Below are 144,179 nucleotides of genomic sequence, written 5' to 3'. Positions count from 1 at the left end.
ACGAGAACAATTACATAACAAAATTACAAGTAACTTTTAAGATCTCAGTGGTCATAAATACAATTCAAATTTGGTTATTAAATCAGACCTGAATTATCCTAAAGATTATAATGATAAGAATAAAAAAACATCCTGTCCTTTTTATGTAGATTCTCTTTAAAAGGACAGACGAAAGTATTACTTCAGCTAAAATGAAATTTAAGGCCTGGGATCATGAGGGATCAGTGGTCAAATTAAAGATGCAAAGTTAAGTACGTAGTATAGCAAATCTAAAAGGGTTAAAGTGCAATTTGAATGATACTCAAAGAAGCACAAGGCACGAGACACACGCTTCATTTCAGCCAAGCCAGTTTCATACATTGCATATACTATAGCTTATATGTTGTTTCAAATACATTTATGTGTATCATGTTTGCTTCTGGAATGCACCGATGTATTTTTTGATGTCATGGTCATTTGTGAGACACATTTGATTTCACTTTCTTGGACTTCTAGTAAAAAGCTGTTTTGAAGCCAGACAGTGGGAGGAACCAGAGCCAAACAGATTTAACCAACCGTAACCTCAAACTCACCCCTATGTCCTAACATTTACATAACATAACATTTAAATATGCCTGATTCTAATCATGTGCCTAACAGGAGTGGACCTGCCAATTTAAGGACAGAAAAACAAAGGCAGAAGTGAACATTGCTGGTGAGTTTAAAAATTTCAGTTCGAAAATACAGTTTCAGTGATTGTTCTTTGTGCATATGGATTTTGAAAATATAACATCATCTATTTTTGTAGTTCTCGCTGGTGTCAACTTTAATATTGGTGTCTGGTACATATCATTTTGTGTCACTTCCCAGACAAATCCAGTTATTGACAAGCAACAATGCTGTGCTCCATGTGGCTCATTCTGAGTAAGTAGCAATACTAACACAAGCATATTTTTAAAGATAATGCCAGTGTTTTTAACTCTTCATATTTTTTCTTTTAACATGAAGTTCTTGGCAATACCATTTCAAGTGCGTCTGAATCAATAAGACTGGTAAATGGCAATAACTCTTGTTCTGGAACACTGGAAGTTTTCTATTACAATCAGTGGGGAACAGTGTGTGATGATGGCTGGGATCTGTTAGATGCTGCTGTTGTGTGTAAAGAGATGGGCTGTGGGGATGCTATTGAGGCAAAGAGTGGTGCTTTTTTCCGACCAGGAGGGGGATATGTACTAATGAGCAATATTGCATGTGTTGGAAATGAGCCTACATTGAGCAGTTGCAGCTCTAAGAAATTTGGATACTTTACATGTGACCATTCAAAGGATGCTGGAGTCATCTGTGACTGTAAGTTACTGGTATTTCACTTGCAATAACAGCTGCTATGTTGCAGTGTGAGCACGGTTAATATTTATTTCTGATTCTGTTTTGTGCTCTGTGTGGACATTAGCCCTTGTCAGATTGGTGAATGGCAGTCACTCTTGTTCTGGACGAGTGGAGGTTTTCAATGAAAATCTGTGGGGAACAGTGTGTGATAACGGCTGGAATTATTCGGATGCTGCAGTGATATGTAAAGAAATGGGCTGTGGAGATGTTTTCGAGCAAAGGATTGGTGGATATTTTAGCCAGGGATCAGGACCAGTATGGCTGAGTGATGTACAATGTTCTTACTCTGAAACTACTCTGAGACACTGTAATTTGCCGGGATGGGGACAAAACTCATGTGGACATGAGAAGGATGCTGCAGTCGCCTGTCAAAGTGAGTATACATTTTAGCATATATTTTTGTTGCTTATATTTAAAGGACTTGCATGGAATATTCAGTTTTAAAAAAATGATGATGTTAATTTAAATCATGCCACAAAAGCTGTGCATATAAATTTTTTGTTGAATATAATCTACAATATTTCTGTTGCCTCACAAGTCTTATCCATGAAAATAAGAAAGTGCATTATATAATTACCTTTGACAACAGCGCTAATTATATCATAATTCAGGCAGAATTAGGTTGGAAAATGGCTTCAATGCTTGTTCTGGAAGAGTGGAGATATTCTATTATCGCTTGGGAAACCCTGAGTTTGGAACAGTCTGTGATAATAACTGGGATCTATCAGATGCTGCAGTGGTGTGTAGAGAGATGGGATGTGGAGATGCTCGAGAGGCAAAGAGTGCTGCTTATTTTGGACAGGGTGGGGGACCAGTATGGCTGAATGATGTCAACTGCATTGGAAATGAAATCACCCTTGCTGCCTGTAAATCCCAAAATACAGAAGATTACAGTTTGCATTACAAGGATGCTGGAGTCATCTGTCAATGTAAGTTGTTCCATTGCCATGCATTAAAATATTTTCAAAAATATTTCAGTATGCAGTCCCTATGTGAGTAACAAAACATCAAGTGTGGTACACCCAAAAATGAAAAACTGTGATTCATTATAATCTTTATGATGACGTTGCATTAAAGGGGTCATCAGATGTTGATATGATTCTTTAGGGTCTTAATGAAAAGTCTGTTTAAAATTTCTCTATTGGTAGTGTAAAACAACACCCTCTTTATATTGCCAAAAACAGCTCTGCACACAGCAAACCATTTTGTTGCTTGACTATTTAAATGCTAATGAGCTCTACTGACCCAGCCCCTCTCTTCAATGGGGTAACATTGCTAACTAGCGCTAAACTTGCTAACTTTAATTGTGTGCATGAGTATCATGTGTTTGTTTGTTAATGGGAGGAAGCCATACCCTGTTTTAGAGCTCTCGCCACATTTTGGAGTTCCTGCCCCCATTTGGAGATTTCCAGGCTGCATTTAAACCCTTTTCTCTTTAGCAGCTCAGATGTCAGGAGTAAATGATGACTGCTATGTTCAATATTACATCCAACAACAAAATACTTTAATCGCTTAGGAATTATTAATGTCTACCCCTGCTCCGGCATCAAAACAATGGCAGACAGATGACAGGTTACTCAAGGTGGGACTAAGGTAAAACGCCAGTTTCAGTCAACAATTTTGGAAGGGGCCTTGGTCTGTATGACTTCTCACGGCCAAGAAGTTGAGAAAGGGGATATTATTTATAGGGATAAAAAAAAAAAAACTGGGTGGATATTATCATTATAGGGGGCTCTATAAAAACACTGTCAACACACATTTTGTTGATACAACAAGTAAAATAGATTTATTTCATCCGATGACCCCTTTAAATCTGTAGGAAAAATAGAATAAAGATTGTTCTGTATTTAGGTTAACTATACTTACATATGTATATATATAACAGCTTGTTTCTTAATCTTTTGTGCATCTGGCCATTAGCACTTGTTAAGCTGGTGAATGGCACTAACTCTTGTTCTGGACGAGTTGAAGTTTTCTTTGATGGCCGATGGGGAACAGTATGCGATGATGGATGGGATCAGTCAGATGCTGCAGTGGTGTGTAAAGAACTGGGCTGTGGGAATATTGTAGAGGCAAAGAATGCTGCTTATTTTGGACCGGGATCAGGAATCGTCTGGCTAAGTGATTTACAGTGTGCCAGTTCCTCTACTCTGAGAAACTGTAATTCAAAGGGCTGGGGACAAAACAGCTGTGGACATGAGAAAGATGCCGGAGTAGCCTGTCAACGTGAGTTCAAAACCTAGTACATAAAATTAATAGAACAAACTAATCATTTTATGTTCACTGGTAACACTTAAATTTTTGTGGGCATTAGTTAACATCAGACTGTTGAATGGCATAACCTCTTGTTCTGGACGAGTTGAGGTTTTTCGTGACAGTCAATGGGGAACCGTGTTTGATGATGGCTGGGATATATCAGATGCTGCAGTGGTGTGTAGACAGATGGGATGTGGAGATGCTATAGTGGCAAAAGGTGGTGCTTATTTTGGACAAGGATCAGGACAAATATTTATGAGCTATGTGAACTGTTTTGGAAATGAGACCATGCTCACTGATTGTAAATTTCAAAGATGGGAAATGTATGACCATTCAAGGGATGCTGGAGTCATCTGTTATCGTAAGTGAAATCCACAGATTTTCTACACTTTCTCTCTCTTTTATTACATAGAAAAAAGGAGTGATTAAAGGAATGGTAAACCCAGAAATGAAAATATACCTTTTTTTATAAGAAAAGATTTGGACAAATTTACCATTATATCACTTGCTTACTAATAAATCCTTTTCAGTAAAAGGATGCTGTCAGAATGAGAGTCCAAACAGCTGATTAAACATTGCAGTATTCCACACAACTCCAGTCCATCAGTTAACATCTTGCAAAACAAAAAGCGGCATGTTTGTAAGAAACAAAGCTATCAATAAGGTGTCGTAGGTGATGGACTGAACTGAACAAAATAATGTGGATTATTGTGATGTTGTTAGTCTGCACGTTAACTGCAGAGGATCCATTGGTGAATAAATGATATCAAAATTGGTTTAGATGAAGAACCAAACTCATCTACATCTTGGATGCCCTTACCAAAAAGTAGTATACTTCAAGTTAATTAAGTATACTTAAGTAAAGTTCGAGTATATTTTTATGTAAGTATACTTTTTGTCGCAAGTATACAAATATCAGTGTTCTAGTAGTATACTTGTAAGTGTACTGTTTCAATACTCCTTGGGACTAAATTGGCCCACTTTCTAGTATATAAAAGTATACTTTTAAGTATACTTTAAGTATAACAGTAGTAAACAACTAGTTTATCTCTATGTTTGTAGTTTGTACTGCAGTTATACTAAAAGTGAACTTTGAATGATACTAATTAAATACTTTGTACATTTTGAACAAAGTAAAGTATCAATAAACTACTAGTTTATACTGCAAGTATACTCATAAGTTTTCTTTAAGTGAACTTTACATCATACTTTAAGTATACTACTATGTCCCTATTTATTGTAGGTTTTCATTCGTAAATATTTTGTTATATCTGAACATACAAAACACCCAAAGAAAGAACAGGGTAAACAAAAACATTTTATTTTAGCTTCATGTATTCTTTTTTTAAACACTTCCATGTGGGTAAGTTTCATAAAAAATAAGAAATAACATTTTGAACAAAAAGCTGAAAAAAAGACTATTAATTTGATTCAGAATGATAATCAAAACGTAGATGGAGTCGATCAACACCCTAAAGCTTGACTGTAATTATTACCTCCTCATCGGTCATTTTATTCCATAACGTTACAGTTTTGATGCTGTTTCATGTCGGATGATCGTGTTACATGTGTTAGTATCTGGTGTTTCTTTTTTCCTCTTTACTTGTGTTTTTTGGGAAATTCTGTGCAGAAAATGTGTACTAGCGCCCTCTATTGTATAATACTGACAACACGGATTCTAGGAGTATAGCTCAAATATATTTAAACTTTTTTTGTAAGTATAATTCAAGTATACTTAAATGTAATTTTAGAAGTACATAAAAAGTAAACTAAAACCATACTTTCCCGTTTTAAGTTTAAAAGAAGTATATTAATAGCACACTTGAATAATCTCCTTTTTCGTTAGGGTGGCCCAAGGGTGAATGGGTTTTTTTTTTTTTTTTTTGAGAGAGAGAACTGTTTCTTTAATGCGGAAGTGTTTAGAAGTGTAACATATAATAAGATATACAGTAAATTAATAGTCATTGTAAATAAAAAAATATATGTTTTTAAGTTTCTTTTACTTTCATTTGTGTGGCTTTTAGCTTCTCTCAGGATCATAAATGGACACGGCTCTTGTTCTGGACGAGTGGAGGTTCTTTATAATGGAGCATGGGGCACAGTGTGTGATGATGGCTGGGATCTGACAGACGGTTCAGTGGTGTGTAGAGAGATGGGATGTGGGGATGTGATTGAGACAAAGAGCGCTGCTCATTTCGGTCCAGGGTCAGGGCCTGTATGGATAAGTGATTTACAATGTTCCAACACTGACTCAAGACTAAGAGATTGTAAATCAAGTGGATGGGGAAGAGGCAGCTGTGGACATGAGAAAGATGCAGGAGTCATCTGTAAGGGTGAGTGTGAACCTTTTAACAGTATACAGTGTAGTCTATGTAAGACTGAAATGATTGTATATGTATTTTATGATCACGCTCCAATTATATGTAAACTTTATTCCTTTGTGTGAGCAATAGATAACGTTAGGCTGGTCAGCACCACCAACCCCTGTTCTGGACGAGTGGAGGTTCTTCTTGCCGGTCAGTGGGGAACAGTGTGTGATGTTGGATGGGATGCATCAGATGCTGCAGTGGTGTGTAGACAACTGGGCTGTGGGACAGTTTTGGAAGTAAAGAGTGCTGCCTATTTTGGAATGGGTTCAGGAACGGTTTGGATGAATAATGTAAAGTGTTCTGGGAATGAGCCTTCTTTGATGAGCTGTTCATATAATGCAATTCCAAACAGATGTGGCCATGAGAAAGATGCCGGAATCATTTGTGGATGTAAGTGCCCATGTTTTCATTTTAGTGATTGAGGTTATGGAGCAGTGTGTTTTATTCATGGAACATTGATGACTTTTGGTTTCACCTAGCTGTTAAAGTCACGTTGAGGGTTGAAGTGAAGGCTAGGAATGGAGTCGACCCAAATGCTGCAGGAATCATAGATAGACTTTCAGAGGAGGTGAGAGCAGTGGAAAGAGTAACATTGAGCTGTATCTTTCACCACTTTTAACTGTCGTCTACTGGCTGTTCATGCTACTGTTCTGTTCATTTGGATCTCATAGATTGGGAAGAAGCTACAAATCAATGGGAATTTCTCACTGAAAACTTGGACAGATGGAAAAATCTTCCATGAGAGAATAGGAGCTGCACCCTGACAAATTGGTAAGACTTTAACACGAGCCTTAAAACTAAATCTTTAATGTAATATTTTCCACAATAACAGTGTATATGGTGTTGGTTCCTCAGGTCATTTCTGGAATACAGAGAAGAAAATAAGCAAACTCTATGTAAAAGGAAATTCTACATCCATTTTTCAGTCTGACGTTTTATAAATGAAATTAATATTTATCTAACACATTTTTCCACATATGACAATGCTTTATATAATATCCTTGTAATTTTTTCCCATAATGACAATGTAGGTAGTTTTTTGATACTGATAAAGTACCTTTGCGTGTCATTCTAACTTTAATATATATTAAATCTTGATATAGCCAATACTGTACATATATTTTCAATATAAACCTGTCTGGAGGTAAATTAATAAAAATATAATAGCAGTAATGATGATTTCATTTAGATACTATAGTTGCATATAAAAAAATATTAAGTTTGAATAAAGAACAATATTTCTGGATGTTGTAACTCTTGTCTTTCTGGTCCCAATTTCTGTATTTTTGATTTGTTTTACAGAAACAAATTATTATGTTTAAAAAGTATTCATGCTATGTCTACTGTTACCCTATTAATATACAGTAGATATGGTACTTTTTTGCCATTAGGTAATTGCTTAGATTTTGAAACAAAAATCTTTTCACCCTTGGCATCTGGGCTGGTGGTTTGTTGAGCTGGTTTCTCTCTCTCTCTCTCTCTCTCTTTATAAATAAGCCAAAGTATTTTCAGGATACTTTATTGTTTTGTAAATGATTTGCAATAGGTAATGATCTGAGACAAGTGTAATATTTAGCAGGAAAAGCAACCTGTGCCAGTTCAAAAAACATGGTGAAGGTCCGACTATGCATAATAAAATGAAGCGGAATTTTAATTTAAGACATGAATGGCTTCAGAATGCTTGGAATGAAGCACTTAAGTCTTATCATACAGTAGTACTTTTTTGATTCTAAAGAATACAGGATTGTTTGTGGAAGGTAAATATTCAAAAGGTTAACTTTTTGTGTCCTTATAAATGGGGCCTGTCAGAGTAATTTGGGAAGAAAAAAATATTTGAACAACCAAACAAAATGGAAAAATTAACAGCCTTCTGTTTATTTTATTTTTTTGCAAGAGCAAAATTTAAAACTTTGTGAACACTAAACAGTTTAGTCAGTTCCAAACAATGACCTTGATTGTTGTCCCTTAAATCAAAGCATTATGAAAGACAAACCAAGTTTAGAATGAGAAATATTACTAAATAAATGCTCAGTGATTGCTCAGCAACAATATGGTTGATTAAGGTGAAATGTTTTGGGAATGAGTCCTCAATGATAGAATGTCCAATTGGAGGAGCGGACAAAGGGGAACAAAACTTGTGCCTACATGACATGTTCAGGACTAATATGGATGGATGATGTAAACCGCTCTGGAAATGAGTCTGCTTGACCAAATGTGAATATCATGAAATGGGAGTGAATGACTTTCAGAGAATGCTGGAGTCATCTGTCAGTGAAAGTAAAATGCATTTTATGAAAGCTTGTTTCCGCCATGGGCTGCTAAATTAAAATGGCAACTTTTTGTTTCACGAGTCACAAAATACTTTTTGCCTTGCGATTCTGAGAAAAAAAGGAATTTTGAGATAGAAACCCGCAGTTCTTAGAAAAAAGTTGGAATTGTGAGATACAATCCAAAAAAAGAAGAAAACAAAAATAGAAAAAAGTCAGATTTTCAAGATGTAAATTCAGAATTCTGAGAAAAGGGTCAGAATAATGAGATATAAATGCAGGATTGTTAGATGTAAACTAAAAATTCAGAGAAAAAGTCAGAACTGCAAGATACAAAGAGAATTGTAATATATAAATGCAGAACTGTGAGATATAAACCCAAAACTATGAGAAAAAAAGCCACAGTTGCTAGACATAAACTGAGAATTATCATATAAAAACAGAATTATAAACTAGCAATTGGATCATTGGAATTTCAAAGCAAAAACAATATGATTGTAATGGCTTGCTTTATCTTTTTTTTTTTCTTCTGCACAGTGATAAGCTGTTGTGAGGCTGGAGTGACTAAAGAAAACTAAAGTGACTTATTCTTTTAACAGATCATTGCACATTCTCAGATGTGATGATATACAAAGATCAAGATCTGTATTCAAAGATCTGAAAAGCTCTCATAAGTGGCAATAATATGTTAAATTATACTTTATTGCAACTGATAAGAGCTTTTCAGATCTTTATACAGATCATCTTATAAGATATATTAATATATTTATATATAACTCTATATGTATATCCATATGTCTGTATGTTTTGAATAAATACTTAATTTTGTGATTTTTTTATAATTATGTGCAGTTCAAATCTATATTGAATTATGTACATTTGTGAATTTGTGAAATTTGTGAATTACATCAGAGCTCCTACCATAGAGGGAGACTCCCAACTTTAGCTAACAATGTGTAAATCAATGGAGGAGATGACTAAATACGCTGTATAAACCAACTGTGAATTAGTGGCCAACTCAAGGAAATCGCTACAAGGTTATTATGACTATAATAAGTATGCTATACTTTTAGCTCTTCTTAGATAGGCTAGAGTTGTTGCTGTTTTCCCTCTTGAGCATTATTATGGTATTTCAAGTGATCGCCTGTGGTAAATTGAGCGAATTACATTTCTGATTATTTTCTACTGCTATAACTCGAGGAAATCCTTGAATTATATTATGTTATACTTACAATATATTTAAAAATTAATTGATTATCCTGTTAAAAAAAATAAAACATATTTGAAAAAATATATTTTTAAATCTATAAACTGAGTTTCTTTTATATTAACGTTAATTTAAAAAAAATAGTTTTGCAAGGATTACACTTGTGGTTTTTCCATAGAGGTAGAACCTGCGAATCAAAGAAACGCCCTCCTGTGGTGAATGGAGCGAATTACATTGATTCGAATTATATTATTTTGCAAGCTTCAGAGTTACTTAAAATTCAATTTCTGGTAACTTCTGGATAACTTTTTTTTTTATTATTATTCAGAATATATTGTTATATATGTAATATACAAAATTGGAGTCGCCTTAAAAGCCCTCCTGTGGTGAACAGAGTGAATTTAATTATGTATAGAATTTTGTATAGCAGCATACAAAAAAAAAAAAAAAAAAGTCACATGAAAACCTTTAATTATTTTGGAAGCTTCGAAATTACTCAATTTATTATTGGCAACAAGATATCTTGAAAACAACACTTTTTCTGAAGAAATATGTTTTTTTTTTGTCATTTAATATTACCTTTACTTACAAAACAAAACCAATAAAAAAGTAGTATTTGTATGGATCAATTGCTGTTGTTATTCGTTGGACTATAATTTCAGCCAAAAGATATTTGAACTGATTTAATATATCCTATAAATAGTTTATTACCCTTTGATTTTGCAGAAGTTGATCAACGCCCTCCTGTGGTGAAATGTGTGAATTACATCAGAGCTCCTCCCGTAGAGGGAGACTCCCAACTTTAGCAAAAAATGCGTAACTGTGCGTTCACACCGCCGGCGTCGAGAGCGTCAAAAATCGCTCTTGCTGCTCTGCTCACGACGCTGCAGAAAGATTCGTGAGCGCAAAGACGCTCTGACGTAGATCGAATGCTTACTTTGTATTTAAAGTGGCCGCAAAGCAAACAAGCTTGTTTATCTCATGCAGACTAACCACAAGAAGGTTAACGTTATAAGTTAACCTCATTAAATATTGTTGTGGACGAAATATTAAGATCCTTTACTTAAAATGAACAATCTCAGACACCTTGGTCAACGTATCACTTTTAATTATTTTTTTTATGTCCCTGTACGCAAACAGGGACACATCATAGATTACTGCAAACGCGAAACAGCAATAATCAACCTGTCCTCTATTGTGCTTGGGAACTAATGTGATCGGAGCTGCGTCCTCTGGAATCCTCTCAAGTGGTTGACTTCTACGTTCCGATTGGTTGCTGCCCAACCGCGTCATAGCTCATTACCATAAAGTTGCCTTGATTTCAATTCTCCTCGACGCTCTCAACGGCCAAGTCGCGCCGCGCCGCTCCTCGACGCTGGCTTACATTGAAAATGAATGACTTCCGGCCACTTTGACGCTCTCGACGCCGGCGGTGTGAACGCACAGTAATGCGTAAATCAATGGAGGAGATTACCGAGTACGTATAATACGCTGAACAAACAGTTTTTACGAAAACAACTCGGCACATCATAAATGAAATTCCCGAGTGCTGATAGTTTTTTTTTTTTTTAAGCACGTTTGCATGTAATTGCAGCTACAAGGCCCAACTACGTTACCTTTAGCTCAAGTACCTTTAGCTTTGTCGCAGGCTACAGTTTTTCGCTGTTGATCCTCCTGATCCTAAGCGAACCCGATTTCGAGGGGGGAGTCGATTTCTCATAACATTGGCTGCTTTGAATCTTGTATGAATGCGTATTTATCCAAGTACTCGTCTGTTTAACTAAAATAAAGAAGCGCGGTTTTTTTTTCCAGGTGCGAACTGTTACTTTTCTCAGCGCATTGCCAGGATGGCCCAATCGCAGTCATTTGTAATTACTACATATATAATTACCTCTATAACATAATCAATTTATAAAAATACTCAAGTATATATCACTATGTTTGCCAGATATAAATTATTTTAATTAACGGACTTGAATAATTATAAGTTATTGTGTACAAATGTATTCAATAAAACAAAACAAAAAACATGATTAATAACAAAAATCCTAATATTTAATTATTGGTTATTTTAATTAACTTTTTTTTTTTTTTTTTTTTTTTAGTCTTTCTAGTTATTAGAATATTCAGGAAGGTTCCTATTCCTCAGTTTCTGAATATCCCTCCTAAGTCTTACCATATGATCAGATACATGGACTCAAACACTGCAGGTTCATGTCGGGGGGTCACAGCAAAAAACATCCTGGTTTGACCTGAAAAACCAGTTGGTGGATGAGTCCCGTGAAAAAGCTCCCATGAGCTGTCACCAGGACAACCCTAGATAAACAACAGCACACAACAAAGACCTCATAAACGAGGGACACACTGGAGAGGAACTTTAGATAGAAGTTCTCTTGAAGCTGATTGCAAAATGAGATTAAAATCTAGTAAAGCATCACCTTACAAGCATTGATACGTGGGTTATAAGTGTATTCAAGCGTCTAACTATTGTGTGAGAGGAAGGCACTTAATAATGGTAAGAATTTGTCTTCTATTTTATCTTCACTTTTCATTGCATAAAAAACAAAAAGAGAAACATCTGGTTGAAATGTGTGAAGATCTCTCACATTTTTTCCCTAAAATCTATACACTTTATAGCCTTCAGGTACCAAAAAGTCAAGATCTCAAAGTTCCAAGCCTGCAGCAAAGAGCAAAAGAAAGCACTCTTCCAAGAAGAGGTCTGTCAGTGCCAAATCCACAAAGACAGATGTGGATATTCTGAGTCCAGCTGCCATGGAGAACGTCTACTACATCTCCCATAATGCAGTGGACTGCTTGGAGTTCAGAGGGTTTGGCTGGACTGGAGCCACCAAGAAGAAAGGAAAAAAGGGCAAAAAACAAAAGATCAAAAAATGAAGACTAAATTTGTGCCAATTTAAACTTAAATATAAATGTGCATGCTTACTTAAATGGATAAATTATTAAGGTTAGTTAAGATGGATATTTAAGTTATCTCAACAAATTGTAAGTTGTCAGGTAACTGCAGCAACATTCTTTTGTTAGTTTTACTATATATATATATATTTAATTTGCCTACCTGTAAATATAGCAAACAACAAATGTTTCATATAAACTTTCTCACTTCTTTAAACTGTCATGATGCATTTCAAAGCAGCCACATTTTATTAATTTTAGCCAAAAATGGATTTTGAAAAATGTTACATTTATATCAGCTGATTCTTTATTTGTGGTTATTTATCCTATCATATAAGACTTGTTACAACCCAATAAAATATCAGTTCCTTCAGATTGGATTTCTGAAACTCTATAAAAGGAGTTGACAATAAACTAAACTTAAATGCAGGGTTTTGTCATTTAAAACAACATTTTGGAAGTAAAACAATGATGTTGGGATGTGGGTGCACTGTAAGATCACCAGAGGGCAGTAAACCATACATATGCTTCATACTTTGTCACATAATAATAAAAATATCACCACCATTCAGTCAATTAGTTCTGAACTTTATTTGTAATTTACTACAGTAGGTGTTCGAAGCTTACAAGTACATTCAAAGAGGCAAATGAACATTAGTTGAAACACCAAAGAAATTAAAAATTCATTGCTCCACTCAACATATGCATGACCTTTAACAGTTAAGAGTGCTTGACTAAAGTTGGGCTTTGTTAGAAGTGTATCAGAGTGATTTTCCAAACACACACGCGCGCACACACACACACACACACACACACACACACCTTTACAAACTCAGATAAATACAGAGCAGAATACAGGCTTGCAGCACGAAGGGCAGCTCATATCATTTCCCGGGTTCGTCGGATGGCGCAGCACAGAAGCATGCTGAAGATCATACCGAAGATCTGCCGATGAAAGAGACACGGTTAATATCTGACAGCAGTGTGACGAGGAGAAAGACTCAGCGTCAAAGCTTTTCAGGTGAAAATGCACTGAATCATATGCATGAGTATCTCCTCACCATGACCACACCAATACCAATCCCAACCCCTCCGATCACGTGAAGCCTAGAGGTGAAGATTTCCTTAATAGCATTTGGGCAGCTCTGGAGTAGAAACACAAGAGGTAACAATGGCTCATGGAAAAACCATTTATTTAAAGAGATTTAAGATTCATTAATGTTAATTTCAATTCTACCGTTGTGAGAAAGTTTTCAAGTCCCTCCTTTGCTGGACAGGTATCGGATGCTCCATCAGCAATGGTTCCCGTTGGTCCACAGCACTTCAGCTAATAATAAACAGACAGAACATATTCAGTTGGATTAACATTAAGATGTTTTTCCCTCCATTCATTCAATGTTTTTGATGTTGTGGTTTGAACGAACCATAAAAATTAACACTTACTCCTAAATGAATGGCTCGCAGAGTTTCTTTCAGTGCGTCCTGATTAGTTTTTTTGTAGTTCTCGAACGTCTCCTTGTAGAACGTCTGGACATCTGTCACGATCTGAGGAGGAGAGAAAGAAAGAAGTGGTCACACTGAGGGAAAATGAAAGAGGATCATGGGAAAATGGGCCTTAAAAGATAATTAACTTTATGCTATAAGGGTGGTTACAACGCTAATGGATGAGAGCAGAATGTCAGTGTTGAACTCAGCTGATCTGTTCAATGACACGCTTGTCTTCCTTAGAGCTACTTTATAAATTTAGTTTCACAAGTGATGAATTTTGTAACATTGACACCGCCATCGAATCAACATCAAACTGACTTGAACTACAGGACAACTATCTTCTCTAAAGTGTTTTACAGCTGAAATTAAAGTCATTTTATACTTGTTGAAATTTTACAACACTGCTATCTTCCTTTTTACTTCTGTGCAGCTGCTTTGAGACAATCTGTTTTGCATACAGTATATAGGCACTATATAAATAACTGTGACTTGACTCTGTCACACACCTTGTCCTGATTGGACAATCCCCAGATTCCAGCGGCCACCTCTGCAGCGAAAATGAGGAGCAGGAACATAAAGAACTGGAGAGAGCAACAAAAAGTCAGAGGTGAACAAGGACATCAACAATATCTAAAGTGCACTTCTGATTTGTTCGGTTTAAATTACCCTGCCATCTAAAAAGAGTAAATCATGAATTTGGGTCAAAGCCACATGACAACCATCCATCAAAAAAAATAACAGGTTCTTTACTGGAATCTATGGTTCCACGAAGAACCATTATCTCTCAAGCAGAAAAAGGTTCTTCAGATTATAAAATGTTCTTCACGGGAAGAAATAAATAATTATTTTATGAACCGTTCACATGTTCTATGAGGAACTCAAAATGGTTCCTCTATGGCATGACTGCAAAAACATTTATTTTTAACAGTGTAACTTAACTACATCAGTAATACAAATATCAATCAGGATCTGTTTGTTTTGTGCTGTGGAAGAATCTGGGAGGACTCACCAGTCCCAGCATGCAAGCTGATTCCTTAATTGCGCCACAGCAGCCGAGGAACCCGACCACCATCATGATCGCACCCGCCACAATGAGGATGTAGACCCCTGTGGATAGAGAAAAAGAGAACATTCATTATTTCCCTGTACCATTACATCAGTCTTACTATTCCTTTGAATTCTCATCTGAAAAAAAAAAATAATAATAATAATAATAATAATAAAAAGACAAATGAAATGACAAATGAAAATCAAGGCAATTTACTGTAAATGGGAATAATCTATGGTTGTAGTAACTTAAACCTGATGAAAATGTCAGTGTATAAATAACTATTTCCTTCAGCTACTTTATCAGAATAAGCTATGCAAAGCAGGATATGCAAAACAAAATTCTACGCAAGTGGATTGTGCTGTATCTACAGAAACGATGAAACACCACCCTACCACACTCTTAAAAAGAACCTTTCATTATTGGGATCTATTAGCTTTAAGAACCTTTTAATTGCTCAAAGTTTTTTAATGGAAAACTAAATTCTCATAATATTATTCACACTAATAACAATAACAACAATAATAATAAAGGTTATTTTAAGAACAGTTCATTGAAAGGTTCTTTGGGGAACCGAAAACGGTTCTTCTAAAACCCCTTTTGGAATGTTTATTTTAAAGAATGTAGCTTTTCTGGACTGTCTGTCACTAGGATGTTTGGCATTGCAAGACGCCCTGCTGTCACTCAAAGCGCGTTCGAAACCTCTGAAAGACACTTGCCCATCGAGTTTATCATGTTTCTGGATCGATGGAGGCGAGAGATCTTCTGACAGATCTTGAGAAAGGAAAAACAAAGCGGGCAAGAGTTGAGAAGAGAGCAAACAATGCGGGTTCTGTGGATGAAAAGGAGAAAGGCAGCTCTGTGAGGGATGATGGGAAGGGGCAGAGAGAATCTGAAGGATGTTATTTATCAGGGGGTTGGTTTTTGGTTTAAAGTTCATTTTGTTTGTGGTCTTCTTCCACAAGCCAGAAACAAGGACTCCAGTCTTTGTGCCTTTCACAAAACAAACACAGCCTAGAAGAATAGATGGAATGGTCTGAATATTACACGTTGTTGTAGTGGTCAAGTTATTTGTGTCACTTTAAGAACAGGATTGTTCAGTAAATGTTCAAAAACCAAGTCAGGGTGATGTCCATCATTAGCTTGAAATTTTGTAATGATTTAAATGTAGTAGTGGTTGCTCAACAAGGCTGTATTTCTATGAGCAAAAAGCTTTTTTTTTTCAATAAATAAATAAATAAATAAATATATAGCAGCAAATCAGCATATTACAATGATTTCTGAAGGATCGTGTGACACTGAAGACTGGAGTAATGATGCTGAAAATTCAACTTTGCATCACAGGAAAAAATTACATTTTAATATATATTCAAACAGAAAACAGTTATTTTAAGTTGTAATTTTTCATCATAAGTGCTTTTACTGTATTTTCGATTAATAGTAAGCATAAGAGACTTATTTCTTTATCATTCCAAACTTTTAAAGGTGAGGTGTGTTTATTTTTTTTTTTTTTATATATCAGTTTTGATACTCTGTACAGAAGCCAGAGCAACTCATGATTCATTTGCTTCATGTTGAATTAAAGTGTTCATATGCAACATTCAGATGACAGATGGTCTGGTGTCTGGAAATAGGTGTGGCTGGTTTCCATAACCACCATTATGCCTCATACCCAAACAACAACTTACAAAGACCTGATCACGTAGGTGATAAAAGGAGCTATGCGATTGTGTATGGAGATGAGAGTGTTTTTTTTTTTTTTTAATCACTGAGGACTGAGGAAGGGTAACTTAAAAATCCAGTTCAAACTCACCTGTGAGGAACACTGTCGGGGCACCATCTCCAGTGAAGAGTGTTTTAGTTCTTTCATCGAAACGCAGCCAGAGACCGACAGCTAAAACCCCTGTACCTGCGAGCTGAGGAAACAAACAAAAGATTCAATAAATCTAGGGATTTGTTTAGTTTGAGCTTCAGTGACATTGGCAAACTGAGCAACCAAACAGAGGAAACATAGCTTTTTTATCAAGGCAGATTGTACAGGAAGTCAGGCCCAAAACTAAACATTTCACTCATCCTCCTTAAAAAAAGAATGAAGTCCAACAAGCCTTGTGGTTAAAAAGCACTTCAACAAAAAGCTGACCAACCTGAAAATCTTGCTAGCCTGCTTCCAATAGCGAGAGCTTACTTCCCTAGAACAAATACTGGAAAAAAAGAGCTGTGCAAAAATATGCTGAACGAAATCTAATTTGTCTTAACCAACTCCTGCCATTCCCAGGACACTGTAATGTGGATTCCATGAATGAGTAACGTGTACTAGATTGTAATCGTTCTGGTTCTTACACGTTCTCACAGGCAAAAGTTAATCAACAGCCCACACACAAAATAAAACAACACCTTTAGACTTGATTACAGTCAAAACAGATTTTTTTGATAGTCACCAGACAGTTCATATTTCATTGCTGTGCATGTAAAAAAAAAAAGCTGGTGTAACTTTTCTTTATCATTCAACCTTCTACGAAGTTGCACAAAGGGTGGATCAGTGGGTTTCATTAGGTGCCTTGACAGATGATGCAATGAATACTAAGAAACAAACCATACAAGCTAATCCAGATCACACCCAAAAAAAAAAAAAAAAACACCACAAATTGCATCGCAATCCTCCAGTTTCCTTCGGTTTTGGAAAACTCAGTCACAAATATGAGTCACAGTGACTCACTGCCAGGGGTGTTGAGGCTTGTCCCTCAAAGATTTCCAAACTGAGCCGGACTTTTTCCATCCACACACACACAATGGGAGTTACTCATGGGTGGATTCCATGTTTGCTAGTTTGTTCACTCACCACAAAGACTCGCCTAAATACCAAGACCCCTTTGAATTGTCGTTTCGAAGCACTTTAAGTCAAGATAATGGGACGGACCACACCTTATTTGTGCTGTTTTAAAATTGAGCGGGTTGCAACTACCATGTGTGAATTCATTTTTTTTTTTTTTATTCGAGCTAAACCAAAGACATTTTCAGCCAGCAGTAAAAGCAGAAAGTCAACAGGCTTACGTAAAACATAACTAATGTGGTTAATGGCCACAAGCAACTAACCCCATATGTTCTAAAATAGATAATAGATAGAACTAGATAGTCTGTTTTAGAAACTCACAAAACCCAAAGTCTGACCAAGCTTCGGTTTAAAAAGGCATTTAGACAGGAAACTTATTTAACATTTAATTCACGTGTGAAAATTATATACAAAATGTTAAGGAGCATGTGTCTCTCAAAGAGCAAAGTTTGTCACACACATCAAATATGGATAATCAAATAAACAAACATACACCAAGTATGGCATGTAAACAAGTAAATAAAACGTTTATATCCTGATCACATCACATTCAACCACATTTTCATTTCAGTGTGACTATGTTCCCTTTTTACTCTACAAACATACAGATGAATTAACATGTGCTTATGTAATGACGTAAAAACACATACCCAGAAGATGAAGTTGAAGATAAAGAGCAAGTATTTGATACACTGAAGTCCACCCGCTGCCATGGCTAAAAAGTAAGCGTAGTTTCAAGAGAAAACACCCGATACTGAACACCTGAAATGTGCTTGGTTTTAACCTTAAAAGACTGAGGGAGTGAACAAAAAAAAAAAATTCCAGCAGGCCGCACCCTCCTTACCTGGCTTTTGTCAGAGGAAAAAGGAGGAGGGGCAAAACCATGTTAGGTTTTCCGTGTGACAGAAAAAGTGTAGAAAAAGATCACAGAAAAAAGGATATCTGTCACTCTGTCAGGCCGAAAAAAGAGCTAACACAATTTAGTATTATATAAATTGAGTATAAAAAGAATTAAGGATTCACAGGGCACTTTAGTTGGCAAAACTGTGACAACACTGCTGATCAGGTTTACATTTTCATGTAACTCGAGCTGTCCCTCAGGAACTCTGGGAAGTCAGAACACAGCTATTGTCCCTTTGCCTCACACCTTTTCACTCTTAAAGTGAACAGACGGGTTAGAGACAGAGGTCAGGGAGAAGACCAAACATAACACTATGAATGAAGCCTTCTGTGTTATACTTCATGCATTATTTTATAAGAGCTCCAAATGATCAGCTTTTATCAAAATTGTCCTGAAAACCAGTTGCATCCTGTACACAATCTTACAAGCCTTCTGCCCTCATCGCTTGAGATTTTATTCTAAAAATGCCAATTTTTAAGGTTGTGGTACACGTCTCTTTTTTTTTAATGTGAAATATTGATTAATGAACGTTATGAAGTAAATGTTATCATAAATTACTGTTATTAAAATTTCAAGAGGAAGACTCGTTGAACAGAAGCAACTTTGGTTTACTTGATTATCCATAATTCAATAAAAGTACCAAATATAATACATCAAGCTTCTGAGGAACATTTTTCAAATCTTTCAATCTTCATGCATTACATTGATAAAATATATTAAAATATCATCTTACTAAAACATATTATTGGGAGATATATAGGGACAACTGATATTTAAATGCATTTTATATAAGTAGTGTGCTATATATTGTTGCTATAGCGATCTTGTTGATTTACATTACAAGCTATCAGAAGAATTGAATTTTTTTGGCAATATAAATATCAGGCTCCATATTCTCCTGCATCATACTACATTAGCCATAAACATCTGATGTATTAAATATTATTAAAAAAAAAACTAAGAATACTTTTTATTTATTTTAATTTTAAATATTCTAAATAGTTTGTTTAAAGGTTCTAAAAAGTTAAATAAAAAAACAAGCTATTCTTTTTTTTCTTTTTTCTTTTTTTGTCAGGCTTTATAGGAGGGTGTGGACAAAGCTCAGCAGTCCAGAAGATCTCATTTTCGAGACAAACCCATTTGGTATCAGATTACGTGAATCAAAGTAAACACACTTTGTTTAAAGTTTCTAGCTAAAGCATGGGAAGCATTTGTTTTCTCTATATTCCAAATGTTCAACCAAACGGGTTAGTGCTAATATAGATTATTTATATAACGTTTCATTTATATCCCCCCCCCCCCCCCCCCTTATGTGGACTACATTTAGGTAATCGGTTTCTGTCCTTAAGTCCTTATTACTTTCATAGTGAAATCTATCCTTTTATCCCTGGGTCTAAATTTAACCTCATTTATGGGATGGATTAGGGATGTGGTTGCCTAGCAACAGGTAACATTATGCAAAATGTTTACATGTTCTTCTCAATAAAAACAAATTACCATGATCCTGGACATGAATTAATCTACGCTATCAGTCTTTATCCTGACACTTGTCTCTCGTGAACCGCTCAACCTATGAGAAAATCTCTCGAAGTAATCTGTACAGTAATTTATTTGTTTTGTATTTAGTTTCTTAACATTTGCTTACCTGCTGCCCATAACACCATATTTTGAATCCCACTATGGCGTAGACTGGGCTCATGAATATTAATCAGGGCATGCTGACGTTCCTTTGTAAACTTCCTGGAGATTATACTTACGTAATCTATACTAATTAATATTAATGAGTCGATTCGCTTTTTAATTTCTTTTTTAAAGTACTTTTTTAACGAATAAGTTAACAAGGGGAGTGTTATAAGAAAATTAATTCACCAATAGATCAACGCAATTGCGATCATATACCCACTTGCTGTCCGTTACGTTAAGTTATTAATTAATTCATATTAATAAGTTTTGCCTTCACCATAGTGGGCGCTTTTCGAAATGACACAGAGAGCCAGTCAATGATAAATCAATTCAGCAAATCAGATATCAGCTTTTAACATCACATATTTGTTGCAATTTTTATGTTAAATAATCAAAAAAGTATTTTAGAAGCTTGTCTCAAAAACAAATTAAAAGACTAGCCTATTGTTTAGGCAGAATAGCAAGTCTATATTAGACATTATGTCACATGTACACTTTTTTCCCACAATAAATACATTTTTAGGAGTGATCTGTATTAAACTCACCCAAAATATGAAATTAAAGATGAACACAATGTATTTGATGCATTCCTCTCCACTGGACAGACCTGACTTAGCCATAATGTGAATCCAATTTCTAAATCAAATACACTGCAGCAGAAGTCTTGTTGTTCTCATATGTTTGAATTCCCAAAGGTCTGTGTCTGCCCTTGTGTTGCTCGTCTGTGACTCAATGCTTCTGAGCTCAGGGGAAGTGACGGTTTATAACAGTAAACTCCCACCTCTCAGAAAGCGAGAAGCTCTGGAGTGACTCACATTCACTTGTCTTTCGGTCTTTCTTTATTATTGTAACCCCCTTATGTTATGCAATTATCATTAATTAATGCATTTGTATGTAGACTACTCAAAAAAGAAAGATAATGTATTTTGGAGAAGAACATGGTAAAACTGTCCTCTTATGACCTCTCTGTCTTTTCTGTGCTTGTTTTTAGTCTGTGTGGCTCTTCTTTCTTTTTTGTGCAGCACAAGTTAGGAGTTGTCCCATCTTGTGATCAGAGTACTAACATGGCACTTTGCACCTCTCTGTGACATTATTCAGTGTATTTTCAATTTAAGGCTGTCAGTCAATGGGTTTTCACAACAAAAACTGCAAAACTAGCTCTTCAAATGAGCAGATCTGAAATCATAATATTGTAACAACTGCACAAAGAACAGGAAAGGCAAAAACCCGCACAATCAGATGGCAATTTATACACAATTCTTTATTGCTTGTTAAAATATGACATTATCTCATAAAACAGATTACCCCCCTTGTTAGCCAAAATTGGCCCACATACAAAGCGGACGAGCTCACGTCAGGCGAGGAGGATACACAGGAAATCTTCAATTATCAGTTTATGAGTCCACCTAATCACCTTCTCCAATCTCTGTATTATCTCAATCAGTTACATCGGTCACGATCTCTCCTAGCCCAAAGTCATGTCCCTAGCTGTCCAACACATTTACCCCACCACTGACTGCCTATCTTCACCGCCGGAGATACCCGAGCGGCTGTCTAGCGTTTTCCCATCAGTGATAGCTTGCGGAATCTCTCTCGAATAGTACTCAACCCATCCTTAAATAATCCTCATCTCCTCCTACATCAGCTGTACACTTTAATTTAATTAAGCCACAACAATTCATTCAAATAAAGGGGCGTGTACATTAACAGCTAAATTCCAATTATTTCCTTCTCATTACAATATAATTAGTGAAATTTGATAAAAGTTGATGTTATATATGTTAAAAAACCTAGACAACAACATTCTCAGAAGTTCCCTTAAGTTCTGGCTTGATTAATTGAACAATTATTAAAAGTTATCTGTTCTTTAAAAATGTTCTCAGAAACATATCTAAACATCCTTCATACACCATTCATCCTCTCTTTTTTTTCTTTTACGTTTTAGTTGAATGTTTTTTTTCTTCTAACATTTTTTACATCTTGATACTTATTTCAGAATGTGTAGAGAACATGCAAAAGTAAGGTCTTCATAATGTTTGCAAAACGCTAAAATGGAATGTTCCCTTAACAATCACATAAAAAAAAGAATTCTCTGGTGTATTTTTTACTCAAAAATAACTGATACAGTTTTCTTATTAAAACTGCTTTACAGCAATTTACAGACTATAAATGATACATTTGTCAAAATACCACCTTAAATGTCAGATAAGAGCATAGCAGATAATGCTTTCCTCTCTAAAATATGATCTAACAGATGTTAATAGAATGTCAACATCACATGACACATCTGTTAGTCATGGCCCAAACATTTAGTCATTTGTGGTTTCCTCTCCAGTAATGTCTAGGTACTAAATCCTCAAAACCCCACAGTTTAAGTCATATTTAGAAAAGCATTGCACCCCACATGTGCCATTTGCAGAAGACACAGATAATTAACATGCAATGCTACACAATGATTACTCATGGTTGCTTCCACACTGAACATTTTCTAATCTGTTTACAGAGTCTGCCCTCTGTCTAATTATAGAACTTCTTTGCTTTGATTGATTTTTCCTCAAGCTGGCGGTGCTGGCTCTGTAGAGAGGTGAGTACAGTGAGGATGACAATTTTGTTGCAAATGAATGGAGCCCATTGTCACAGTCAGAGCAGCACACTTCATCAACCCCCAGTGTTGTGACACCCATCCATCTCCGTCTGTGATGCACATCACCCTTAGCAACTGCAAAACAATGACTATCAATCACACTGTGAGGGACTCAACGGAATATAATTTCTTATGGAATGAAGTGAAATTCTATTTACTTCACAAAGCCTGTCAACAAGTTGAATGGCATAGAACTGAGTCACAATGTTTCTCACCTCAGCATTGATGCTCATTAAATTCAATGGCCTGATTTTCAAATTCAATGAACATCTGATTTTGTACACTAAACACTAAAATCATATTAGTTTTTTAACAGCTATTTCATGCATGTAGGTTTCATCAAATGTATGCACATATTTCCACATTTTCACACATTGAGCAAAGACATGATGACATTAAATATTATCTATAATAGTCACTTCCTGTTTGTTGTTGGCGTTTGCACTGCTTTTGAGTTCCGTCACTATATTCTTTTTATCTACAATTTTTGATCTTAATAATCTATTTTATACACCATCGTTTCCGTTTCTATAACATGTGAATATATCCTCTTTCGTATTCTAGAACAAAAACAATCAGAGCGCCTCGTTATCACTAGTTTTATTTAGATCTCCCGGTCCGCTATAAGCTTATAGCCCGTTAGCATCAGCAGCGTTGTTGTTGCTAAATGTGCTTGCATTGCTAATACTCTATTCACACAATGGCGGATGAATGTTTACCTTTGATTGCAGGTAAGGACACATTCGAGCTGCAATTGAAAAATCTTATCGTGATTAAACAAGAAAAATATAAAGTAAATGAACAAAAACAATTTTAGTTTGCCCAAGTTTGGGCTCATAAATATTACACACCCAAAGCAGTTATTGTATATTAAATGATCACAGATAATACTTTTGATGTACTCTGCTTGACTGAAATCTGGCTAAAACCAAATTATTATATTGGTCTAAATGAGTCCACTCCACCAAACTACTGTTATAAGCATGAACCGCGTCAGACTGGTCGTGGCGGAGGTGTTGCAACAATATATAGTGATATTCTCAATGTTACCCAGGAAACAGGATACAGGTCTTTCGAAATACTTCTGCTTAATGTTACACAGTCAGACATGCCAAAGAAATCATGTATCTCTTGCTCTATCTCTTGCTCTAGCTACTGTGTATAGACCACCAGGGCCGTATACAGAATTTGCAGATTTCCTCTTAGACTTTCTGGTTACAGTTGATAAAGTGCTAATCATGGGAGATTTTAATATTCACGTTGATAATTCAAATGATACATTAGGACTTGCGTTTACTGACCTAATAAACTCTTTTGGAGTCAAGTAAAATGTCACCGGGCCCACTCATCGTTTTAATCATACACTAGATTTAACTATATCGCATGGAATCGATCTTACTGATCTAGATATCGTACCTCAAAGTGATGATATTACAGACCATTTCCTTGTATCGTGCATGCTGCGTATCACTGATATTAACTATATGTCTCAGCGTTACCGTCTGGGCAGAACTATTGTTCCAGCCACCAAAGACAGATTTGTAAATAACTTGCCTGATCTATCTTAACTGCTATTTGTACGCAAAAATACACATGAACTAGACGAAATGACTGGCAACATGGGCACTTTTTTCTCTAACACATTAGAAGCTGTTGCCCCCATCAAATTGAAAAAGGTTAGAGAAAAACGTACTTTGCCATGGTATAACAGTAATACTCACTCTCACAAAAAAAAAATTGTAGTCTTGAACGCAAATGGAGAAAAACTTGGAAGTTTTTAGAATTGCATGGAAAAACAGCTATAGACAGGCTCTAAAAACTGCTAGGGCAGAGCATATACACAAAATCAGTGAAAATAACCAAAACAATCCAAGGTTTTTATTTAGCACAGTGGCTAAATTAACAAATAACCAGATTCCACCTGATTCAAATATTCCATCAATGTTTAATAGTAATGACTTTATAAACTTCTTCACTGATAAAATAGATAACATTATAAATACAATAGCGAATGTAGATTCTACAGCGTCTAACACTTCAGTTTCATCCATCGCACCCAAAGATAAACTGCAGTGCTTTACAACCACAGGACAGGAAGAGCTAAATAAACTTATCACTGTATCTAAACCAACAACGTTTATTAGTTCCTTTACCCACTAAATTACTGAAAGAGTTGTTACCTGTAGCCGAAGAATCGCTTCTCAATATTATTAACTCGTCTTTATCTTTAGGTCACGTCCCAAAACCATTTAAGCTGGCGGTTATTAAGCCTCTTATTAAGAAACCAAAACTAGATCCTAGTGAACTGGCAAATTATAAGCCTATTTCAAATCTTCCATTTATGTCTAAAAGTTTAGAAAAAGTTGTGTCTGCTCAATTGAGCTCCTTCCTGCAAAAAAGAAAAAGATCTGTATGAAGAATTTCAGTCAGGTTTCAGGCCCCACCACAGCACAGAAACTGCACTTGTTAAAATTACAAATGACTTGCTTCTTGCGTCAGATCAAGGCTGCATCTCATTGCTAGTTTTACTTGATCTTTGTGCTGCGTTCGACACCATAGATCATGACATACTCATAGATTGATTACAAACCTATACAGTTATTCAAGGGCAGGCTCTAAGATGGTTTAGATCCTACCTGTCTGATCACTACCATTTTGTTTATTTAAATGGGGAGTCATCTCATTTATCAAGAGTAAAATATGGAGTGCCACAAGGATCTGTCCTAGGTCGCCTTTTATTTTCAATATACATGTTGCCCCTTGGTAATATCATTAGAAAATACGGGAGTAGTTTCCACTGTTATGCTGATGATACTCAGCTATATATCTCAACGACACCAGATAAAACTTCTAAATTATCTAAGCTAACAGAGTGTGTTAAAAATTGAAAAGATTGGATGACCAATAATTTTCTCTAATTAAATTTGGATAAGACAGAGATATTAATTATTGGACCAAAAAACAGTACACAGAATCTAGTAGGATGCACTGCTACTTTCTCTACAGTCAAAAATCTGGGTGTTATATTAGACAGCAACTTGTCTTTTGAAAATCATATTTCCCATGTTACAAAAACTGCATTCTTCCATCTTAGAAAAATTGCCAACCTATGAAACATGTTACCTGTTTCTGCTGAAGAAAAGCTAGTTCATGCATTCATGACCTCTAGACTGGACTATTGTAACGCACTTGTAGGTGGTTGTCCTGATTCTTCAATAAACAAGCTACAGGTAGTCCAAAAAGCAGCAGCTAGAGTCCTTACCAGGTCAAGAAAATATGATCATATTGTATTTGTATTGTAAAAAGCATCACAGTATAACCAAGCATTCTGTTTTTCCGAGAAAACCTATTGCATATTTTGTGTCATATTCTGGTGTCTAGTGCATGACATCCACACTACTACCAAAATTTAAAAAAATCTGTTTCCATTTACTCACCCTCATGTCATTCTCATGACTTCTCTTTTTGTGGAATGCAAAAGATGTTTTAAAGAAAGTTGGTAACTAATCTGTTTCCTTTCCTGTTGACTTTCAATATGGACACAAAATACAATAGTGTCGGGTAAGCAAACGGTTTAGACACCAACATTCTTTGAAAAAAAAATCATCTTTTGTGCTGATATTTATTATGTTCAAGAAGACATTTCTTCATCTGGATTTATAATTCAATAGAAATGAAAGCTTTAGCATAAGTTCTGCCAAGAAGACTCAATTGTTAGCGTCACCTATTACCTTATCAATTGTCCAATCACGTTCTAATAATAGAAGTATAAAAGAACCTGTGCTTACACTTGTCTGAGTTTGCAGATGCTGAACGCTTCACTCACCACCACCCACCCCTCCACCACCAAGATGGGCTCCTCCCTCACCAATAACAAGCATCTTCTCTCCATCTCCCTTACCACCGCAGGATGTTCTTCCCCTCCAACTACCCCACCACCACCAGGATGGTCCCTCCTAAAACCTCACGGGGGTCGGCTGCGCCCCTGCCTTCATCTTCAGGCAGGAAATACTGAATTCGTACCCTCGGACAGCTATTTACGGATGGGGCCTATGCCAAATACAACCATATAGCTTGCTAGGTCATAAATAAATGGATGAATTGTTACAATATCTTCTCCGAGTCTTTCTGGTAGAATTATTTTTAACGAACAGTTTTGGAAAAAAAAGGGCTCTTTTGAGTTCAGGACATTGGAGGCTGGTGTTGGGTAATGATGCTGTTAATGGCGCCCTCTTGTGGTTCTCAGATTGTAACATTTTTGAGAAGGGTAGGGACATATTATTGGTAATTTTTATACATATAGTTAAGTAGGTTGCAATGTGATTGCTGACCACATGAGGACACATGCTGCTAAAATTCTGATTATTTTATCAAAGCTCAACCAAGCGTTTTTAAACCACAAGAGAGTGCTAATGTTGCAACATTTCCACATCCCCAAAACTCTGTAGATGGAATCTGTTATTAATTCAGGTATATACATTGGTTTGCCTGTTGCACAGTTGAATTCCATCAATGCCTTGCCTTTATCTTCCACCATATATGTAGAGCATGGATAAAGATAATACATATATATCAGAAGCAGGTCTTTACAGTGCAAATGGCTGTACCTTTTCAGTGGGCCATGTCTATCCCAACTGTACCATCCAGAACTATGTGAGTAATGTAGGCATATATGTCTATAAGTAGAAGGCGTGTAATGAATGAGAACACCCAGGCTGATTTAACGGGCAGGCTTTTGAAGACATACGTGAAGAAAACGTGACATACTCAACATTCTTTTTTTCCAAGAGGAAATCAAGCAAATCGAGAGCAGCTGTGTGGGTGAGCTGGTGAGGGTTATAAGCGGCATTTCTGAATGGAGGACGTTACACATCTCCTCACTGATCTGAATATGTAGAGTTCCTATAGACCTAGATAACTTGGCAAAATAAAAATCTTGGCAATCGTGTGTTCAAATGTATGTTTTACTAGAATTATGATGTTCTGTATGAAAGAGCATTACGTATCAGCTCACAAAATTATGTTCTTATAACATTTTGCTAATGTTTCTATTAAGGCAAAATATTGTTTCTGAATGCACTGTTTAAACTAAAATGTTTTAGAAAACAGTTATATGAATGATGTATAAATAATGTTTATGTGCTAACATTTTAATAACGTTTTAAAGACCAGATAACTTTCAGCTAACAGAGTGGGGAACAGATACAGATGATCAGATCTCTGACACAAGTCAAAAAGCGAGTTTCTCCAGAAGTAGGAAACAAATGTATACATTTTCTCGCCAGATAAGTACAGAGATTTAACACAAATTATAGACTATGACTGAGATGTAATTCAGCTTTACCATTCAAGAGATAAATACTTGGGGATAGATCAAAAGTTGTAGAAATTATTTTCTGAACCATTTTGTTTATTTCTTTCCAGTACGCCTTGATCATGTCACAGTCCCAGAATACGTGCATCACAGTACCAATATTAGACTTAACCAAAAACATTATTAATACACTGGAACATTTTTTTCTGAAACATTTTAGTTCTTGAACATTAAAGATATCTCCACAAAAGATTGTTCTTTTTTCTTAGAATATTGGTAACCAAATGATGATTTCTGTTGTATATACTGTGTCCATACATTGAAAGTCAGTAGGAAAGGAAAGGAGACATAGTTACCAACATTCTTTAAAAAATTCTTAAATTCTTATTGCGTTAACTCATGAGAAAAGCATGAGGGTGAGTAAACGGAAAATTATTTTAAGTAGGAGTGTGAAAGGTCATGCACTAGACACCAGAGTATGACTAAAAAATATGCAATAGGTTTTCTCAGCAAAAGAGCAAAAAAGGATGTTTGGTTTTACTGTGACGCAGATAAGATTAAATGTCATCATGTCTCAATTACTCAATGTGTGAATGTGGAAATATGTGAACACATGCCATGCAACCATGCATGAACTAGCTGTTTAAAATATATATATATATATATATTTTTTTTACAAAATTAGAAGTTGTTAAATCCAGTAACACAGGTCAAACAGGTCTTGTCTGAATTTATTTTCTGGAATTTTGTACCTAAATGAATAACCTCCACAACCATTTATTTTTCTCTGTCAATCGAGAAGTGAGACTGACAATCCGTGAAATTATATTGAATAATATTTTATAATTAATATCAATTTATTTAATCTAATTTCATTTCTCACTAGCTACATACATATGCAGTTTTACTGTACATCAAAATTATCAAAATGTTTATCATTGAATATGATGACCGCATGAATTGGGAAAGTTTTTCCATGCAGAAAGTACAACGGGTGCTTATAGGAAAGTGTTTTTGTTGTGGCACTTTTTATTTTAAAAAGTGCCACAACAATTATTATAGCCAACTATACTGACACTTTATTTATTTATTTAACTTAATCTACAAACACATCAAAACGTTATTTATTTGCCACATAGACATGTTGAGCACGCTACTCACAAGATTTTTCATGTGCAGCTAATGGAGCTCATGACTTCAATCTCAGATACTTCCTTTAAATCACTGCAGATAGAGGAAGACTCACTCAAGGCAGTGCTGACTCCATTTAGAACACAGTTATTCACCTCTGTTCATGGAAAAGGTAAAGTTTTTATCTAAATTAATATCTATAAATGTAACATTTATATTAATCTTTCTCCAAAAATGTGACTACACAGAGTAAAGGATGCCCTTTAACCTTTAAGAGACCTCAAAAAGAAACTTTAAAAGATGGCACTTCTTACAGCTCTTTAATTTTAACAATTTTACTGTATTTTTATTCAAAACAAAACATTTATATTCTAGTAATATCTAAATATAAGTCATATACATATTTATGATTTAAATTCAAATAAATGTCATCTACACTGGCACTCTGCATTGTATAAATCATTAATATACATACATATATATATATATATATAAAACTTTCCCATAAATTTGAGAGAACCATGTAGGCTGCTTGCCGTAATTTCCAGGATCCTGCCCTGGCAGTCTTGTCTGTCCTGTCTTTGTTTAATATGTCTTTGTTTATTTTGTGCCTAAGCACATGGTTAAGTCTTTGTTTGTGTTGGCTGTGTGCTCCTCTTATCTTGTCCAATTGTGTTCACCTGATCCTTGTGTGCTCTGCTCCCTTTATATCATGCTCATTTCCCTCTGCTCTTTGCTAGTTCGTTTCGTGTGTGCCTTGTGTACATTCTCCTTGCTTGCATTCAGTTCACTATTCACTATTCAGTATATTGCATCTTGTCTAGTTTTCCTTTTGTTTTTTTTTGTTTTTTTGTTTGTTCGCGTGTATAGTCTATAGTCTAGTTCCAAGTATTGTTACATGTGTGACTGCATCATATAATAATTGCTGTTAATAGTGTTCATTGTCTGGTTGACTACGTCTTGCATTAATTGTTCTGAACATTTCTGTCATATGCACATAAACTGACAGTCACCACTGATAAGCTACTACTAAATATTGTAGAAAATAAATTTTCTGTAAAGTTTCTTTGCAATGATTTGTATCGTAAAAAGCGCTATACAAATAAACTTTAATTGAATTTAATAGAATAGTTCCAGTCTTTGTGGTTTAGGTTTTTTTTTTAGTTCTTGAAGCTTTCAACCCCCCCCCCCCCCCCCATCTTTTTATTTTCTTTCTATTTATCCTTTTGTTTTCATAAGTTCCAGTTTGTTATTTCTAGTATATTTTTAGTTTTTTTATGTTTAGTTTAGTTTAGTTTTTCCCTTTTTAGTTTTCTTTCTGCCTAGGCATAGGTTTGCAAGTTTTTGCTTTTGATCTGCTTATCTCTTGTATCTCCTGTTGTATTGTCTTTGTGTGTTTCACGAGTTCACATCTACGTATATTAATACAGTAAGGTTATGCGTATTTGGCGTGCTGTCCGGGTGGAGGGCTCTGAGCTCGGGATGTGTCCCGAACCCAGAGTACTCCCCCCCGGTTGTGGTAAGAGTAGATGGATCTATAAGTGAGGAGAAATGGGGTGGAGGAGGGATGCTAAAAAACTGTCAATGAACAGAGGTAGGTTCTGCTGTTATTTATACCTTGTCATGAGATGATTACTGATTGGTCTCCACTTGTGTTAATCAGGTTAATGAACTGCGACTGCTCCTCCCGAACTTTGTTATAAAACAACATTTGTTGTGTTGGTTCCTGCCCTACGTCCTGAGTCTTCCCTGGTTGCTGGTTCTTCTGACCTGACAGACATTTTGGTGCTTCAAGAGCTCCTGTCCACAGGGTCAAGCCTGTGGTTCTTTGAGTTGCTTCCTTGAGTTGTTCCCTTTTGCTGCAGTGTCTGGATCTACCTCTATCCGACCAACCTCCTCTCCCATTGTATGCCCTTCCTTGTTGTGTGTCTTCCTGTCTTCATCTGTTTGTTCTCATTCTTGTTAATAAACTGTTTTCCCATTTCATTCTGCATTTGCGTCTTCCTTTGCCAACCCCTGACAGAACAAACAAGCCATTCTAGGACCAAGCAGAATGAGTATAAAGATTGCTCCACTGCAGAGGGAGACTGGCATTGCTTCGTCAGCAGGACCAGGAACCACGGTCCTATGCCCAATTCTTTTGGATCATGGCTAGTGGCTTTGAATATGATGATTCTGTCCTGAAGGAGGTCTTCAACCTCACTCTGGCCGACAACTTCCTGCCCTGGGAGGCGTAAGGTCCTGTGCCAGGAGGGCTAGAACCTTTTGTTCAGAGACCCTTCATATACTTACTCTGGAGGATCTCAAGTTGCCCTGAGCAGCTCAACCTCAATATTATAACCACAGAGGTAAATCCTGATCAGCTTGGTCTTCCTGCTATGACCATGAAGTCCAGTCTTGAGGAGACAGCTCTCCCTGTCACAGTCTCAATCTATTACCCCCCACAGGCTCTGAATATGCTTCAGCCCTGGAGCCTCCAGAATCCGCTCAAGCCCTTGACCAGAGTCTAGTGTTGGCTCTAGGTCTAGAGTCTGCTTTATCCCAGTCCTGCCCAGAGTCTGCCTCATCCCAGTTCTATCCAAAGTCTGTTCCAGTGTCTGTTTCAGAGTCCGCTTCAGTACCAGTCCTGGAGTTCATTCCTAAAGGCCCAGTTCCTGCAGCTACAGAGGGAAGTCAAGAGTCAGCATCAGTCATCCAAGAATCCTCGCATGAGTCTGTTCCTGCCACCCCCAAGGGCACTCAAGAATCAGTCCCAGAGTCTGTTCCTGTGGCCCCAGAGGACAGTTCAGAACCCCCGAGGGTGTTCCTGAGACTGTCTTTGAGCAGTTTAACAGCCCCCAGGGGCAGTCAAGAGTGATTCCTGCAGCCCAGGAGGGCATTTCAACAGGCCCCAAGGGCTTCCCAGAATCAATATTTGAACTTGGTTCAGAGGCCCCTAAGGACATCCCTGTTATAGCCCCAGAGCCCACTCCAGACTCTGCTCCTGCTACAGAAGCAGTTGCTATAGCTTTTGTCACTTTTTCAATCACCATGCCCCCTTGTTTAGCCCTTGTTTGTCCAATTGTGTTCATCTGATCCTTGTGTGCCTTTTGTACATTCTTCTTGCTTTCATATTTAGTCTTGTTAGAACTCGCTATTCAGTATATTTCATCTTGTCTAGTTTCCCTCGTTTTTCTAGTTTTTGTTTGTTCCCGTGTAATCTATATTCTAGTTCCACTCTTTGTGGTTTACTTTTTTTATTTTAGTTGCATTTTTTTGCTTCCCCCTTTTATTTCCTCTCTAGTTTTCAGCAAGGTTTCTGTCTTTATTTTGTTTGTAGTTCTAGTTATTTATTCCTAGCCTTTTCCAATCATTATCCTTTTGTTTTCATAAGTTCCAGTTTGTTATTTCTAGTATTTTATGACTGACATTTTGGTGCTTCAAGAATTCCCATACACAGGATCAAGCCTGTGGTTCCTTCAGTTGCTACCAAGTCTCCTTTTTCCACAGAATCTGGAGCTACCTCCATCCGACCAAGCTGTTCTCCTGTCGTGTGGCCTGCCCTATTGTGTGGACGGTCTTTCTGCCTCATCTGTTTGTGTTCTCATTCTTTTAAATAAACTGTTTTCCCCGTTCATTCTTCATTTAGGTCCTCCCTTGCCAAACCCTGACACTAATATTTTAGTGTGCGACATAATTGCAGTGAATGGGGCAGGTGCATCATCCTAGTGATGCTGCCAGACAGAGTAAACACTCCAAGACATGAATAGCTTTTTATTATTATTATTATATTTTTATCAGAACAAGGTACATTGAAAGTATTCATCGTTATCCGTCATTGTTACCTGTAACGCCAAACAAAGCCATTATTGGGTTATGCTGATTTCTTAAATTAAATGCAGAGTTGACAATTTCATATACTGAAGACCAAAATTGTCTCAGTTTAGTACATGACCAGAATATATTGGTTAGATCTGCCTTCAGTTCATTGCAACTCACATGTTTCATCTATATTTGGGTAGATATATTTAGTTTAGCCAGTTTGGTTTTACTATAGTGGATACAGTAGAGAACTTTCATCTGAATCAGACCCTCCCTGAGTCGTGCACAAGAAGAAGTCTTATTTAATTCTGTCAACAGCTTTGTCCCAAGTGTCTTCAGATATGTCAATTCCCAACTCTCCTATCCATCCTGTTTTGATTTTGGAATGTCATAATTAAATTATATATTTTGGAAATGAGAGCCTTGAGGTGTGTAGGGGTCTTAAGAACCAAGTCCAACCCTGATTCAGTGGGCATTTGAGGAAACACAGAGCGTCAAAGTGTCAAACCTGGAGATAATGAAAAATATTTTTTGAACCAGATCATTGTAATTATCAAAAATATTCACAATCAATATATGTGGGGACTGAAACCAATAAATAACATTTTGTAAATTTGCTGCCCAATAATAATTTAGCGAATTTGGTTTTTTTTTGTTTTAGTTTTTTTCAAGAAACTCACTGCGTATTCTCGGCCAGGGGTGGGTTGGCTCAAAGTTGGAGGAGTGCATTCTTCTCGATATAGATTATTAAAGGATCCCATGTTTTGTAAAACATTCTGGTTGAACCTCTGAGGAAATTATATATAGGAAGACAGCAACCTATTGGTTGACTGAAAAAAGGACTTTGGCAAGAAGATTGGAAGGCTCTTGAACAAATACAATAATCTGGTTAATACATTCATTTTAAAACAATTGATTTTACCAGTTAAAGACAAATATGAAACACTCCACCTTTGGAAATCTGATTCATGTTTTTTGAGTATGGGATATTAATTAGCACATTCTTCTGATACAACAGCTGTTTTTAAAAGTGGTGCACTTTCTGGTGAGATCGGCTGTATAGATCCTCAAAGTTGAGCCCTTGTATTTTGCCTCATTCTGTCTGGCCCATCAACGTGTCAGTAGATTGGCCTTTCTTGCTATTCTCAGGGACGTTTAAAATCCTGAGATTTGCTCTCTGTGAACAGTTTTTCAAGTCATCAACTCAACTCAGCGTCATGTTTTACTCCTTCAGAGTTTTTATTGTTTTTCAGCCTCAGGCAGTGTCGAAAAATTATTGCTTGTGAGTGTCTCTGTTGTGCACAGGTGGGACTGAAAACTTGCCAATGTGTCTGTTAAAGCATTCACCGATATCTTGTTAACTCTGTTACCAGCTGGCTCATATATAGAGACACCATCGTTATCTGCAGGGGGTTTCTTCAGGAATCCCTGCGCTAACCATGGTAGCTAATCTGCTAGCTATGCTGGTTCTTATTGTTAGCATGGCATTTACTACTGATTTGTTCTTGCTCATCTTGCTGTATCATTATGATTGCACGAAGCACTGTTTTAACACTTATAAAAAAACATTTTAAATAATTTAAATGGCACTATTAAAGCACATATTATCAGAAACTATCGGGAGCTCTGCAAACACGCGTCTTCACCTCACATTGCCAAACCGGAAGCCCATTAATAGCATCTTTGATATTTCCACAGAATCGGCTTCAGTTTTTAATAGGTCTCTCAGTATTTAATGGGTTCCATTTCTGGTGGACCTGGATGACATGTGGGCTTTGTTCACCCGTGACAGAAGGTCCTGGAAATTAGTTGAAGTTTGGAACAGTCATAAGCCCTCTCTCTCTCCAGCAGTCATGGAATTAAATTAAGCCTGGAGAGGATTTTGTGCCTTCACAGTCTCCAAGCGTCCCATACCTGGTTGCACTTCAGCTCGCCGACAACATGGCTATGAATAAATCCTGTTCGTATGTAGGTAAGTCATGGCAAAACCCGTTGACAGATAATTGGCTATACAGGCATTGACAGCGCTTTAAAAACTCCTGTTTTTAGTTATAAACTAAATTACTGCTCTGTCCAGATAACAACATGCTGTTGACAACAGTAAAATGTACATGTATGATGAATATTTTAATGATTTATACAATGCAAAGTGCCTGTGTAGGTGACATTTATTTGACAAATTGTTCATGTTAGCGTGTTGAATATTGTTTATGTAAATGGTTTGCATTTTTTTTCCCATGAGTGCCATCTTTTTAAAGTTTAGTTTTGAGGTCTTTTAAAGGTTAAAGTGCATCCTTTACTCTGTGTAGTCACATTTTTTGGAGACAGGTTAATACAAATGTTAAATGTATAGATATTAATTGATATTAAAACTTTACCTTTTCCATTAACAGAGGTGAATAACTGTGTTCTGAATGGAGTCAGCACTGCCTTGAGTGAGTCCTCCTCTATCTGCAGTGATTTAAAGGAAGTATCTGAGATTAAAGTCATGAGCTCCATCAGCTGCACATTTGATCCATCTGACTTTATTGAAGAGTCTTGGCATCTTGTGAGTAGCGTGCTCAACATGTCTATGTGGCAAGTAAATAAAGTTTTTATGTGTTTGTAGATTATTTTTATATATAATGTGTAAGTATAGTTGGTTATAATATCACACAAATTCTACAAATAACAAGTGCCACAACTGCCACTTTCCTATAAGCACCCGGTGTTCGCTGTGCATGGAAAAACTTTCCCGATTCATGAGGTTATCATATGCAATGATTAAAATTGAGGTAACTTTGATGTAATGTAAAATGTAATCAGTTTAAAAAAAAAAATTAGCTTAAATTAATATTAATTTATTCCATATAATTTCAGGGATTCTCTCGATCTACTGCTCGATTGACAGAGAAAGATGCAGAATATATGAACTACAAACAAATTATGAAATATTTCAACACTTCAAGCTGTCTGCTTAGTAAAAGCAGGAAAAGTTTGAACATGACACTTTCCAACTGTCAAATGCGATTGAAAATAACAGGAAATCTACATTATCCCTGAAGTGATTGTTTGCAAATAATTGTTTCCTGATGTAAAATAAAATAAAATAAAATAAAGAAAACCACCGGCAAAGTACACATTATTTATTAATAGGATAGAAATAACATTATTTTTTAATAATAACCTAACTTTCTTTTTAATTCTGTCTGTTTATTTTACTTTACAATTTTTTTCTCCATTACTTTTTTTTTTTCATTTAGAAGCAAGCACATTGTTGTGCTCATGGGGGTACTTATCCCCGAATCCTAAATATAAACTCAAACCAAGCGCTATATTACAGAGATTCACCATGAAATAAACGGATGTTCGCGGATTTTTGTTTTTCTCTTTTTTTTTTTTTTTTTTTTTTCTTATGGTCTTGAACCTGTTGGCGACTCCATCTTTACGCAAGCGCGAAAGCCCCTCTGGCGAGTAATGATGCTCTCCGGCGCTTGGAGACAAGCAGGTATTCCTCCAGGGATAATTAGTCAGGGACAAATCAGAAGTTTCTGTGGAGATGTGTTCTGTTTTGCGTGAAGCAAAGCTTTGCGCTTCCCAGTCAACGGTGCCAAAACCAGACAGACGGATGTATTTCATGCTTTGAGAGTTCGATGGATAAACAGAGGGAAAGATGGATGGTGACGTCTCGGTAGGGTGACATCAGAAACGGGCATGCCACCAGAAACGCAAACAATTTTCCTGGAACGCAGAGGAAGTGTTGCTGTTTCTTATTGTTTTTGTGTTTTTCTTGAAGTGTGACAACATGCTGCAGACAAGTGACAACAAGGTGCATGTAAGTATGCTTTTGATTTCTCAAGATTAGTACTACTAGAATACTAGCTGCAACACTCAAACAGGTTAGCATTAGTTCTACAGCCAGTAACTTGGAAATAATGGCATCAATGAAAAGTGGCTATTGCTTCACATTTTCAATCTACATTGAGTTGTATTGAGAGCAGCCAAATTAAGAAGCAATAGTCTGCCCTACATCTATCCTCACATACCCCCACCCCTCCACCCAACCCCCTCCCCTCCTGAGTTGAATTTGATATGTGCGCACACACTGCTGATGAACAGTGAGCCTGGGTACATTACATTCTCCTCTCACCTGTTCAGGTGGCCAGTAACCTGATGGACATGGACCAGGACCCTCGCAAACGGCTGTGCTTTGCTGACGGCCGAAGGAAAGTGGACTATGTGCTGGTGTACCACTACCGAAAACGCTCCTCCATCAGGGGGTCTCCTAGTCAACACAGACTGTCCATCATCTCCAATGGTAGTTATCCTTTAGGAGTGAAGGAGAAAGAACAAGAGGGAGGGAAGGATGAACCTCCAGAGGTGGTGGTGGACGTCGGACCCCTGGACCCTGCTGATGGGGAGAAAATCATGATCCGAGAGGAGTTTGAGGGTAATTTAAAGGATGCTGGGCTGGAAATTGAGCATGATAAAGAGGTGAGTAGAACCTGGCTAGATTTTGACTAGAAATTTGTGCATGTGTTGGTTCCATCCTTTGAGAATGAACTGATTTTGCTTTAGCCAGATGTATTTAATTGCATTTTTGATCTTTGTAAGGGCCACATCTGGTGTTGATTTTACAGAAAGATGTCACTTAGATCAGAAGAGTCAAGTATCATTGTTTCGTTATGTAAGCCATTACTCTTAAAGATGGCCCATTATGGAGTAATTGGACTGTATTTGTATGGTATTATTAATGGTCCCAAATGAACTCTTCTTCATCTGTTGTTTGTGAGCTTGTTTTATATCGTATCTGGGGAATCAGGTAAACTCTTCTTCCTTAAAAAGCTCATTGACATTGTTACGTCTTAAGTGTTTAGGGGTTTAAAGGTAATGTAACAATATTAAGGGTTTACGAAGAGCATTTGCCCGAGCCCCTGCCACACCATAACAACAACTACAACAACAAGATCCCTGTTAACAGGTTTTATTAACAGCTCAGAGAGTGCTGGGAGTATACATAATTCTCAAACAAAAGAATGTAAAATTAAGAAGGAAGCAAAAAAACTTCAGGAGAGGAAACAATGGCAAAATAACAAACAACAGTGTTTCTATTCTGGGGGTTAGATTCTTTCGTAACCTGTCAAATAAATGAAAATCAACAACAAAATTATACACTCACTCCTTATCTAATCCTCAAACCAGGAGAAAAAACATGTATAGTACAAAAGAAAAGGCACCCACCTACTTACAACTTCCAAAAGGGTAACAATCAACAGAGTAATGGCGTAAACAATTAGTATCAAGGGGAAAACTAAATAGGTGTAAAACAGCAAAGCTGTATATCTTACAGTACCTTTCTCAACACAGAGCAAGAATGGTTATCTAGGGCTTCTGGCAGCAACATAGAGTAAGTCAACAGTTCTTCAGATTAATGAAGATAATAACTATACAGAACTCTAAAAGGCTTCAACAAACTGAGCTGGGCAGGGCTGGACAAAAGAAAGAGAGAGAGAGAGAGAGAGAGAGACAACAAAAAGAACCATAACATATACAGATAACAAAAAAGTGATTACGTCACTGGACGTAACAACATGCATTCTTGTCTAATGAAATACTCTCTTGTAGACAATAGCATAATATAGCACAATAGCATTGTTATTGTGCATATCTGTCTTTGTGATAATTTTATACTGCATCTGTAGGGTGATTAGATTGTGAATGCTTGTTTGAAGCCAAGTGAGATTATCAGGCTGGTAATAGTAGTGATTGACTACTCTCTTTTAGAAGAGCTGTGAACCAGCCTTTGACAGCACACTGAGTTAACTGCACCCTATTCTGAAAGGGAACACATTTCTGGTCTAAATTTAAAGCTTTGTTATTTGTCATTGTTTTAAATAATAGACCCCCTCTCCCACACCTTTAAACTCGGACTTAATCATCTGAATCTGAGGTGTTTTTATCATGCATCATGCATTTAAGGTATTAAACAATGCACTCCAAATCATTGTTTCCCCATGGAAACCCTAGTAAGGTGGCAAGATGTGCCTGCAGTAACATGCTTTGTCATGATGGCTTCCATCATCTCATCATCATCATCATTATTGTGATCACTGAACCTTAATTCAATAGTTTTCTGCTATGTCTGATCTCAGTCATTACATAATGTTTTGCCCCGGTCAGTGTTTTGAGGTGTGCACTGTGACCGCTACAAATACCTGCGGTCGGACACTTTGAATTATTCAGCCGGTAAGCGAAGTTTGATTGAAGACAGTCTGAACAGGGACAGCGGGTCAAGTCACACCTTAGAACCATGTCTCATCTCGCGTGTTCCTCTTATCGCAGCACAACGTTACAGTTTACTATCACTCTGGTGGATATGCTTTCTCAAATATCTTCAGAAATTCTAGAATAGACTAGTTTTGGTTTATTGTTTCATGCATGCGCAGGCAGGTGGATTGACTTTATAGGGAGTGAAGTTTTGTTATGAATATCCTTAATGCTCAAGGGGACGTCACTGGCGCGGGTATCATGTGTCAGAGGCTGCATTAACTGTGTTTGTTTATCTTAAAAGCCATGGTCTGGTGGATAACAATGGCATTCTATGGTGGCAATAAATAAAAAAACAAGCCTAAAACCAACAAAACCAGAAGGATGATGTGGTGAGAAAGATTTTTCCGCAGTTTTTGTAATCTGGCATCAATTTACACAGCTAGTGATTGTGTTTTTTTCTATAGGGGCCATGCTGAAACAACATATCTGTTTTAGGGTTTAACTAGTGCACTTTTCTCAATGGTGTAAATATTCATGCATGATGCATTTACAGAGAGTGACACCTTGTAAAGTCTTGACCTTTAATTTGGAGTCGAGTCTCAAATCATACTATTTAAGTGCAACTTACGTTCAGCACAGGATTTCTAAATTGCCTAAAATAACCATGTGTTAGCTGTTTGTGCTGAGCTGATTTATCGCTGTATGACATGTACCGCGAGAGTTATAGAGAGCAGAGAAGATGGCCCCACGCTCTCGAATCGCTCTTGCGGTACTTTGATGCCATACAACAATCAAGCAACCAACACCTGGTTATTTTAGTCAATTTAGAAATCCTGTCACCAGGAAGTGGCACGTCTGGTCACCTTAGGCTAGAGTTTGCATCACTGTATAAGCCATTAATTATTAGGATGGCATCCATTCAGAGGAGTTGTTTCTCAACTCTTTGCTTGAGTTCATGATACCAAATGCCAAAGACAGGGTTCAACCTGCCATGAAGAACCGTTTCCGCTCATGGGTCTTTGGATCCCCTCAAATGTCAGTCACAGCTGGTTTCTGTAGTGATGGCTCCCACTCAGACTGTGCTCAAATCGACCTAATTGCCCTACCCTGCTGAGATGAAGAAATAATTGGAGTATCTTATACTAATTAACCTTCTCAGATCCACATGTTATTTTTATCTCTCCTTTATGAGTGTGTGTGTGTGGAGGAGGCAGAGAAAAAACACCTGTGATGTTGAAACGCAGGGGACGGTGAGGATGTCCTTAGGTTTCCGTCATCTCTTTCTGTCTCATCACTCTCATATCAATGTCTTATTCAGTTTCATCTTCCTTTCTTCTTAACACATGCTTCTCTAAATGGCATGGCTGACCACTGCCAGACAGATACAGTTACTGTCATCTCTGTGTAGGCACGACACAGCTTCAGTGTTAGGTTTCATGGCTACAACTAGTAAAAAGAGATCATTTTCATACCCCCCAAGTTTATGAAATATATATAGTCCCTCTTTAAGGGCTCTTAGATGGGCTTGATGACAATCTGCCACTCTTTTGATATTGATACTGCCTATTCTAGGTTATATTCAATTTATTTGTTTGTGTTTGCATGCTGTCGATTACCACAGGCGATAATTTCCACAGTATGTTTAAATGAATGTGAAATGCATTTACAGTAAAACACACAGAAACAGGGTTGAGAATAAAAAATCAATTCTGATTCCAGAATCTGTTACTTATTGTTAGGAATTTACGGAGCCCCACACATGACATGCAGGAAAAAATATAAGGCTAAATTGCACACAATTACTATTTACGCTCCCTCGATTTACTATTGCGTTCATTCGATTTATAAATTGTGCGCACTATTTACTAATTCGTTCCCTCGATTTGCTAAATCATGCACATGATTTAGCAAATCCAGGGAACACAATAGTATATCGAGGGAACGTAATAGTAATCGTGTGCACGTTTTAGTAAATTGAGGGAATGAATTAGTAAACCGTGCGCATAATTTATTTATTTTTTCTTGCATGTCATGTGAGGGACTCCGTAGGAATTGAATTCTTATTGTAAAATTAAAATGTCTTAGTACACGTAACTACAGAAGAGTCAAGTCTTAAATAGGAAAAATATCGAAACTCTTTGGTCATTTTTGCTTACGGTCTAATCAGATTCAATGATCTATGCCAAGCTAAGCTAAAAGTGCTACTTTCCGGCTAAATGGATCGAAAACAGAAAAACTCAACTGTTTAACTCTAGGGGAGTTGCCTATTTTCAAAAATAGTGGAGTGTTCCTTTAAGGTACAGTTTCTGCACATTTTGACAGTACATATACAATAAAAATTCAATAAAAGTCAACTAATTACCAAAATAATGAATGAAAATTAAATTGGAAATGCATATGGGTTAGCATTGATCTCATCTTAACTGGCCTGAACCAAAATTTATGTTAAGAACAGGTCACTTATGCTTTAGAACTGTTTTAGTTTCTCTGATTTCATTTATCAAATCAACTTGGAGGCTGTATGTCAAGACCTTTCTTTTCAATTCTTTCCCCAGAACAAGGTTCATGGTCATGCTTTCATCCGGCTACATGCGCCTTGGCAGGTGTTGAGCAGAGAGGCAGAGTTTCTCAAGATCAAGGTGCCCACCAAGAAGGTAAGACACAGCAGAGCTCCCTCCTAATCTCAAGACAGACCCGAGTCCCTTGAGATGTCCTTATGCGAGTTTGCCACAAGCCCTCAGAAGTCCCTGCATGCGTTATGTAGTGTGTCTCTGATGTATTAAAGGGAGAGTGGGAAAAGCACAAATGACTGATGCTTATTGTTGGTCTAATGCTGCCAATTTTTGACTGTAAAAACTTTTTTTGTTCAGAGTTACGAATTAAGGGAAGAAAAAGGTCTGGCTGCCACCATGAGCGAAGTGTGGCGGAAGTTAAATCAACCGTTCCAGCCCAAAGTACCCCATCAGGAGCAAGAACACAGCCGTACCAAGTTCCTTTCGCACTGTTTCTCCCGGGACAAGCTCCACCTGTGAGAACCTGCCATGGTTGGGGTGATGTGGGGTTAAATGTCATCAGGGGTCACATGGGATTGTGTTCCTTTCTTAGAAGACTTGCAAGGATTTGTTTGATTGCCAAATGAATCTTGGTAACTCATGAATGTCTCATTGCTATTTTTGGCCTTTTTGCAGGTACAACATCAAATCAAAGGACACCTTCTTCGACAACGCCACAAGGAGCCGAATAGTGAGTCTCTATTGCTTTGCTCCTAAAAGTTATTTTCAGTCAGAATGGTACAATGTGATATGTGTTCTTTGAATGTTGAGAAGAGAACATGATATACAAAAGGGAACAAAAGTTATTTGCCAGCAGCAGGAGACTGACGTATCTAGGCACCCTTCTAGGTAACCAATCCTGCCAGGGTTTTTCCAGGAACAATTTTCAGGTTTCTTGTTTGCTTGTATCTCTCTCACTCTTTCTCTCTCACTCTCTGTCCCAGGTGTATGAAATCCTTAGACGCACCGCCTGCACACGGACCTGCCAAACCATGGGTTAGTAATACATTAATCCATAACCTAAGCATGGACTAGCGTTCAGGGAATCCTCAGGATAGTCAGGGCCAGAATGAGAGATTTGGATGTAGGCACGGTGCAGTTGGGACAGGGTGCAACACAAGCCAATGCCATATGCTCCCTTGGACTGAGCCACAGTGCAGATGGACCACCGGGGGCTACTGGGAGATCGAGGCTATCCAATAAAAGGGAAAACTTGGTGCTCTCTTTAGTTCTCCAGCCATACCCCTCCTTTTCTTTCCATCTCTCATACTTTCTCTCACTTGGTTTTGTACAAACTGAGTGAATTGGGTCATAAAGTTCTGGGATTGGGATCCGAATTGAAGCCGGGTCCATTGAGGTGGAAAGAGGGGGGTGATGGGTAGTGGTGGTCTTTCCAGCTTGTTGCTGGGGAGCTACGTTATTAATTGAGGGCTAATCACCAGCGCGTACGTGTTCGTTCCTTAGGGGACTGATTAATTACTTTGATTAAAGCCTGTGTTCCACATGTCAGCTGCTTTCTGCCTCGAGGACTCAGGCTGCCAGCTTTCCAAAAGCAATGAAGTTGGGTCACTTTAAAGTCAAAGCAGTCAATCATTATTCCCGGGTATTTTAAGGTGAACTCTTTTTTGCCTCACAGGTATCACGACATTGATAGCCAACGGTGTCTATGATTCAGCATTTCCGCTACACGATGTGAGTTGTTTTTTTTTCTGGATTCCTTTGCCATTTGTTCTGCTGTCAGGTTGACTTGAATTGTGCTTTTGTATGCTTATAGGGAGACTTCCACCCCAGTGGACAAGCTGAGGGGAAGAACGACAGACAAGTATGCTGCTATTGTGTTGCATTTTTATACAATGAATCAGAAGGGAGAATGTGATTAAATCCTGTATTTTTCTTTTACCGGTTTCAGCTGTTACATGATGAATGGGCAAGATACGGGGCTTTTTACAAGTATCAGCCTGTTGATCTTATCAGGTAACTCTCAGATCATTTTGACACATTGCTTTAGATCAGAGATGCCAAAACCAGGGCCTGCGGCACAGATTTGGCCCAACATGTCAGGCTAAAATTGGAAAAAAATTAATTTTTTCCATGCGTATCTTCATTTCTAATTCACAGTTGTATATAATACAACATTTACTATGAATTAGCACATGGTCCATTGTAGTAAGACGTTTGCACACCTCTGATGTAGATCAACTCCCAGTGTTTTCTGTGTAACTTTCAGGAAGTACTTTGGCGAGAAGATAGGTCTCTACTTTGCCTGGCTTGGTGTCTACACTCAACTTTTGATCCCTGCATCTGTGGTGGGCATCATCGTGTTCTTCTATGGCTGGGCCACTGTGGAAACAAACATACCTAGGTACGTGCCAATAAAGCCCACCGTGGGCTGGGCATGGGTCCCTGTTTTTGGTGGACATGTGACAGCTGCCAGCTTGAGAGTAATGGACTGTGATTATTGTGTTCCGCTGATATTAAAGTGATAATTAAAATGAATGAACATAGCTCTGGTGTTTATGTGCTTTCATCTGATTCATAGGACTAATTTATGCTAGAATTGCAAGTGCTTTAAAAATGTGCTCAGCATGTGTTTGTGACTGAAACATCTCTGGGGAGGACAGGGAATATTGTGATCCTTTTATATGTCAGTACTTGTTTGAGTACACAGTGAGCCAGACGGTATTATTTTTGAGACCGCATTTAATGGTTGTGTCTAGTGCACCTGCATTTTCCAAGGTCAAAAGATAAAATAGTGCTGCATTTTTAATTGATACTTTAGACATTGGATCACACTGATGTGTGTTTTTTGTGTGCATTTCTGCCAGCCAGGAGATGTGTGACGAGGATCAGAACTTCACTATGTGTCCCCTTTGTGATCGAGCATGTGACTACTGGCATCTGAGCACAGCGTGTGGCACCGCTCGTGCCAGCCATCTCTTTGACAACCCAGCCACCGTGTTCTTCGCCGTCTTCATGTCCCTCTGGGGTACGGCTCAAAATTCCTCTCATTTCATTATCTCACTGCTTATTGTTTCAAACCTTTATTTAGACCCATTGATCTGATGGTTTATATTGTACATCAACATGTGATTAACTTACACTCTTAAAAACTAAGGTTCCAAAAGGGAGTTTTTGTGAAAATTCTATTGAAGAACCATTTTTTTTTACAGTTATTAAAAAAAACTTGAAGAACATTTGAAAAAAATATACAGAACCTTTTTTCACTTTAAAGAAAGATTTTTGTGCAATGGAAAGTGTGTATTTTAAATGGACTCAAATTTTTCCAGTCAACTACCCTCTATCTTAGTTTTTTTAACATAAGAAAAACAAACCTAGTTTAGATAATAGCAACTTTTGTATATTATTTACTTGATGAGCTGAAACTGATCTGTCATTTGGTCCTGTTGAATATGAGACCAGTTTGAGCGGTTAGCATTAAAGTGCATAAGTGCTGCTGTCTCCATAGTGATGGAATTGAAGAGATGTTGAATGGCCAGAGAGTAGTGTTACCTCTTTCTGTCACTGCCTGTGTCCACGGGCCCGGCTGATGGGGGCATTGTGAAACCACTCAATTCCTGACACTGCCCTGTCCATGGCACCTATGTGGGGTAGCAGAAGCTATACATTATTACTCATACAGAGACTCCCGGCAGTGTTTACAGAGAGTGCATCTGTTCATAAGTAGGTACTGAGATGTATTAATTAGCCATGCAATGCTGTTTGGAAGCACACACACTGTCTTGGTCTTTGTTCCGAGTTATTTTAAATTAAACTGTTAAATATACTAGCAAAACAAAATTAAACCTTTAATGATGCATACAATATTAGGTGCTGGCAGCCAGTAAATGGTGTTTGTTATATCCATGACACTCCCATAGTTTAAAAACTCAAGCACTCAATCTTAACTGTTTACAACAATAGTAACTCTCAAAACCACCGAAATAACATAAAGCCTCTCAAATACCAACATAATAAAACGTACAAAATTAACAAGTCTTCCCATTTCCTCATCTTGCTAAAAAAAGCATTAAAAAACACTTTAATTCGACATTTACACTCCCTATCCCAGTGCAAAGCATGATGGGAAGTGGAAAATGGGATCCTAGTTTACGTTAACACAACAAAAATAATATTTGCAATTGAATTAAATTGATTAAGTAAATTGGTTGAACATGATGAAATCTTGATAGAATTATGTTGGATTAACTTGAAATTGAACTAGCAGGATAATATCTTTTTTGAGCATTCCTTTAATGGTCTTGTAAATGACATGTGATTTATCTTGCATTAAGGAACAACACTTTGCCCCTTATAAATCATCTTTTGCTTTTCTTTTCCCACAAGGCTCATATTTATCAGGACTCATTGCTGAATGCCTCATCTCTCCCTCTCTTTAGCTGCCATGTTTCTAGAGAACTGGAAGCGCAGACAGATCAGTCTGAACTATAGCTGGGATCTGACAGGCATGGAGGAGGAGGAGGTACATTCACACACGTACATAGTCACATTTTGTTACTCACTACTCACTAGTGTTTGTCTGGATTCCAGTGCACAGGCCAAGAGCTGATTTCAATGACAGTGTTTCCTAACACACTGACCAACTAAAAATGACTAACGCTGACTGTTATGTGATGCGACACAATGGTGGCATCCCTATCTGATAGCATTAATGTTCTGTATGTGGATGTCCCCATGTGGTCTCGGCCAAAAATGGACTCACCAATATGTTAACTTGTTGTTTCTCTAAACGCAATCTTTCCCGCCAGGAAAAAGCGAAGGTTTGAGTTTTACGTTTGAAACTCTCTTCTTGCTGCTCTTTGAGATGTTGAGTTTTTGTGTCCTTGTGTTGCCCTGGATTTTTGACCTGTTTGAATGGTTTGAAACTCTCTGTCTGCAGCTGTCCACTGGGTCTCGCACAAGAGTAGAAAGCTATTTACTCTTTGTCCTTTTCTCTTTAGGAACATCCTAGACCCAAATACGAAACGATTCTCCTTCAGAAGAGGCAGAGGAAGAAGAAAAATAATACAAAGAACAAAAATGAGGTGGGCAGGCTGTATTTACCATATTTATGTGCTTTATGCATTATGCATTTCATTAATGGGTGACTTAAAAAGATCTAAATATATTTCCTTTTGGCTTCTCGCTTAATATGCAAATGCTTTATTGAAAAGAGTCAAAAAGGGAACTGCCATGGATGTAGGGGCAGATAGAGGGGGTGCCAAATGCTGTGGGCCTTTTTTTGCACAGCTTTCCCATCATGCACTGCTCCGGCCTGAAGCATTTGGCACTGGCGCTTTGGGGCTCGTAGGCTGTGCATTGCATTGGTGATGCTCAGAAAAATAGAGAAACTCATGTAGATCTGGTTTGGTTTCCGGAAAGCCTAGATTTTCCTAGAGTTTTGCCCTCTTTCGTCAGTGATTGTGTGACGGTTCAGATCTGTGTATTCCAGCCTGAGAGAGCTGTGGACGAGAGCGGGGAACTGGGGAAGGACAAATGGAGGCAGAGGTTACTGTCAGCCATGGCAGCTGGGAATCCGGTAAATGGCTCTCTCTGTCTCATTCTCGCCTTCATCTCTCCAGAGCCTTGTTTCCACCTGCTTGTGTTACAGTTTCTATATTACACTCCCTAGTTGGAAGGTTGGAAGGTTTTTTTCCCCTTTCGAACTGTGTGACAGCATCCTGACCCAGCAATCCAGCTAATTTTGAATGTTCTTTTGTGGCCTATTTACTCTAAGGCAAGACACTCTAGGAAAAAAAAAATTCATGCACTATTTGGGTTTTCATAACCTTTAATTATCTAAAATAAAACATAAAAAACATCTAAAATATACTTTATAGTGTTTATTTTATTGCACTTCATCTATTGGATAGATTTCATGAACAGTATATTGTGTAGACTGAGCAATTGTTTACATGGCTTTATAAAAATGTTATTTTTATAAATATGGTGAGGACTTTTTATGGCTATTGACAGTATTTTCTAAAAAGACATCAAAAACATCCTGTAAAAACAAACTAAACCTAAATAGAATAATGTTAATTTTGAATCTGGCTTTCCCCAATGCTCAGATTTCTGTTCTGGAAATTTCTGCAAATAAATTAGATAGTACCTCATAGTATGTGAAGGTGCTTTACATATAAGATAATAACAAAAGAATCACAGATGCATAAGAAATAAAAGTAGCATACATAAGAAATATTAGTAAGAATAAAAGTAAAGAAAAACTATTATAATTATTAAAAATTATAAAATATAACTATACATATAAATATAATTTTATATAATAAAATAATATTTAAATGGATTAAAATAGTTAAGAATACATAAGTGAATGCAAATAAACTAGTACCTCATTTGGATGCTTAAACAACATTGCAGAAAACTATTTTCTTAATTTTTGATAAGATCTCAGTTTTTTTTATTCTTAATGTAATCAGTAAATCTGGGAAATATTGTGATATCCAACATTACATTTTTACCCTATTCACCTCGGATGTCTTGCCATTAGTGTCACTGTGATGTCATCCTTCTCTGTCTGTCCTCTAGTCTATTATCATTTCCTGTCAATAACTTTGAAAGAATGTCTTACAGCCCATTCACACCTGCACATATGCATATTTAGTGAGAGAATTTGAGCCTGTTTAATTTCTAATGGCCCATGTGTCTGTCAGAGGGGCTCAGCTGGGTGGGGTGGTCACAACAGGTCACATACGGCCGTCTCTCACTGCCGTAATCCACTTGCTGTTGGACGGTGCATGTCAGGCTAATACAATTAGATCTCTCAGTTTGCTCTGTTGGTTTCACGTAACTGAACATTAGTCAAAGTGTAACATCATTTAAAGGTTTCTTGTCCTTTTGCCTAAGGTCAAGTGTAATGTTGTCATTTTTCTCTGTTCAGTAAAATATGTTGTCCAGGAAGTTCTCATTTGTTCACACACAAAGTGTAATCCTCAGAGATTTGAGTGTTTCATTTGGAAAATGCGGGTTGTGCTTGTCTGTTTGACATTACTGCTTGGGGCCATTGTCTTGAATGGAATGCAGTTAGGCAAATTAATTAGCCTAATAAATTAGGCTATACATAATGTTGCTTGTAAATTGGTAAGTCGGCATCTGTAGCCTCGTTTCTGTGTGTGTGCGTTGTGTTACGTGTCCAACTGTGTCAGTAGTTCAAGCTTATTAAGGTTTCACAGGGTTTGTAGAACATTAATCCTGGTTTAAAGTCAAGCCTGGACTCAGTGTGGGGTTTTTGGCCTTAAAGAGTAGTTTTACGAATAATACAAATATTATAAATACATCTAAATCAATCTGCTGGGAATTAAAATGTGTTACCAGGCAGAGATTACATTACATTACAGTCACTGGATCTTCTAAAGATTAAAAGGCATAAAATCTTATATCATTGAAAGAATAAAATCAAGGCAGTCTTTAGGAAGTAGACAACATATGCTTCAGCACATCTGTATATTGTACTTCTCATGTCAGATTTCAGATTTATATGCCAATAAATGTCACTTGAACAGAAACTTTATGCTGAATATCCCAGATAAATTCAGTATTTAAGATAAGTCTTGTTTGGCTAGAATATATACAAGATATAATATATTATGCAATTCTGATTCTCAAGTAAATCTTGTTTTACAGATGTTTGCACATCATTACCAGGGAAAAATAAATTCTTTGTTGTTTTTCTAACAAAAATATTAGTTTAGGAAGTAGTATAAAAATAATGAACAATTTCAATGTCAATGTCCTTTAACTGTCTGACTTATGTCTTTCCCACTGAAAAAATATTAGCAGTGGCTTTGACCTTTATGGTGCTCTCTGGACTCACTGGGAGTTTGTAGTCCTCATTAAAACTTGTTCAGCACAGGAGGTGTAAAGTTGTGACATACTTTCAGACAGATTCAGTGACCCCTGACATAATGTGTTGCATATTTTTGGGGGGATTTCCATCCGTCACTTGCATTATGGTGCCTTTTCTCATTCTTATGTTTAGCTTCTCTGTCCCAGATATCATGGCCCACGGTCAGTCCTGACCTAGATGTTATGCAGAACATTAAATTGAGACTATACATCCTAATGACTTCATTCAAAATAGCCTGGACTTCAGATCAGTGCAGTTTGGATTGGATTGGCCAGACATCGTAAACAAGGAAATTTCTGCTTAATCTTCATGTGGGTAAAAAAAAACATGCAGTAGTTAAGTCATTATTTTTATTCAGCACATACTCACTGTCAAGCAAATAAGCAGCACTCACCATGATCCAGTTGATACTCATCCATTTCTGGAAGCGATGTTGTGGTGGAAAAACCACGGCCCACAGGATTTTGTGACTGAGCACTGACAGACCTCCCCATGTTTCTCACAGCTCATTTATATTGCCACAAGACCCCAAAACCCCTCTGAATATACCAATAAATGCTGAAAAGGCAGTAAGTCTGTCGAAAATCTCCAGATCGCTCATTCAAGAGGGCCACATGGTGCTTGTGCGGTTTGGGACGACTGCGGAAAAAGCGGTCGATGAAAGGTATTGAGTTCAGGGAGTTAGAAGGAGAATGTGTCTGCTTATTTTACTTGACACACATGCTGAGTTTGTTAAAGTGTGACCTTTTCTGCGAGAGACTTGCTGTTATACAGATTTAGTGCAGTTTAGTTGCTGCACAGGCTGGCCAGCAGAGCGCACTAGATTCCAGTGCGTTTGTGTGAGTAGGCATGGGTGTATGTAAGCGTCCTCCCATGCTGGGCTGAACGCCAAACCTCTGAATTATGAAAGTCCTCACATCTCCATAGAGACATGGACACTCGAATCCCACTCCTTCATTCGCTCGGTTGGGTTTGCTCTTATCTTCGGCTCTTTAAAAGCCTTTATCACATAACTCTGTCATCTTGGCAGCTATCTTTAGGACACATTAGTGATGTTTGTTAATAAAATGCAGCACACCCTTTCCATGGCTAATTTTAGAGCAAAATGTTTTCATCGCCTCGAGAAGCAAAGTCAGGGAACATTCCTCATTATCTTTGAGGAAGAGAGTTGCATTTGCTTTCTGACAGTCTGTATCTGGCTGAGGAGGAGAAGATCAAATGTTTGACCTCTGACTGAGTTGTTATTTGTACTTTTTCAATGCAGATTTATTAAATTCTGGATTCAGTTCCATTCACTCTGTGTCCAAAGGACTAAAACCTTGAAAACCAAAAGATTGAAAGGTTTGTGGCTTGAAATCTTGGATATACAAAAGAAAGTAAACAAGATATTCTTCAGCACACCTGTTTATTGTTTTTCTTGTGTCTGATATCAGATTTATCTGCCCATAAATGTCATGTAAAACCCTGTATTCTGAATATCCATAAAGTAAGATACATTTACTTTAGAAACAAAGCTATGTAAGATAATTGGTTCCTAATTGGAATTTTTATTTTATTTTAAGCATAAAACCTTTTTAACTATACTAAAACATCTCGCAATAAATATTAAACATTTAAAATCTTATGCAATTCTTATGCAAGAAGAGCTTTCTGAAAGTGTGCATGTGTGTGATGGAGGATTTTTCGGATTTTATTAATGATGATAAATGTTACATTAAACCCTTTATGTTAAGGGGGGGGGTGGGGGGGGGGGTGAAATGCTATTTCATGCATACTGAGTTTTTTACACTGTTAAAGAGTTGGATTCCCATGCTAAACATGGACAAAGTTTCAAAAATTAATTTGTACGTTTGAAGTTCCGGTTTGTCACAAGTTTTGGAAAGTTTTTTTCGAGTATGGCTCTGTGTGAAGTTAGATGGAGCGGAATTTCCTTATATGGGTCCTAAGGGCACTTCTGCCAGAAGAGCGCGCGCTCCCGTATAGCAGAGCACTGAGAGCACAGGCATTCACTGATCAGAGCGAGAGCGTCACGAAATGTCACAGAAGTGTGTTTTTGGTTGCCAGGGCAAGACAACCCTGCACAGATTCCCTCCATTTCGAAGATGCTTGTTTTACAAACAAGGCCCAGTTTGACGCTGGATTTGCACATCGTTTATTTCTTAAGGATAATGCAATCCCAAAGAAAAAGGGTCACGATCGTGTTTTGGAACCGCATGCGGTGAGTAAAACTGCTTCAAATATCTCTGTGTTGTTAACTTCGCTATCAGCGCGTAAGCACATCAAGTAAACAACATGCGATGTTGTCATCAAACTGCACTTTCCACATGTACAGCTTAAAAAAAAAAAAAAAAAGACGACATAAAGTGGAACTTAGTCATTTTCCAAAACCGCTAAGCAAATATATACAGTTTTAGTACATACCACATAGAGATATCGTTGCTGATGCTGCTCTTGTTAAATTTCAGCCTCTGGATCTGTGTCACAGCTTCCACATGCTCTCAACGCAAAAGCCTACTGGCGCTCGTGATTCTTTAGCTCCGCCCACACGTCACGCCTCCAGCCGGTCGTGTTTTTCCGGGAAAAATCGGTACAGACTATCTTTCTCTTATGAATATAATAAAACTAAAGACTTTTTGGAGTTATGAAGGATGCAGTACTACTCTATAGGTACTCAAGATTAACAGGATATTGAGTGAAAATGAGCATTTCACCCCCCCCCTTTAAATATCCTTAAAGCAAGATTAATCTACTTGAGAAGCAAAACTATGTAAAATGATGAGCCTTGTTTTCAGAGAATACATATTTTTTTGTTGTTTTGTTTTTTTACCTAACTGGCAAATTCTTAGTCTTTTAGTCATAAAATAGTTAATAAAACACTTATGCAATTCTCATGCAAGGAGAGTTTTGTTTGCTTACTGAAAGTGTGCATATGTATGATGAAGGATTTTTCTGATTTTATTAGTGATGTTATCGAAGTCTGAGCAGGAAGTCTGCGACATTTAATACACAATGTTGCATAATTTAATTTTCCATCCATCTTTAGATGTCATCCGTCCCACATTTAATCTATGGTCCGGTGTGTTCCTGCTCAAGCTGTTCATTAGAAAGATCATGCTGATCTGAAGCACGTAGGTTTGTGTATACAGTAATCCTGGTCTGGTGGTCGTCTCAGATCAGAGCACAGAGCTGGAAGGAGATGAGAGTGTGTTTTAAAGGGATTTCAGATCTGTCAGATGGGGCTCACATCAGATTATTCCCTTCTGTACCCAACGCCCAAAAGACAATCTTCAGTCAAGCCTCTCTTAATGGACCTTCGCCTGTTTTAAAGACCCTAAAAGCTATTTTTGTCAGCCCATCAGCCTGAAATATTAACTTGTAGGCTGTGTTTGATTCTAACACAAATGCGGTGGTTTCTGTACTGTATATGTGGTGGCTTACGTGTTCTTGGTTGCTAGCGTGGGCACTGGCATGGTTCCGGTTCTCTTGCATCTCCGGATTACAGTACATTCGGAGGGTGGGGGGGTGATGTCAATGTGAACACGGCATCTCTGCAAAGCGACATATGGCCATGGAGGAAATCCCCACACTGATGATCCTGTCACTAATTTCCCAAAGGACTTAGCGTGGGCCCGCTGGGACGCTTGTGTGTTGTCCGACTGAGTATGTGTGTGTTTCTGAGAGAGCGTGTGGCAACAAAACCCAAGCCAATTGACATTTTCATGTCTGCAGGGTAGATCAATGTGATGTCAGGTTGACATGAAGTCTAATCAATGAGAGTTTGTTGCATCACAAAAGTCCAGAAGTTTGCCAATGTGTTATTTTTATATATAATCTAAAAAAATTTAAATAACGAGCCTCCATAAAGAACATTTCAATAAAAAAATTTTTTTTAAGATTTTACAAATCTAAAGAACCTTTTGTGCAGGGGAAAGGTTTTATTGCTGTTAAAGAACTATGAAGTCTTTTAAGTAACATTTCTGCAAGAAAACTCCTAGACAGCCAAAATAAAAGACAAAGAGGGTTGGAGAGCATCTTGACTTAAGCTCAAGGAAGCGATATTCTCCATCCAACAGCTGTTGTGTGCAGGGCCATGTAGATGTGGAAACCCACATCTGCAGTGCCCAACCTACTTCACTGTCACTGAGCTGTTAAACTAATCCAGTGATATATATCCAGTATAAAACAGACACTGGCTGCTGTCTTCAGACAAGTTATCATGCATGCATATGACCACATGTGAACCGTCCTTCCCACTTTTCTAATATGACGATCTAACCTTCTTAAATGCAAAATCTCCTCTTATCAGTCAATTTCAAAGGCTAAACATAAATAAAATAAAATATTAAACCTTTATGCATTTGGCACATAGTTTTATCCAAATTGCATTCAAGTTATACATTTAATATGCATTCCTTTTTTATATACTGAAGTATCTCAGTGCTTATCTGACATATTAAATCTGCAAATTAAAAATAAAAAGTATTAATTATTTAAAAACAATGCCGCCTGTCTTCTTCCTTCCTCTCCCTATCTGTTTTTACAGTGGTATGATGTGGCTGATTATATGAATTATTAATTCCATTCCTCTGCATTCTTTTGCCAGGCATCTTTTGTTATTGTAACTTATTGCTAAGCTCACACCGAATCCACGCCTGCGGAAATCCACAGAAAGATCAACAGATTTCAGTGGAATTTGAATGGCCCACATTTACAAAATACTACAAATCCTTTTGCCCTAATACATTTTACCATATTTACATCCATTGCATAGATTTTCCTTCACAAATCAGCATAAAAGCTAAATTTTTCAAATCCCATATGTGCCTACTTATTAGATACTTGTGGCACCTCACAGCATATCTGTGGCATTAGCTTTAAATATGCATCTCTGCTTGTCCTTTAGCCAGCGAGGCTTCCCAAGAACTTGGCCTCTTCTGATATTAATGCATTTTAAGAGGGTATCACAGCCTCTCACTAAATAGCGTCATGAATCTTAATGAGGATTCAGTTACTGGTAAAACCACAGACCTGCAGCAATTCCTCTCATTACTGGGTGGATTATGATTAACGGCACAATTGCGTGACCCACATTCGTTATTCTGAAGACCCTAAAACTGTGGCATCTCGAAAAACTGTGCCTGGTTGCATTCAGTGTTCTGTGGCTTTTCCCGGCTGCCAGGGTTTAGACATGCACCATGCTAGGTGGTGCTGTTTGCCTCATAATGAGCCCAATTGCAAGAGGTAGATTTTATCTTCATTCATGTTTAATCTCCATTCATAACAAATATGAGATGGGCTCTTTTGCAAACCCTAAATAGACGGAAACATAGGCATGCTCCAAATGCAAAATGAGTAGGCAGCAAAATTGCATTTTGTCTAATTTATAATCATGCAGCATTGCATATATCGTGCACAGATAATGAAATACCAGAATGCATTGCAACAAAGCTGAGGGAGATGTTCTGTTCATTACAAAAAAGCATCAATAATCCTTCCATCTAATTAAAACCAAATGATTTCAGCCGTATTTGTGTGCATTTTGGAGTATAAGTAGTATTACAACCTCAGATTGTTCTGAAGAAAATACGTTAAACATCAGATCAATCACTTTTGATGTTCCCTTCACTAAGCCTTACAGATAGTAAACAGTAAGAACTATGTGTGCACTTGTTACTTAGAAAAACTGTCTACGACTTCTTGTCAAACACAAACACTAATGACATTTTTCTATGACTTAAAAGGAACATAAGTTGCTGTTTCACATTCCTGTGGCCTGCTAATTCATTTCCCTCCGATTTCCACAGAACTAAATCTAAATCCATTTTCCTGCTCTATGTCCTCTAACATGTATTCCTCAGAGGGACATACCTCTTGATCTGCTGTCCAAAGCTTGACAGTGAAGGAAGACTGAATCCAATGGGAATAGACCACCCTCAGTCCAATGCTGCCTGTGCAGCCAAGTTTAGCACACACAGTTAATGTTGTTATTGGCTTGATTAGGTTTGATCTAAATGCAAAAGAGGCATATTGAGGTTGCTTTGGTCATTAAAATAGGTTGTTCCTGTTGGCTGGATGTCAGTTGCTCTCCGGGTCTGGCGGTAGCACTTTTAGCTTAGCTTAGCATAGATCATTAAATCTGTTTAGACGGTTAGCATCTTGCACAAAAATTACCAAAGAGTTTTTATATTTTTCCTATTTAAAAATTCTGTAGTTAAATTGTGTGCTAAGACCGACAGAAAATCTAAAGTTGCGATTTTCTAGGCCGATATGACTAGGAACTATATTCTCATCATGGTGTAAAAATAAGGAACTTTGCTGCCGTACCATGGGTGCAGCAGGAGCAATGATATTACGCAACACCTGAAAATTGTTTTTCTTTAGTCATTTTTGAGCGAGATGCAAACGGTCTCATCAGATTCAATGATCTATGCTAAGCTAAGCTAAAAGTGCTACCGCCAGACCTGGAGATCGGCTAAATGGATTTGAAAACGGTAAAACTCAACTGTTTAACTCTAGGGGAGTTGGAAAATTAGAATTAAATTTTTTTTTAAGAGTGTTCCTTTAATGTTGGCATGTTTTTACAAGTGGGCAGCCAAATTATTTCCCCATTAAGTTAGTTCTGAGTCACTATAAAAGTAGCTGAGGATAAAAAAAGCAAATATAAAGGCACCGCAGAAACTGAAACACATACATACACTTCCATTAGTCCCTTTAAATGTCTTTCTCCCTTCACAGACTGGACACGAGAAGCTAACATGGAGGGACAGACTGCCTGGATACTTAATCAACATTTCCTCTATTCTGTTAATGGTAAGCCTTATCCGTCCTCTCTGGTGCAATGTTTTTGTGATTATCCATATTTAATCTTTTCTTTACTTCTGTGTCTTCTTTTGTCCATGTAGTTTGGAGTGACTTGCTCTGCCGTCTTCAGTGTCATCATCTACCGCATCACCATCTCCGCCCTCATGGCGATGAGCCCAGATCCAGACGTCAAGTCTAACGTACGGGTGACCGTCACGGCCACCGCCGTCATCATCAACCTGGTGGTCATCCTCATTCTGGATGAGATATATGGCATGGTGGCTGCCTGGCTGACAGAACTAGGTGAGATTTTTTTTTCCACTGCTTTTTTCCACTTTTGGTCAACTTCCCTTCTTTCGGATGTCCTTCTTCCCCTCTTTGCCCACTCACATGAAATTAATTTTTGATTGAGCCACTCCAGGAACGCTGGAGAAAACGTGGCCTATCAGTTAGTCATCACTGAGATTTCCTTAAGAGACGTTTTAATAAATGAGAGTCTCTGTGGATATGTAAGGAAGGAAGCGTGTGTTATCATTTCATGAATAAGACATATATTTTCCTGTACTTCATGATTTTCGCTCTCAAAGTCTGACCAAATGCAGTCTGGCACACCCTAATGCTTTAACCTACTTCCAAACTCACCAGTTCATGCTTCTATATAAATATATATATATATATATATATATATATATATATATATATATATATATATATATATATTGTGACGAGTCAGCTGCCTCCTCCCTGATTGTCACCGGCACCCCGTCCTAAATCGCCGCCCTTCACCAGGCTCCCGACTGGAGTGGGTGTGTGAGAGGAGGGGCGCTGGACGAGTCAGGGCTGGCGGCGTGTGATGGGGCACACCTGAAGGGAATGGAGCCTCATCACCGCCGCTGTTTAAAAGCCCAACGCGCCTCTCCTCGAGAGACCGGTCTCTTCCCCGTGCATGCACGCTGGTGTCCTCGTGGGTCCAGGAAGGGTGCGTTGAGGGACTCCTGCGCCACCAGAGACGTGAGCTGCCGGACCCGCGATCCGGAAGAGAACCGCACCCGTTTACACGGCCGACGGGCCAGGATGCCGGGCCGTCCATCCCCTGCCAGCGCCGCGGCCAACGAGAGTGATGCGGCCGCTAGAGGAAGCCGCCGCCCCTCGCGCCCCGGACCGAAGAGGGGAGCGCGTGCGGCCACCGGACTCCGCCCCTTACCTGGACCCTTCCTCAATGAACACTGCCCAACCCACACGAACCCTGCAGCACGACGAGGACACCAGATTCCCTGTTATTTTGGACACTTTCCCCCTTTGGCCACCTTTTATCCCCTTGTTTTATTTGATTTTGTTAATAAAAGCCTCTCCGAGGCCTGACGCCACGCCCACTGTGTCTGTCTTGTGCTCGTCCCGTGACAATATATATATATATAAATATACTTCCCTTCTTTCTATACATATATAGAATTAGGACTCTTTTTTGAGTGTGCCCTATTAATGAATACATTGAAATATGGCGAATGACAAAATTGCTGTCTGTAATCTGTTGTGGCAGATTAAGATATAGGGGATGGCACGAACATATAATCCCAACCCCAAATTTAACCATATAGTCTTCTGAAAAGCTCTTTCTCTCAACCTTCAACCTGTTGAATAGAAGTTGCATAGAAGTTGAATAGAAGTTGCTAAACAGAAACATGTTGAGAGGATTTTCCATGTTTATTATACTTGTCAGAACTACAAGCTTTCGAAATGCTGTGCAGTTTATCCAGAACATATCTGTTTAAATCTCAAATAAATTTCATTCATGTGTCTGCAGAGATCCCTAAAACAGAGACCAACTTTGAGGAGCGTCTCATTCTAAAGGCTTTCCTCCTGAAGTTCATGAATGCCTATGCACCCATCTTCTATGTGGCCTTCTTCAAAGGGAGGTATGTAAACAAGTTAGACCACAAACACACCGTAGTTAATTGCAGAAGAAAAGCACACAAACCCCGACATATTCAGCCTCTAGCACATTAAACGTGAAGTCTGAATGCAGCACAAACATCTGGCTTCAAATAAGATAGGCATGTGACCCTTGGCACTTACTTTCTTGGGTCGAGACAAATCCCATGACCCTCACTAGTTTTTGTTTTTTATTTAAAGGTTTGCTGGCCGTCCCGGTGACTACGTTTATGTCTTCAATGATTACCGTATGGAAGAGGTGAGTATTGTTTTGCATTTTTTTGCATCCTGAATGATTGTCATATTCAACGTCAGGGCTGCGTGATGAATCAAAATAAAAGCAAAATCAAATACAACTGTTTCACAGTAAAGCACAACACTGTGCCCTTGCCAGTAAAAGAGTTTTCAACGTTTGGATAAGAAATAAAGAAGGACAAAAATAAAGTTTTTATTTATATTTTGAATTAGTTTTTACCATTTTTACTTTAATTTTAGTAGATGTTTTATAATTATTTTGTTGTGTTTTTTTCATTATTAGCATTTTTTTGTTGGCTAAAATAAAGTTGTTTATTCCAGTTAATGTCTAATTTTCTTAAATACTTTAATAACTTAAGACTATTAAAAAAATTAAAAAAATACTATTGTAACTTTTTACTGTCATTCTATAATTATATATGTATTATATAATTATAATTACAATGAAATATTAACAAATACAATATAATAACATTTTAAATCACAATATTTATCAGAAAATTAACCCCCCTCCCACCAAACCCTGCAGCCCTACTCAACGTGACACTGTCAAAACCTCTTGTACGTTTTTTTTCCCAGTGTGCTCCTGGAGGCTGTCTGATTGAACTCTGTATCCAGCTCAGTATCATCATGTTGGGGAAGCAGCTTATTCAGAATAACATCTTTGAGATTGGCATTCCGTAAGTTCCCGCTTCTCTCCATGGATCTTAATAAACACTCTCTGCCTCTAAACACAATAGCTTTTCTATCTGGAAACCTTAGAAAGATCATTCCTTCAGATAAACGCAGGTAAACGTTGTTCTTGTCAAAGTTGGTTTATAGACCAGGAAATCCCAGGATAGTGAGATGGGCTTTGCTCCCACTCTGCTCCAATGCCTTTCTGTCTTATTTTGCTGTTTTTTTCCTTTCTTCAATTCCTTTTACTCCCTCTTTGCACGCAGGCAAACTTTCTGACACGCCTCTCCCTGCACTCTAATAAGCTGGATTCCTGTTCACATGTTTGCACAAGCGGCGCATCACGTTATTAATCAACAGGTTTAAATGCAAATCGGTGTGATTGATGTTGATGGAATATATGGAGAGAAGTCTGTACTTGCAGCACAGATACACAGACAAATTATCACAGGTGTCATTTGTGCAGCAGAGTGCCTAGTTTGTGTGGCACATGCATGCATTAATGCACAAGCATACAATTGCAAAGATCTGGGACATGATTTCCCCTGGGTGCAGAAATGAACCTCTGAGTCTGAATGGACTTTCCCTTGTTTGGAAATCCCTATTTAACCTATTTGTCCTTGTCCTTCACAAGAACACCAGTTAATTTTTTCTTTACATCCATTTCTGCGCGGATCTCTTTGATGAATGATACATCCAGTTGAATGCGAGTTATCTGATAAACATGAACGCTTTCATTTATGATTCATCGTATGACTCTCCACATCTTTGTCACACATTTTGGACAATTTAAACTCACGCAACTGGCCAGAAACACTCAAGGAATTCAAAAGGAATGCCTTTTGTTCCCTGCTGCTCATCTTACTCATAGATTGCGACCCTAAAACATCTATTTACGGGCTACAACAGCAACTCACTTGAGTTGAATGACAGCTACTCCAAATTCACTAGTCATTTACTAGTCTTTTTTGCTCTTACTCTAGTTGTAAACCATGTGTGAGCATGTAAAAACACTCCAACAAGTCTTTGGCATGTTCCATAATGTTGTCATTGCAAATGACCTTTCGATCTCCCAGTTTTACCTTAGAGTTCAAAAGTAGTTAATTTAAGAATGCAAATCTATAATTACTCACCTTAATATTCTTTTTTTTTTGGGAGGAGGGGAAGCGGAAGGCGCTTAAGTGGACTTTGGTGCCAATGTAACATGATGGAGGTCAGAATGACTCGATATCCCCCTCACACAGAGACCTGACCTACTTAACTGATCTAATCTCCCCACAGACCAGTGGCATGCTACTATTTTATACTAATGTGCATGCTAAAAACAGAGCCTTATATGTTCAAAAGACTGCCAGTTTACCTCTGTTGAGCATATAAGAATATATTCTGAAGAATGTTTGTAACCAAACAGCTGACGATAGCCATCGACTTCCATATGATGAAAAAAAATACTATGGAATTCAATGGCTACCGTCAACTGTTTGGTTACCAACATTCTTCAATGTATCTTCTTATCTAAAGAAAGAAACTCAAGGGTGAATAAATGACTTTTATTTGTAGTTTAACAGTTGTTGTTAACCAGTAGGGGTTTGCGTGTGACTATGCACGTTCTCAAATGCAAATGCACTTCAACAGCTGGTAAACGAGAGCTTTATCACGGATGGAGGAGAGCACTTATGATACAAAGGCGTGCATTAAAAAGTAATGTGCTGGAAAAGGCTGTAGTTTTGGAGACTAAATAATGTAGCAGATGCATTTAGGGGGTTTTATTGGAACCGTTAATAGTCGGATGGACCACATGGACCAATTTGTCCACTATATTGACCAGTTCAATGTGAGCTGTCATGCTTTCATTTGATGATTTTCTGATGAGGACTCTCCAAACGTGATGCCTTGAATCTAGAGTGAAGTGAAGTCCACGCACATTCCTTCTGTCTTGAGGACTTGGAAAAAAACCTCAGGTTAAATTAGACCAAAAGTAGGTTGTGGTCATGATTGCACTGCAGTAATTAACATGTTTTCTGGTACGCTTTAATGGTGGTACATATTATGTTACACTGAGTTTTGTAATTTTAAAACATGGGCCAATAGTTCTATTTGACTAATTTTCAAAACTCACTTATGTAAGCAACATTTTCTTTGTGGTTTGAAATCTCAGACTGCTTAATGAGAAGTTTATGAGAGGATTGTCTTTAAACGTGAAATAGCTCCATCACTTTAGGAGTTATTTATGGTCACCTGAAGGTCCTGTGATCTTCACTTAGTGTTTGAGGTATTGTCGGGGCTTATACATGTAGAAACTTTAGTCATGCTGTCTGTGAATTTTAGCATTGAATTGATTGATTATTTAATAATTTCTGTATTGTTGCTTGACTAATCAACTGATTTGCTGCAGATTTTTGCAATTTGTTTGATTTTGTTCTATCAATGTAACCCGACTGGAACAGACAGTGTAAAAAATCCAAATCAAAGCTAACAGATGTGTACAATAATGAGATTTCCAGAGAGTTCTTCCGAGTCTTCGGTGTATGTGTATATCCGACGCACCGGTCTGTCTCCTGTATGCCCTTGCGTGTGGTAATACCAATAAATCATGGAACGTCTGGCCAAGATTCATGCCACTGCAAGTTCATTCACATGCCAGATCACTGAACTGAATTACACAATGGAATTTAAATTAAGTTAAAGCTCAGAAAACGATGTTCTTCTGATGATGTTAGTAGAACCATTTCCTGAAGAAAATGATTGGTGCTTGCCTGTGCAGAAATCACTGCATGATGCTGGAATGTGTATTTATAAAAATTGTATTAATTCATGTAATCAGTATATTAGTTTATATTAACTTATTATATATAAATGTATATATTTAATATAATTAACATATATGTATATATAAATGTTTTAGGTAGCACTTTATTTTACATTTAGAGTCCTGTTTCCCATGTACATACTATGTACTTATTATAGTAATTACAATAACTATGTAATAAATAGGTACTAACCCTGAACCTACCCCTAAACCTAACCCTAACCTATGTAGTTACCTTGTATTACCAGAACTTTCTTAGATAAATACACTGTAAGTGCACTATAAGTACATGGATGTACACGTACTGTAAAATAAAGTGCAACCATGTTTTATATATATATAAATATATATAATGAAAAACCATCCCTGCATTTGTCCACAATATAAACAAAGGACACAATATGTCTGCATAAAATTCATATGCTGTTCTTAGAAACAAACCTGACATTTGACTCATTATCAAATCTTGGTCATGTTAGCTGCAAGGTCAAGTTTATAGCAATGGTTTGTGTGTTTACATTCTGTCTCGCTCTCTTTCTCCCTCTCATTTCCCGCTTTAGAAAGCTGAAGAAGCTGTGCCGCACACTCAAGGACAAAGAGCGGGCGCCCAAGGAGATTGTGGAGCAGTCGGGTCGCCGCCAGCAGTGGTACCTGGACTATGACCTGGAGCCTTTTAACGGACTCACACCTGAATACATGGAGATGAGTGAGTGGCACTTCTGTTTTAAAGTCAAAGTAGAGCATCTTCGGGATGAAGCCTTGTGAGAAAACATCTGGTTAATCTATCTCATCCCCTTCGGCGGGAACTGCAGGATTTTTTTTCAGAGGAATGCATAGGTTTCTAGATTTAACACGCCCCAGTGTTTTACAAGAGATACTCCGTTATTAGAGTTTGTGATAGTTTTAAGAGTCAGAATTATGAATGAGCATGTGAAGTGTGTGAACAAGCATTTGGTTTACAGCTGTGTTTAGAATCGGGAAAGGGCCTACATTCACTAACATGTGGCTTACGGTGATACACTCATCTGACTGAGTGTTTATGCAAGATGACATGAAGGCGTCTGCAAAAGATCTGAAAACCTAGTGGAATAAACAGCAAAGTTAAACATCTGAACACCAATGCAAACTTGAATTACTATTATTCATCCTGCATTTATACAACTCAATTATACTGAGAGTATAAATCGCCGACTGATGTTTCCTGACACATTTGCAAGCAAATAAAGTTTATTTCAACTTAACTCGAAACAGTTTTTGTTCAAAATAGCTCTATTGTAAAGACTGTAGATTTTTTTGCTTTGCTATAAAAATTGCATGCAAGTACACAACAAGAGTTTTATTCTGTAATTATATGAGCTGTAGAGATTTTATGGTTCCCTATTGTGATTGTTGATTGAGTGGTTTGATGTGGGACGGTTTAGTCTCTGAAGTGCAGGCGAATTGCATAACTGTCTGTCAGAGACCTGTGCGTGATAAAACTTGTGCCTTAGTTTCTTCTCGAAAATCTATGGATGCTTTAATCCACTGCCAAGTAAAACAGATTTTTATTTTTTTCAAGTTTTTCATACAAGAAACACCTATGAGACTCTTCAAATCAATGAAACGATTGGGGAGAAACTGAAGATGAGCTCAAGACCTTCAGTAATAACACTGGAGGGAGATCACCACCTACACACTGTGAAAGATATTCTCAGTGAGAGCGAGAGAACGAGACCCACTCGTATGGATGTTTATGTAGGATACCCTCCAGCCTGATCTCTCTCGAAGCCATTGTTTGCATGTTGCACAGAAAACAAGCCATGTGTCAATCAAGCCAAAGAAGGAAATGCAGTTTCCCACAAGGCTTATGTTCCATGTATTGTTGATTGACAAATAATCCGCTTTGTGTTCGATACCCGTGCTGGTAATGTCAAGTTACTGTAGAAAGACACCTAGAGAATCACCACATCAAATAATTAGTGGTTTTTCCATTGTTACAATGATTTGTGGACCTTTCATAAGAAGTTATTTGATCTATTTGTGAGCACATACACTGTACAAGTCTATTTGTATTAATTAATTTATATTTATTTATTTTTAGTAACAATACGGTTCAAAAGTTTGGGGTCATTAAGTAACTTTTATTCAGCAAGAATGCATTTAATTGAGAAAAAGTGGCAGAAAAGCATATTATATCATTAAAAATAATGTCATTAAAATTAATTATCATAATTTTTTTTCTACTTTCTATATTTATCAAAGAATCGTGACAAAGAAGTATCATGGTTTCAAAAATAACATTAATAATAATAAATATTTCTTAAGCAGCAAATCAGCATATTAGACTGATTTCAGCTGTGCATCACAGGAATAAATTACTATTAAAAACTGTATGATTTTTACTGTGTTTTTGATCAAATAAATGCAGCTTCGTTGAAAATAAGAGACTTAAAAACATTAAGAAATATTACAGGCCCTTAAACTGTTGAATGGTTGCATAAAATCAATATTTAATCCTTAATGTCTGGTAATAAACAGAAGTCTTACAGTTCTGTCAGTCAAACTTCAATTTGTAACCCAAATGTCTCAACATCAATCTCCATGTTTGTTTGTTTGTCATTCTGCAGTCATTCAGTTTGGTTTCGTGACGCTCTTTGTGGCCTCATTCCCGCTGGCTCCGCTGTTCGCGCTCTTAAACAATGTCATTGAGATCCGCCTCGACGCCAAGAAGTTTGTCACGGAGCTTCGCAGGCCAAATGCCATTAGGGCCAAAGATATCGGTGAAAACCTTGCATTGATATTTACACAACAATTCACTTGCATTCTTAATCATACTCGGATCTACTAATTTAACCTCTGGTTTAAATTGTTTCCTCACACAGGTATCTGGTACAACATCTTGAGTGGTTTGGGAAAGTTTTCAGTTATCATCAATGTGAGTTTCTGTTATACTGTATAACTCTGCTGCTTACCACATGCTAGTCATATACTGTTAGTCCTCTTTATGGAAAGTTTATCCTATAGAGGGATTCAAAAAGACCCCAGGGTGCATCATTGGTTTTATTTTCTTAGATGACCAGGATTCTTTGTACTTACTGTACATGCTTGAATCCACATTATTCATGGAAGAAATCAGTTTGTTCGGTTCGCTTCATCAATGTCTCTCCTACTCAAAATCCCTAGCAGATTTATTTTAATAGATGTGATGCTCCCAATATGAGAGGAGTATTCTAGTAAGCCTTATGGTAGAGATCCTTCAGCTTCTTTCTGAACTTTCATTAAGAAAGCCACATTTACTCAGAAGCCGATCTGATTCTGATTCCCTCCAGCTGTGTTGTTCTTTTGGAAATCAAGTATTTGTTTAATGTTACAGCTATAAATTGCCTCTCTGATCCAATTAAATGCCACCCATCACCGCTCAGCCTGAGAATTATCTTGAGTTTTATGGGTTTCTATGCATTTTTATATTTTCAGTTTTCATTTAAATTTTAGTTAAAGTTGTAGTCATTTTTGTTAAATTTTTTGTCTGTATAGATTTTATTAATTTTATTAAGTTACGGTTGCTTTGTTAACTAGCTAACTAGCTGGTTTGTAAATTTTATTTCAGTTAAAGTTTTCTTTTAGGTAAGAAAAATGTATTTTTATGGTTTTAGTTTGAGTTAACTAATAACCCTGATCTGGACTTTGTTACAGTTAATGAAAGTTTTACCAAAAGTTCTGTTTCTTGCTTTTACATATTAATTACATATTTTGATCTCTTACCTGGTATTGTATTATTTTTAGGCCTTTGTCATTGCCTTCACATCAGATTTCATCCCTCGCTTGGTCTACCAGTACATGTACAGCGAGACGGGGACCATGCATGGCTTCATCAACCACACGCTCTCTTATTTTAACGTCAGCAACTTTAAACCTGGAACTGTGCCTTCCATCTCCAGTCTCGGCAAAGACATTGCATTCTGCAGGTTGGAAAAAATGCACTATATTACTAATAAGAATTATTAAACCAAACAATATATTGAAGATCTATTTCCTGTGGTAAAATCACTGGGATGCACAGCTGCCTATTGCTTTGATAAAACATGCAACTATGGACATTAAGTCCAAATGGAATAGTAGTTGTGAACAAACGGATTGTTCACATTAAAAAAATAGTTATTTTCTAAAATATTGCTTGTTTTTTAATACCTTTATTATTCAGACAGGACAGAGGAGAGATGAAAGGAAAGTAATGGGTGGTGGGGGGTTGCAGGCAGGATCAGCATAGGACCTCGAGACAGAAATCGAAATCGGGTCACCATGAGCACCGTTACGTTGTATATGTCCGTGCTTTAACCACAAGGCGATTAGCGTCAACCACATCAAAATAATAAATTAATAAATAAAGTAGGACATAACACAGGCCCTAAGCAACTGTAGGATCCCTCATTTGCAGCTATTATGAACAAACTGATCCTCTCTCAGATGGTGGCTGGGGAGATTGCAGGTATTCTTCATCATATTTAAAAAAACTCAGATAGGACAGCAAAGGAATTGGTACAGTACGTACTGTACAAATACTGTCATAAACAATCAACCAGCTTATCCAGTTCAGCATCCTTAATTCAACGGTAAATTACAAAGAACTGTACCACATGGTTTCATATTTAGCTGAGAGCTCAAATTAACCCAAATATTTAACAGACGCTCATATTTAGTTCTTTGGAAATCTATTGCACTCTCACAGATGCGTTATGGGCCTGGTAGTGAATAGACTACTGCAGAATCTGACTGTTGTTCAGATAAACTCACACCTTTTTACCTTTAGCTTCATGCATTTTATTAAATCGTAAACAGTTCCACAGAACTCTGTAGACTTTACTTCCAAATCAGAGCAAGAAAATGTGGAAGAACATGCAGTAGTTTTATAAACCATCTTAATGTGAAACAATGTTTTCTAATAAAGCAGTGCTGTTTGTTTGTGTTGATAGTGATAGTAATTGTGTTCATCAGTTCTCTGGAAAGAATTATTTTCAGATCGGGATAGCAAACAGCGTTTAACCCTCACACTGAAGTGGAGGAAAAAGAGAGAGAGAGAGAGAGAAAGCTCTAGATGGGACTCCATCACCCTGAAGTGTGAGATCTCACCAATGCTTTGATTATCTCGGGCGGCCTTCACAACACAGATCATAAGCATGTCAAGAAAAGTGCTTTTATCAGAACCTGTCTGCTTTAACTGCTCCAAGCAGTTGAGAATGAGATTACGCTCGTTTGTTGCTACTCGGACCAAAGAGAAGTGGCAATCTGATGTCTGGGTTACTTTGACCCTCAGTCTGTTTGTTAAGAGAACAGATAGATGAAGAGGGAGCAAGAGGGCAAGCTTGTCAGCCTTCTAAAATAAGGTCGAGGAACACATCAAGCCCATGTTTTTACTGCACCATATTTGCCCTTTCTGGACTTGTATAACCAAACAAGGACTTCACCCGAGAGACCATGTCTTCAGATGAAGATATCTGACTGTCTGAGGAAATCAAAACCAGCCTAACACATTCCACGTAGACTACTGTATATGGCCATGAAATCTACCTCCTTAGCGGGTTATTAAAGACTCCAAGTTTACTTTTTATAATTCAATAGAGGAAATCAAAACTTTTGGGAACAGCCTGCTCTAATGAATTAGGCCTGAAGATATAATCAAAATATGCTCAGTTTTCAATCATCTTGATCAGGAATACCTCCTCGTCCTACAACTACTAGAGTCATTCTATAATTTAGGGTACATTTCATGTCCATTAATGATAATTAAAAAAATGTTCCTAACAATTTTCTCCGGAAATATATTTTATCCATTAAGACCCGAACTATTATCTCACACATATATTTTGTTTTTCAATTTGCATGAAATTGCCTTTATGTCCTTAAATTATTTTTTGCATTGAGTGCTTCTTGAATTGAGAAGATCAAAATGTTGAATGAAAATGTTAGACTATCTATATTAAATGTATTTCTATAATCTAAATACCTTAGAAAAATATATTTATTTCAACTGTTACTAACCATTGACGCCTGAAAATAATGCAATAAATAAATAAATATATATATATATATATATATCACAAAACCATGTGACCAGCATGACCTCCAATATTGTCAGTGAGTATTTTAATTGTTTGTTGGGTACATTGTTATGGTTTGCTGTATTTATATTTTTATTTTTAACATTTCTTGGCCAGGCAAGGCCTGCCACTGATAATCTGAGATAAAATGGTAAGAATTGTTAACTATGTTCCCTTTTTATGCACACAGTTTGTCTGTAACATAGCTGATTCACCACCAAGGAAAACATTTTTATAATATCAAAATAGCTTTTCAACTAGCAGATAAGTTACACTGATAAAATGAATCAACTGAAACCAATAGATGTTTCATTGGTAGAGAAAGCATTGTTTTTGATGAAAAATAAATGTACCCTAAATAATAGAATGGCTCACTAATACTGTAAGTATAAATAATATTCATTTGAAACTTTTTGGTAATCAAAAAGTAACAGTTGTCAGTGCATTCTGAACACAAAAAAAAATCCACTTATACAAAGTAGTTGTAAACTAAAACAACAAATATGCCATTCCTTCTTTTGCACTAAAAATGTCCTTGTCATGATTAATAATGCTGTTGTGTTGTTTTGCCCTTTGTAGCCTGGCTAGAAGCATGTGTTTTAAATTTTCTGCTCATTTTTATTGCCAACCAGTAAATAGATCCTTGCTGGAGATGAATTAGCCTGAAATGACTTGGGATGTCTATTCTTTTTCTTAATTTTAGGTACAAAGACTACAGAGAACCACCATGGTCTACTGAGCCTTACCATTTCTCCAAACAGTACTGGTCGGTTCTAGCGGCTCGGTTAGGTTTTGTCATATTGTTCCAGGTACAAGCTTCTTTTTTTTATACCATTATCTCCAATCTAAAAGCCTAAAATAAAAGTTTTACTCTTAATGAACACAATAAAGTGACTATGAATGGAGGAACGTAAATGTTTGTCGTTTTTCAGTCAAAGCCAAACAAATGAAAAAGCCACACAGTAGCTACCTCAGCAACACGAGAGCTTCAACCACATATAAATGATGCAGTTTTTGCACATTTGGATTAATAGTCTAAAAGCTGGTCAGAATAATTGCTGTAACTCAGTAGAAATGTCCTGATGTCAGCAGCTGTGGGTGCAAACTAATTCTATTGAAATGTAATTAAACACTATACCAAACAGTTAAAAGTTATAGTTCACTCAAAAAAGAAGTGTTCACTCATTCCAAGTGTTGTTCTAAAATAAACAACATTGTATGGTAATCATAGATGTAAAGCTCTTAAAAGCACAAGAAAAGTGTGCTTTTCAATGAATAATGTCTTAAATTCAGTATCTTCCTCTTTAAAAGACATACACTACTGTTCAAAAGTCAGAAAAAAGTTTGTACGCATTAAACTGATCACTCATAATTAATAAATACATTACAGTTTTCGCTAAAATATTAAGCAGCACGTTGGTTCTTCTATGTGAGCCTCATTATAAGGAAGTGTTTGTATAGATGTCCCTGAGAGGTCCAATACCTGAAATGCTACCTGGTGTGTAAAAGATCCTCCATCTATTGAATGGAAAGATATGTTTTCATCACAGCCTCTGAAGAGTATGATTTCCTGCGTCCCACCCATTGATATATGTGTGTAAATATAAATGTGCTTGTGTGCCTCCCACTTCTCCAGAACCTGGTGATAACCATGAGCATGCTGGTGGCCTGGGTGATCCCCGATGTGCCCAAAAACATCAGCGAGCAGCTGAAAAAGGAGAAGACTCTTCTGGTGGATGTCTTCCTGAATGAAGAAAAGGAGAAGTTGCAGTTGATCCAGAGCTTGTTCTCCAGAGATCTGACACAAGAACACCAGGAGGAGCAGAAGGTGTCGGATCAGACCTCGCTGCCACTTCAGCAAACCCAACCTGGACCTCTCCCTCCCACTTCGTCCCCGGCTCCTTGTACCCGACCCCGAGCTGCAAGCTTCAGCCAGTTCACCCGCCAGATGTCCATGTCTCCCCGAAGCGACATCACCCAACACACGGCCGTGTGAGGGAAGACGGGCGAGAGAAGATGAGTCCACTGGTGGAGAGTGTTTCACAGTGCCTGAGCGTAGTTTTTTTTTTGTATCAGAGAATTATGGGTCACTCCTTTTGGTCACTGAACTGTAGTCTCAATGTCTGTTTTTTAAACCCTCAGATGTTCCTACCATTTTTAAGCACGTCTGCACACAAACTTGAGCTTTAGTAGGACTGCTTGCAGATGCGATAATTTCACATGCACTGGCGTTCAGAAGAACTCGAGCGGGATCCTCTCAAACTCACGTTTTTCTCCACGATCAGCTCTCGAGCGAGGATGTCTGTCAGCACACACTCGTAAAGAGCAGCACATATTTGGTGACATTAGGCAATCTGTACATGCTGTCCAAATGCAAACCACTTTGCACATTGTCCACAAGATGTAGCATATAATGGCAAATGATCTTTCATTTTCTCAGGTAACAGCATCACTGTAGGCTGTATTCGTTCTCATCAATATGACCGTTCTTGGGTTAATAGACTATAATGCGTGTTAGTAAGTTAATGTGCATATAACACAATTTCGATGTGGTACTGCGACGTATTCTGTGAAACGTGTGGCATTTTGTCTTTTTAATGATCCAGCTCATTATGTAACACATTAAGGCAATATGTAATTAAACTCATGTTTGTCAATCCATATATTTATGCTATGCCTCCTGATGATAAAATGCAGGGCTGTAGATTTGGACCGCACAGCATTGCTGTCTTTTTGTGCCATGTCAACTATATTCCTCCCATGAATTTGCCGTCACTGTTATGGGAAGTTTGAGCTGGGGTTACAGTTATCAAGGGAGGAATCATGGATGGATGTTGTGTGCCAACATCTGGCTATCAATTCATCATTCACTATGCCTCATAGGACTTAATACTCATGCAAGAAGAATAAATATTTAATCCCAATTATGCGCAAGTGGATTTTCTTTCTTGCCCTCGAGGCTTTACGAGGCTACAAGTCCCGTGGGGCCAAATCACTTGTGTTTTCAACTTCTAGCAGATGCGCAGGTTGTTTGTTGGACTGTAATACCCTGATGATTGCCACACATGCTTAACAAAGTTAGCTTTAGTAGATGCTGTTCCTCTATTCGCTTTATCTGTTTTACTAGGACAGTACTTGGATAGTTGTGTGTTTTCACCCTAGAGCCACATTTGATCTATCCCTGGGGTCTGGACTTCACAATTCAAGAAGATTATAATCTTGGCAGATGCCATGAAGTCTGTCCTATACACTTAATAGTTTCATTACACAACTATTATGAACGAGGGTAAAAATACACAAATATTTGTATTTCCCACGGATTAAAAATCATAAGATTTGAGCATGAGTTAAGCAGCTCAACTCTAAAGGACTGCCGCCATGTAACTTGACATATCAGCTTGAACGTCCAGCTCATATGATGGCTATATGTAAAGTTGAGAAGTGTTTTGTGAGACCTTTGGCTTCAACAGAGGTGATATAAGTTGCTTTATACTGTAGATATGATAGGGCAACTTTATATTGCACTGACTGCTATATCACATTTGACTACTTTCACTTGTGGATGCGGCACCAGACAAAAGCCAAAAAAAGTGCTTTATTTAAAAATTCTTTATTTGCTGTTAAAAATTTGTTTATTCCACAGGTGTCCAATTATCAACTTCTTGAAGTCTTCATGAGTGAAGGTACTTCACTTAAATATATATATTTAATAGTTTACAACAAGAACCTATTAGTTAACTAAATTAGTTAACATTAAATAACTACATTAATTTTAAAGCATTTTTAATCTTAGTTCATGTTAATTTTCATATTTACTAATACTGTATATTATTAAAATAAAAGTTGTGTCTATTAATATTATTTAATAGACCTGAGCTAACATTAACAATTAATCATAAAAAAGTTTAATAAATACAGTATTAAATTGCTCATTGTTAGCGAATTTTAGATGATACATTAACTAACTTTAACTAATGGGAGTTAAGATAAAGTCTTAACATACATAATGTATGCTCAAAATTAAACAAACAACAGACAAGAGACACACTAACCAAAGGCAAAAAATAAAAAAGGCTTTTAACCAACACCCACTGGCACTGCACTCTGTACAAATATCAAATTATATTTAAATCTGCATTTAAAGTTGATGCAGTACTCCTGGTTTCATCTTGTGTAAGGTTTAAGAAGGGTTTTCAAGTGTCCTCAGAAAACACCATAGTCCTCTTACACAATAACAATCCAACCTGCTGCATGATGCGGGCCGGAAGTGTCTAGTTTGTGCATAATCGTCCCCAAAGCCTTTCTTCATCACACACAGCACAATACAATCACAGGGCCAGATTTACCTGGATTTGTTCAGTGCATCTTAAAGATTGGTGAGCAAGTGTTCTTCATCTTGGTTATGCATAACATCTGTCTATGTGAAGTAGTATAAGCTAGTATCAGTTATATCAGTGATTATGATTGACTGCAACTTATTCTCATTCTAGCTGAAGACACACAGTGTTGTGCTGGTGCATGCTAGGAGTTTGATGTCAGAGATTCTGGTTTGTGAATTAAACAGATGCTCATGGAGATGGGCAAAGGACCTGGAATGAGATCTGTGAAAAAAACCTGAATCTCTCTCTCCTTCCTTCCAAGGGTAAGATGATGCACGGGATGGAAAATGCTGGGGTCAATGCATTGTTAATGTCAGAAGGATTTTTGATAAGAGTCACCAAACTATCAGAGGACATGAATTTCACACTTCCCAGATGCATGTTTCCTGGATAATTAATCTTTGCTTGCAATTTTTGCACAGTGCATATGTTTACATTTCAAGACTTCATATTTTTATCCTTTAAACAGTAGTTTAACATAACACAAAAGCAGAAAAGAGGCACCGGGGGTTGCATTCAGGTTCACTTCTCTTAAATGGCCTAAAGCACTGGCTTTTATCTGGAATCGTTACACACCAGGCTTTCACATGGTTTCAGGTGTTAGCTACACTCAAAGATCGAACCATTGTGCCTTTCCACGGAAGCTCTGCCAATGGCGCATTCCATAGTCAACTCAACTAAACCTTCAGATGACCTGATTTGTGACTGATAGCCATTCATTTCCTGTCCTTCTTCTTTTCCCAGTCTTAAGCTGTTCAGAATGGAATACTATAGCTTACTACTACTAGTTAATGAAGTACTGTATTGTATGAAAGTAACTTTGCATGCAAAATATAAATAAAATGGCACTATAACACTGTAAAAAGTTTCCTTGAAGTTCCTTTAATTTTTTTATATAATCAGCTTGGTTTAATTTCAAGTCTTTTCAAATTAAAGTACATTAAAGGACACCTATTATACCCCTTCTATCAATGTGTAGTATTTGCCTTGGGTGTCCCCAGAATGTGTCTGTGAAATTTCAGCGCAAAATACCCAACAGATCATTTATTATAACAACTGGAAAATGTCATTTTTGGGCCTTGTCTAAAAAAAAAAAAAAAAAAAAAAAAAAAGAAGAAGAAGAAAAAAACACTGTTTTGGAGTGTATCGCTTTAAATGCAAATGAGCTGCAAATGAGCTGCAGTGCATTTGATAATCTGATAGCTATTTGATAACATCAATTTTCACGTAAAACATGTTCTCTGCAAGTACTGCTTGTTTGTGTTACTGCTTGCTGCTGTTGTTGATTTAAAATGTATATTCTCACGCTAGCTTTGCTTCCATGCCTTATTCACTCCTTGCATAACATAAAAACCTGTTAAACATCAAACATGATTTTAACCTTTTTTTGATTTATTTGACAATACAAGTTAAAACCAGTACAATCAAGCCCAAAAGACCCATTCATACACACCTTGTGTTTGCTTGCTACATTTAGGAACTGACAAATGCAGACCACACAACATGTTTTGTAAGCTCACTTACCTTGAGGTGCTGAATTTTAGACTTCTGATAGTGGTTGGAGGACCAACTTTTAGCAAACACCTCTACCAGAATATTCACATATTGAACAAGTAATCTCATTGGCTGTAGAATCAGCACAAGAGGCCAATCAGCTTGTGTCTTCTACAAAAAGTGCCCCCCCCCCCCCACAGCCTTTTTTAGTTTTTTATTATATTTTTAATTACATTTAATTGCAAGATTTAAAATGCATATATTTTGTTTTTACTTTAACACTGCAGTGAATAAATGCACGTTCATTACCAGGAAGGTCAATGCACTGTGGTAAAAAACATTCTGCAAATTAAGCAGGTCTACAGGTATTCCATGCATACTGAAAATGAGCATAATGTGCACAGCACATACTGTATATGGCGCAGATATACGTATGCTTTTCTGAACATAGCCGTAGTTCTATACTTTGTATAGTTATATTTATGATAATGAAGGGTCATTGCCTAGAAGGCTCAAAATGAGTGCTGAATGAGCCAAAATTGCTTAGAAATATTTAATATGCTAAATGAACTGGAGTTTAGAGAGGTGGATGAGTGGTAAAGCTGGCAGGGAATGCAAAAGGGAATTGCTCTTGGATGGGTGTTTCATTTCGGATGGAATGCAGCAGTATGATGGGATGAATTGCCTATAACTATTTACTGGAGTGCTTGTTTTGGAAAAGACGGCATGTTTTGCAGTGCACATTAAGTGTAGATGATAAATCAGAGCTGTCCAGCCCAGTTACACATACTTAGTGTGCCTGTCAGAAAATAAACACAACAGAGCACATTGAGCTGATGTAGAGCTGCGGCGTGCAGAAAGGAATTCTGGGATGCAAGGATGTGTGACACTGGAGACTGTGGCATTTTTCTGCCCTGGAGGGTCAGACATGCTGTAACACGATTCTGCCGTTCTCCCTTAATGCTAGACCTGAACCACTGGAACCACCTGTTTCTTTCTCTTCTGTCCTTTCTTTTGCATTCTCCTTTCTCATCTGACTCTCTTCATCACCACCTTTTGTGCTGGAGATCACCAAAGATGCATAAAAGACACTGAAAGGCATGAGAATTAATTGGTTCTTGTTCTCTTTTTGAATCTGAGCTCATCTGTTTGTCTCGTTTTTTTCCTCAGGTCTCCCTCCCCACCGCAGTCATGCGATTTATTGTCCATTTATATTCATCTGCTGCAATATTACAGTGAAAGATCGGACATGTGACACACATTAAGTTGTTAGCTGCAATTTATTTGCCACAGAGTCAGTGAGTTTGTTATTTAATCATTTTGAACACTGAACATAACTCACTCTATTCTAACTCGCTTCAGTTAGTGGCTTTAATAACGAGGTAGAAATATGATTTCACTCATGTTATTTTATACACACTTTCTGCTTTAGGTTTAAATATTAACACATCTTCTAAAGATATATGATCACTGCATAACAATATATCTCATTTAAGTCTTTGATAGCTTGTTAAAGGAATAGTTCACCCGAAAATGTAAATGTCCTGAAAATTCTAACTCTCAGGCCATTCAAGATACAGATGAGTTTATTTCTTCATCTGAACAGATTTTGGAGAAATTTAGCATTCACTGCAAAGGATCCATTGGTGAACAAGTGATTTAATGCTAAATTTCTTTAATTAATTCTTTAATTATGTCATTATTTACTAGTAAACCCAGTTACAGTCTCATCAGAAGGTGCTTAACAGATTCATTTTCAGAACCTGGATCCAGACCCAAATCCTGAAGCACAACTTTCTTCTGAAAGTCCTGGAAATGAAAACAGAGACGCATTAATGTCTATAATGATTTTTGAAGATATACAGTATTGTAAGTGAACATCCTATAAGCTTGAAGATCTCAAGCGGACATGCCTTGTGGTTTGTCCACTTCCATGGACCATTTTCTTCTTTAGTCAATGTCTTGCAATAGTGTTTCTTGTTAATATTAGTAATTTGAATAATATGTTCTGAAAATTTCATGAGGAATTTAATCTGTGCCTGGTCATTGCTTAAAGTCAGGCAGGTATGGTATTGGTTAGCATTCTTTGCATTAGATACATTCGACATCTGGTCACATTCAGTCATACTGCTTTTGGGCCTCACATCTGTGCCTGGGAACATTAGTGAAGTTTCTACATATGTGTGTTGGTGGATCAGCATGTGTGTCCAGTCAAAACGCACCCTAAATTCTCGTAGTCTGTCTAGTTTTGCATGGATGGCCTTGCGTTGGACCGCCAGCTCGGCCACATGGCTTTTCCACTGCTTGTCTTTCTCCTTTCACAGACACAAATACAAACACACAGCATGTTCATAGTTCTCAACAGGGTTTTGATTAGTAAGCAATGATGAAAACAAGAGTGTAATGGTGGGCCTCTTGAAAGAGGAAGATGCAGCTTTGTAACGACATTAGGCTGTTGTTATGAAACCATTAATTTCATAAATAACATTAAGGGAGCTGTATTTTTGTAGCATTTCCTTTTTATACCCTGCTGTCCACTTATGATATTAGTCAAGGCTTGTTGTACCAATTTAAGCCTTATGCAACCATTTTCCATCGTCTTTGTCGCAGGGAAATAAATCTGTTTGGTCTACTGCACTGTTAAGATAATATTCAAATCCTCTGTTATGATTGTTTAACCTCTTAACATTAACTGGCGTGTTCCATGTTGCTAATTACTGATTAGTCATTAATGTTAATCAGACGGGTTATATGATAATATGATGTTATTAATGTCAATATCATGATGCTTTCTTAATAATTAAAAACTGCCACAAAGACATTATGTATTTTCCTCTAAGCCAGATTACAACTATTTGTTCAATTCTTAGCCAATTTTGCATATATGAATGCTTCTGAAGACAATTTTATACCTAAATCTGATTTCAAGGTTAGAATTATGGGCAGTTAAAAAAAAAAAAAAAACAGAACCCAGATGTTTTCTGCTATATGTGGGTGTTTTACTAAATCGAAACAATGACAGAAAATCACAGATAAAAAAAAAATATATTTTGCATAATTTCGTTGAAGATATATACTGCATAAACTATACATTTATAATGCAATTTTTTTTTAATTTGTTATTATGTGGAAAATTTTTGGAACAAATCAAATTAGGTAATATGTTTTTATGCAAATTAGCAGATTCTATTTTATTATTTAATGTTTTAAGATGCATAATAGACTTCAAAGAATAAACTTGGTTTGATCTTAATCAGAAATTACACAGCTTTTCCCAAACCGTCTGATGTTATTTTTTTACCCCTTACTATTTAGAAACAAGCCTGTGTCTAAAGACCGATCTGGTGAGGCAGACCCTGATGTAGGGCTGAAGGAATGAGGCTGGGCTTAATCTTTGACCTCTACAGGCTCCCCCAGATATTCTGTGGGTGCTACTTCCTGTCTCTAAAGTGATAATCACAGCTATAGGCCATGCAGTAAACGTAGCTGTACTCAACATATGGAAGACATTGAAACATATCGCCTTCTATTCAAACTAATAAGAGATAAAACACACTGTAACACCTTCTCCCTCAGGGGATTGAAACAGAAAACAACTGTTCTCTCCCAAAAACACACACTCACAAACACACGGAGGGTGTGGTTATCTGATGAGATCTGTGGTTCGAGGGATGTAGGTTATGAATGATAACAAAATCAAATAGTACCCACATGGGAAAGAAGAGTAAGCACTTCTCCCTGATCCTCCTGTTCATTAATCAGAGGACTGATGCGCTGCAAACATGGAAACTCGCCGCGAGACTTCGAGCAGCTGGAGAAGAAGGAAGTGAGAGTGGTGGACTGTCTTTTTTGTAGCCTTAAAAGGCAGAGCTCAAGGCTATTTAACTGACTTGACAAAGAAAGGAAGAGCAATTATGCTTTCCTGAACTTGATCCCATAGGGGTTTCTTCTTAAGCGAGCCCTGAGTTAGGCGTTTCAGGAATTCCTCAAGCTGTTGAATTTATGACAGCAGCCAAGTGGACAACAACAACACGGCTGTCCTTCAGTGACCTCACACTTGGCTCTTAGTCTTGGACTTCACTGGCAGCAGATCCATGTGCAGCTGGGGGTTCATAAACTTACACAAACACACTCCCTGAGCGTCCTGCTAACAGCTAAACGGTAGCATGTACTCAACCATTGCATCTTGCATTTGAAGTCTTACTGTAGTTCTGTCAGGATCACTATTGGCAAGGATGATTTAATATTAAGCATACAATTTGGATTGGCTTTATTGTTCTGTTGTGGGCAAAAACTCCCTGCTTATCTATGCAGCCTAACATGCATAAGAGTGGGGACAGCAGCGATAACCCCCTTAGGATAAACAGAAACAGAACCAACATAAATGTAGCAGATATCATTAATGTTCTTAATGACAATAATGAAATAACATAATTCAGGGTAAAGGAGTCTGATTGAATATCAGAAGACCAAGTCCTGACTGTGCACAAAATGAGGAGCTGGGGATGGAGAAGGGTATTTAGCTCCTGAGCAAAATGATAAAGCTGATGAATACTGAATTAGCCTCAGCCTCAGACATCACACCCAAAGATTTTTGGCTGAATGTCTGGTGCATATGGCACACAAAATTAGAGACACTTCAGGAGTATAAAAGTCATCATCTGATATGTTGAATTCTAAAAGATTTCCGAGAGATGTATGTGTCACATTTTTTTACGTTCTACCTGGAAGCTAATATGCTGTGATGCCAAACCCCCAATTGGAAGAGGAAACTGTAGCACCTGTTTTCAGGATCAACTATTTTCAGAGGTATGTGAAATATGTAAAGTTCGCAGCATATACGTCCAGAGTTTTACACACTGGTGTGTTATTGTGGGGACATTTCCATGCCCCTAAACATGACACAGCACAAAATTAAATGTGACTGGTTAATTTACCTGTCAGTCGTATGGCCTCTTGGGCAGTCCTTAGCCGTTCAAAGTGGCCATGATTCCCAGACCTTCTGCCATCAGTTAAAAGGTCTGGCTATGTGTCGACTAAACTGAATAGACTTTATATAATAATGTCATGATAGGCATGGTGTGCCTATAGGCAGACGAGGATCAGCTAAGAGTCAGCTGATTCAAGCTCATCTAATGTAAACTGCCAGAACTAACGGTACACTTGATTTTACATGCCCAGAGACTGCCCACAGTTTGTTTAATTATTTTTGAACACAGATTTCTTGTAATATGCGTACATGTGTGCAAAATTGCATGATTGGTTGCATAGTTCAAGTCTGCCTATGTGTTTTCACAGATATTAACATTGTAAATCTAGCAAAATTTTTTGGTAAGCTTTCAGTTTTGAAAAACTGAATGTACATTTAAATACTTAAATGTTAAAAAGATTAGTTAATGCTGCTGTGCGTGTGTGTTTCTAATTCAAAGACCAAAGGGAATGATGGAATATTTGACATCTTTCTCTCTTCTGATCAACACAATCAATCTCTTGTTATCCATCTTTTTAAGAGTAAATGCTGTTCATTAATGTGGGCAAATGTGAATGTAAAAATTATATTTGTTGTACTGTACTTTATGTATATAAATGTAAAGGTTTACCCAACTATGATGGCTTAATCTTCTGAGAACCTCCGAAACAGAAACATTGATATTTATTCATTTAGCATAAGAGTTCATTCAAAAGTACATCATAAGCTAACATAACATATAATTTTTTTTTTACTTAAATTTGAGATCAGTTAAATGTGGGTTACTTAGTAGCGTGAAAAGGAGATGCTGACAAGCTGAGCTGTATATTCCCCTTTGTGTTTCTGACCAAAATGGTTTTGGATTGAAACAAATTGGACATTTTCCACAGATTAGTCCCAGTGTTTTCTGTTCAAATGTTCTTGGATTCTGGCGCCAAGTTATTTTGCACCCAGACTGTGTATTTTTGTTGAATCATCTGTTTACCACGCTCCTAAATACTAGATGCATTCTCTGTGATATTTTTTTGACAGTCATATGGTTGATGACCGTACAAAACCGGAATAAAGTGGAATAGACTAAACCAAAGTTCTATTTTTAAAATATTTGTAAGCAGAAATTCATTAGAGTGCATTAATATTGAATTAGTATGTTTACCTTTGTAACCTGGCCATGCAATACAGAGGTCACTGCATGAGCAGCCAAAGTTAAGAACAATGCAGACGTAATGCAATCAAGCACAATTAGCCTGACAATGTAAATCTGATGAAGCAGGTCTGTCGTCCCTGGACAGACTCAAGCTGTGGATGGTGGAGACAGATATAATTAGTGTTATCACTGCAGACTGCAGCGATAGCCCTGCGGTGACTTTTTGATGTTAGTCAACATACCTTCTGCTGCTCCTCTTTCTCACATTGCTTTTCTCGTTCCAGCTGCTCACGCTCCTGTCGATGCCGGATCTAGCGTAACAGAGAAAACAGCTGAGATGTTCAATGAAAGTCATTATGCATTAATAAACACAGACTTCTGGAGGTTTACAAGATGGAAAATAGCAAACAAGTTTACCCTTTCTTCTTGCTTTTCCTGATATTCGCTCTCCAGACATGTGCTGTCCTCCAGCCTCTCATCCTGCTTGCCAAGACAGTTTAGGAAAGTGTAATCTTCCTCTTTACAGAGATCTCGCATGCACTGAGTGAATAGTAAGACAATGCACATGATGAGATAATAATTGAGCCTTTTTTAATGTTTCCAACTAAGTTTAGCAGTTTTGATGAAGGTTTTAAATGAATCTGTTAATAATATCAAAAACATGCATGAACAAGTTGCAATAGAAACATAAAACCTTAGACATGGGGATTTGAGAAAACCTCTTTGCATGAGCCATCCTAAAAATAAATAAGCAGAAAAGTCACATTTTTCACAGTCAGACTGACTTTAAATCACACTCTCAAAAAGAATTGTTACAACCATCATCCCATTTTCATGGCATCTTAAACACAGTTACTACACAAATGTAGCAGGAATGCTAGTTTATCTTCTTCTGTCTGCTTTAGTATAACTGCATCATTTTGTGAAATTCAATTGGATGAGAATATCTCTGCTAGCTCACCTGGACTGAAAAGCTTCCAGTTTCTTTGCGCTCTCCTTTCGTTTGCTCTCTGCACTGGTAAACCTCATGCAAATGCTAATATACTCTGACGGCATACAAAAGACATCATAGTTATTTCTACACACGGGGCTGCTAAAACAATCACACTGGTGTTAATAAAACCCACTGTCCCTTCACTTTTGATTAATTGAATTGTCCCATGTCAATATGTTTTCTTCACACTTCTGAACGCAGTTTTGTTCCATACTGATTTACAATCAGCTTCTCTGTCTCATGCCATAATGAAGAAACCATGTGACTGATCGAAGGTCAGTGTGAATGGACAGTGCAATCAAGCTGAGGTCAGAGGTCAGAGCTGTTTTTGGTGATGTCATCGGATCTTCTGGAATGCATATAGGGTTCAAAAGCTGTATTTGATGGAGATGTGTTTGACATAAAGTGGGTGGTGTGACACCACAGACAGGCACTTTAGCAGAAACCAGAGACGTGAGCAGCAAACCCCACAAGGAATGTATATTATAAAGGTGTCTGTTGTGGAGAGGTGTATAGGTTGCATATTTTAGCCAGAGGAAAGGTATTTGGATTGTTTTACTAGTTTTAACCACCATAGCCTTCAGTAGGGCTGTGGTTTAGGTGTGAAGGTCAAGACTTAAAACCATCACTCTGACATCCCTTTGAACTTTTAAAACCTGAAACATGAGTTTATTGAGGTTATTCGTTTAAACACTCTTTAAAAAGTATGTGGATACTTATACTTCAGTGCAATGTTATTTGTAGACTTTCACAGTGTGAAAAAAAAAACAGCAAAATAGCTTCTTTTGTGTACTGCCAAAGGCTGACAATTTGCTGATTGTTTCAGTGCTGCCTCACATTAATAAACAAGACAATAACATAAAATCAAAGGTTGTAAAATTATATAGCAAACTAAATTTTAGCTCATTATTAAGCAATGAATTTAGTTCGAATTTTGTTTTCACTTAAAAGTAGTTTATTTTAGAATTTAATCTATAAACACATAGATAGTTTTGAAAAATAAAAAAAATTATTAACACCTCCTGATTTTGCAATATCCACAATTAACAGGATGAACTACACTTGTGTGATTTTGAGGAGAGATGACTTTAAACATCCACTAAAAACTAGGGGTGCTCCGATCACGATCGGCCGATCGTTATGCGCATCTCGTCAGTAAAGCCGGTTCTCTAATCAGCGGTTAATTCCATCAGGTGCATGATTTCACATAGAGCAGCTGTTACTACACAGAGCCGTTGTTAATAGAGAAGATGCGCAAATCCACTTCATTTTCAGCGTTTTTTGGTGCATCTTCTCAGTTAACAACGGCTCTGTGTAGTAACAGCTGCTCTATGTGAAATCACGCACCTGATGGAATTAACCGCTGATTAGAGAACCGGCTTTACTGACGAGATGCGCATTAATGATCGGCCGATCGTGATCGGAGCACCCCTACTAAAAACCATCAGAACACCGGCTAATAAAAAGCCATTCTTGTTTGAGCTCAGATGCCCCTTGCTTTTTTATCTAATGCACTAACATTCACCCATTTTTAATAGCTAATTATTGTCCAAATGGTCAAATAAGGTCACTGTATCTGACAATCACAATTACTCTTACAAGATTGACTCTGATATGGACATGTAAACAAACACTTATATTTGTTAGCCTCATTTGCTTGTCCTTTCACCTCATTGAACTCTTTTTCAGCAGTGATTTTTCAAGATCACTCAGTCTCAGGCTTTGCTCTTAAGAATACACCGCAAGAGGATTATATGTTAATTAACCATTGACCAGAGCTATTTTCTTCCTGTGGTCTCTGGCAAACGAATGTATTTACTCACTGAAGGTTGTTTAGTCCTCTGCGCCTTCCCATGGTTACTTGGGTTCTGAAGAGACCATCAATGTTTGATTAGAAACACACACACCGATCATCTCAAGATTTGGGGCTGGGAAAGGTTTTTGGGTTCTTTTCCGATATTCTGTGATTGACATGTTTAACATACAAAGAGCGACATTACTTTCTACAGATAACAATATTCATGTAGATTCCCAAAAGGACGTAATCAGTAGTAAGATTAAAAAACCTTTATTCAGACAAATCTCACACAGACTGCCCTTGCAGCGAAAGAGGAGAATGTTGTAGGCCAGATAAACAGCACTCCTTCAAGTATCAGCACGAGAAAGACATTTTGAGAAACACTGCCACTATGGGAAAAGTCTCTCTTTCAAAAAACATTAAATAAAAATACAAACAATGGGTTATAGGTACAGCCAAAACAAACTACTTCACTGAACAATTACCATCTTTCTTCTTTACTAAAATAGGGATTTGTCTTGCAATTTGATTTTTTGACATACCAGTGATAACATTCATGTCTGAATATAATTAAGAAGCATGTAGTCCTTAAATATAGTTTGTTGTGTTTTGGCACAGTTTCATTTCATCATAAAAGAGTCCTTGTCCTTGGGTTTCGGCAATGGCCATTGGTCCATTATAAGGGTAGTTGTAGTGGTTTAAAGCAGCAAGAATCCTACACAGTATGCATGACACCAGCAGGGATTTTCAAGACAGCATAAAATACATGGGAATGTTTCGGTGAATGTCATCCAAGAAGTCAAAATCATTTAGGGATCCTCATGTTCCAGTGTAATAATGTGTTTTACAGAAAAGGCAATTCATTTGGACAACTGTGTGGGCCAATTCCCAACAGCATCCTTGGAAAATGGAGTTCCTGTGTTCAGCTTTTATCCTGTTTTTCCGCAGAGGGCCATACTGAAGCGGGACGTAATCAGAGATTGAAAAAGGTGTGTTGTATCCTTGGTGGTCTGTGGTTTCAAATCTGAGCCCATACCCTGTTTCTCTGTTTCACAACCTCCCATCCAATACAAGCACTGAATATCAGGTCACGAACAGAGTCGTCAGCCACAAAAAAAAAACGTAAAAAGTGCCTTTAATCCAGCAACCCGTGAAGCATTAAAAAGCAATAAAACACTTTTTTATACTGATCTTTTTATAGTCGCAATATAATACAATTTCATGCTAATAAAGCTTTATGCTCAGACCTTGGAGGACGAAGTCTTGGCACTTCACTTGATGTAGTAATGGGTTTGGGCCCCATCCTGGCTTAACCTGCAAGTTTTATATGCCGGTACAAAAGTAAATATGATATGTAGGTGGTATATTTTGGATTCTTGTGGCTACTTGGACGGCTTGTCCAATCAAAGGTGACCTGGGTCATACGTCACCAAAATAAGCCTGAACAAAAGCCGAGCCGCATCTGCCTGGCCTTTTAAAAATGCTCTTAAAATGGCTTCAAATGCTGCCTACATTCTCTTATACGCTTTGCTGACAAACGTGTTGTCTTGATATCATATTTAATGTGAAGGAGTACAAATCATGTTAATTTGTTCAAGAGGCTGATTCATGATCCATGCAATAAGTCATTGCATATCGCAAATCTTAGTATCTGCTAATCTTCACCTTAGTATCTCCTGACTAGTGATGAGCAAGTTTCTTTATATAAATGTACAGCAGGCCTTTTTTTAGCCGCAGCGCACTGGCGAAATGCTTATCTCCTAAGAAGAGTCTGACAAGAGGGAAACCCTATTAAGGGGGAGATTACATGTTCAAATCCCAGCTCTGCAAGTATGCACATCGTCTTAAGGCAGCTTTACCTCTGTGTAACACTACATTGTCATTAGCGACGGCCCATTTTGTTTACATGCTGCTCTTATGTGTGCTGGCTTCATTCTTTAAGGTGGTCAAGTTGCTACTGATCATGGCAGGTGATCGAAAAGAGACTAAAAGTGTAGTAAGCTTATTTCTGGTTGTTTCTGGTAGACTGGGCAGGGCTTCAGAAAAGGGCATGGCTAGTGGGAGGAGTCTTTGTGCCTCCATTTGCTGAGGAGCTTCTTCAGGGCTACTGAGCTACACGATGGTGAGCAATAATTTCATGATTGGACTCTTCAAAGTCAATACTTGGATGTTGTCGTTCCCACTTCATTGCGGCTATGTTGGAATGCACTAAATTCAATTTCTAAAATGATGTTAAACATTTTCAGAAGGCCATCTAGAATTCAAAATACGGCCTAGATTGTGTATCACTAAACCGTCACTTTTTGGTTCATATGTTCTGCTAGGATTGACTCTCTGCACAAGTTTCTGCATCTTTAAACCACTAATAGGAGTGCTTAGAAAAATATATACTTCTTAGGTATTTCATGCAGTTTTGATACATATACTGTATGTTTACACATTTCCAAACAAAATATGACAACATCCCAACTGTGACTCATTTTCCCAGACACGAAGAGGATATACTGGCAGCCTGTTTCAGTAGAAAAACTGGTTTTCATGAACAATACTGAAGTTAATATGATATTGAGTGATCTGTGTTTTCCATTGCAACTGTTCCCAAGGTCCAGGTGATGTGTCCTTTGACTCTGATATGTGAGCAAGGCACAATTCAGCATGCAATGCTCCTGTAGCTTAGCGGCATTGCATATTATTGTAAGTCTCTTTTTTTTTCTTTTTTTTTTGCAAACAACTTAAATAAATAACAAGTATATTTATACATTATACATAGACATGTATAAACTATATGCATTCCATATAACTTAAATAATAATTTATATTTATATATTTACAGCCCTCCCCCCAGGGAACATAAAAAAGACAGTGGAGAAGTGGCTGAGGTGTTTTTCACGTCCTGCGGTGTTTGCGTGAGAGCGCGCAGACGCACGAGGTGTCTATTCGTATCCAGCGCCATCCCACCGACGATTCATCCTGAGTGAGAGCACGCACAAAAGTCTGCGAGGTTTTGCACTGTGAGTTCCAGTGCTTCTCGTCGATGCCCCGACAGCTGCCCTTTTGGGACTTGCCGGTGTCACATCTCGTCTCGTAAAAGTACTGCTTGATGTTTGTGCGTCCTGCATTGACAGACCCCAAAATCTTGACCACTTGTCCCTTAATGTCCACAGCAGTGGTCCTGTCCGTCACCCACAGGCTGACGCTGTCACATACTGAAAACTCGCCCCTGTAGCTCTTGTGCTCAGTGTTGCGCTTCTGCCGAGTCTTGTTGGCACCGCTGCCATCCTGGTTGCTGACGAAGTCATCCATGAGGTAGAGCGGTGGCGGCTGCAGCGGAGGCCGGTCGCTGAGAAGCACACGGGGCGAGTTGTAACGTTTGTGCTGACGCAGAAGCTCCGTCGAGATGTCCGTCATGGACTGGTCACTGATGTTCTCCTTGTAATCCGTCACTGAGGGTGGGTTTAAGGTGTAGGAAGGGAGCACGTCATCCTGCTTTTGTCGGCTGCGACTGATGTCAGCCTGCAGGAGCTTTATGATGAGTGTGTTGATGGGGTCCTGCGTGGGCCGCTGCGTGTCCATCGTAGAAGCTGAGATACCATAGAGGTACATGAGGAACATCACGTACAGCAAGATGGACATCACTAGATTCACCTGTAAGATCTGTGGAGAAACAGAAGACGGATTTATAAATATAAATCTATAAATATATAGCAAACAAAAGCAATCAACTTTCTTTTTTTTTCTTTTTTTTTTGGCCTTGTGACAGCACTGAATTCTCATGAAGCTCATTGTTGCATGAAAATAAGCGGTGGCACTTCTCCAGAATATCTGCATGCCATCAAGGCACACAGTTAATGGGTGTGCGGTAAAAGATGGCCTGCAGTGACATGCACATGAGCGTGTTTGTGGCCTCCCTTTTGGCATATTTATTTGAGCTCCTGGCACATCTATTTGGCACGGTGTACGTTCTGTTTCATGGCGGAGCACAATAGCATGAAACAGAAACCACAAAGTGCAAAAGCAGAGTCTGCTAAATCATTGGAGCATCATTAGAGTACACCATATCATGATGGTATAAAAGGTTATTTAAACTGGATTCAAGAAAAAAATACATCACTTATTCATCTGGGTAAATTTTATTTCCGTACTTAAACTTTTTTCCCATGCAATTATAATTAATAGGGACTACAGCTTTTCAAGAACCACTTACATTTCAATTTGTTCATTAAAACATACAGCGTACAAGTCAACTTTTATGAGACTTTTTTGATACTTTATAGTCGTTTTGGGTCCTCTTGAAGGATTTATTGTAAAAGCATGGAAAAAACTAGCAGCACATTTCTTGATTTTTCTAGTAACAGTTAGTTACTGTGCACTATCAGTGAATGAAAATGAAAATACAATGAAAAGCACTTGTTTATTAATCTTAACTAGTGTTCATTTCAAAACCTTCCGATACATTATTAAAATCTACCAATACATTATTAAAATGAAAATGTGTTTTACTATTATGTGGTAGACCTAAGCTAACATGAACAGATGTTTTTTATAACATTAATAAGGATAAAGAAATACTGTAACACATGTAATGCTAATTGCACTGAAAAGGGTAACCTAAAAATGGTCAAATCTAAATTTAAGTCAAAAACAATATTAATATTTTTTCCATTTTGGGTAAACTACTGTATTCTTTTAACACAATAGTGCATTTTTCCACATTGCTTCAAGTAAGACGGTCCGTCCTCTGTGAGCTGTTAGTGATATTTAGTGCAGATTTCCATGCTAAATAAGGTAAGAGTTGTGGCCTACCATAATCTTGTGTGGTTACTTTAAAACTAACAATTACAGTTAACAGCTTCTCAATTTTCTCTTCAACAGTATGCAAGCGGCAGGCCTCACTTGGCAATCATCAGATTCGTCACTTTCCTGGTATGACAAGGATACTAATTATTTTTCTTAACTCGTAACTAGACATTCTTCTCAGGTCTTCCTGAATAACCAGACACTGACAACATCTCAACTGTGCATTTTGGGATCAGCTGAAATCAAACTGATTTAACGAGAGAATGCGAGCTATTGTGTCCGCTGCAAAACATCTAGAGCGGTCAAAACTACAGACTACAGTGCAAAGTGTAGGAACTGAAGACTAATGATGACACTGATGCACAAAGACAGACATGCTGCAGACAATCAAGGGTTACAGCTGCTACATCAAAGGACCATTTGGCATAAGTGTCTGATGAAAATTAATATGCAGTGTGCTTCCTAATCTTTACGCTGCCCCGGGCCACATGTCTTGCCTTCGAAGAACTGCAGGGTTTGGTCTTGGCATGATGGTTGATAGTGTCATGGGATTCTTGGTTTGTTATATAAACGATTGGTTTTAAATTAGACTTTAATGACGAAAACGGACACAAAATACCTCTTGTTCTGTAGGAATGTTTAATCTTTTATCATTTGACACAGAGTTCAGATTAGTTCAACTGGATTTTACAGAAAATTATCTAATTTTTCATTGATGTCACAAGTTTGCAGGCAATTGTCTGTGCGTACTAGCAACACTGACCTTTATTGTTTAAGAGATTGAAATCTTGATGTCTGAAAGGGACAGGTGAATGAGGGAGTGTGAATCAAACCCACACTGCCCAGAGGAGACTGTTAATCACTCCGTCCTCATTATCGGTCAATAAGCATCACTAATTTTTATTTTTGGCAGGGGTGATGCCGCAAATTACACGTTGGCACTTCAAAAGAGGAACGGCATGACAAAGTCACCTTACAGGCAGTGGTGTCGAAAATTATTCAGTTTCAGTGCCTTTATAGATTCATTTTTTCTGCCTGTGCAATTGCTGAGTTCACAACAACCACATTACTGAAGTAGTGACTGAATAATTGTATTAAATATATAATCTGTAGTAAAGAATTTTGCAAGGGAATCAACTTAATTCCAAGGTGTGCTAATAATCTAAATTTGATAAACCAAATCCAATCTACATTTGCAGGGCATTTAACAAGACACAAAGTAATCAAATTTACACTAAATTCTCAGGCAGTAAATCTGCTAAGAATCAAAATAAGGCCAAAAATGCAAAATCCCTGCAATTAAACAGTTTTTATGCATGTTTGTTCAAAACAAAATACACCATAACAGCTTCCTAAAATGTAAACAGGCCTGTGACAGAGTATTTTGGGGTTTGTTATCAACCCTCTGGTGTTTTTCTGTCATTTTTGTCTCTGGTCAATCTTGACCAAAATAAAGTTTTTTTTTTAGTTTGTTTACTGTATCTTAATGATACAAAATGTTTTGGCATTTGCTATGTGAACTCACACACACACACACACACACACACACACACACACACACACAAAAAGGACATGATGTGAAAAGCTGGTCCAGAAAAAAATATTTAAAGTGAAAAATAACTCCATTGAATGGCAAAGCAGAATGAACTTCAAGTGTTTTTTTATCTTGTGGAAACGTTTTGTACTGTGCCCTAACAAAATCTTAATGATTTAATATTTTTGCAATATCAGCCTCAAATTTGGAACAAGATATTAACAAAGATATTAACATGCTAACAACTAAAACATGTTTTGTAAAACCTACAGCACATTTCATCTAAAATGTTTTAATTCATTTTTCATAATAATAAATGTTTTTGTTTCACTTTTTTACTTTTTAGTTTCACCTTTTCCTTATTTTTTTAATTAACTATTCCATTCATATAATTTAGTACCATAAATCTACAAAAACAAAAAAAATGAACTTATAATACATTAATTTGATTTTAATGAAAGAAATCATATAAAAAAGAAAAAGAAAAAATTATGTAATTTTAACTGCCACATGAGCAGAATAAAAGAAAGTCAGAAAATAAAACATTGCATAAAAACATACAACTGTTGCCTGAAACCAAAAATGTGCTGTGCTCATACTGTAGCAAGAGTTACATGACCATCCCAGAGAGCCTGTGAGAATGTATGTGTATTGGTTACGATTTTGTTGTAATGTTTATATGAATTTAATTGTGCAACATTCCCATGTGCACTTTAATTGAGAACAGAAAAACATCAATTTGAAATGCTTCGTCTTTGTCAACACAATTTGCATCTTATACCCCATAAATGCATAGCCTCTGGGGAAAAGTACACAAAAGTGCAAGATACTGGAATGAACATCAATTATTCTCACCATTTGGGTTCATTCAGGTGAACACGGGGTGGAAATTTACTTGGAGCTCCAGACCAGGGTTGAACAGATAATCTTTTTCATCCTCTTAAGTGCGATCAAATGCTTGGCTATGTTTGTATATGTCCAGCAAGGTTTTAAAAGGGTTCTTCTACGTTAAGCTTCCAAAATTTACCTATTATGAGCAACTCGGTCACATTAAAGTTCAACTTGGTTCGCTTGAAGTGTTATTTATAACACAACAAATGATGTGAGAGAAGCACATGCACTTGAATCTGTTTCGACCATGTTTGAATAGATAATCCTTCACATCCTCTTAACTACGCTCAAATACTTAGCTGTGTTTCTTCATGTGCTGCAAACATTGTCAGAGACCTTCTAGGAAGCACGGCTAATGCGATCCCTCACTAAACTAACAAGAGTTTAAGGTCTGATCCATGCAGAGGGCCTTTCCGAAAGCTTTCCTCTCGAACACGTTTAAAATCTCTAAGACCCTGACATGTTTCTTTATGGGCCTTGTTCTGTCATGTTGCATAAATGCAGGAAGTTCACGTCTCACAGGAGCACAGATGTGCATTCATGTCTCTTCCTGGATGAACAGCAGCTTAAACGTTTGTCTTCAGGAAGGTGCCAAATAGAGGTTTGGTAGGGGGAGATTCTTCTAACATCACAAATGATTGCAGATCAGCCTGAGACACTGACCCAAGTGCTTCACCATTTCTAAGTAAAAAGTTGCAGTATGGTAATGCTAATATGGAATTGCTCACACTTTCATTCAGTGTAAATCTCCATGCTAGCTGTACGCACACACACACACACACACACACAAAAAACACACCAGACAACTAGATCTTACAGTATGTCTAATACATTTTATTCTAACTTTTCTGAAGTCATATTAGCTAATTGTGAGGAACTAACGAAAATAAAAGCTGTTTAATAAATTGCACTAGTACAAATTTGTGCTGGCGAGAAAGAGAATCAAGAGATGCAGCAGATAGAAAGGTTTTGAATAAATTTTGATAAATATTCCTCATATAGTGGATGACCTCAGAAGACTCTTGGCCTATTTTTATGCTGTTTTATATAAACTTTTGTGTGCAAGGATTCAGGATTTATGTGCAATATAAAATAAGGCTATTGAGCTTGCTATAGGAGTTTGCAATGACATTTTCCTTTTTAAAAAGAAAGTGAAAAGACAGCAAAAAGCACTTTCACAAAGTAACATTACTATTTTGAGTAAACTAAGTGTAATTCTATTTTTTAAAGACAATTAAGAACATATTTAAAGCTGCGTTCTAAGTTATTTTGTTGGATATGATTAATGCACAATAACAGACATTATATAATTTTCTGATAAAAATGAAAAGGGGTTACAACATTGTTCGTTATAAACAACAGAAATAACAAAGCAAAAACCACACTCACTGAAGTGCCCAAACTCACAGTGGGCCGCAATGAATCCCTTAATACAATTAAACTGGAGAAAAATGGTGTCTGCCACATGCCCACCTGCGGGATAAATCACTTATACACAAACTCTCACGTCTGACCCAAATTGAGCATGACATGAAAGTAGTGAATGATTTTAAGTGGTGAATGATTTTGACCATTTCCCTGGGTGGCAGTTCACTCACAAGCTCCCAGCCAAACCACACCAGACTGTTTTAAGCGCCTGGAATGACACGCTAAGTTCATGTGATTGGCCTAGTCAGCTGATAGGGCAGTTAATGGACTCTGGGTTGCTTTCTTAGCAATGCCCAAATTTGTTGACGCCCTAATGCATTTAAACTAGGTCAGAGAAGAGAAAAGCTGTCTGCGTGCTTGGAACAATTGTGAAAAGTCCAGGACAAGATAAGACTTTTCAAGTGGCATCAAGTTCGAAACACAAATCGTGATGATTAGCTGGTGAGCGCGTACAGTACAAGCTCAACAATTCAGCCATTTTCCATTTTTGCTAAGACTTAGTCTAATTGTTGTGCAGTGCTGATAACTATGTTTGCACGATGAACGGCACGTCGTCATTTCTTTGGGCTAAATAAAAATTATGCAACACATTCAGCATATTTAAGGTTATCACATTGTATTTCTGGTTTGGACAGATTCATAGCTCTAGGAGTGGACTGATCTTCAGCGATTCAGAGGGATATTGTTTTTAAATCACCCTGGGTCCTTTTTAATCTGGCGATGCTCCTCATCAGCCAAAATAGATGCAGTGAGGGCGACAGATAACAGCCCAACAACCTCCTTGGCTAAATGCTAAACAAGCAAGCATTGTTTAAGAGCTCACAAGTCCATCGCCTTAGAAGTAAATTACCTCAGAAACTACATCAAGAAATTCCTTTTCACTTACACACAAATGACTCTCACAAAAAACTGTCCTCCGCAATCAGTTTGATCTCAGCAAAAAGGAATTACTTTTTATATAACCTGAGTCTTGTGACCTTACCAGCTATGGGCCTGCTAGTAGCTGTTTTAGTTTTCACTGGAAAACAAAAGACCTGGCTTTCAAGTCAATATTTTATAATGACATAATATTAAAGTGCATAAAACAGCACGCTCCGTGAACTTTTAGTTCAGGACACAGGAGCATTAGGCGTCAAAATCTGGTCCTTGATCTCCTTTAACTGGTTTAGGCCACTCGATGCACAGCTCTGCACTTGCTTCGGGATTAATCCTTATAAACACTTATGGTTTCCTTCATTTTAGAACAGCAACCAAAAGGTCACTAGAAGTCTGAATAAAAATTAATTTTGTTTCTTTGACTTTGCACAGCATACCCGTTCTCCCAACAGCAAACCTTTCCGTCAAACAGCTGTGATATACAACAAATAACAATCAATTGCATGCATATTGCTTTCTTGTTTTTCGATTACACTTGAAGTTCAAACCTACAGAATAGAATGTTCATGTATGACAGGTGTTAATCTCTCACAGCACTGTGTCGGTGGCCTCGGCATTGGGGCTTCTTCACCACCTACGCACATCATCTAAGACTGGCCAAGGAGGCTTACAACTCCCTGAGCTTTTAACTCCTAGAGGATTGGCCTGAGATTAGCAACAGCCTTCACACCAACCAATGCACCATTTAACACACCGTTCAGTCCGGCACGCTTAGATAACACAGATATTGGAGTTGCACGGTCAACATGAACTGGACAGTTTTAGAATTCATTGACTAATCCACTCAATGGCCAGTTTGTATTGACATATTGACATATTTACAGCAAATAATTGTTTCTTTTCAGCCGAATCCATTTAGACATCTGCGTAAATATATGATTATACACAGTGCATTACAATTACAATTTGACTTAAGTAATATGATTACTTTTTTTCCAGTAACTAGTAACGCATTACTTTTAAATTTACAACACAATATCTAAGGTTCACTTTCAAATAGATAATGCAAGTTACTTTGTTTTTCATTTATTGAAAAACAAAGTTTTTCAATAAATCTTCTCATCTTGAGAAAAATCATAAGATATGGAGGCATTGTCTCTGCTGTGTAAACATGATGGTTATTGTAGTTCTAGACTAAATATGAACATGCATATATTCATCTCACTTGCTCAAAAACACATTCAGTATTCCTAGAAATGAATAAAAACAGCAAAATGCAAACTCAGAATATGATGCAGACCTGCAATAATTAAATCTGTTAAATGACACAAATATACTTTATGTATTTAATCTCACTGCTGACCTTTGACGGTCAAATTCAACCATAAAAATAAGCAAAAATGCAGTAAGAGTGTTATTGTTATTAATTTATTTGTTGTTAGCAAATTCAACCCAGGTGAGTAAAAAAAAGTAACTTTCCCCAACACTGTCCACAACCAGTTTCCCATTCTTAGGGTTATTTTCTGACAGACTGGGTTTGTAAGAGGAGCAATGCCACATGTCTACTACAGAACAGATACTGTACTGATACACTTTGTATACTTCAGTCACATGGAGTTAGCTTTTAGCTTTGGAAAGCGTTTTCCATTGAAGTGCATTATGAACTGTTATGCTATTGTTTGAGATTGAAACATGCATACATATCACCGGAGAAATAGAAATAGTACAATGGTTAAAAGGGTTAAAGCACTTAAAAGTGTTGTCTGTTAGCAATCCACTGGCACGTTGAAAGCATCTTTCAAAATAACATGTTATCTAATGGTATCTACTGGACATGACACCGCGACCGTACATATTTCTTGTGTGTTTCAGAAGAGCTACCCAAGTTGATGGACTCAGGATGGCTTAGGAGGCAGCATGCCAGTGGAAGAAATCCACCCAGGATTTTCAGAGAAGAGCGTCTAAACCCTAATGCTGTCCAATTGCCTCCAGATGTTCCTCTAAAAGAGCAAAAAAATAGACACCCCCCCCCCCCCATCTGGACACTCTCTTTTCCTGACCAGCACCCTGCACTAACTTCCATCTGGATTCATCCCGGCTTGGTTCTGAATGTTTTTGAGATGTAAGACCTGACCTGCAGTGTTTAAAACCCATCAAGTGGTGGCTTTCCTTACAAGTAAACATATGCAGATGCAGTCTAACTTTGCATATTAAGTTCAGAAGACAAACATTTCAGTTGTTATGATTTATTGGTGGGTTTTTGTTGAAGGTTTTCAGACTTTCAATATCGAAAGCTAGTCAAGCTGAGTAAACTATCAGCTCAAAGTACATACACGTGAGCATTAGTTTACTCTAGTTCGCATGCAGTGTTTTTATGAACTAAGCTAGCTTAGCATTTCATGTTTTCAGTGCCTCGTGACGTGAGTTGTTCGCTAAGCGATCAGTGTAGAGGACGCATTACAGCTGTTTGGCAGTGTGTGTCATGCCTCCCTTCAGCACACTTCATTCAGTCGACGTGTTTTTGGTAAGTTCTGATTATCGGCCAACACACTGAATGGTATATGACAAGTGTAAGTTAATATGACAAGACTGAAAAATATGTCAAATTTTGGCAGCCAGTGCCTTCATTTTTGGTACTATTAGAGTGATTATAACACCAGTAAAGGGGTAAATTCCTTAAGATTTAAGACTTTTATAGTTCTAGTTATCATCTTGGTCTCACAAGCAGCATCCCAGGCAAAATATTTAGGTTATAAAAACAGTGGAAACATTATTTAGAAATGATTGTAAAGTATCTCGATATTCTAAGAACGTCCAGCTTTCTTGTCGGAATTAGAACATTATTTAAAGTTTCATAAAACATTTCTTGCAACGTTCTAAAATTATTTGAATGTTTATTTTTTATATTCTAAGAGTGTAATAATGTCCAGTCATGATTAGAACGTTATTTAAAAGGTTCCGAAAACATTGTATACGATATCTTTTTCACTCAAAATAAAAAATAAAGCACAAATAAACATAACAAGAGTTGACCAATGTGCTGTACAAAAGAGAAAAGGTCAAATAAAAAGAATAATACTAAATATACACACTAAAACATAAGTTAAAGTCAGAACAAGAATTATAATGAATTAAATGCGAGAGTAAAAAATGAGTCTGTAACTTAGTTTTAAAATCATAAACAGAAGATGCAGATCTCACAAACAAGGAAAAGATATGAATGTTTGTTTTTGGGTTTCACTGCCAAACAGTTAGTGTAATTAACACACCTTGGAGTTTGTAACATGATCATGTTGGTTATTTCAATGTAATTTGATAGATGGGTGTTTGGCAGCTGACAGCAACACTTTGTCAAGGATACAAACTACAAAAGCTGTAGCTACTTCCTACTCAGAAGTGTGGATATTTCTACCACGGCTTCACGTTTAAAGGACACCTATTATGCCCCTTTTTACAAGATGTAATATTGGTCTTTGGTGTCCCCAGAATGTGTCTGTGGAGTTTTAGCCCAAAATACCCAACAGATCATTTATTTTAACAGCTGGAATTTTTTTTTTTTTAATGCTCTGCTTAGGATTCTCAGTATTAGCAAAACTACAGCCACAAATGGAAATGCACAGTCAAATTCTGGTATAGCATTTGCTCTTCTAGCCACTTAGCAAACTAGAACAGTGCAAGTACAAGCCCAAGTATGAAAGTATTAGAATACCCAGCATGCCATGCTTCCATGTACCATGTCACACAATATCAATACTGTGCTGATAAGGTAAACGTGACAGAAAAGAATGGGAACACTTTTACAAATTCTGCGCTGTTAAGCTGTGCAGTATTGTTGCGCTATCATTAGCTATACTGTAACTATAGGTTTTGTTTTCTGTACAATTATCAATATTATGCAAAATGAAGAGTTACTAAGAAAATGAAGAGTTACAAAGAAGTGCTTAATTTCTTTGAACCTGGCCTTGATAAATGATGTATTTCTGCCTGTCTGCCATCTGTCATTTTGATTATGGGTCTGCCAGTGAAGTGTACTGACAGTTTAGACTTTGTAACCGGTTAGCGAAGCACACTTTTCGAAATATGAAAACAGCCAAGACACGTTTATCAAGATGAAAAATACATTTTCATGCTCTATCTATCTGCATGATTGGGCATACATAAAGAATTCTATAATGAGAAGATCCATATATGGTCAGCGTTGTGAATTTCCCACAGTTTAAACATGGTGAACAAAAAAAGAGACGATAAAGTTGATGAGATCCCCTGATGGCCAGCCAACATTTTTTGCTGTTCCCATTTTAAAGTGACAGATAGGATGCACTGCAACTGGCCAAACATTTACCACTACAGTTTCCAGAGCCACTACACAGATGAACTCAGACTACTGTAGAGCATGGAAGCATTTCAAAGCCATAATAATTTAGAAATTCACATATGTGAAGTGTTTTCCTATTAGCTAGTGGACTAAAACACCTGTTGTGTAAGAGGTGTGCAATGTCACCAAGCCTGGTTAAGATGGTTTTCTGAAAATAGATACAACTTCAAATCTAGAAAATGCAATTTTGTTTTTGTTGCTGTTATTTTTTTTTATAAATAATGTGTCAAGTATTTATTTAAATACACTTACTAAATAAAACTTTACTTCCGTTCTCACTCAGAATAAATACTTGTCTTTACAAGTCATCAAAATAGCAGGAAATTCAGATTTTGTGATTTATTAATCTCTATAATGACTTTATACATATTAGAGAAAAGTCCTCAAATAGTGCCAAAGGTTCACCACAGTCTGATTCCATATTTATTGTGACACATGTTCACCAGTACATCTAAATGATTTGCATTAACCCTTTAGCCTCCCCATCAGTGGATGCCTCATGTCAAATCCTTTATTTGACAGATGCTTGTTTCAGGAGCATGTCTGCACAAGACTTCCCTCAACACACACACAGCAGGGAAACATAAGCAGAAACAAACACAGACAGGACTATCAAAACACAAGTGGGAAAAAAAAACACATCCATGCAACTTCCAGTTGCAAGTTTAACCCTCCGAAAAATTTAAAGGGCTTTGAAAGCACTGGCATCTCCAGCACAGATTTATGTGGATTATCTGTTTTAGGGATTGTCTGCCAATCTCAGCCAGCTCTCGGAGGAAAGACTCAATAGCAAAATGTTTAGACAACATCTAAGTATTGCGTTTAAGTTTTAGTGTTGTCTTATCAGTTAAAGTCGAGCAACTTTTCAAATTACTGCATTTGAACCTTTCATTTTCTCAAGAAATATTTCTATATTTGGAGAGATGCAAAGTTAAGCTAACATTTACAATTATAGACAGATCTAGACACTTCTATAGTTAGAAGACCTCGTAAAAAAAAAAATGATCTCGGCCCTCTATTGTTTTGTGCGCAAAGAGAAGAGCACTTTGAAAGGTAAGAAGTGAATTTGCCCGTACTGGTTTTCAGTTCAGCCCGAGGCTCTGAGCAATTCACATTCTTCCCAAATACACAAATGTGCAGAAAGTTCCTCAGACACGTTTACTCTAATGTTATGGAGCAATAACGCAAATTACGCAGTTGTTGCTGTCACAAAATGTGTTGTTTTACGAGCAAATATTCGCTGTATGATCTTTTTCAATGGTTAATCGCACAGAAACTGTCCTGGAGAACAAGAGAAAATGCGCAACAGTGCCAAAAGACCTTCAGATTGCCATCGAACGATCCATGGAAGCAGTCCAACCAAACAAACTTTCTAAAGATACATACCGTAATAAAGGTAACCATAGCATCGGTGAGGAAATATTCAGCAGAGCCGACATGAAGGTGATGAGTTTATAACGAATCCTTTTTGAAAGTTCCCAGATAGAAAGCGCGCGGTGCGTGCTGAGTCTCACTGGCAAGTACAGCGCGCAGATCTCTCTCTCTCTCTCTCTCTCTCTCTCTCTCTCTCTCTCTCTCTCTCTCCCCCTCTCTCTCTCTCTTTCTCTCTATCGCAACTAGCATAATCTTCTACTCTTCTGTGCACATCCAGCACAGATGGCTTTTATATGGTTGCTGTGCTTAGTCCAAAGTGAAGCTGTTCTTAGTCAGTCATGCATTTGTAAGTCCAATAAGTAAAAAAACAACATAAACACGCATTTTACTGTTTATTAACTAATGACCAGATTAGCATTAAATGTAAACGCATGTAAATTCAAAACAGCTTTGAATTATATTCATAATAATTTTACTTACTTTCTACATTCTTAAAAAATAAATCTTCCGAAAGGTTTTCGCAATGATGCCATGGAACCATTAATTTCCCCAAAGAACTTTTCTGTTTTCTTAGTGTTCTTACTTATTCCTCTACAGATCCCTTTTCCACTATAATGACCCTTGAAATGTTCCATGGATGTTAAAGGTTCTTCATGGAACCATAGATTCCAATAAAGAACCTTTATATTTTTAAGTGAATACTGTTCTATATGTTATGTGCTTGGACTTTTTGTGATAAATTATTTATCATCCATCTCCTATGAAGATCTATTTGACAGAAACTTGTCAAGACAACCTGTTACTGGAGCTGATAATAGGTTTTATTCTTCATGTTTGTTTGGTAACAAAAGAAACTTCCTATGAGGAGAAAGAAAAGGCATACTTTCTCATCTGCTCTATAAAAACTTACTTGAAAGATCTTAATAACTCAGATATGGCTGTCAACTGAAGAATTTTTTTCTTTGCTAAATTAGTTGGAGCTCACGGGCATTTGGCATAACCCAGTCACTGAATTAAGTTAAAATTGTCATCGAAATTATAAGAGTAGATTGAGAATCTGAGTGATTTTACAATGGGCAGGGCAGGTGTGACAGGAAACAGTCATCAATCCTCTATAATCCACCCTTTTCTAATGTTTGTCGACTCTTTGTTGGAGATATTTGTGTAGGATGACATCTTGAGTATTTAAAAGATGACATATAGGTATCTTGAGAAACCCAATAAACCATTTTAACCTTTGCAGAGCAACAGACACACTGGGACAATCAATGCAAATACAAGAATGTAAGACAGTCCCTCCTATATCATTTTCGTTTTTCTTTTTTTTTTGCTCTGAAGTACCATGAAAACATACAAAAAATAATTGGGAAGGGTTACGGGGTCCGAGGCCCTCAGTTGGCCAGACATAGGCACCGGAGCCCTCTGTGGGCTAAACTCGGGGGCTCAAGCCGACACTGGAGTGAGCTCGGGGGCACGCTCTCGGGCAAGGAAGAGGGCCTTCTCCTCTTCTGATTATGGCTGAACTAGGCGGCCAACTGCCTTTATGTTGCAGTGGCCAGCATGCTTGACATAGTTGCAGCCAGCGGGCCTGACTCGGGAACTGCCTGTGGACTTGACTCAGGAATGGCCGGCATACTTGTAAGCTGCGGCCAGCAGGCTTGAGCGAAGAGAAACAAACAGGATATCAAAAACGCTTTTAAAAAACGAAAAACACAGTGAGAAGAGGCACCGCTCACTTTCTGTTTCTGTCCACTGTTCTGTCACGATTCAATTACTGCTACGGTGTAGGAATGAGGAAGCGAGGAGTTTTCGGAGTAGTTCACAGGGAGGAATCTTCATTAATCCAAATAAAGACTAAACTACAGACATGAATGTGCACACATAGCATGGGGAACAGACATTTGACAGCGGACGCTGGAGACAGGGAAACAGGGCTTAAGAACACTGGAGAAAACAAGCTTATTAATAAAACACAGATGGAAACAAATAAAGAGCTAATTAGGGACATGAAAAACCAAATAAGGGAAATGACGGCACATGGGAAGGAAAAAAACGTATATACAAGTCTGACACTAGAGCAGTAAAATTACCTTTAAAACCTTCAACCCTTGTGCAAAACCCAATGTTTTAGCAAGCCACCCAGGAGCTAAAGAGTGCATCTTACCTGTTAATACTTGGTGTGAACTTCCTGGTAAAATTTTAATTTTTGTGTTTCTTCCTCTTTTGAAATGGCTATGAAGCATTAGATTTGAGTTTAAAAGTCAAAGAGAGATGTTAGGGTTATGATGTTGTCACGTGTCTCAGTTAGGACAAATCTTCCTTAATGATGTTCTCTGTCAGTGCTCATAATAACAACACAATCAGTTGCGCCTCCGGAAGTTGTAGAAGTTCCTTAGTCTTCTCCCAATCAGGAAGCTGATTTGTGAAAATCTAATCAAGACATCAGTTGCTTAAAGTAGGCATGTTAGGGGTATTTCACAAATGAAGTCATCTTCTTTTAAACCAGTCCATGAGGAAGATACCATTGATGGAACATTGATACTATCAAAAAGACCGGAAATGCATCCTGTCACTTCTATTTAAAGCCTTTCAGGAACACTTCATTTTAATTCAAGGAATGCAACAGGTAAAGTCTCAGCAACTGAATCAGAACTGGATGTTAATAATATTAACCAGTTTCCATTGGGTAATAACAAAGCTCAGTTTCTATGAAATAACTGACACCATTTGTGCAAGAGTAACAGGAATAGTTTCAACTATGTTGGTGAATTGTATTTCATATATATATATATATTTGTATATAATTGTATTTCTGGGGTCGCAGTCTACCTTGTTGATTTTCTGGCATTTTTTAGTACCATATTATATTAATATCCTGTGTATGGCTTGTCCATTTAATGCAATTTCTGCTTTTTTTATTTAAAACTCTATAAATAATATGTCGGTTTTCCATTAATTAACATGTATTCCGTTCTGTCTTTCATATGTTCTATTATTTTAATTGCTTTAAATCTTGTCTCAGCCACATTGAAGCACCTTGCTAACCATCATCATTTAATTTTAAAAATCCTTTTCATTTCCCATGTATTGTTGCTTTCATATTTCGATTATGATTTTTCTCTTTAAAAGTTATTCCCTGCAGATGCAACTACCTTTTTGAAGACGCTTCAGACAATTAATGATGATTCAACCTATCCAGAGACTCCAGAGCTCTTGTTATCCATCACCAGGTACATAAGAGCCAATGCTCCTTCATGCTGCCCAATACTGACTCAGCTTTAAACTTACAAAATGTTTTAGAAACGAGTGAATCGGCAGCACTCAGGTTGGGCCAGGTGGTGTGTGTATGTGTTTTGTTTGAGAGGAATGCAAGGCACACCTTACTGGCATACAGCGGGCTCTGCTAACCTCAGCATACACAGCTACTGCTGCCTTTCAAATAGTGCCACACAAAGAGTAAGAACAATGCCGGCACCTGTGGTTGGCTAAAGGAGTTCCCTGTTGTAAGTAGGCTTTTTATTCCGTTTAATGACGGGGAACCTTTTGAGTAAATCTCTGCGCAGACAGCTCTGTAACCAAGTGTATCAAAACAGTTGCTGTTTGAGTATCTTTACGTCACCAATAAATTATGCGGCCCGTGCAAAAGTGAACGTGTTGCCAAATTAAATATTGATATACTTGCATTTACACGTGTGATGGTCTATTTGCACTATGTTCATTTTGTATGTACAGTACTCGGAAAGAGCTTTTAAGAATTACATGGATGAGTAATTGAGAAGTATAGAGTGATTTATGTGCACTTTATTCTTGTTGAGCATTCAATAAAGGATTCCTGCGAAGCCATTACATAACTTGATTTACTTATAAGGTCACTGAGCAGTTTTTTATTTGACAGAGTATATGGACTAAGGTTGAACAAACATAAACAATAGGTGGAGATGGTTAATGTTTCAGGTACTTTTCAACGTGTTCCTTCCTTGTCCATTTTCATCTTTTAGTCCCAGCATTCAGCACCTGCACCTACAATGAGTCTGTTGTTTACAGTCCCGTTGTGGAATCGCAAAAGTCACTTGCTTGTGATAGATGGGGTGTCTCCCACCTGGCTCCGAGGACATCAGGGCGTTGATCTCTGCCCCTCGTCATAGCAAGCCATAGCTAGAGGGGAAGGTGGGAGAGACGTATCAGAGAGACTGAAAGAAAGAGGAGGGGAGGAGAGCGCGCTGCTGTCGGTGCAGGTCAGATCAAGTTTCTGCCTGACTGCAACCCTCACCCCAACCAACCCTGAACACAAATGAATGAAGATGGCGCCAGAAACAAAGTTGATAATGTGCAGAAACATGTTGTATGCTCTTAAAAATAAAAAGGGGGTTTCACCATAGAAGAACCATTTTTGTTTCCCACAAAAAATATTTTAGTGAAAGATATGAAAGAGAACCAATGCTTTACTCAGCATGAAGAAAACTTTAATAACCTGAACAAACAATCTTTTCTTCAAAATAAAGGCTCCAAAAGAGGGTTTTCACATAGAAGTACCATTTTAAGTTCCCCAAAGAACCTGATGAAGAACACTGAAGATAAAGCTAAAGAACCCTTTTATGGAATGGAAAGTTTCCATACTGTAGATGTTAAAAGTTCCTCACGGAACCATCAATGAACATAAGGGACCTCAATTCTTAAGAGTGAGAAATCATTCTTGGGTTTTATTAGTTTGAAGGACATTTAAAAACCTTTTCCACTATAAAGAACTTTTGTGAAGAACCAAAAGAACATTTTTTCAGGGAACCATTCTACAATGATAATTTTTTTCCTTAGTGTGAAGAACATTTGAAAGATCTAAACATTTTTCCAAACCAAAAGAACCTTTTGTGAAATGGAAAGATTCCATGGATGTTAAAGGTTCTTTACTGACAGAAGTAAATGTCAATAAACAACCTTCATAGTTATTGTATTGTTATTGTATTGAAGTTAGCGTATTAAAGTTCAAACGGTGTCGTGATGCAACTTGGCTGTGGAAATCGTGGTGGATGGGGCCTCCCAGTTCCTGCTTCCCAAATTTTATTTACTTTGTTCTCACACTTAGGCGTTCACTGGTGGTCTTTCCTCCTCTCTCCCTGTCTTGTATCCTGTGGAAGTGTTGAGTCTTTGCAGGACTGTTTCTCTTCCCCTGGGTCCCACACCGCTTCTCCTCCCTTTTACATGGAGCCTCTTAAGCATCCACACTGCTTTCAGTCAACTCTTCCCTCTCGCTTTGTCTTTTAAAGTGTTTCTCTTCAAACGGACCCGACTGCGGCGTTCACACAAACACCAGGGAGTTCTCGTTGGGTCCAAACCATCGAGGGGTTGCAGACAGGGCTTCCCTTGTGCTCTTTGTATGCCCAAACCGACAGCGCAGACAACTGACCTGAAAAGTGAGCCAGGGAGTGCAGCGTAACTCAAGGCCCGGGGTTCAGCTTACCTGCTGGGCTGCTGTTAGAGCGGAGCAGAGTGCTCTCTCCATAGGGTTAGATTGCCCATTGAGATAAGGGCCAAATACCATACGAGAGTTGTTAAGCAATACTGCTACAACACAAGAGACAGATAACGTGGCAGTCAGTGCCCGCTGGGGAATGTTAGCTCCCAATGTTAAGCGGCACTGAAATCGCATCAAGCTTGCAGCGGGGGTTTTCCATTTGCCTCTTTCAAAAGAGTCTTGTCATTGTCATCGTCAAGTGCCATGTCTGAAAACTACAGAGCCACTGTGCTATATAAAATTTAAACAAGGCAATTAGGCAGAAAATTAATCAGTTTATTAAAGTGTATTTTCCCATAATGCTCAGATACAAGACCGTTTCAATTTCCAAGATAACAAGACCTCTCATATATATACACACACACACACAAACACATTTATTCTCCTGTGGGTACAGATATAACTAGAAACAAAACACAGTGAGATTGCCAGAGAAAATATGTTCTCTGAACAACAACTGTGGGATAAATATAGATATAGACACACACACACACACACACACACACACACATGTTTGTTTTTGTGAAAAGTGGGGACATCCCATAGGTGTAATGGTTTTTATAATGTACAAACTGTATATTCTATGGCCCTACACCAACCCTACACCTAACCCTAACCCTCAACGGAAACTGTGCATTTTTACTTTCTCAAAAAAACTCATTCTGTATGATTTATAAGCGTTTTGAAAAATGGGGACATGGGTTATGTCCTCATAAGTCACCCTCTCCTTGTAATACCTGTGTCATACCCATGTCATTATACAGAGTTGTGTCCTGATACAGTACAGACCAAAAGTTTGATCACACCTCATTCAAAGAGTTTTCTTTATTTTCATGACTATGAAAATTGTAGAGTCATGGTTTAGGGGTGAGCTGGACCTCAGACAGAAGGCAAAAGGGCCAACAAGTGCTAAGCATCTCTCGGGGAACTCCTTCAAGACTGTTGGAAGACCATTTCAGGTGACTACCTCTTGAAGCTCATCAAGAGAATGCCAAGAGTGTGCAAAGCAGTAATCAAAGCAAAAGGTGGCTACTTTGAAGAACCCAGAATATGACATATTTTCAGTTGTTTCACACTTTTTTGTTATGTATATAATTCCATACTGTATATAATTCCACATGTGTTAATTCATAGTTTTGATGCCTTCAGTGTGAATCTACAATTTTCATAGTCATGAAAATAAAGAAAACTTTTTGAATGAGAAGGTGTGTCCAAACTTTTGGTCTGTACTGTATGTCACAAAAACAAGAGCACACACACACACACACACACACACACTACACACATACGGACACTGCAAATAAGAAAATAATTCATCAAATAAAGAGCTTATTACATTTAAATACAAATTAAACAACAGCATTAAACATGAAAAAAACTTTATTTTAACATACTGGTAATGTGCATCGTTGCCCCAATAATTGACGTAATTATGAAGATGACGTACATGTACATGTACATGATTCATTAAAACCACCGATTCATTCAGAACCAGAACAAGTGACGGACTGCATCCACAATCACATACTTTCTTGAGTATGTACTTCTTTTAAATAAGTATAAATGTAATAAGGATGTAGAACATTAGCCATGTTGTCATTGTCAGGTGAAGTACAGTTGTGCTGCTTCGCTGTCATTCACAAATTCTCTCCTGTGGACTCATGGGATAGTAAAGTGTCCATTGGATGCACACTTAAAAAAGTGGTTTTGCTATGAATGTAAACATTTTAGCTACATATTTGAACACATCCTTTGTGATTCATTGAATAATTCAATCAACCAATTTGTAAAAAAATACTGAAGCATATAGGGACAAAACATCTTTTGCTTAGAGATGAATGAAACCACGCTGGTCATGCTGTGGTTTCGATAGCAGAGGGGCACCATTAAATACGTTTTATATAGTGCCAAAGCACACGAAAGTATACACTGGAACCATAAATGGTACCAAACATGATTAGAAAAAAAAAAACTTTAAAAGAACTTATAGTAACAACTCTGACAAATTGTGCTTTTACCATGTTCTGATTTGTTTTTTTGTTTTTGTGTGCACCTTTATTACTTATTTTTGGGTGTGTATGCTTCTCATGATTTGTAATGTGCCTACAGGTGTAACCAGGAGTCTGTACTGGCAGAGCTCCACAGAAACCCCTTCACATTCCCTAAGCCTTGCGTGTTTGTTTTTGAAATATTTAGGCTTGATTTGATTTTGCTCTTAGCTATTAATAGGAGTACAGTAATCTCAGTTGGGTTTAGCACTCTCTAAAACCAATATTCTGTTAGTTTTCATTGCTTTTTGCATGTTTTAAATGTTGAAAAATCTTGTTGCCTTTAAATATATGAACTTAAAGGTAAATGACACACACACACACACACACACACAAAAGGTATCTATTACAACAACAAAAAAAACATATTACAATTCTCTGTAAGGTCTAGCCTCCTGTCCTAGAGCAATTTAATCAGCGTGTGGATGATGTAGTGGTGGTCACCTTGGTAGCAATGTCTTTAAAAGCCACAATTAATGTTGTTTTTGCACTTATGCAACACCGATAATCTGAAACAGGTGAGCCCGAGACTGTCGGTTCAAAGAGGTTCATCTTGCTTGCTAGTGCACATGCTAAAACGACAGAGTCTTAGCACAAAGATTCTCTTACCTTAAACGTTAATCAACCGTCACACTGTGTCTAAAATTTTCCCTTTAAGGTACATGACACTCTGATAATACAGTAGTTCCTTATGCTTTTACAAATCAGTATCAGGCTGTTGAACAGTGAGCATTAGGAAGAACACGCAAGTAAATTTCCAAAGCCTCTTCTGTTAAATAAAAAATGCTCGTTGTCAGTTTCAAGCAGGCGAGTTTGTAACCATACGTGGGAGTATGGTTTGGTGTCATATATACGCCACATGGTGGGCAAGAGGGTCTTTACCTGGACTTGACAGGCGAGTGCAATTCAACAAAACATTATCCGAGGATCAAAGCTTGTCCAAGTCTAGTCTGTGGTCAGATCATTCCTGGAGCTTTGCAAACTGCCATATAGGGTCATCTTCAGTTTCACCTCAGTTCAAAGTTGGATTCATCACAACCACGTTCAGCATGCATCAGGTTGGAATTTAATTTCTATTTGCCCTCAGGTGTTTTGAGGGTTCACCATGTGCCCACATTAGACTGGGAGTGACTATAATAGGAAGTTGACTGATTAAGCAGGTGTTCACAATGTGGTCAAGTATGCATACAAACTATGCATGCTAAAAAGTAGAGTAGTGTCCAGTCAGGGTAAAATCACTTATGTTTTAGCACTTGTGACTACTCATCTACGGACGAGTGGCTGTTGTTGCATTTGACTACAAAGCCAAGCATGGATACTTAAACACAGTAATGATAGATTGTGACAGGTGCAGACTCCACAAAATAGTGTGGAAATAAACTGTCTGTCAGTTTTAACTTGTCATTAATTGGATTTTGCCTGGACTGAGTCATTATGCTATTTAATAGGCCTACCACAACAGCTACTGTCTGTTGGGTTTGCAAGAAGCAATCATGCCAAATCACACTTTATGACTTGCGAGTTTGTTTTAAACTTGTTTTAGCTTGAAATGTCTTACAACAACTACAGGAGTACCAACAAAAAACTTACGAAACATGAACCTGTCTATGACCCATTCATTTGACCATCATCCTGTTTCTCAAGTGGCTCCAGCTGCTTAATTTTCCCCTTCTGTTTAAAATCTTATTGTTTTGTTTTGAAATATCATATGTTTGAAATAATTGTTCTCCATTATATGTAAATGTCATCTGGCTGTTGCATAAAAATCAGCTTGATACTGAATCTATTTCCATTGTAAGTTAAAACATTAATTACTTTTGCTGCTTGATTTCTTTAAATGATCTTTCTATAGCAGGCCTATGAATATAATATAAATGGGGAATTACATTTTCTTTCATCCTGCGTTCATGTCATGAACCCCTTAAACTCAAAGAAGAGGGAGATTAGATTAGTTTCGAGTGGTACTTCAGGAAGATGATCTTGTGTTTCATTCACAGTCAGTTACCACACAGGTAAATGTTTATGTTGGATCTTGAACTGAAAGTTGATTTCAACACCCAAGGGCTTAGGAATGTCATTTGGCAGCGAGCGAGGCTGAATTTTACAGTGTCTTTGTACCTCACTGCCAACACCAGCAGACTTTTTTAAACCCACAAATCAACACTTCTAATACATATGTGAAGACATACACTTTTTTTAGTAATTTCTTGTGCAGATTCATCTTGAGTCATTTTTTATTTTCAGGGTGCCCTTTTTGCCCACAGATTTCTGATTATCCAGCAGATGGTGATAAGGGTGATAAGAAGACCTTGAGTGACAGTAGCGACACCAAGATCGATGGGCTGAATCCGTGGTAATAGCTGACTCTGATATTATCAGTGTGTGACGTATGGTAAACTGCGTCATCATCTTTGTCTTTGTCCATTTTAATAATCATTAAAGGTCATTTTAGGAGACACAAAGGAGGTCTTATCCATAATCCTTTCTGGACTTAATGGCCAAAGATGGTCAGCGATTGCTTTTTTGCTTATGGGTAAAGGAGGATGAGATGCTTGTTCTCAGTTTCTAAAGAGATGCTCTTTAGTGTTTTTAAGCTATTGTATATCTAAGCAAACAGCAAATGTATGTTGACTAGAAAAAAAAGCTTACACTCTTAAAAAATAATGTTTCCAAACACTTTTATAAATAAAGGTTCCAAAATTAAAAAAATTGAAATCATTAAAAAAATCTAAGCAACCTTTTCGCACTAAAGAACCATTTGTGGAATTGAAAAGGTTCTATAGATATTAAACGTTCTTCATGGAACCACAGGTTCTTGATTCAACCATCAATGCCAACAAAAGCCTTTATTCATTACAGTATATGTTACTTCAGATGTGAACTGACTACAGAAGATGCCGCAGAATAACAAAGTGTGAATATTTTATTGAGCAACTTCTATTTGAGCCAACTCACATACACAACTGCAAGCATAAACTCCTCTACAGAGCTGACTGGCCCGTGCCAAACACTTCTGGCATCTGTTCTAGTGTGTGTTCCTGGTTCTCTAAGGTTCATCCTCATTCTGAGTGACTGTAAGGAATAATCTCTGCCTCCCTGTAATATACATTTACATTTACATTTACTCATTTAGCTGACGCTTTTATCCAAAGCGACTTACAATTGCTATATATGTCAGAGGTCGCACGCCTCTGGAGCGACTAGGGGTTAAGTGTCTTGCTCAGGGACACATTGGTGTCTCACAGTGGATTCGAACCCGGGTCTCCCACACCACAGACGTGTCTCTTATCCACTGCGCTAACACCACCCCAATATGTTTTGCTGTTTGACAGAACATTCACATTGATTAATTGCAGGTGCGCTGTTGTTGCTGTTGTTGATGATGGTGTTGTTGTGTTGGTTTCATAATTCCTTTAAACGTGTTTTGGCACATATTGGCTTTCATTCTGTTATTGTCAAAAATGTTCCATGGTAACTATAGTAACACCAACATACTATATTTTAGGTTGTATTCACACCAGAATAGTCTGCTAGTTCTCTTGTTTTGAACTAGTTTTTGTTTTGTTTTGAACTTGTTTAGGTTCGCACTTGTGCTAAGCTCATCCTTTAATTTGAGATCACCTCTTCAGCTGGGTCTCGGATCCACACCAAGAAGATTCAAGATCCACACCAAGGATGGAAACGAACTTGAGTTCTATTCAGTCGAACCAAAAAAGACAGGTGTGAATACACCCTAAAATACTATATTACTTAAAAGGAATACTTAAAAAAAAAAAAAAAAAAAAAAAAAAAACGAAAAAATTTAAATTTGCTGCAAACTTACTCTCTCTCAGGTCATCCCAAATGAAACAGATTTGATGTAGCATTGCATCACTTGCTCACCAATGGATCCTCTGCAGTGAATGGGTGCCGTCAGAATGAGAGTCCAAACAACTGATAAAATGAACATATTTTGCTGCAAAAAATAGCGTTTGAAAGAAAAAAAATCCATCGCTAATGAATTTAAACTTAAACCTCCCTGAGGAATGCATTTTCAGCAATTTTGGGTGCATTATTCTTTTAAATTTCTCCTTACATATTAACTTTACCTTATTTAACTTTTTACATGATGTTAATACACTGCACTGATGCACTGAGGCAAAATTAATAGATGAGGCCTTTTTAAAAGATTATTTTGTTAATATATCTCTGTTACATAGATATATATTTATACAACATACACAAGGTAGTTAAAACACATAGAACATACATTTTTATTTTTCAAAACAAAGTGCTTATTCTTTAACAAAATATCAATCTTTATCTTTATGACAGAAGATACAATACTGTACAACCTCAATCTTGAAGATACAGTACAGTCTTCATACTTACAGTAAGGGATTGTCACTTTAAAAATGGTGCTTACGAACCTTAGCTACAGCAAATGCTGTCATTATGTCCTCCATATCCAAATTGTCTGATAGCCTCTCTTGGTTCGTTGTTGACCTGAGGTATGTTTTTATCAGCAGTTATTTTAACTCAACTAATTGAGTTAATGTAGAAGAGCTAAAAAATAAAGTCTAAGTAAATCTAATAATATTTATTATATTTATTTGTAGGCTCCACGCTGGCAGCAAGACACAGTACCAAGTGATACCATACAATTTTTAAAAACTTATATTAATTTAAAGCCTTTCTTATTTTTTTTACTCTGACAAAATTCACTTTAAATGTTCACTTTCATTCATGAAGAAGACGGGAAAAATATCGTCTCCTGGTGGAAAACAAAGACTTAGATTGAAAGTGACAAGAAGCTACCATTATATCCAGTAGATGGCAGCAGAGGATCACTCATTAGCTCAGTTGCCATTTCAACTCCCTCAGTTCTCATATAATTATCTGAAGTCATTCTGCTTCTGGCTGCCAGACAGATAGGTCCTCTACATTTTTAAATTAGCAAATGCACAACAAAGCACTGTGTCAGAAAAAAATGGCGGCCGATGCATCACGAGGAAGAAGCAAGCACATCCTGCAAAACATGAAAGTGGGCCCCACAGAGGGGATGCAGGTATATTACTACTATGTTATATCAATAATGACATTTCCGATTGTTCAAATGGTCAGCCGTCAGGGGCTCCCTCAAATTGCAGCGCCCCAGGCAATTACATGCCTTGCCTGCCCTATTGCTATGCATCTGCTGACGCAAAGTGAATGCGCAGTAGGCTTCAGAAATTTAAGTTGAAGATGAGGTCAAAGATTATTAATACAAGACATAGTCAACCAGACGATGAACACTATTCATAGCAATTATTATATGATGCAGTCATACTTGTAGCAATATTTGGTAGTTCTGTATGTTGTTTCAGGGTTGGCATCCATCTGAGGTCCTCTGAGTGTCAGCATCATTTCTAATTACCACATGATGTAAATTCTGTGGCAAAACATAGAAACAAATAGAGACATCATTAGCATAGCTGCTGTTCCAAACAAGTACAATTAATTAGTTTAACCCAAGCTAAAGAATAATAATGCGCATTTGATCAGATACAACTGCACTCACAAATTATGAGATGCAGAGAGAGTGTGTCTGACCCCGAACATTATCAGGAAGGCTATTCCAGAGTTTGGGAGCCAAATGCGAAAAAGCTCTACCTCCTTTAGTGGACTTTACTATCCTAGGAACTACCAAAAGTCCAGCGTTTTGTGACCTTAGGGAGCGTGATGGATTGTAGCATGGTATAAGACTAGTTAGGCATGCAGGATTTCTGACTGTATAGGAAGTAACAGTACATGCGTCTAATTGCAGATTGTAATCTACAAGATTCTGTGTGGTGTTTTTTGGTCCAATAAGTAATATCTCTGTCTTATCCGAATTTAATAGGATACAATTATTGGTCATCCAATCTTTTACATTTTTAACAGCTAGTTGCAATATATAGTTGGTCTCTCACACCAAAGGCATGTGTTTAAAGTAAATCCTACAGCAAACTTGTTTCAGCATATGCATAAAACAAATGTAAATTAATGAAAATAATATGCATATATATCTTTCTATGTAAAACATATATATATATATATATATATATATATATATATATATATATATATATGTACGTGATACATGTATAAAGCATATTTACACTAAAATGCATTGAATTTTAGACAGCTTATTTCACAGGAATTCACTGAATGTTTAATTTGTCTGCTCTTGCAGTTGAATGACACATGTAGGAATATCTTCTGTACTGATCTTATAACTAAACAGCTTTGAGCATGTTGGAAAATTAAATGTCAGGATTAGTTTACAGGTTTAAATTTGATATGAATCTTGGGACATGAACCTCTTTTTTTATCTCTCTATAGACCAAATAATACAAACATTATTCCAATATTACTCTCAGATTTTGGAGTTGTCATCTTTTTTGCAAAAAAACTTGCCCACTGACTTTGTTTTTTCATGCCTCACATTGAACTCTTGGAGACCCCCTTAACCCTTCAGATGTAGGCTCAGGTCTTACATCTACAGGCAATGTCACACGTTAGACACGTTAGATGTTTTTCCAAACTGCATGTGTGTGCATGTGTGAATCCGTGTGCATATTTGTGCTTTAGCGGTATCTTTGCTCTTCAGCTCCAGCTGTCAATACTTAAATTGTAGTGTAAGGTAATTTAGCCTAAAGGATTACTGTACTGTAAGTTCTGAGGCATGTTATTGGTATGTTTTTTTGTTTTGTTTTTGTTTTTCAAAAAACCTTACCTGAAAGCCTATACTGAACGGTCCATTCTGCTCACTGACCTCATTTACTTTGAAGCACTTTTTGCCATTTTGCCATGAACATAATATCCTTCAATATCGTGCGTGGGACTAACAAGGCCTCTGAAAGCTTGTTAATTCAAATCCCCAGGTGGTTTTATTTCTGTGTTTTGTCTGTAATCCAGCTTATCGGCTGGTAATATTACATTAGTATTTACTGCATTAGCGGATTTGCCATGGGGTCAGTGCGTCATGACAAATTAATTCTCCATATTACATCATGACTTCCTGTGCTTGTACTTGATTGGCCATCATAATGGGCCATTCTCAGGAAACACGGATGCCATTTGTGCCAGAAAATGACAATAAATATACTTTTTTCATATATTCATTTATGTTTTATATTCATTACATAAATGATCAATATCAGTGTAAAAATTGTTCAGTCTAAAAATGTATCTATCGAATTTGATTGCATACACTGCATTGTTCAGTTACAGTATTTTGTGCTTCACAAAGAAACAATATAATGTAATATTAAAATATTTTTACATTGTTTTTAAATATATGAATGAGTAAATACAAAGAGAGAAAAGTGTGTATATGTACACAATAAATCAATCAAATACAGTGAATTACACAGCTGCAACTCATAAGGACATTTTATTAAAAGGACTTTGTCTCTGCAATTTCAGTTGTGACCATTCTCTATATTGATCATTCTAATATATAAATATTTTTTACACAATGAATCAATTAATTTTTAATTTCCTTGTGCCAATTGTATCCTGGTTACCATTTCCTGCTTTCCATTTACCCTCATTTTATCTCCATTAAAAGGCAGCCATTGAGCGTTTGTCCACCTCCACATCCCTGAGTCTGAATAAAGGCCGGTGGAAACTCACTCCAGCAGTTCTGCTCCGTATTACTTACATTATTTGCATTTGATTATGGAAGATTCTCAGAGCAGCTCAATGAGCAGGTCACTGATGTGTACCTGACCGACCGAAGAGCAGGAACCCAAAGAACGGACATCATTGTTCGCCCTCACGTTCATTCTCCTGTGTGTGTGTGTGTGTGTAGATATCGGGATGTATTTTCCCGCATCCCTCGGTTGCTTTCTTCTCTTCAGAGTAGACGTGGTTACCTGGTGCTTTTGGTTTCCTCTGAGGACATCTAAAGGTGAAAGCTGAGAGCTACAAAGATGGATGCGAATGTGAGGTTGTGATGTCTGGCAACAGAAAGTATTTGATAACAGACATGTTGTGTATCCGCGCATCAGAACAGGAATTTGCGATGCAGTTTAATTTGGCCTGCGGTAATCATACAGACATGTTGAAGAGAATATAGTGCAGGGTAAATGAATAGTTCACCCAAAAATGAAAATTTGCTGTTAATTTACTCACCCTCAGGCCATGCAGGTGATGTAGGTGACTTTTTTTCTTAAGCAGAACAATATTCTGAAACCTTGGTGATTCATAAAATGCAAAGCACTTTGAGAGTAAAAAAATATATATACAAGCAACACAATTACAAAATTGATACATTGAGATCTTATGAAGTGAAACGATCGGTCTGTGCAAGAAACAGGACATTATTTACAATATTAACACCTGGAATTCAGAGCCATCCAGTCCATAGAGATGTCTGGTTTGCAAACGAATCATTCTATTAAACCGGTTCACTGCTTGACCCAGCAGTTGTTTAGGACTACCTTGTGTTTCACATCATTAATCGGCTGCTTTATATAACATAATTACATATATGTTTTGTCATTGCATGATTACATAAACAAACAAGTGTACTGGACCATTTAATTGAAACAAACTGTTCAAAAGAACCACTTTGTGGAAAAGAATAATATCACGGTTTGCCTGCGCTCTGGATAACAGGTAATAATGCTGTAAATAATGTTCAGTTTCTTGCACAGGCCACTCATTTCACTTCATAAGACCTCAATATATCATCAGGAAGCACAAGTGTTCATTTTGTGCTGTCTGTATATTCTTCTTCTCGACTCTCAAGCGGCGGTAGCTATTGACTTCCATTTTATAATCACCAAAGATCACAGTTTTGGCTAAAAATCATCTTTACTGTTCTGCTTAAGAAAACAAAAAGTTGGGTGGGAAAATAAACAGCAAATTTTCATTTTGGGGCGAGCTAGTGAATGACTTCTATATGTCATTTAGTACTAAAAAGACGATACACAGCTTCTCAAAAGCAAAATAAATAAATAAATAAAAAGACTTGGTCTATGTCAATGGTCAGCTTACAGCAGGAGCATTGAGTCTCAATGCCAAGATTCCTCTGGCTTTCAATGTCACTCAATAATGTCTCAGGGGTCTGTGCCACGTCCTCATCCCGTCAGTGAACTGCTCTCTTCATCTTTTCCCCCGTTCTGCCTTACTAAAAGCAGAGGGAGACTGGGAATTGTCCAACTTTTGACAGCTCACTCTGTGCAGTTCAGACAGTTTCTGTGAGATGGAGAAACTAGAAAGTGGAAATTATTTATAAATGCATGTCCACTGTGGAAATGAAGCAAGGTTTTGCTGTTTTTTTTTTTCAGGTGCAGTGTTTAATTTTTCCACTTTTAGCCCCTTCTGTAGGGTAGAGAGAGGATATTTATATGAAGGAAGCAGTCCTGTGTTTGGTTGGCATGCAACATGTTTTACTGTGTTTGCAATAGTTGTGGGAAATTCAAGCTTTGTTGTTTGTGATACAAAACATACTTAAACGTGTCAATCTTTTGCCAAGAGCAGGGATTCACCCTTTTTTTTTCAACACTAAATGCAAAACAAGTCTTATACAATTTTAATAAATATGGAATATACATTTATCTTTTCTTTGTGGGTATTTGTATGATTTAATGATCCAAAAACGTGAGTTTAATCAATAACAATTTAAATATTTGTTATTCTAAAAATGTTCTATGTTTGTATTTATTTGTGCATTGGTGTAATGGATTTGCTGCTTTTCAAAATGGAAATAAAGCGTATTACTGCATACACATTATTCACTCATATTATTGGGATTTATGTCTATATGTCTATTTATATTGCAGGAATTAAATGCTTGTGCTAACTGGCAGGTATTGGCACAAAATGAGACCAAACCACCCAAATATACACTTTCACTGGTAGGAAGTAGCTGATTACTTCCAATGTTAGTCTTATTTGTCTCTCTGTGTTTATGTCTGGCGTCACATTCCACGTCTTATTCAACTGTGTGTGTCGTTGCACCCATTTTAAGAGCAGGGCATTGTTTCCACCAGGAGGGCTGGAACCTCCCTTATGAGCTGATTTTACGTGCTTTGTGTCATCAAGCACACAGGACAAAATTTACAATGAAACCATTAATCAAATACATAGTCTGCATTAGTTCCCATGCTCTGTTTATGAGCCCTTGGGGACAAAAAGGCAAAGCGTATGTAGACAAGTGCAAATGCAAGAACTATTTTAGCTGCAGAAAAAAAAGTTAAATCACTCTGCAGGTCACAAACCAACTGACCTTTTAATAATTGATTTTTATCAGACTATTAAATTTCCATTTGCTGAATGCATGGTTGAAGCTCTTAATGTGTATATGACCTTTCCTGTAGATGAGTCAGTGAGTGGGCACGTCCGCTTGATTATAGTTATTATTACCCCAGAGAACAGCCCTGTCTGCACTTGTCTGCTCTTTACATTGACATGTTATGATTGTGTTTGTGTTGCTGAATGCCACGTAACTTCTGTTATACAAAGAGAAAGTTCATGAATGAGAAGAGAAAGCGAGAACCGCAGATCAACATCATTGACCGATCAACACGCAGGCCACAAGAAGTCTTCTGTCAGCTCTAAATAAAGTTTTGAACTCATAAGTTAACAAGATAAAAGTATGTGCATTTCAGTTTATTTTTGTGAACCAACGACTGAAAATATTCATAGAATAACACCTACTTTTGACTTGCAAAGCAAGCGCATTGAAACAAATGTGGTGTAGGATTTACTTACTATTTTCAGTCAGAAACTGCTAGTAAATTTCACATAATTATGAAGAAATGATATGTAACTATGGACGTTTGTTTCTGCAACGGGATAAAAAAAGAGAAAAAAGTCAGAACTGAGAGATATAAACACAGAATTCTGATTTCAATTCAAAATGTAGACTTTTTTCAGAATTACAAGATAGAAACACAATTCTGAGAATAAAAGTCGGAATTGTGAGATATACAGTAAACTCAAAATTCAGACTTTCTTTGAATTCTGAGAAATAAATCGTGTGATATCAGCTCAGAAACTTTTTTTCAGAATAGCAAGACACGAAATCTGAATTACAAGATATAAACTTAGATATTAAATCGCAATTCTTAGAAAAAAAAAATCAATTATAATATATAAACTTTTTTTCAATTGCAAGATATAAACTCAGAACTGCAAGATACAAACATCTAATTCTGAAAATAAAACTCTTTATGTAGACTCAGGAGATATAGACTCAGAATCTCAGTTCTGAGAAAAAAATAGTTAATTAAAAATTGCGAGACAAAGTTGTAACTTCAAGATATAAATTCTAAATTAAGAAGAAAAGTTGCAATTACTGTACATTTTCATTTGTTTTATTCAATGGCAGAAACAAGCTTCAATAATCTTACTTTAATTTACAACTTTGAAAAATATATTTTTAAATGTAGCAGATTATAAAATTTCATTTCATAAAAGTGATCAGGCTCTTCATATGATCCTTTCCAAATTTTTCAGTATCAGTTGGAAAAAACATTGCTTTTCAATGCATTTTATTAGCTCTTTGAACATTAATATAAAACTCTCCCTGTACAACACACACACACACAGATTGTGTAAGCCTTCACTTCCTCACACAGTAATCCTGCCGGAAACGCAGAGGAAGTGTGATTACGCCCCGTCATGCATGCATGGATTATAACATGTAGATTACGGCGCAGTCGTGCAGGAGCAGAGCAGAAGAGGACATCAGTGAGGGATTCACGCATGTTGTCCCCTCTCCCGTGTGACGGGACAGATAAATAATCCATGTTTGAACCGGACTGAGCAATTACTGTGGCCGTCACTCGGCCAGTTAATTAACAAACCGGAAGTATCTCTGCTCCTGAATAAAGTCATTACTGGGTCACTGGGTGGGGCAGGAATAGGGTTTTCCATGGGAACTTCAAACAGGCAGAAAAACAGAAGTCATATTGCATCATCATAACACATCCATATGATGTGGACCTTTTAAAAATATATATTTCTATAAATGTATTTTTTTTTTTACATTTGCACACACTGGCTTTCAATATCATGTTTTTTAAATTTGTAATTATGTTATTTCTTGTTTTCATTATTATGTAATGTTTCATTATATTGAAATATTTTTTTTAAGATGTGGATCATGTTAGAATCATAACAAACAATATATTCCTATATAATTATTATTTGTTATTGTTTTCATTAGATTGCAATAATTTTTTTCAGCTTTGGATAATATGGCAGCAACTTATTTTTATATTTGATGACAATCTTTTTCAGCTGTGGATCATTTTGCTAGAATCATCACCAAAAAATAATTTTTATTTTGTTTATTATTTTTTAATTATTATGTTTTTGTTGTTGTTGTTTTTTTATAAGATGGCAAAAAAAGTTTTCAGCTGTGGATCATGTGGCTAGAAAAATCACAAACATCTTATTTTATTTTATTTTAATTTTATTCATTTTTTTTTTAATTATTATTTTTATTGTTTTTATTAGCGAGATGTTTTCAGCAATGGATCAAGCAGATAGAATCATCACAAACAATATTTCTTTTTCCTTCATTTTTTTCTTGTTTTCAATTATTTTATAGTTGTGGATCCAAAATATCTGGTATTAAAATTAAATCGAAATGAAGTTTTTAGAATTAAAAAAATTAGAAAAAATCTAAAATGAAATGGAAGATTCTGCTCTTTTTTTAATAGGTCGCTATAATCTTAATTTATATCATTGATCATATGACTGCCGGTCAGATGTTCTTGCTTCCAATGAAACATTTTCAAATCATACATGACAACATAATCATCGTATTTTTCTCGCACTAAGAAATGTGAAAATTCATTTGAATCAATTCTATTTCTGACCCCTGCAAGCTTTAAAGCAACACCTTGATGACCAAAAAAAAAGCAAACTCAGTCAGTCGCATCATTCATAGGTGAATTTCAAGCTTGTCCTTTGCCCTGTGAGACAAATTGGCCCCTGGGGATATCATACGTGGAGTAAATACAAGCTGAACTCGGCCTCTTGCCAGTCTCAACAGGCACGTCTGCCCATTCGATCAGAACACTAAATTCAGAACATTCCAGGATCCCTTGGGAAGTCTGCATCCAACATTTTCTCACAAGGACACAGTGATGCATAAATCCAGCACAAATGACACTCAGGGTTTATTTGGGTATTTGGAGAAGATTAAATAATAAACTGGAGCTGAAGGAGTTTTTAAGTCTGTTTGATTCATATGTGTTTTTCTTTTTGAATGACTGCATCTTCATATTAGCCAGGGGCAAGGAAACATCTTTCCTCTTGTGGATTTATGAACATTATGATGTTTTATAGATTAATTATTAGATCCTGTAGAAGCACTGTGGCGCCTGCGAACACCAGTACAATAAAACCATGTCAATAATGTCTCTGTGCGGAAGAGAAGAGCTGATGTTTGAGCCTATCATGATGATGACATGTATACATTTGTGCTTTTTCTCCCTAAAGGAAATCATAACCCTAATTACTTTATGACTCATTTTTTTCTCAACATACCCTTTCTTTGCATGTTTGGGAAAAGACGTCTTTCATCTTTATGGAAAAACTCATTAAAATGCCTTATATGTATTGACATATGCTTTCAACGAGTTATTTGTTACATTATTTATATAATTAACAGGACATTTCTTCTCACAATCAGCTTCTAAACTGTTTTAGGCTAGTTGAGAAGGAAAACTAAGCTAGCTCAACAGCGACATCTGGTGTTCAATTATTACAAAGGCTATAAAACACAAGAGTGTAAGGGTAAAACCATTTTCGTCTGTTCATAAAATTAATCCAGAAATCTGGAAAATCCCCAAATGTAAACTGTTTTAAATACACGTTTCTTATCACCTGAGGTCTACCGCACGGTGAAACTCATAAACTGCTGTAACCGCAAACATGTGTCATCATGCAATAGTTAGCTAACTATTAAAGGCTTAGTCAGAAATACTTTCCAGCCTTTTGTATGCTCACATATGGAGATGCTATTGCTACTGAATATATAGTATGACTATAGTTGTCTGCTAAAAGTTTGAGTTGTAAACAAGTGTTAACAATGCTACAAAACACAATGGCTTGTTACTCACCATATTTATTGTACTTCTTATGCAGAGGTTGCCAGTTTGGCCTCCCTGACACTGAAAGCTTTCGGGCCTAACCACACAGAAGCATGTCGTTGTTGGCCATAACTTATTAAAATCCTATCACAATTAATTTTTAAAAGAACAAAAAATTAGAAAAAATATTCTAATTCAGGAAAAGATTCATTTGTTACATGCTTTTAGACTATTTAAAAAATCCTCACAAAAATAGTGGTGGCTTCAACAAACTTTCTGATGCTTAATAAGACCCCTGAAGACACTAAAGTAAACATGTAACAGTTTCTGTGAACAAAGTGCTCATTTTCAACACCATGCATTAAAGTTGCAGAAGAGGAATTGCTTTTGCCTACATTCTCACAACACACTGATGCAACACCACAGACAAACAATTATTATTGCAGTTAAACCAGTTATATTGGTTATATTGCAGTGAGTTTCAGGACGACTTGAGCAAGCACAGGCCTTGATTTGACATTTTACACATCATACGATGGTAACAATTCTTTACAGTATGGAAGGATCTAAAAACATGTCTAAAAGATTTTTGAGGGGCTTAATATAAAACCTCTTCAGGTTGAATGCATTTTACATTTCAATTTTTCATCAGGCCCTTGTAACGATGGCAGATTAAATGCCCAGAAGACACTCATATAATCATGTCAGTGTAAGATACTGGTGGTTATTTTGGTTCAAAACAACCGAATATGCCACTTTCATAAGAACATGCATACATTTCCATTCAGTTCATGCATGTCGCTGGATAACAATGTTTTGAAAAAGTATTCTTTATGCCTTATGTTTTATGTAAAGTCATTTTATGCCTGAAGAACTAATATTGTGGTTTTAATTCAAAAACAAACACAAATTACTTATTGGAGTGGAAACAACAGAAATAAGTAGAAACTGAAGAGTTTTTTTTTTTTATCATACTTGCAAGTCTTTTATTCTTTGTGGGGCATTTGTGATCCTCCGTTACTCATAAGCACCAGAGATTAATAGAGAAGAGAAACATTCAAAAGGGACGTTAAATTGCAGGAGAGTTTTAACCAGAGCATCAGAAAAGAGAACTTCAACTTGGGTCATTCAGATGGCAAATAAATATTTTACTAAGGAAAGATCAAAATAAAAGAAACATGAATGGCATGATTGGAAAATGAACAAGTGTTGTGAAAACAACAGAAACAAGTGAACATGGAAAATTGGTTAACTTTATATGATTAAATAGTGTAAAAAATCCTTTTGGACTGTGCAATGCAGAACTGCAGCATTTCCCAGTCATTTAGCATGAGTGTTTTACATACATGTGATTTTCTGAGCTTTGAAGCATGTAAGTTAACATACATAGTGCATTGTAGTGAATACTGCTAACCTGAACATGCAACAAGAGATACTTTCAATGTCGGGTATAATTCGCAAATGTTTAGGTAGGGTTTCATATATATATACCATATATATATTCATATATATATATATATATATATATATAAAAACACAAGAAACAGCCTTCATAAATTCATGTTATAAACTTCATGGAAGCATTAAATCATCCAATATTGTTCCTAAATGTAGATGTTCTGGAGCATCTGAAACCATACTAGAGATGTGCTTTCGTGGTTGGAGTTTTGAACCCAAATGTATTGATATGAAGAATTAAATATGTGGTCGTCTGTAGTCGAAGATTCATCATCGCCGCCTTGTGGTGTTTCCAATATGGTTCATGCTTCTGCTCATCTGGGGAAAGTGCACGTTTGGAGTCCTGGCAGTTGGACCGTAGAGGCCCAAGTTTCTGGCAGTGGTGGACTTGCGAGGGGTTTTGATGCAAGGGAACGGGGAGAAGATCTGCTGTGGTTTCGGAGGTTCTCCAGCTGATGTTGAAGGGCTTCTTTTGAGGGAGCCTCCACTTTCTGAGCTAGATGAGTCTGAGCCTGGACGGCGGGTGGATGGGAGCGGAGCTGAGGCCGTGGGTTTGGGCTCTGGCTGTGGTTCTGGTGGTGGAGTTGGTGTAGGAGCATCAGAAGTTGGTTCTGGAGATGATGTAGATGGATCAGAAGTTAGTTCTGGAGATGATGTAGATGGATCAGAAGCTGTGTCTGGTTGTGGAGTTGGATCAGAAGCTTCAGATGAAAGTCCCAAAGAAGACAAGTGCTTGTTGATCTCCTGGAGATCTTCTCCTTCTCCAGAGCTTACAGTCTCCACCTTTTCTTGCTCTTCATCCTCACGTGTTCCCTCTTCAGTAGTTTCTTCTGTTTTGCTCATTTGTTCATCTTCTATCTCCAGAGAATCATCAAACCCGAGTTGCGCCCGTGCCCTGGCAATGTTCCTCCGGTGCGCTCGCACATGTGTTCTCCAGGGCGAGTGATGTCTGGCCCGAATCATCTGATCTTGGCTGGGTGTGGAGTGGGCTTGAGGACCTTCACCGTTATGGATGACCCCATTCTTTGGGGGCCTCTGACCAGGTCTGGGCCTCCTGCCCAGTAGAAGATGGTTGACCACAGGGGAGGGACCGATTTGAGAGGGAAGGATACTGGTGGCTGGACACTTATCTGTGAAGAATCAATATCAATGAGTAAAAATCAATCAATCAATCAAAATATATATATATATATATATATTTTTTTTTTTTTTTTAGGGGTGTCAATCCATAACATTTTTCAAATTAAATCACACCCTTTTTCTGTGATTAATTGCAATTAATTGCACACTTCATGAAATTAAGCATAGACCATTTATCTTATTTTAAATGTTTATTTTTTCATCATTTGTTATATCCAGCAAAGTAAACCAAAAGATTAAAGGGTGATTCACAAAAATCTGTATAAATTCAATGCACACAGACTGAAGTAATTTAAGTCTTGTGATGATTTGGGGTGCAATGTCATCTGCTGGTATTGGTCTACTGTTTTTTGAAAACCAAAGTCACTGCAACTTCTGCTGACCAGCTTTTTGAAGATGCGGATTTCATTTTCCAGCAGGATTCGGCACCTGCCCACATTGCCAAGTTGGTTAAATGACCATGGTGTTGGTGTGCTTGACTGGCCAGCAATCTCACCAGACCTGAACCCCAGAGAGAATTTATGGGCTATTGTCAAGAAGAAATTGAGAAACGAAAGCTCAATAAATTCAGATGAGCTGAAGCCCACTGTCAAAGAAACCTGGGCTTCCAGACCACCTCAGCAGTGCCACAAACTGATCACCTCCACACCACGCCGAATAGAGGCAGTAATTAAAGCAGAAGGAGCTTCTACCAAGTATTGAGTACATGTACAGTAAATGAACATACTAAGAATGAGTTTTTTATTAGTCTTATGAAGTATTCATTTTGTTCAGATGGTGAATTTTAGGGTTTTTGTTAAAAGTGAGCCAGAATCATCACAAGTAAAAGAACCAAAAGACATAAACTACATCAGCCTTTGTGCATTGAATTTAATACAATTTCACAATTTGAGTTGAATTACTGAAATAAACTTTTCCACAACATTCTAATTTATTGAGATGCACCTGCACAGTATATATATATATATATTTTTTTTTTGCCTTTATTAGTTTAGGACGGTATTTTCAGACAGAAAGCAAAGTGGGAGAGAGAGAAGCGGATGGGATCGGGAAAGGTCAGTGAGCAGGGGCTTGAACTCTGGACTCCTAAAGTACAACGGCATTATGTTGGTGTGCTGCCCATATTGTCTGTGTCAATATTTCGAGAAATAATTAACAAGCTTTAGCATATACCAATCCCCTGCAAAGCAAATATGCTCTTCATCAGTTTAACTGTCACAAAAATGTAAAAACGAAGTATGATTTATTGCAATACACAGTAGCAGACCCGAAACCAATCAAAAGACTTCACCAATTATCTAGAATGAAACCACAGCTGACCCATCAAAATCAGTACCAGTGTGGTGCTTCTGCTGTTTACTGGCTTGATGAGGTTCAATAGTTTCAGCTTCCACTGGAGGTCCTGGGAAAAATGTCACAACACACTGACCAACACTACATTCAGTCACTTCCTGAACTCATCTACAGCTGTAAAGCCCACACTGTACCTGTGTGGATGTACAGGAGCCCAGCCTGCTGCAGTTGTTTCTGTTTGATGCGTGAGTACTGTTTCTTCAGAGCGCTGATGTCAGTGCTCATTCGCTCCAGCATCATGCTGTTGATGGCCGCCTGGTGCTCGGCCCGCCCCGTGCCCACCGCCCCGGGACTCAGCTCAGCCATGTTACTCCCGTGAGAGCTCTGCTCCGCTCTCTGCTCTGCAGGGCAGATGAAAACACAAAGAAAAAATCTGAGAAACGTTTTATTGGGTAACTTGAGTAATGGCTGCGTCGGCTCCTTTCCAAACCTTTCATTTGTTTAGTTGCACTGGAACTGAAGGCTATAATTAAGGACAGCTGGAAAGAGTCTACCCACCTCAAGAGACAACAAGAACTAACAAATGCATTGAGAATTCAATCCATTTGAGGACAAATTCAGACAGGATTGGGAAGGATTTGCCAGGGTTAGGTACACTGAGCTCATATTTCCATTACTCCATGAGATCACCCTTATTTTGACACTGCCAGTACAGCTTTAGAGACACATGAAATGTTAAACACCATATGAAACATCTTGTGCATTTGATAAATTCCTGTGTTCAGCATGACATAAATCATGAAGCAGGAGTTAAGTTTGTAACCTCACAGACTGCACTATTAAATAGTGTACGAAACTATAAAATTGCTTTCAGCTTTTGGCTTACGAAAGCTTTTTTAGACACAGACCTTTAAGATGCTTTTGGTATCTTTGGATCTCAGGGGCCAGAAGTCCTCCAAGAGGCCCCAGGCAACCCAGAGCGGTGACAATAGAGTCTTCATCATCCATGTCAGCATCATCATCATCACTCTCCCATCCATGGAGTGCAAGACTATACATGGGAGAAAAAAAAACAATATATTGCATAAAATAAAACAAACATTATAATATGAAAAAAATAAATAAATAGAACAACCCAGAAAATGTATTAAATAATTAAATAAATTATATTATGCAGATTAGATTATATAACAATAATTGTTGTATTTATTAATAAAATAGTTATGATATTTTAAAAACAGAAACAAAAATAGTCAGGTTCTAAGCTTTAACATGAAGTAATTAAGTATGACAATATGAAGAAATGAAATAAAACAATGAAAAATAAAATACTTTTTTGAATGTTTTTAAATAAAATAAAATAAAAATACATTAAAATATAATATAATAAAAAAATAACACTAACGCTAATTCAATATTTTGCAGAGTAAAGTAGATAGATAAAATGGAAAACAAATATTTAAAAAGTTAAAAAATATAAAATAAAATTAAAATAATAATTGTATTAATTATTATAAAAAATTATTATTTTAAAAATTAAAAATAAATAATAAATAAATAAAAATGTTAATAAATATTTTAAAATGGAGAGAAATACAAGAAAAATGTACATGCTTTTTTATTGCACTGTTGCTTGCCTACATCTCTTCTTAAAAGTAAAAAATGATGTTTAAACTGAGTATAACGTTTGTGAAGAACATTTGCATTTGATATTTGCATGCCAATATACAATAATATGTGTCATAAAACAACACCCTGCAGTCACGATCACGTGTTATGACAACTAAACTCTCACGGATGCCATCTGTGCTGTGGGTGTCGAGTGTCTTCAGCTCTCATACCTGCTGTTCGCTCGGACAGGGGTCGGGAACGGGGTGATGTTGTAGGTGTATTTCTCCCTGAGCTCAGCCAGCTGGGGGAACGGGAACGGGGCCACGGAGTAGACCATCTGTCAGGACGAAAAACACGCTTTTAGCCCCAAAAGCAAACTTTCGGCATCTTCAACACTATTTTGCAACATTAAAGCTACTATAGTTGATTGAGTTATATGATAATGTTTATATATTATTAATGACTTTAATTATTCAAGATCTTTTATATGCTTAGTTCAACCTGCATGAGTTCACTGGAGTCGATAAGGTCGTGCTCCAGCATTTCCTGCGTCAGGCAGCCCATAGTACTATAAAACTCATCAGCAGTCTGGCACTCCTCAATTCGCCTGAGAGAGAGATGCAGAACACTTGATACAAGATCCAATCTTTCTTTGGAATCTGGCCTATTCTGCCACTCTCTATCATGGACAGATGATTGATAAACCTACTCTCCAAGTTTGGCCCAGATGGCGAGAGCTACACGCAGCAGCATTTCAGAGCCCTCAAAGAAGACAGAGTCCCAGATCTTCAGCACGGTGTGATGGGGTAAACAAGTGGCAAACATGGTCAGAAACCACTGCATGGTGAAGACGTTGGTGAGCGGAGGCTCATAGCTCCCTGAAACACAATGCTGACACATTGAAGTTGACCTGGAACAGACATTGTTCTTTTGCATCCGTAAGCTATAGATACACAGGGTTACTACACACCTCCTTCTTCCCGATTGGCTACTTTCTGGAGATGGTGGAGATGCTGAGAAAGTTCTGGAAGCTTAATTCGCAGCAGATCTCTGAACACAGCCATGTCCACTGAGAGGGCACGCAGGTTATTGGCGAAGTAACTATCTGGGAGCACTTTATCGATCAAATAGATCATCACCTTTCAAAACAACAGTAATTAAAAAGATAATGAATTTTAGCATATTTACTTGCTTATATAATAATATGAATGCATGAAATAATTATTAAATATATGTTAAATTAAAAATAAAATATTTTAAACAATTATGCGATTTGACCAACTAAATAACTTAAAAAAAGAAATTCAATATTTTTAAATTCAATATTAAAAAAAATATATACAAATGGGAAGAAAAGTAAATCAAAAAGAAAGAGAAAAAAAGGAGACAAAAAATAAAATCATGCATGTAATAAAATTTGTAAAAAAAAATTTAAATAGCATTTAAAAATAGTTTAACTATTTTTAAATAAAATAGAAAGAGAAACAAAGAATGAACATCAAATAAAATAGTAAATAAAAAAATATAGAATTAAACAAACACATACACACGATAAGTATGTTGGATAACTGTTGGATTAATAATTTCCAAATTTTTATTATAGATTAAATTGGAATTCTGGTTGCAAATAAAATAAAAATGAGGGCATTGAGCAAGCATTGCCTCTGGTGCATCCTCAAAAATAAATAAAAAATGTGACCCTGGTCTTAAGTGTCAATTTTTTTTAAAAATTTCAACAATTTTTATACATTATCTAAGAACTGAATAAATAAGAGTTCCATTGATATATGGTCTATTAGGATTGGACAATATTTGGCAGAGAAACAACAATTTGAACATCTGGAATCTGAGGGTATAAAAAGCTGTTGCCTTTAAAGATGTCCAAATGAAGATCTTAGCAGTGCATATTACTAATCAAAAATGAAGTTTTGATATATTTATGATAGGAAATTTACAAAATACCTTCATGAAAAATTATCTTTCCTCAATTTTCTAATGATTTTTGGCATAAAAGAAAAATCGATAATTTTGACCCATATAATGTATTTTTGGCTATAGCTACAAATATACCCCAGCGACATAAGACTTTTGTGGTCCAGGGTCACAAATAAGTAAATAACAGCCTACAATAAAGGTCAAAAAATATAATTCACAGAGCGTCTAAGCAAACCTTCAACGCATCTCCTTCATTTCCCTCTGTGACCTCCAGGATGAGGGCAGCCAGAACATTGAAGCCCTGACAGTATCCGACAGTCTTGTTCCAGCGGGCGTATGCCAGCAGCACCCGCTTCAGCACCACGCGGTCCTGCTCCGCCTCTTGGCCACAGTATGAACTGCAGCCGGTCCTGTGCAGGTCCTGAAGGAGGCGGGAAACAAAGCGTTACTGGTCTTATGTAAATAAGCACACTGAACTTTGCTCATTTGTGTCCACACGTGTCCGATAGATCACCTTTCTCTCTCTCCAGAGCTACACAAACACACCTACTGTTACATTACCCACAAACTGACGCACTACAATGAGCAAATATCCCACTGCACCATATAACCTTTTATCTGACTTGATTCAATTTAAAATCTCTAATGCTAAATGCTTACTCTAAATCCACGATTTATTTGCTTGCTTACAATGACTGTACAACTAATACTGACTGTTTAGTGACTTCACTACATATATTATATTATATTATATTATGTTATATAACAAAGGCAATATGTGACATTTATCACTTTTTTTGTGAGTTTCCATTTCACAATTTGGACGTAATATACACACATACCTTCACAATTTGGATTCCCAAAGTATCATCATCTGGATTGCTACGATCATTGAAAGCGAATCTCATTGTTTTCTCCCAGTCTATGGAGATACTGTGGAGATACTGGTCAGCTAGGGTCAGCCATACCTATACCAAAAAAAGCCCAAACATTATACAGTACATAAAATTTCATAGATATGAAAACATTGACTTTCAGTGTCTAAAGAGAGAAATTTCCAACACATATACCTTCTTCCTCCACTCTTTGGGAATCCCTACTGGGAGTCTGGCCACTGCCTTCAGAGCGTCGTACCACTACAGAGCAAAACAAACACAAACAATCAACATGCTAACCAAACTGTTTATTTATTTCTATTTAGGGGGAGTTGGACACACATCTTCAACAGTGGGTAGCTAGTACATACTTGTTGAAAGCCGTTCTTGCATAAAGAAGGTTCAATAGTGAACTTCAATCTGGTGTCCACCCCTAAAAAAAAAAAAAAAATAGTTATCATTATCAGTGAGACAATAATGACCATAAAGACGTCTCCTCTGGAGATGCAGGTGTCTCAATAAATGAATGAAGGGATTTTATCATTAAAAAAACGGAAAATATCCAACTAAAATGCACAGATGCACAGACAAGTGGTTAAGCAAGAAAAGAGTAATGTTTAGGTCAGAAAATTCCAGAAATTCATCACATCAAAGTTTTCTTCATTTACTGTGTGTGTGTGTGTGTATATATATATATATATTTTTTTTTTTTTTTTTTGAAACCTCTTGTTACAAATGTACTAACATCCCTTTTGTAACTCATAAATAATGAGGTTTGTTTTCTTTCAGTGGCTCATTATTTATGGCAGGCAGGTTACCTAACTCATGTTTTTAAGTTTATTTTTTGTCTAACAGGAATAAATACAACAACAAAAAAAGTTACTGGAAACGACAAGTGTATTAGTGCATTTTTATCGACCACGAGAAACCAAACGCGGGAGATCGAATGGCTGATAAATGTCGCTGTCCGTTCCAAAGCGGTGCTGAATCTCACTTCCGCCTGCGGTTTCTTCCGGATACACGACACCATCATGTATCAAGGCGAAATAAACCCTGTTTCTTATCAACGCTAAAGGCGTCATATTGAGCGATGAAGGGTTATAACAACACGATGAATTCTTTACAGTTATGTAACTTTCACAGTAGCCATTGCTATAAGCAAAATCCTGTCAATCGCGTATAAACAACTCTACCTCACTAACACGAAAGCGGCTACTTCTCCTACAGACCTTTTTTTTCCGCTACATAAAAAGAAATTAACACCAACCAGAGTCCATCTCGGTCATAGTTCCATGCGATAAATAACAATCAGTAGCAGAATGGCACCATTTCTGCATTTCCCTCGTCAGCCGGCTCTGTTCCGGATTAACCTACACGATTACAATCATCCCTCCAGCGCTCCTACTGCACTCATGTTCCATTACACGACACGACACAAGGGTCCGAGTGAAAAGCATTAGTCATGTGCAGTGTAATACACCTTTTAAATTAAAAGGGGCCATTTTTTACCCTAAAACTTTTAAAGCAATGACCAATTAATACAGAAATAATATTTAAAAGTGAGCGTAATATTTATTTAATAAATTATTTCTTAAGGGACTAAAATAAACCTTAAACAAATTTCAGGACACCTCAAATTCAAAACCATTACATTTTGTTACATTTAATTCTATTAACATATATACTACTTATACAGTTTACTGAAATACATAATTCAGTTATATTAATATTGCAAAAAGAAAAATATATATCGAATACGACATAATATGGGAAGGCCCTATAGGTCACATAATTATCACAAAAACACCATTCTACATTCAGCAAAAATGCAAATAAATCAATAGTTTTATCAATAATACCAGGGCAAAGACTAATAACGAATAAAAATAATTATTTAAAAGCATGCTGTATTCACCTGGCTCTAGGGTGCACAGCAGGAGCGGCGCTCTTCTGGAGATGCCGTTGCGTTTCTTCAGCACATTACTGATAATATTACCGACCCCTCCAGCTGCATTCTGCTGTTTCACACAAACCCTCGGCCTCTTAGAGGAAACAAACCGTCCCTGCTTCATCTGGAGAAAAACCTGAGGGCTCCGTTTGACCGCGCATTTACACCGATCTCATACCGAGAATCATTTTATCTAAAAATAAATCCTACTCGTTATGATCGACCAGATCAATAAATCAGAGGAAAACAACACATTCGCGAATCCTTTATCACCATACGTGAAGATGCATTGTCTGCACTTAAAGCATGTGAACTTTAAATAGAATAAAAGCATCAAAGGTGATCGAACAGAACGCGGAGGATGGGTGAGGCGGAATATCGCATTGATGCGCGTGTCTCACAGTCACACCCACATATGAGCGTCACATTCCGGGTTGAGAGGGAGGAGAGAGCGCTGGAGCTCTGGAGGATGGCTACAGATCAGAAACAGCTGAAGAAAACAATGACTTGAACAGTCATGACTAGTGCCATGATGCCAACTTTAGCCTTAATCTTTAACAAGTAGGAATATGGAAATATAACACTATATACTCTTAAAAACTTCCAAAAGGGGGGTTTCTCAGAGATGAAACATAAGCAGTATTTTTGGTAAAACAAAAACAAAACAACAACAACATTTTGTGGCATGAAGAAATTCTATAAATGCCAAAGCTTCTTCATGGAACCATCAATTCCAATAAAGAACCTTTACTTTAAGAACACAAGTAAACATTCTTGATTTAGGACCCAGTTAGAATAAAGTCTTGAGATAATCCAAATTCAATACTAACTATCCAAACAAAAGGGTAAATCAGGCAAATTTGATCATTAAAATTTCTTAAAGATTGCCCAAAAGTTAGCCAATTTACCTGAACTTACCTTATGAAGAGAGCAGACTTAATGTTACTTATGAGAGGGACACAAAACAGTTCCTGAAAAATGTCTGGCGAAAAAAAAAGCCCTGATATAGAAAATGTTTCTTATATTATTTCCATTGGATAAGCATTCTAGTATAAATTCTGACATACATTCAGTAATAAACCATGCTACTCATGTTTACAAAAATAAACATGCCAACAAATAAAAAACTAGACCATAACCATTCACAACCACTGATCTATATATTCTCTATTATAGATCAGTGTTCACAACTACAAAGTGACACCTCTTGCATTAAGAATAGACATCGACTGATGAATGGCAACCATGCAGAGCTATGGTTTGGATGTGATTTCATACTGTACCTGTTTGACAGTACTTGTCTTGCTGCATGTAGATAAAATAGAGGAAAAAGACATTAAACGATGCAAGGCTGCTGTATTAGTAGGACAACATGCTTGTGTCTGAACCAAATACATAAAACAAAAGGACTCATTGCATCCAAATGTGTAAAGGTTTTACTGCTGCACAATGACTACACCATTACTAATTTGCGAGCAAAATGCAAATACAAATTTGAGACCAATAGTTCAACAACTTTACAGTGCAAATTTGCATGCAAGTGTCATAAACTCATCACATGAATGAGTCGCCTCTGAAACCAAATGGATTGAATTTCAGTGATATTGAACATAGTCCGTGTTCTGAATCTAATGCAAATAATTAAATTTTAAAGTTGAGGAGGAGTCAATCCTGTGATAGTGGCGAGATATTTGAGAGCACTGTCTTCTGAAACATCAACAGAGAACTAGAACAAAGTGAAGAAAAAATGCATTTGATATATGGGACCCAGAGCTTTTTAGCAACCGCTACCTATGTAAACTATACTGCAAACCCCTTTAAAGGAAAATGTACTTCTCTTCAGGTCATCCAAGATGCATATGAGCTTGTTTCATCAGGATAGATTTGGAGAAATTTAGCATCACATCAGTTGCTCACCAGAGGATCCTCTGCAGTGCAAATAATCGAATGCAATGATCATGCACATCTCGTCAGTAAAGCCGGTTCTGTGATTAGAAGTAAACCTCCATCACCTGCTTTCAGACGGAGCAGCATGTACTACACAGAGCAGTGGTTCACTGACAAGCATAGCCCTAATGGGTGCCATCAGAATGAGATTCCAAACAGCTGAAAAAATTATCACAATAATTCAAGTAATCCCCATCACATCACTCCAGTCCATCAATTAATCTCTTGTAACATTAAACATCATAATTATGGATTTGTTTCTTACAAACGTGCAGCTTTTGTTTAAAAAAAGATGCCAATTTTTGGACAGTTGTGTGGATTACTTGTGGATTATTATGATGTTTTTATCAGCTGTTTGGACTCTCATTCTGGCAGCACCCATTCACTGCAGACGATCCATTGATGAGTGAATGATATACTGCATTTCTCGAAATCTGTTCTCATTAAGAACTACTCATCTACATCTTGGATGGCCTGAGTGCGAGTACATTTTCAGCAAATTTTCATTTTTAGGTGAACTATTCCTTTAAGGAATAACAGACATCAAGCGCCAGTGAAAGTAAAGACATGCTTTCGATCTAGAATACATTAGTCTTCAAATAGCAAAGAAAGCCTTGGGTAATATAACACTGACTACTTAAAGCAATAATGACTGGAAGAGGAGTGAAATGAGAGAATGATTTGTAATTACGTCTTTTCTGAGAGACGGCTTGCAGGCAGGCAGTGACTATATCACAGTTCTTCTGAAACTTCTGCCGAAGTCTGTCCTTCCTCTTGACCTGACGCACCAGTTTGGCCGACTGCACACCAATACGATACTTCACTTCCTGAATGATCCACTTCAGCTCCTCCAGACCTGAGCACAAAATAAAGCTGGTTTAAATCTATAGGAAATGCATTCATTTTGGGAAAAATGAAAAGGCACACAAATCTCAGATTAATGTGTGCATAACTTGGCATTTATGTAGACAGATTAAGGTCATTTGGATTTAACACGGTGTATGTAACCTCTTTATGCAAATTGTCATTATGGCCTACAAAGAACCTGAGCAACTGAGACAACAATTCAGTTACTTCAACAAACAAAGGTGGCATTAAAACTGGGTCAGTTCTGCAATGTGGCACATTACTTCATCTAAAACAATTTAAAACAACCTAACCATATTGAGAGAAAATTTATTTTAATATTGCTTAAGAGTAATGTCCTTCCAGAAGCAAATGAACAGCTAAAATGAAATACAATAAGTATAAAAATGAAAATGTAATAATAATAATAATAATAATAATAATAATTTCAAAAAGTACAAACATTTTGAAAAATGATAGAAAACCTCAAAAATAAACCCCTATATCTAGACTTTATTTTATATCATGATTTGAATGAATAAATATGGGTTCTCAAATTTTTAATTCTGTAAATTATTCAAACAATCATTCAGTAGAACTTCATATAACAAACACTTCCAATAAAAATTTAATATTTAAGATTTTAATATCATTAAGATTTGAATGTTTTTAAAAGAAGACTCACCATATATAACAGTTATTCTAATTTGTAATATTTTGCAATGTAACAGATTTTATCTGTAGCCTATTTTTAAAAACATGAAAAAATGTAATTATTCCAAAATTAATTGTAATTATTCCAAACTCTTGGAATAAATGATAGTGTGTGCTTTACATAAATAAAAATACATTGACTGTGTGAGTGGCTCACCTTTTTGAGCCAAGTATTTCATCTGATGGCGCCTCGTGTGCTTCTCCTGAAGTTCTTGGAGAAAGTTGGAGCCAGTGTTACTCCTGCCCAGGAAGGCATCTGAGCTGGAGGCTTCGGTCGAGCTGTCCACCTCTCTGACATTATTACTGTACGTGTCATAGAGCTCCACTAACAGACAGTCCACTATAGATGATGAGCGGGACGCTCTCAGGTCCTCTTCATCCGAATACACACCTCCTCCTGCTCTCTCCATACGGATCTCTCCAGCTGTTGCTCCATGAGGCACATTTGCGCACTTGCACAGTGAGACCGAAGCTGTTTTGGCGCACTCACAGTTTCCGTCCGAAACTGAACGTCCTTTTGAAGCCCATTTGTGAAACGCTGAGAAGCCGTCAAAGTACGACGCACCTGAGTTAAGAAAAACTCCGCTCTCCTCATCCGAGCAGATGTCACATATGTCTATCTCCTTGAGTTCCTCTTTGGCGACTTCCACACCAGACATGTTTTAGCCCTCTTTAAAGTTCAACATTAAACATTCGTGCACACATGCTGCACTCAAGTACAAACCAGAGAGTGTTATAGATGAATCAATAAGGAACTCGAGTTCCGGGTGTGTTCCATTCCTTGAGCGGGGTTTGCAGCGCTTTTCCCAGGCTCCAGTTTCCTTCCTGAACGCTCTAAATCCTGATTGCACGCCCCTGCAGCAGGAATAGTTCAACCCACGTCCGAAACTGTTCAAACAAAGTTTTGAAACAACAGGTGAATGAGAAATATTCATCAGTTGTTTGTAAATGAACGTGTTCAAATAAAAATATAAAAATTATTTGGTAAAAACTACTTTTATCTAAAAAAATAAATAAAAAATTAGTTTAATTTAATAAAATATAATTTAAATACACGCCAATATGACCATTATTTTTTTCAAGGTGAAATAAGTTACTAAAAGATCGTTACAATTATTTTTAAAATGTTGATATGGTTAAATTGAGTTCATGGTTTTCAAAATTAAGAAACTGAGAAACTGCATTATAGTAATATTGTACAACTTTTGTGACGTAATAGAGATTTAAGTAGTCGAGATGATAAAAAGAGATCACATATGCCATAAAACATACATTTTATGAATGACATCATGCCTTTGAATTAACGTAAACATCAGCTGACCGGGGCTTCCGTCTCTCCACGTGATGAAACAGGACAGTTTTATTAATCCTACTATGACGACGGGTAAGAACATGAATATTAACGACGCAAAGTAATAGCCTGGAATATGATTGGCTGTCAGGCAGACGTTGGTAGGTGGGCGTTATAGTATGCCCGCAAATGAGCGAATCCTACTCTGCTGTAGGCCTGGCTTATGAATATAAATTAGGCTACGTGACCAGACGCCACAAGAGGTAACCAAGCAACGCCAGAACGTCTAAATAATATTCATGAAGCCAAAAAGTCGCCATAGTATGATTAGTAATTTCGTACACAAGACTAGGCAAGCTAGCTGCTCCAGCGTTTTCCTTTCCTTACAGAATTTAATGCTTTTATCTCAAGAAAAGGTCCTCGTTTAGGTCATGGCTTTATGTGTTTTTAATTCGGCACTAAAGATGGCTTCTTCTCCGTTTGTAATGTTACATGTTATTCTCATCTGCGTCACTTTGCATTGTAACAGTCTGGCCGAGGCTAAAATGAATCCCAGAGCGAATATAGTTTTAATCCTGACTGATGATCTAGATGTGTCTATCGGTGGAATGGTGAGTATATTTTCTAAGAAAGTATTTTTTTTGTTGTCATTCTCCGTGGTTTGGATTTCTTCCATGCATTTCTACTTTTATGTATCGTGGCTAAAGTAACTTAAACGAGCTGCTTCACGAGAATCTTGCCATCTTTCGTTCTACAGATCCCTTTGGTGAAGACTAAAAAGCTGATAGGTGATGCTGGGATAACCTTTACAAACACGGTGAGTAGAAATTGTTCTGGATCTGTTTATTGATGCATAGAAGTGCTATGGGATCTTGCATGTCATTCAAGCTTAAAAAGCCCTTATATTGTTCTACATGAGAATATTTATAAATTTGTTAGACATAACAATTAAAATGTGCATTGAGGATCAACCAGCATGCATGTTTGCCATTGCATCTGTTAATTTGCACAGCATCTCTCAACTCTTTTTGTCATTTCTTCTCTCATGCAGTTTGTCGCCAGTCCCCTTTGCTGTCCCAGCCGGGCGAGCATCCTGACGGGCAAATATCCTCATAACCATCATGTGGTCAACAACACGCTGGAGGGCAACTGCAGCAGCACTGCATGGCAGAAGACCCAAGAGCCCGAGACTTTCCCTGCCTTCCTTCAGAAACACGGCATCTATCAGACCTTCTTTGCTGGGAAGTATCTGAATGAGGTGAAGACACATACTGGGAGCTTTCACATTGATGAAACCTTTTCTTTGGGTGAATCAGTTGACGGTACATCACCTTGAATCATCCGTGTCTGTTTCTCTGCTATAGTACGGGAATAAAAAAGCAGGAGGTGTGGAGCACGTTCCTCCAGGCTGGGATCACTGGTTCGCCCTGGTAAGAAAAACACAGGAGATGTATCATTTAATAATGTAATCATTTAACTGTAAATTTTATTTGACTGTTCATCTATAGCAGTGATGTTATTGTGATGGGAAAACTGAATGAAAATTAGCAACTAACTGAAATAAGTTCTAAAATTACTAACTAACGGAAAACTGAAATTAAAAATAAAATAATTCAGAAACATTTTTATAATAAAAATCTAATAAAAAAAGAAAAAAGCTAATAAAATGAAAAAAATTCAAATGAAAACCAAAAAATGAAATCTAATTATATATATATATATATATATATATATATATATATATATATATATATATATATATATATTAGATAGATAGATAGATAGATAGATAGATAGATAGATATAGATAATACTATAACCCAAAGGCTTACCTTTGGGAATCATGAGTAGAATATAAAAAATAAAAGAGAAATTAAAAAACATTAAAATGAAGAAATGTAAAAAACAAATTTACAAAATTTAAGTTAAATGAAGAAATGAAAAAAAGAGAAAAATGACAAGCTGGAATACATTGACAAGGCCTTCAACCTTTCCCATCAGTGCTGTAAAATCTAATTTTAGCTGAAAGGTTAGGAAAACAGTTTGTAGCCTAAAATATAGCATGTTTGGGAAGCTGGTACAAGAACTCATGCAAGAAATAAATCCAGAAGAGAAAAAGTATGTTTTCTGAAGTCATTCTAATTATTTTCCTAATAGCAGCTCCCATGATTCATAGCTCACTGAGAGCAGATTGAAGGTTTGGTTTGTTTAATTGTTTCAAAGACCGGAAAAATGTTTGGATGTATTTATTTATTAAAAAGTATTTCTTTATTTTAATCATTTTTATTAAATTTAACTGTTTTATTTCTTTATTTAAATTTTCTAAGTTATATTTGTATTTCTGTATTGTCAATTTTTTTACATTTTCAGGTTTCGGAAATTGAGTTTTGATTCTAAACCAGATTTGTTTAAAGTGAAATATTTGCTATGATTTGAACATATTCCTACAGGAGAGAAACTCCAAATACTACAACTACACGCTGTCGGTGAACGGCAGGGAGCAGCGGCATGGACAGAACTACAGCGAAGATTACCTTACAGATGTTCTGGTACGAGCAGATCTCACCTGTGTTCATGAGACTACATCAGACCTCATGCATTTGATGTTCAGTGGCTTCTGATTCCTTCCAGGCCAATATTTCCATCGACTTCCTGGAAAACAAGTCAAACCGCAGGCCTTTCTTCATGATGGTGTCCACACCAGCCCCTCACTCGCCCTGGACAGCCGCTCCTCAGTACGAGAGCAGTTTCCCCAACGTTAAAGCACCAAGAGACCCTAACTTTAACATACACGGCAAGGTACAGGCCCAACGTGTCTGAAATATTCTGATTGGATCGTCTTTTGAATATGTGACAACATTTCAACCTGTTTTTCAGGACAAGCACTGGCTCATCAGACAAGCAAAAACGCCCATGACCAACTCTTCAGTGGAGTTCTTGGATAACGCCTACAGAAAACGGTATTCAGATGCTTTTAAATCATGCACTTGATATTAATATTGCACATGAAGTAATGCGACACCGATGATCTGTTCCACCAGGTGGCGTACTTTACTATCTGTAGACGACCTGGTGGAGAAGGTGGTGAGAAAGTTGGAGGTCAGAGGAGAGCTAAGCAGCACCTACATCATCTTCACCTCTGACAATGGATACCACACAGGTACACAATGAGTTATATAGAGAAGAAATGTTTTTTTTTTTTTTTTTTTTTTACTTTCCCTAGCTTTTATTTTGTCATGTGTCTGTTTCGTCTCTCAGGCCAGTTTTCTCTTCCAATGGATAAGAGGCAACTCTATGAATTTGATATCAGAGTTCCTCTTTTGGTGCGAGGGCCTAATATCAAACCCAACCAGACAAGCCCGGTAATATAAACAAGCATAAAAAAACTAAATTACATTATATTTTCTTATTTTTTGTTTCTTAATAGTATTTATTTTATTTCTTCATTTTATTTTCAGCCCCCCCCCCCCTTGTTTAATTTTACTTTCTCACATTATTTAATTTTATAGTATATATTTAATTTTTTTTTCAAACAAGTTTTGAATCTAAACCAGATTTGTTTGCTTTTTCCTTGTGTATGCACGCTATATAGGTCCTTCTCAAAAAATTAGCTTATTGTGATAAAAGTTCATTATTTTCCATAATGTAATGATAAAAATTTAACTTTCATATATTTTAGATTCATTGCACACCAACTGAAATATTTCAGGTCTTTTACTGTTTTAATAGTGATGATTTTGGCATACAGCTCATGAAAACCCAAAATTCCTATCTCAAAAAATTAGCATATCATGAAAAGGTTCTCTAAACGAGCTATTAACCTAATCATCTGAATCAACTAATTAACTCTAAACACCTGCAAAAGATTCCTGAGGCTTTTAAAAACTTCCAGCCTGGTTCATTACTCAAAACCGCAATCATGGGTAAGACTGCCGACCTGACTGCTCAAGTGAGAGGGTAAGACACAGAAAGAAATTTCTGAACGAATAGGCTGTTACCAGAGTGCTGTATCAAGGCACCTCAGTGGGAAGTCTGTGGGAAGGAAAAAGTGTGGCAAAAAAAGCTGCGCAACGAGAAGAGGTGACCGGACCCTGAGGAAGATTGTGGAGAAGGACCGATTCCAGACCTTGGGAGACCTGTGGAAGCAGTGGACTGAGTCTGGAGTAGAAACATCCAGAGCCACTGTGCACAGGCATGTGCAGGAAATGGGCTACAGAGAAGCAGCACTGGACTGTTGCTCAGTGCACCAAAGTACTTTTTTCGGATGAAAGCAAATTTTGCATGTCATTCGGAAATCATGGTGCCAGTGTCTGGAGGAAGACTTGGGAGAAGGAAATGCCAAAATGCCTGAAGTCCAGTGTCAAGTACCCACAGTCAGTGATGGTCTGGGGTGCCATGTCAGCTGCGTTTTTCAGCACGACCTGGCACCTGCTCACAGTGCCAAAACCACTGGTAAATGGTTTACTGACCATGGTATTACTGTGCTCAATTGGCCTGCCAACTCTCCTGACCTGAACCCCATAGAGAATCTGTGGGATATTGTGAAGAGAAAGTTGAGAGACGCAAGACCCAACACTCTGGATGAGCTTAAGGCCGCTATCGAAGCATCCTGGGCCTCCATAACACCTCAGCAGTGCCACAGGCTGATTGCCTCCATGCCACGCCGCATTGAAGCAGTCATTTCTGCAAAAGGATTCCCGACCAAGTATTGAGTCCATAACTGAACATAATTATTTGAAGGTTGACTTATTTTTTATTAAAAACACTTTTCTTTTATTGGTCGGATGAAATATGCTAATTTTTTGAGATAGGAATTTTGGGTTTTCATGAGCTGTATGCCAAAATCATCAGTATTAAAACAATAAAAGACCTGAAATATTTCAGTTGGTGTGCAATGAATCTAAAATATATAAAAGTTTAATTTTTATCATTACATTATGGAAAATAATGAACTTTTATCACAATATGCTAATTTTTTTAGAAGGACCTGTATATGTAATATTCACATTAACAGAAAAGGTTTTTATAATATTTATTAGCTTTTTTTTTATTTTATGTGTAAATAATTGATCTGTTTTAACAGTTACTTATAGCAAATGTGGATTTGGGTCCAACAATCCTGGATATCGCAGGATACAGCGTCAATGAAACTCAGATGGACGGGATGTCATTTCTTCCCATCATGGTGAATCCTGTTTGAATTTATTAACTTTTAAATTAAATAAAGTATTGGCATTCTTGGTCATTTTTGGCATAATGGATGTTTTTTGTAGTGTTTCTTGCTACAGGTTCAGTATAATTAACTTAAGTGATAAATTAATAAGGGGTTGCGTTTGCGTTTGATTTGAGTTGTCTTTGTGTCTCAGACCAGTCAAGGGAACAGCAGCACGTGGAGATCTGATGTACTGGTGGAATATGAGGGAGAAGGAAGCAACATCTCAGACCCAGCCTGCCCTTTGCTGGGCCCCGGGGTCTCGGTGAGGCTCTGTGTGCCACAAATAAACAGTCATTACAGTAACCACAAAAAATGAGTGCTGTAACACAGCTGTTGTCTCTGCAGGAGTGCTTCCCCGACTGTGTGTGCGAAGACTCGTACAATAACACGTACGCCTGCGTTCGCACAGTAGCACAGGCCGCCAACTTACAGTACTGTGAATTTGATGATAATGAGGTAAAAATAAAAGCTAGTGCTTCCAACAGCGCACTGACAGTAATACTGCAAAGTATAATAAAAAATATTTAATATGTATTAATAACTGTAATAATAGCACAGCTTCTTTGCTTGCAGGTGTTTGTGGAGGTCTATAACCTGACAGCAGACCCGTTTCAGCTGAGTAACATCGCCAAGAGCATCGATCAGGAAGTCCTGGAGAAGATGAACCACCGTCTCATGATGCTGCAGTCCTGCTCGGGACAGTCCTGCAGAACGCCAGGCGTCTACGACTCACAGTCAGTGCTTCCTTAACACTTCAACAATCAGCATTCACTAGAAATAGCTGTATTATTATTATTAAGATGTTAGGAAATCTAACTTCCAGCTCGCTTGTCACTGTTTCACCAGGTTCAGGTTTGATCCTCGGTTGATGTTCAGCAGCCTCGTGCCTCACAGAAACAAACGACGACAGACGCTGAAGTAGAGCGTGGAGAGGTTTACAGGAACAAGACACATGGAGGGAATGAATAAAGGGCACTGAAAAACAAGCCCTCTTGCTCCCTTTATATCCGGCCCGGTCTCTCCTCTGATGAGGTCATCAGGGTGCGCCCAGGGTACCAAACACACCACAGACACGACCTTCATCCCCTCCAGCTCTCATTCACATCAGATTCCTCTTTATTCTCAATTAACGTTCAGTTTTGCTGCTTTAACACAGGATATTGTCTTTATTGTAATGTTTTTGAAAATGTTGTTTTACTTTTGCTTTAAACCGTCTTGAGTTTTCCAATTTTGTAATGCATTTGAAAATTGTTGGGATAATTTGTTTGTTTGCCAGATGTGTCTGAAACATTCCACTCCACATCTTCAGTTATAAAAGAATTCACAACTCTACTAAGCCTGCCTTTTATGATCAACACTGAGAATGGAAGCTTGTTTTTTGGCTACAGGATCAAAAATAAAAAAGGTCATTGCAACTTTTTATCGTACAATTAGGATTTTTTTAATTGTGAGTTTATATCACAATTTGGACTTTTTCCACAATTGCAAGATATAAATCCACATTTCTGAGAAAACCTAATGTAAACTAATAAATACTGAGAATTCTCAGAATTCCGTTTTTTTGTTGTTGTTGTTGTAGTTGTTGTTTTTTTTGTCACAAATCTCACAATTCAAACTTCTTAGAATTGCAACTTTATATACAATAAAAGCGAGTTAATTGTGAGTTTATATCTTCTACATTTTAAAATTCTAAAGTCTGAATTGTGAGATTAAAAATTGCGATTACCATTTCTTTTTTTTTTATCCCATAGCAGAAATAGGCTTGCATATGATAATGAATTACAGTAGTTTTAATGCACAATATACCTTATTATATAAAAATATTCTCTAACTTTTTCAGTTCCTGACACTTGCGTATGGCAGCGGACAGTCTGTGTTTGGACAGACATTTCACTTGAGTTCTATAACTAAAAGATTCACTAACTAGGTGCAAATATTGTATTTAGTATTTCATTATTGCCTTTTAAATGTTTTCTTCTCTGAGTTTTGTGTTTGATGGATGTCAGTCGTGAATGAGCCAAAGCTGTGGATCACAGCAGGTCTTTGATGAATCTGTGTATTTTTGGTTCTTTGAGGGAAATCCTGCGGTGGGCAACACAAACTTGTGGCGATGAGGGACTGTTTTACTTTCAGACTTCTACCTAACCTTCATCAATCTTCTGCTGTGACTGCCAATTTCTCAAATCAGCTAAAGTGACCGGAGCGGAGGCAGACAGGCATAAGCAGATCTTTTTCACAATATTTCAATACATCCGTTCAGTGAAGCACTTTCCAGTCTGTGATCAACAGGCCTGACATGTTTAATGATGTTTTGCACATAATTCTTTCATGATATTTGTCAGTAGCATTGCAATGGTTGCTGTGGACATTTGTCTTGTGTGTTTGATTGATAAAAGCATTATGAAATCATTTTTATTGCAGTGTTTTTATTTAATTTTTTTGCTTAATTTTATAACATTTATTCAGCTAAATGTAATTTTAAAAGTAGTTTAACTGCGTACAACTTGTGATTATTGTATGTATATATTATATATTCTTATTACAGTACGTTTTTAATTATGTGATTTTATATATATATATATATATATATATATATATATATATATATATATATATATATATATATAATCTCTTCAATATTTTTATTTATATTACCTTTTTATATATATATTTTATGTATTATAGTTCCTAAATATTACATATACTATCATTGCAATATATATTTTTGAATATCTTTATTTTATATATATATATATATATATATATATATATATACTGTATATATATAAACTAATTGCAAATGAGTTAATCTGTATATCCTACATACATTTTTAATATTTTCGTTTTTGTGTCAAAGTTCACTACCATCGAAGTGCAACATTATTTCTGTCTTTTGCATCACATTAGCATAAGAAAATGTTTTTTATTGGGAACAGCTGTTCAAAATGATCATATCTTACATTTCTAGTGCACGTTGACCAGTGCATTTTGCAGTTCAGAAAACCTTTATAAAACAAAACAGATTGTGGCACTAATACAGTTAAAACATCTGTGTTAGACCGATTATAACCAGACTTAAAGTCACAGAATTCACAGTTAGAACCTCATGTAGCTTTTTCACAAGACTGAGGTGCATTGTTAAAATGAAATCATTTTACATTCTCAGTGAAAGGTTATCAGAAGTCCCAGTTTTCCCACGTGTGAGTCAGCTCCACTCCTCCAGCACAGGCAGGAACGGCAGGTCAGTGTTGCCCAGATAGTAGTGCGTCCCCTGCTGGAAGACATCGCTGACGGCCCACGTGAGGCTGCCTGTGGGGTCGTGGAGGCTGTCGATCACCTCTCCGTCAGGCCCCAGCTCCAGAATCAAGCCGTACTTGGGCAGCAGAACATCATACCAGCCGAGAGGAACGAGCTGCAACAGAGTTCATGATCGAGATTCTAAAAGAAATACTGTTTTATGTTTTATCTTTGCCAGTTAAATCTGCAGTTGGTAACTTTTGACGCTCTAGCAGTTAATAAACAGAACTGCTTGTGTCTTGCAGAAGAACATCGTAGCCGGAACTACTTCTCTCTGTTTATGTCTATGAAGAATCACAAAGGTACTGGGTTACTCCGCCGCGGTACCCCCGAAGCAATCTAAAATAGTCCGAATATAAACACTTATTATAGGTGCACCCTAGTGATTCAGGACAAGCTAAAAACACGGTTTGGAAAATGGATTCATGGTGTACTCGCTTATTATATACATTTTGTACATTTTGAACACAAACAAAGTTACGGACCACAGCTCTGATTGGTTGTTTCT

The 144,179-nt window shown here is 37.2% G+C and overlaps 9 protein-coding genes and 1 long non-coding RNA gene across 13 annotated transcripts in view; 5 read left to right on the top strand and 5 right to left on the bottom strand.

The window, feature by feature from the left end:
- The first annotated feature begins 3,190 nt into the window (after nt 1-3,190).
- LOC113068693 (deleted in malignant brain tumors 1 protein-like) lies at nt 3,191-3,990 on the top strand. The gene is made up of 2 exons (XM_026241530.1): nt 3,191-3,591; nt 3,680-3,990. The coding sequence occupies exons 1-2, from the start codon at nt 3,234-3,236 to the stop codon at nt 3,988-3,990; spliced, it is 669 nt and encodes a 222-aa protein (XP_026097315.1). The 5' UTR covers nt 3,191-3,233.
- A 1,783-nt stretch (nt 3,991-5,773) lies between these two features.
- LOC113068284 (putative DMBT1-like protein) lies at nt 5,774-6,963 on the top strand. Its single transcript, XM_026240966.1, has 5 exons — nt 5,774-5,954; nt 6,075-6,380; nt 6,470-6,558; nt 6,662-6,761; nt 6,846-6,963. The coding sequence occupies exons 1-4, from the start codon at nt 5,774-5,776 to the stop codon at nt 6,752-6,754; spliced, it is 669 nt and encodes a 222-aa protein (XP_026096751.1). The 3' UTR covers nt 6,755-6,761; nt 6,846-6,963.
- Nucleotides 6,964-11,593: 4,630 nt separating this feature from the next.
- Nucleotides 11,594-13,204, top strand: LOC113068346 (uncharacterized). Its single transcript, XR_003279522.1, has 2 exons — nt 11,594-11,979; nt 12,102-13,204. It is a non-coding gene; the product is annotated as an uncharacterized LOC113068346 (long non-coding RNA).
- On the bottom strand, nt 12,950-21,047 carry LOC113068135 (CD9 antigen-like). Of its 2 annotated transcripts, none has more exons than XM_026240767.1 (8): nt 20,873-21,047; nt 16,727-16,829; nt 14,875-14,972; nt 14,372-14,446; nt 13,821-13,922; nt 13,615-13,704; nt 13,439-13,522; nt 12,950-13,322 (listed from the first exon to the last, which is right to left on the bottom strand). In XM_026240767.1, exons 1-8 carry the CDS (start codon nt 20,945-20,947, stop codon nt 13,257-13,259), a joined length of 693 nt encoding a protein of 230 aa, XP_026096552.1. In that variant the 5' UTR covers nt 20,948-21,047; the 3' UTR covers nt 12,950-13,256. The 2 variants fall into 2 exon arrangements, with proteins under 2 accessions (XP_026096552.1, XP_026096561.1); XM_026240776.1 differs by lacking the exon at nt 20,873-21,047 and adding an exon at nt 18,394-18,567.
- Nucleotides 21,048-36,636: 15,589 nt separating this feature from the next.
- LOC113068295 (anoctamin-2-like) lies at nt 36,637-70,500 on the top strand. Its single transcript, XM_026240990.1, has 26 exons — nt 36,637-36,887; nt 36,993-37,031; nt 37,355-37,690; nt 42,022-42,120; nt 42,337-42,494; nt 42,655-42,709; nt 42,963-43,014; nt 43,655-43,710; nt 43,793-43,840; nt 43,928-43,992; nt 44,246-44,380; nt 44,844-45,004; nt 46,416-46,498; nt 46,977-47,060; nt 47,468-47,554; nt 56,618-56,692; nt 56,785-56,986; nt 58,488-58,599; nt 58,817-58,874; nt 59,450-59,550; nt 62,915-63,060; nt 64,961-65,113; nt 65,216-65,268; nt 66,117-66,298; nt 69,132-69,237; nt 70,065-70,500. Exons 1-26 carry the CDS (start codon nt 36,870-36,872, stop codon nt 70,422-70,424), a joined length of 3,024 nt encoding a protein of 1,007 aa, XP_026096775.1. The 5' UTR covers nt 36,637-36,869; the 3' UTR covers nt 70,425-70,500.
- Nucleotides 70,501-75,974: 5,474 nt separating this feature from the next.
- LOC113068180 (putative golgin subfamily A member 6-like protein 3) lies at nt 75,975-81,613 on the bottom strand. Of its 2 annotated transcripts, XM_026240838.1 has the most exons (6): nt 81,379-81,613; nt 81,112-81,154; nt 80,835-80,957; nt 80,660-80,728; nt 76,524-76,616; nt 75,975-76,110 (listed from the first exon to the last, which is right to left on the bottom strand). In XM_026240838.1, exons 1-6 carry the CDS (start codon nt 81,471-81,473, stop codon nt 76,021-76,023), a joined length of 513 nt encoding a protein of 170 aa, XP_026096623.1. In that variant the 5' UTR covers nt 81,474-81,613; the 3' UTR covers nt 75,975-76,020. The 2 variants fall into 2 exon arrangements, with proteins under 2 accessions (XP_026096623.1, XP_026096632.1); XM_026240847.1 differs by lacking the exon at nt 76,524-76,616.
- A 1,912-nt stretch (nt 81,614-83,525) lies between these two features.
- LOC113068095 (neurotrophin-3-like) lies at nt 83,526-98,620 on the bottom strand. The gene is made up of 2 exons (XM_026240689.1): nt 98,497-98,620; nt 83,526-86,863 (listed from the first exon to the last, which is right to left on the bottom strand). The coding sequence occupies exons 1-2, from the start codon at nt 98,512-98,514 to the stop codon at nt 86,096-86,098; spliced, it is 786 nt and encodes a 261-aa protein (XP_026096474.1). The 5' UTR covers nt 98,515-98,620; the 3' UTR covers nt 83,526-86,095.
- Nucleotides 98,621-121,455: 22,835 nt separating this feature from the next.
- On the bottom strand, nt 121,456-134,738 carry LOC113067712 (TBC1 domain family member 30-like). Of its 2 annotated transcripts, XM_026240138.1 has the most exons (14): nt 134,026-134,738; nt 133,000-133,164; nt 128,785-128,846; nt 128,609-128,674; nt 128,381-128,506; nt 127,774-127,959; nt 126,574-126,742; nt 126,313-126,481; nt 126,105-126,210; nt 125,834-125,940; nt 124,901-125,043; nt 124,187-124,393; nt 124,036-124,101; nt 121,456-122,689 (listed from the first exon to the last, which is right to left on the bottom strand). In XM_026240138.1, exons 1-14 carry the CDS (start codon nt 134,525-134,527, stop codon nt 121,830-121,832), a joined length of 2,934 nt encoding a protein of 977 aa, XP_026095923.1. In that variant the 5' UTR covers nt 134,528-134,738; the 3' UTR covers nt 121,456-121,829. The 2 variants fall into 2 exon arrangements, with proteins under 2 accessions (XP_026095923.1, XP_026095933.1); XM_026240148.1 differs by lacking the exon at nt 124,036-124,101 and having other exon boundaries at nt 121,458-122,689.
- Nucleotides 134,739-135,495: 757 nt separating this feature from the next.
- Nucleotides 135,496-141,806, top strand: LOC113067919 (N-acetylglucosamine-6-sulfatase-like). The gene is made up of 14 exons (XM_026240404.1): nt 135,496-135,770; nt 135,917-135,976; nt 136,211-136,417; nt 136,524-136,589; nt 137,610-137,708; nt 137,791-137,958; nt 138,037-138,119; nt 138,201-138,319; nt 138,418-138,521; nt 140,243-140,344; nt 140,526-140,636; nt 140,720-140,830; nt 140,948-141,108; nt 141,221-141,806. The coding sequence occupies exons 1-14, from the start codon at nt 135,591-135,593 to the stop codon at nt 141,294-141,296; spliced, it is 1,647 nt and encodes a 548-aa protein (XP_026096189.1). The 5' UTR covers nt 135,496-135,590; the 3' UTR covers nt 141,297-141,806.
- A 1,471-nt stretch (nt 141,807-143,277) lies between these two features.
- The window catches only part of LOC113067992 (adipocyte plasma membrane-associated protein-like), a 4,893-nt gene continuing 3,991 nt past the window's right edge, over nt 143,278-144,179 (bottom strand). Inside the window, exon 9 of the mRNA XM_026240522.1 lies at nt 143,278-143,786. Within this exon, the coding sequence (XP_026096307.1) occupies nt 143,580-143,786 (207 nt within the window). The 3' untranslated portion in view covers nt 143,278-143,579. The remainder of the gene's footprint in view (nt 143,787-144,179) is intronic.

This window comes from Carassius auratus, chromosome 4 (assembly GCF_003368295.1).
Source record: "Carassius auratus strain Wakin chromosome 4, ASM336829v1, whole genome shotgun sequence".
Taxonomy (NCBI): domain Eukaryota; kingdom Metazoa; phylum Chordata; class Actinopteri; order Cypriniformes; family Cyprinidae; genus Carassius; species Carassius auratus.
The sequence above is the reverse complement of the archived record's forward strand: the minus strand, read 5'-3'. Positions and strand labels throughout refer to the sequence as shown.

Excerpts from the sequence above, each read along its gene's own strand:
- LOC113068284 (XM_026240966.1), top strand. The coding sequence starts at position 5,774 with ATGGGATGTGGGGATGTGATTGAGACAAAGAGCGCTGCTCATTTCGGT. Across the intron at positions 5,955-6,074 it reads TGCAGGAGTCATCTGTAAGG|ATAACGTTAGGCTGGTCAGC; the intron begins GTGAGTGTGAAC and ends TGTGAGCAATAG. Across the intron at positions 6,381-6,469 it reads TGCCGGAATCATTTGTGGAT|CTGTTAAAGTCACGTTGAGG; the intron begins GTAAGTGCCCAT and ends GGTTTCACCTAG.
- LOC113068180 (XM_026240838.1), bottom strand. The coding sequence starts at position 81,473 with ATGCCGTCAGAGTATATTAGCATTTGCATGAGGTTTACCAGTGCAGAG. Across the intron at positions 81,155-81,378 it reads CTGGAAGCTTTTCAGTCCAG|GATGGCTCATGCAAAGAGGT; the intron begins GTGAGCTAGCAG and ends ATTTATTTTTAG. Across the intron at positions 76,617-80,659 it reads AGAAAGAGGAGCAGCAGAAG|GAGAAAGACAAGCAGTGGAA; the intron begins GTATGTTGACTA and ends TGTCTGTGAAAG.
- LOC113067712 (XM_026240138.1), bottom strand. The coding sequence starts at position 134,527 with ATGTCTGGTGTGGAAGTCGCCAAAGAGGAACTCAAGGAGATAGACATA. Across the intron at positions 126,743-127,773 it reads ATGAAGGAGATGCGTTGAAG|GTGATGATCTATTTGATCGA; the intron begins GTTTGCTTAGAC and ends TTGTTTTGAAAG. Across the intron at positions 125,941-126,104 it reads ACTCCAGTGAACTCATGCAG|ATGGTCTACTCCGTGGCCCC; the intron begins GTTGAACTAAGC and ends TCGTCCTGACAG.
- LOC113068135 (XM_026240767.1), bottom strand. The coding sequence starts at position 20,947 with ATGGCTAAGTCAGGTCTGTCCAGTGGAGAGGAATGCATCAAATACATT. Across the intron at positions 16,830-20,872 it reads TCTTTAATTTCATATTTTGG|CTCGCAGGTACAGGGGTTTT; the intron begins GTGAGTTTAATA and ends TTGTTTCCTCAG. Across the intron at positions 13,923-14,371 it reads GATTGTCCAATCAGGACAAG|ATCGTGACAGATGTCCAGAC; the intron begins GTGTGTGACAGA and ends TCTCCTCCTCAG.
- LOC113068693 (XM_026241530.1), top strand. The coding sequence starts at position 3,234 with ATGTATATATATAACAGCTTGTTTCTTAATCTTTTGTGCATCTGGCCA. Across the intron at positions 3,592-3,679 it reads TGCCGGAGTAGCCTGTCAAC|TTAACATCAGACTGTTGAAT; the intron begins GTGAGTTCAAAA and ends TGTGGGCATTAG.
- LOC113068295 (XM_026240990.1), top strand. Across the intron at positions 63,061-64,960 it reads ACCTGAATACATGGAGATGA|TCATTCAGTTTGGTTTCGTG; the intron begins GTGAGTGGCACT and ends GTCATTCTGCAG. Across the intron at positions 65,114-65,215 it reads CATTAGGGCCAAAGATATCG|GTATCTGGTACAACATCTTG; the intron begins GTGAAAACCTTG and ends TTCCTCACACAG.
- LOC113067919 (XM_026240404.1), top strand. The coding sequence starts at position 135,591 with ATGGCTTTATGTGTTTTTAATTCGGCACTAAAGATGGCTTCTTCTCCG. Across the intron at positions 138,522-140,242 it reads AACCCAACCAGACAAGCCCG|TTACTTATAGCAAATGTGGA; the intron begins GTAATATAAACA and ends CTGTTTTAACAG. Across the intron at positions 140,345-140,525 it reads TGTCATTTCTTCCCATCATG|ACCAGTCAAGGGAACAGCAG; the intron begins GTGAATCCTGTT and ends TTTGTGTCTCAG.